Raw genomic sequence first — 144,179 nt, 5'->3', positions numbered from 1 at the left:
GCCCAGAAGGAGTATCCAAACACAAATTTACAAGAGGGGCAGGCAGGTTCAAAGCCACCAAGACTAACACCAAAACAAAAACAGGGAGGGTGAGTGGGGAGCTAACTGAAAAAAACAGAGTCAAAACTTCCAGTTCAGTTAATATTCAATGCAACACAAATAAGTCAATTAAAATACTGTATTATTTGAAAAAAGTGCAGATAAAAGGTGCTTAAATTCTCTTATACATCCAGTTGAATACAGCTAGATCTTAGCTGGCCAAAACTGAGGTTTTAAGCAGAAAATATTCCAAAATGTACAACTTAAATAGGCAGTGACAGGATATCAATGAATGAGACTACCCCCGCCTGCAATTACTAACAGGCAATAAAAATCTAGCAAGCACTAACTGAAAAAACAGAGTCAAAACTTTCAGTTCAGTTAATATTCAATGCAACACAAATAAATCAATTAAAATTACAGTAAAAAGATTACAGACATCCATTGTCACAAGAAGTGCATTAGTTGGAATTCTCTGAGCATCTATAGTGTCATAAAGGCATTCTAAAAAAATCACCTATGTCTTTCAGGACCATTTCAGTTTGTCTCATGTAATGCTTTAAGAAATCTTCCACATACATGGATAGTGGTTCTGTTACCCAATCTCATCCAGCAACAATCGGACGTAGAGGGGGATCACTCCTATCCTTGTGTATCTTAGGTAGACCACTTATGGTTGGAATGTTGGGATGCTCTACCTTAAGAAATTCAAATAATTGCAAACTCAATTGCCCATTTAGCAGGAGTTTCTCTAAAGCACCAGTTACTCTGGTTATGACAGAAGTTACTTCTCTTCTAGTAAGCTTAATATACATATGCGTATCCCTTAGCATAGATCTCATCATATTAACATTCCATGTCGAGTCCATAATGACAATGGCACCACCCTTATCTGCTGGTTTAATCACAATAGTTTCATCTTCCTTAAGTTCTTTTAACGCTATTCTCTCTCTCACTGTCATATCGGAAAAATGTTGGTTATATCCTCCTTGCCTTCTGTGTGTATAAATATCATTTTCACAGAGCCAGGCAAACAGTTCGACATTTGGTGGATTCACTGGCACAAAAGTACTAGTTTTTTTTAAATGAGAAGTAATATTCTGCTCATTAGTTCCAAAGATGCTCTTCAGAGTAACGTTCCTGCAAAAATACTTAATATCCAGACTAGATTCGCTTAGACTAGAGTGAAAAGAAGGTATAAAACTTAATCCTTTGTTAAGGATGCTCATTTGTTCCTTGCTTAGCTGTAATTTGGACATATTAAACACTAATGTGTCAGTTTCATTATTGCTCAAGGAAACAATTTTTTTCCTTTTTCTCTGCTCTGCGACCTGGAATTCCGTTTCTTGTTCTGCTTCAAAAAAACTGGTAGGCTCTGAAAGATAGGTGCATGCTGAGCACATTCTTTAGGTCTGACCACTTGTGCATCATGATTTATGACCAAAGTGTCTTCATTAATACTAGTGCCGCTGGAATTTGAAGCATCATTAGCAGAAATTTCACTACTCACAGCGTTGTTAGATGTAGTACATATCACTTCTTGTTCCAGGTTGGGGTGGGATAGACCAAGAGCTGTATTAAGATGATTGGAGGGGGAAATTTCACACTGTCCAATTACCTTCTGGGTGGACAAATCAGTTCTCGGACGCATCACATGATTGATAGTGCTCATATTTCCATTTCTTTTGAAATTCCTATTATTGTTTCTAACATTGATAGTGTAAATCATAGTATGTGTCTACAAGGTGGCAGATTCAGGAGACAATGAAGAGGTTAGACAAAATGTATGCAAATTGAGAAGATGACTTTTATGACTTAAAGCACTTAGAACTGCATAGTGTTAAGAAAACGGTCAAAGAAATTTGGAGCACTATGGAAGTGGTATGACATTCAGGTCCAGGGATGTGATCATTCCACTGTATTCTACACTCATCAGGCCAATCATTGCCCCTTCTCTATGTACATGTCCAAATATTTAACACAACTCAAATGTCCACAATACATTCTTAGTAAGAAAATCAAAGGCCTAAACATACAGAGAGATAGATATAAGCATATTTAAATGTATGCAGACCATCTCAAAACCTTGTCATTCTTCTTGGTGTCATAAAGGCTATTGAGGGACTTAAGAACAATCTCTGTCTTGCATACATAGCCTTAACAGATCATATCTTTTCAGATCTACTGCACATTAGGAAGACCAATTAGGGTATAAGCACCCACTCAAGAGATCTAAATCTCTTTTGCAACATAAACAGAACATGTTGGAGGGATACATCTGTAGCACAGAGAATAAGATTGCTTTAGAACCATCTTCTTCTCTACATAAAGCTAAGTACTTTTCTTGCATAATTCAAACATAATCTGGATGAATGGATGCATAATCACAAATTCTCACTGGGTTAGGACCCTTGTCCCTCATGGACAGGGCCAACATGTAAATATTCTGGTCATCTCTGGGTTATTCATACTTAAAATATAAGGGGTAAATACTTAGTGGGAATGAATGACTAGACTTCTAAAGATCCTCATGAATCAATAGCCTAGTAAGTACCTGTTAACCTAAGAATGAAACTTAGAAGAGAGTGGTTACAGGAGTTTATTTGCATGAATTTATGCAGGTTTATGAAATATAGCAGGAGGTAGCCACAAATGCTGTGGGTTCTACTTTTCTACCTCTCCCTCCAAACTACCTTCCAGCCAACCCCGCTCCGCAAATCAACTAAAAATTCACCTCGGCTGTTTGAAGCATACTAGTGGGAAAGATGTATCCACAATGCCTTCTTGTTTAATTATATTTTATTTATTGTATTTTATTTTATTTTATTTTATGGTAGCTGATGTGCAACTCAGTGATCTCACATTCACAGTTCTATTAACTTCAGCATGAGATTCTACAAGATCTACAAGATGACTGGGGGAAACTGTAGTTACAAGTGGATTGGTTTCCATTGAAATAATGATGATGCCTGCAGGTAATGTAAAATCTGAATAATATTTGCATTTTCATCAGTTTTAAATTAAAGTATTGTGTATTGTTGAGTAGCTGTTACTAAATGTGTTTCCTAAACACTGAGCACCACTTCTTTACAATACAGACTCAGTTTATCTTATTATATGCTAAAGTAATAATGGTTGTGTGTAAAACTGTTTAAAGATACTAGCAAGAAAAAAGCTACTATTTTGTAGGCCATTGTCTAATATGTAGAGAAGGTGCAAAAGTGGGGCAAAAACCATGTTCCATGGCACAACGGAATAAGAGAAGGTAAAGGACCAATCAATTTGTCTGTAATCCTATACATTTTTCAGTCTGCTTTAGAAGTGAAGGCAATGGTTCAAATGAACAGGTTCATCAGCTATCATTCTGAGTTAGAAAACCTGAGCAAAAATCAGTTGCTTTGATTGCACTTGCTAAACAACACTGTTTCTTTTCTTTTTTGCATCTGTTTTGTCCCTTAAAAGTCTAACAATCTAATTTTACCCTATCATTCCTTTCTCCTTTATTCTAACTGGAAGTAGCATGCTACATCACATCACCTCTTTCCAAAGGGGATGTAATATCAGTAATGTGAAGAGTGGGTAATGATAGATGAAGGCTGCCATCCTAGCCAGATAGAATTTTCCAGATAATTCTGTCATTTGTAAATATGAATGTAAACTACAGGCTTGTTGTCTTAAATTTAAAGAAATCGTGTTACATGTGGAACTGGAAAAAGTGTGACAACAGTGCACGCTACTGACCAAAGTAAAGCATGCGGTGACCCTTTGATGTAGACAGTGGTGCCGAAGGGTCTAGATGAAGAAATTCCTGCTATTGTTTTAACCAAGAGTTAAATTGCTAGATTTAAACATGCAACTGGATTTTTATTGCTCTGTTTCTTGACCAGCTGCAAGATAACGAAAGGAGATGTTAAGAATGTAAATGCAGTTTCTGTTAGCCTGGGAACCCAGTGAAGTGTGAAGAATGATGTAATGAGTAGCCTGGGAACCCCAGGAAAGTGTGAAGAATGATGTAATGTGAATCAGAACTGCAATTTCAATTTAAACAGAGATGATTAAGCATTTTTTGTATTGATCATCCAACTTGCAGCACTATCTTGCTCATATGTAAGTTATCTTAGACTTGTGTTTTCTCTTAGAAATCGCTAGGAACTAGAAATATTAGACTAAGTGTTTTTCTGTGATGTCAGAACTGTAGTACTGAATTATTTTAAGTATTTCTCTGTGATCTCTGAACTCTTGACTAGCACTGTGTAATAAGAAGTATTGTCTTGTGTTTTATTATTTATTATTAAATATTTTAAAACCTTTCAACTGTGGATGTTTTGTGTAGAGATAATTTAAGCTCTAGAGTACATTGCATATTTATAGTGATTAATGTACCAAGTCACTCTAATAAGCCTTGACTGTTTAGTTATACTACCCAATTGGATAATAATATTGCACAGTAATAATTGGACACCCTTTTAAGGGCCTTTGAGTAGCTGATAAATATTAGCTGAGTGGTGGCAGGCAGTACTACCATATAGTCTGTGTAATAGGGGCACAGCTGAAGAACCTGTGCCAGCCTTTCCCAGGAGTGTCTGTGTGGTTGTATAAACTCTTATCTCAAAGTGTGTGTCAGCTACTTGGGCAGGGATACGAAGCACTGGTTGGACAGAGAGGTTGCTGGAGGTTTTAGCTTGCCCAGCTAGGCTGAGATCTGGACCCTATAGCTGTGCCAATGGGGAGACTTATTGGGGACCTGGAGAGTAAGGGAGTGACCTTAAGATCTCTGAGTGCTCTTAAGGGAAATTGCACTTTACTGTGTATATTTGTTATCCATTCTTCATATATGAGATGCCTTCTCTGGTGTTAGTGGTGAGAATTGAGGCTCCTTGATTGCTGGGCCAGGGCATGGGTGTCACAAGTAATAAAATCTTTGTGTCAGACAGTGGAAGACAAACGTCAGATGCTGACTGATCATACAAATGTATGTCTCTATTTAATAGTTTGCCTTTCCTGTCTTGCTCTTGCTTTCCTCTAGCAAGCACATTGCAATACCACAATCACCATACTGAAGACATTTTATACTTCCACATACATTGCCATGTTAGATAATACTGCTTTCTGATCCCTTTTGTGCATCAGCCCATCACCAGCTATTATCCCTGTGGTATTCATGCTACAGGAAGCTTTGTAACACTTTTCCCCAAAATAACCCAATTGATTTTGACCACAGAAGACACAAAATTGGTATATCATCCAATGTGCCAGTCTCCTTTACTATTACTCTGGCATGAGGATTTATTTGTTTAATTAGTTAGTTAGCTAGTTAATTAGTTAGTTAGTTGAACTGGTAAGTGTGTGTTAGAGGTAGAAGAACCAATTTTTAGCCATGGTCTAGTTACACTTAAAAAAAAGATTCAAGTAAAAGTAAGGTGTATATGCATCCATTAGTACAAGAACCATCATCAGTCAACCATAGAAATCAACATATACAAGTGACTAATCTGCAAACACACAAACATCAACCAGTACCTCTAGCTACATGAAAACTACAAAGTGTATCACTTAAAGACATGCTAAGTTAGCAGTGTTAGAAGTGAAAATAGTACTTTATGGATCAGATGAATGTGGTACATTTAAGTTATACCAGAGAAACTGCAACACAGTGTGTTCTCATCAAGGAAAGTAATGAGTGTAGTCTTAAAACCTTTGCAACAGAGAAAAAAATATTTAATAGCTGTAGTGATGGCATTCCAGATCCAGGGACCATGCATAGGGAACATTTTTACTGTTCCTAAGGAGAGGGAGAAGGGATAGTCAATAATAATACAGCAAAACCAATGGTGAGCACTGTATTCTGATTAAATACATGAAAGAAACTGAAAGAATTTATAAGACTTTAGTATACTGAATTTAACTGGAAACAAGTGAAATGAGACTAGAATGAATGTCTTTATTTGTTAATTATCCAAACTTGTGCTGAACGGGTGCCAGTGTCTCCTTTATAGGCCAAGTCATTTTGTACTTTTTAGAATGAATTCTGCACAAGTGTAGTTTGATTAAAAATGTTTTATTAGATGTTAACACTATCCGAATACAATCTCAGTAACAGTGCTGATAAACAATAACAGTCTGTAAAAAATCTACAATGATGGATAACAGTAACAGTGCTGATAAATATATCTAAAGTTTCTGCATGTATATTCTGATTTTCCTGAATGATATCAACTGAAACAGCCTTTTCCTCCTGAATATTATGGATATTTGACCTGACTTCTGTGATCACACTCAGTGTCTGCACTGCAAAGACCTTTTACATATCAGTCCAAAAGCTAACTTAACTGACTCAACTGACCATGTCTGAAGTATATCCCAATAATACCAAACCCTGTAATGTTTTACACGCCTCGTTAGCCTTGGTTTCCAAGCCTCGTTTTGCATGTGCCTCACAGTCTATTATCTAGCATTCCATTGCAAGTACACATAGCTTGCCTTTAAAACATATTTTGTAGCTCTCCCTAAAAACTGCTATTTCTGCACATCTCATGCCTAACCATTAAAATTATCTTCTCCTTTCTACTGAATTGTCTTTCCCTGAAAGTGAGTGCAGACATGAAAACAAAAGTCCAACTCTATATTTTCATATTATTCTACTTTAATGTACTATAGTAAACTCACTAAAATAGAGTAAACACCATCAGTCTAACAGAAAGACATAAAAAGAAAGAAAGAAAGAAATAAGGATAAGGTAGTGACTTAAAATAAAAGGTTATATTTTAGTGAACAGAGAAGTAGAGTGGAGGGCAGTTCCATAGGTAACTTAGGTTGTTTGGTGGCTGTTGTTTAATCTGCACTTGAGAGCTACTTTTGCTGTCATTTTACATTAAAAAATTCCTGGATCATCCATCTTGTGGCAGAAATTGTGGTCATTTATTAGCTAGAAGACATAGGAGTCAGTTTTCAAGTTTTTTTTTTTCTCTGCTATAAATGTCAAGTTTGCACAGAGCTGCCCACTACATGGCAACAATTAACAGTGCTCTATATAGTAGCAAACACTTAAACAGTAAAATTTACCTATAAAGTTAGGATTAGGTTTAAAATCTGTTAAACAGTGTGGCATTTAACAGAATTAAGCTTAGAGCTGCTAGCAAATGCAACAAGCCACACTACCACTCCCTAGCACTATATAACATCTTACCCTTAATCCCAGAAACTAGTTTGCATATAAAATAACACTACCATATCCTAGCATTATATAAAATATTGCCCTAAACCCAAGAAAATACCCTAGGAGACCCCTGTTAAAACCCAACCATTAGTCCTTCACAGTGCACCCTTTTACAGGACCAGACAACATGGCTATGTATGCTAATGTTTCTGTGGCCAGCTTAGTAGATTTGAACAGACTAAGGTAATACAGCAATTCTCATGTTCTCAGACAACCAGTTAATCATTAAAGAAAATAATACAGTTTGCGAGATATGGAAATACACAACTTCCTTGGAGGCAAAAATATTGCATAGATAAGAGTGTCAAGAATAACTGCATCTCTCAGATATAATACATACCACAATCACAAGATTGTCTTATGCTGAGATGTTTAAAAGAAACCTTCCCAAATCTCAAATACCTCCAAAGCTACCCAGTGGCAAGAATGCTTTTCAGCAGTCACTAAACACCAAAAGCAACACCAAATATCTCACATAAGGCTACACCCAATGGTCCCCAACAGCAAATATTTTACCTAATACTCTTGTCACTTGGGGACTCCATTGCATGACACACAGATGCTCCACTCATCAGTTTATACAAGGAGAAGATAACAGTTAGTTGCCTATCTGGAGCAAGGCTCTGCAATATCATGCACACACTTGAGTCACTGCATCCCAGGTACCAATATGATTCTATCATAGTCCATGTGGGTGTAAATGACCTGTGATATATCTCACTGGACTATATGAAAACAGATATAATGGATCTCTCAGAATATGTGTCAAAGATAGGACGGTGCAGCGGTTGCGTTGTCGCCTCACACCAAAAGATTCTCTGGATTGATTCTTGGCAGGGGTGCCTTCTGTGTGGAGTCTGCATGTCCTCCCTGCATATGTGTGGGTTTCCACTGGATGGTCCAGTTTCCTCCCATGTTACAAAGACATGTATCTGGAGTATTTCTCCCTGGGCCTCTGCTGAAAATTGACTTTGTTCCAAGTCAGACTTTCCTGGAAAACAAATGTTAAATAAATAAATGTGTCTTACATTGAGCAGCATTCTGCCTACACCAAGGACGATGACACAGGATGAACATGCAATGAGTGATTTTAATAATTGTTTTACTTTCTGGTGTCACTCCAGGGGTATGCAATACCTGTCAGCATGGAAGGCCATGATCAACAGAACACATTGCTTTGCCAAGCATGGGCTGTATCTGTCCCTCCTAGGCTTTCAGATATTGGCTAAAATGTTATTCAACCCCTCTGAGGCTTTTTAGACAATGCCAAAAAGACAAAACTACCAACAAATTGAAAAAGTCTCCAAACAAAGTTAAGTTGTTACTGCTCATACTAAGAGCCTAAACAAAAAAAAAACTCCACATCTTTCAAGTTCTCCAGCAGTGCAAAGCTACAGTGCCTTCCACACATTTAGACCAACAACAGCACAGACTGGGGACAAAGGTGAAGATTTCTCAAGCTACTTTAGCAAGAAACATACCTTCAGGTTGATTAAACAGGATGATAACATGGAGCTTATCCATGTACAACTCACCATAGATAAGCTCCTCACCATATCATGGCTAGCTACAGGTCATCATCTATGCCCCTAGCGTCTCACAATTCTTATTTAAACTTACTAGAGGTATTTACCATCCAACCAAACACCCTACACATGGGTCACTTTAACTGCTCCTCTATAGACTGGGAAACGTACTTACATTGCCTCAAGCTCGCAGGCATGACTCTTCCTGGAGTTTATTATCACAAACACCCTGGAACAGATACTGCATGGTCCAACCATGGGATCAAACATGCTGGGTTTGGTGCTCATCAACATGAGACAGTGTTGTCCCCCCCAACCCCCCTGTGTCATGTCCTCACTAGCAACTTTGAAGTAAAAATCAACTTGGAAAACAGCTAAACCAGTAACTTTTAAGAACTATTCTAAGGCAAACTACATCCAATTAAGTGCCAGTTTGTTAAAACTTAAGGCTCCGCCTAATCTAAAGACCACAGCTACCTATGCAAATTTATTCAGAGTCCCTGTACAAACATGTGAATGGCTGAACAGAGGCTGTCATACTTACTAGAAGTAAACACAAAACAAACACTAAAAGCAACCCCTACTTGTGGAATCCTCACTTAAACAGGGCATATGATAAAAGAAAAACTTTTGGACAAAATCAGGAAGAGCCGCTCCCTTAAAAACAAGTGCTCTCTTATACAACTAAACAAGAAACTAAGAGGTATAGTTAACTCCAACAAGACCAGCTACAAGGTCAGGATAGCCTTGCAGGCTAATGACAATTGCAAGACCTTCTTCAGCTACATCTGGAACCTAAAATGTAACAAACAGCTGTGTGCTGATATGGTGGTGAATAGCACCACTTTCACCGATCAATGTGACACAGCAAATCTACTGGCTACTAAATTCAGCTCAAACTTCACCTCCTCACTTCCCCCAACTATTAGCAGGGACAGGTGGCAGCACTCATGCTGAGAACATCCCCATTGGCCTCCTTAACACAGTCTAAAACATGAGCATTCAGGACACTTGAGGCAGCCTTCAATTACAGTTTCAAAACAGGCTATGTTCCAAATGAATGGAGGGACCACAAAAGTCATTCCCCCCACAAGAATGGACTGTGAAGACAGGTGAAGGCTGACAGCCTAGCCAGATAGAATTTTGTAGATAATTCTGTCATTTGTAAATATTAATGTAAGCCACAGGCTTGTTCTCTTAAATGTGAAAAGACTGCATTGGATATTGAACTGCAAAATGTAACAGCAGTGCACTCTGCTGTAAGAAAGCTAAGTCAAGCATTTTATGACAGTCTTTGATGTCAACATTCGGAGCCGATATGTTTGGATGAAGGAATTTTGCCTATTGTTTTGACTCCAGAGTTAATGGCTAGAATTTGCATGTATAATCTCTTGTATTGCTCTGGTTCCTGACCAGCTGCAAGATCAAAGGGGCCATTAACCTATGAGAGTCTGTTAGCCTGGGAACCAGAAATAATTGATGTAATCTGAAATGAATCTGTGGTACTGTGTTATCAATTTAAGGACAGAAAGAATGAGGGCATTGAGCATTTTATTTATTTTATTTATTTTATTTTACATTTGTTGACCGGGATGGTCCAACTGGATACATATCCATTTTCAGCGGAGTCCCGGGGAGAAAAGCTCCAGACACATAACAATTTACAAATTTTAGGTAGTTAGCATTAAGTAACAGTGAATACAGAAAGAAAAAATAGATACTACAATAATTTCAGTTCAGAACATACAAGCTGATTACAGGCACAGCAGAATACATCCATCCATGAGGCATGAGACATACTTAAAGTTGTGGTAGTAGGTAATTGTTACCTTATTACCTAGGGTTTAGGATATTTTATTTAGGCAATAAAACCTAGATTAGTTAATATGATTGATCAACTTGTTTGGATGGGCTGTTAGGGTAATTTGTTTGAAGTTAAAGTGAGGTGGAGTCTTGAGAACATCCAACATCACCAGTACTGTCTGTATCTATATGTAAGTAGGATCTTAGACTTTAGTGTTTCTCTTAGAAATAGCTAAGAAATAGGAAGATTAGACTAAGTGTTTTTCTGTGATGTCAGAACTTTTCTACTGTATTATTTTAATAATTCTCTGTGATCTCTGAACTCTTTACTAGCACTGTGTAGTAAGAAATATTGTCTTGTGCTTTTATTATTTATTGTTAAATATTTTTAAACCTTTCAACTGTGGCTGTTTTGTGTAGAGATAATTTTCTAGAGTACATTGCATGTATATAGTGATACTGTACCAAGTCACTCCAAATAAGCTTTGCTGTTCAGTCACATCTACCATTTGGATAATAATATTGCATAGTAATAATTGGATGCCCTTTAATAAGGGCCTTTGAATAGCTGAGAAATATTAGCTGGGTGGTGGCAGTGATTTCTACCATATAGTCTGGGTTAAGGGGGCACAGCTGGAGAACCTGTGCCAGCCTTCCCCAGGAGTGTCTGTGTGGTTGTATATAACTCTTATCTTAAAGTGTGCATGTGTCAGCTACTTGGGCAGGGACACAAAGCACTGGTTGGATAGAGAGGGTGCTGGAGGTTTTAGCTTGCCCACTAGGCTGAGATCTGGACCCTATAGCTGTGCCAGTGGGGAGTCTTATTGGGGACCTGAGAGAAAGGGGAAAACCAACCCCAGACTGACTGTGATCTCTGTGTGCAAATTGTACTTTACTATGTGTGCATTTATTATCCTTTCCCTATATGGACGCTCCTCACTGGTGTTAGTGGTGAGGATTGAGGCTCCTTGATTGCTGGGCCAGTGCACGGGTGTCATATGGACCATCAACCAATCCACAGAACTATAGACCCATCAGTCTAATAAACCTAATATGCAAAGGCATGGAATGAATTACCAAGGAAATGATAAAAGAGGACATCGGCAACCTACAAACACCAGACCCATCCCAATCTGGCTTTGTTAAGGGAAGGTCTTGCTTCTTAACCTGGTAGACTTCTTTGAAAGGGTCATCAAGTCAATGGATGAGGGTAAAATAGTGCATATCACATATCTTGATCTGGCCAAGGCATTCAATACAATGTCCAAATCAGGCATTGTTGGCAAGCTCTCTGAGCTAAGCATAAATTCCTACATAATTCTCTGGATTGCTGTCTGGCTCATAAACAGGGCCCAAGAAATCAGAATCTGTGAGACTACCTCCACCAAGAGACCTGTCAGCAATGGAGTACCTCAGTACTCTGTGCTGGGCCCACTTCCATTTGGAATCTATTTCCTGGAAGTCAAGGCTAATGTCCAAAGTCACTGGCTCACCAAGTTCACAAATGACTGTCCTATACTGATAGCCTAAAGGATCTGTTCTGTATTCAGACTCCTACAGGTTGTTGAAAGGGGATCTTTGCCTGGCCTATAGTGCTTCCTTAGACCCAGTCCTGATGGATATGTTGCACATGTGCAAAACAAGCACCACACAATACTAGATCCGGGGATCTGAATTTCACTTGTGACATAAACAGAATGTTCTGAGGAGACAGTGTCCCAAAGGATCCCTGCACTATGGAATAGGCACCCCATCCATGTACAGCATTCATCCCTGATCCTGTTCAAACAAAATGTGAAGCAACTTGTATTGAACATCTAAACCAAATAATGAGCCCACAACAAATAACAGTCATAGGAGAGCACAGGTACTTAATTATTTGGCTTCAAAAACAATCATATCAGTCAAAAGAATAAGTACACACCACTTTAATAAAAACAACAAAGGAGCATTCATAGATGACATGCTTTCATCTTAACGGGACTTATTCTTCCAGCTGATATGATTGTTTTTGAAGCCCATGCATTCAGTACCTGTGTTCTCTTGTGTGCATTCTTTGTTGTGGCCTGTTCAAATGAAACCTTGACAGCTGGATGGGAAATTGTAAATGTATTCCAGTCTGGACCCCATGTCAATTATGGACAGATGCTGTCAATAAAAAAGTATTATTAACTAACACACCACACACACACACACACACACACACACACACACACACACACACACACACACACACACACACACACACACACACACAAATACCTTTGTTACCTCCCTACTAACATACCTCCCCGCATAGATTCCCATGATACTCCAGATCCAAATTGGTTTGGGTGTACAGTTAGGCTTACAAGGGACCTAGAGGCTGAAAGCTTAGTAATAACCTATCAACCTATGAACATATGAACTTTTCAGTTTTGAAAAAAGTCATGCAGTTAATAATTGTGCCTATATCAGCTGGTCATGAATATAGTAAGCATAGTTTCCATAATTTATGTACTTTGAGGATTGCTATCTAAATTTGTAATTTATAATTGTTCATCAGATTCTAAAGCAGTGAAGAGGCACCCTCAATGTTAACTTTTCACCTTTTGCCAAAATAAATATGAAATTCTGAAGACAGTAGACAGATAAGCGTTAATTTTTACAGATATTTTTTTTTTTCAAAGAGATAGGAGAAAAGTTGTTGACGAGTAAAGTTTCCATGTCTCACAGAGTAGGCATAGTGACAGCCCAGCTGTTACTGAACTTTTGCCTGCAAGGTGTAATAAGAAGCATGGATTCTGTTTTGGTTCCATTACGCAGTAGTTCTCTGGCACCAATCCAGTCATGGACTAATGAGAGTTGGCTTAGAGTGGAAGCAATTTCTTCAATGTTTGAGCCACAAAAGCAAGAGCCACATAAGTAGCCTAAAGAAAAGTATTTCTAGTGGGTATATAAAGGATAACTGACATGTAATACAACGTGAGGAGCAGACGTCCAAAAACTGAACATTGGAGTGCACCCTTAGTAGTGGGTGTAGGACAGGATAAAATCTGTTCTATCTGGACTCTCATCATGGGCCAGTTGTGTAGGTAGTCGGATACCCAGTAGTCTTCAACGTCAGGTTTAGCTGGGACATTAATAAGTACAATAATCTCTAGTACACAGAATCAAATGCATTAGATAGGTCATTAAACAGGAATCTGGCAAAGCTTATTTAGTTATTTACTTAATAGGAAACTGGTGTAGTAAGGACACCTTTTTCTACTGGCAAAGCTTATTTAGTTATTTACTTAATAGGTAACCGGTGTGGTAAGGGCACCTTTTTCTATCAAAGTACAGGGTAAAAGCAAACAAACATGCATTACATTTGTAATGAAAGGTGACAGAGGTGAACTGAGGCCACATCCTTGCAAAAGACAGAGGTACAAAACAGTTCTAAGAATGGAAAATATGACCTATATAGAAAGTTTTAGGAATTAACATTATTTATCTGTAGAGACTGAAAAAATTACGAAGCTAATCCTCTTTTAAGAAGCTAAAGGTTACATTCATGGACAAAAACAAATAATCTGACCCTGCTTGAGAGCCATTATGGTTACTGGCAGATGCTAAACAAGTCTTTGCCAAGAGGTTACAAAAACTGAAAGACAGAAAGGCAAAGACTGAACCAGAAACAAATTAGTCAATATTTCATAATGCAATGTCAGTACTTTATACTAGTATAAGGAAGAAATGGGACTATCAAAGCTAGAAAGTGTCAGTGTGTTTTTTCTAAAACTTGAAAAGCAGGGAGTATGTATCTGCAGAGAATTTATAGTTATCCATAATTTGATGATTAAAAATGATATTGTATCCCTTGCTAACAGATCTCTTCACATCTCTTATGAGGGGAGCAGTAATTTACAATCTACAGTAAGTCAAAAGGGTGTGAAAGGCTAACAAGAGTCCCAGGAGAACCAAATTAAAATGACATTTGTATCTCTCACTATTATGAAATCATTAAATGCCCTAGAAAGGGCAGTGTCTTTGCAATGGAGTATCAAGAAAGCAAATGGAAATTGATGGCAAAGGTCATGGGATTTTAAAAATGAATTGATCTGTACATAAACAACGTACTAAATAGTACTGACAATAAATACGGCTTGAGACTAGGCAGAAATTGCTCAGAATCTTTGAGTGTAAACATGGTTTCTTGATAACAGAAACAATCAAGTTCTCCTATAATGCAGCTTGAAAAGTTTCATTTCTCAGGAAAAAACAAAAAGCCGGACTCAAAACATTCAAGCAAAACTGAACAAGCCTGGCTAGTCCCGAATTCAACCTGAAGGTTTAGAACACAAGAAGGAAGTAAAACAGATGCCCCCTGTAAAGCTGGTAAGTATAAATTGGTTCCAGCGCTAAGGTGATGGTTCCCTCCACATGAGAAGTTTCACTACAGCTGTGAGACAGTATATTTGAAGGCATGACTTCATCATAGTGCTGCAAGGTATATCCATGCCTTAAAATTGATTGAAAGAAGAATTATTAGGTGTACATGACCACATGTGTTGCATAATCCAGTCATCTGTGTTACTAGAAGTATACACACACACACACACACACACACACACACACACACACACACACACACACACACACACACACTACTTAGAGAATTCCAGATTTAAACTCATGCCTAAATAACTCCACAAGTTAGAAAACATTATAACATTTCCTGATGCCACAGGAGAAGGTTTACTACAAGGGTGAGATAAATCACATTTCAACAAATGGTCCCATCACTGTTTAACAAAGCATTTGTCTGGGCTAAAATGATCAGAAAACAGTGAAAGAGCCCTTTTTGGCTATATATGTACACATCAGATCTGTGAGTGATGCAATTACTACCGGCACATTCCTACACACACACACACACACACACACACACACACACACACACACACACACACACACACTGATACAAAAGAGTCTATGAATTAATGTCTGGATTTGAACCGACTATATAATTAAGATCACAAAACCAGAGGACATTGTATGAATTATAAGCACCACACAAGAAATTTGATTACAACTGTAAGATAGTGCACAGTTAAAAGGATGACATCATCATTATTTGACAACGAGATGTGTATCCGAAAGGGACTGAAAGGTTGGATAACTCTCACTCACACTGAAAAGCTACACATTAGATTACAGGGTGAAGCCATTCTTACCTAGTACTAGAGAGACACACTCACACTCCTAGTAGTCACTGCGAGATTCAAACCACCTGCCCATCTACTTACACAATCTAGAGTACGCAGCATCAACTGCAAGTCCCAGAGGAGAAATCGGATTCTTGAGTGAGATAGTGCACATTGGAAAGCATGACATTACCTTGTACTGTAAAGCAGGTGTGCATGTTAAATGGAACTGAAAGTGGTAGAAGTGCAGTTTACCATTGTACAGGTAAACATCAGATCTGTGGGTGAAACATTTCTACCAAACACTAGAGACACACACACACACTCATACTAGTCGGTCACTGCTGGATTAGAACCATCTGCCTATCTAGTTAAACAATCTCTAGAGTACATAGTATCAACCACAAAGGCAACAGCAGAGCAGAAGTCTAATTAGATGTGTGAGATAGTGCACATTTGAAAAGATGACATCATCAGTGTGTTGCAGAACAATTGCATGGGTTAAAAGGAGAAGAAACTGATAGGGGAGCCCTCTCCCAGTATAAATGTTTCTCCTGAGGGAAAGTGTACACACACAATCTGTGGATAAAGCCAGTCCTACTAAGCACTAGAGACACACACACTCATACTACTCAGTCACTGCTGGATTCAAACCACCCCCTCTATCTAGTTACACAATCTAGATTACTTTGCACCAACTACAAGCACCATTTGGAAGGATGACCACATCAGTGTGTTGCAGAGCAGATAGCATGCATCACATTTTTAGGTTCATAGGTTCATACTAGGCTATCTGCCCTAGGGCATTTATAAGCCTAGCCAGAGTGTGTCTGGCTTTCGCCACCCATTTTAAATTAATTTTGCTATGCCCTTTTTCGAGGCTAGTATACTGTGCCTCTGTCTAACAGTGACACAGAAGTGATATCTGGGGTAAACCTACGATCTCCCATCCACTCATCAAGAATCCTCTTGAAGAGAGTCAATGAGGGACTCTGCCTAACCTGGACTGGGATTTTATTCCAGAGTGAAGCGAGCCTCTGGGTTATGAATCTGTCCCTCCAGCATGTCCTATTTATTTCAGTGCTGAGGTTCAAGTCTCTCGAGCGCAATGGGATTTGGATTTTCTGAGGTACAGCATGTCCATTAATTCCGGGTTGGACATGGCTTTATACATCAGGCACAGATCGCCTCTGAGCAGGCAGTATGCCACTGAGTAGAGCTGGAGTTTCTTTAACCGGCAGCATATGGCATCTGTTTGAGCCCTTTGATCCTCTTGGTGAGGTACTTTTGGGGTCTTTCCAGTTGCTGCAGGTGTCTGGTAAGGTACATCCCAAAAGGGCATTGTACTCAATTATGGGCCTGATGAGGGATGAGTAAAGAGGCACGATGACCTCCCTGATCTAGATGTGAATCCCTTCATGATTAGGTAGGCTATATAAAATGTTCTTCTAACCACTTTGGCCACGTGGTTGTCAAATGAGAGATTGCTATCAACTTGGGTCCCCAGGTCCCTAATTACTTCTTCTGTACTTAATGGATTACCACCTATGTGGTAATTTGTGGGCACTTTGTTTTTGCCAAAGGGGATGACTATACACTTTTTGGCACTTAGCTTGAGACCATGGCTCTGGCACCAGTTGTCTGTTTCTATGAGGCCCTTTTGGAGGATGCTTATGTCAGCTGGAGAGTCGATTATGGTGCCCAGTTTGCAGTCATCTGCGAACTTGGTCAGCCACAGTCCTTCCGTGTTGGCCTGTACCTCCGAGAAATATATACCGAACAAGAGAGGTCCCAAGACTGAGCCTTGTGGGACACCACTTGTAACTGGTTTGGAGTCTGACATGGCTCCAGCAATTCTAACCATGTGGGTTCTGTCCTTGAGCCAGTTTGCAACCCATCTAGTGACATAGGGGTTTATATTTAAGCTGGTGAGCTTATCTATAATGCCCAAGTGGGGTATTGTATCGAAGGCTTTTGCGAGGTCCAGGTAGGCTGTGTGGACCACCTTCCCTCGTCAATGGCCTTGGTGACTGTTTCAAAGAAATCGACCAGGTTTAAGAGGCAGGATCTGCCCTTAACAAAGCCGAACTGGGTAGGATCCAGTGTCTGTAGGTCCCCAATATCTTTATATATGAGGTCCATGATGATCCTTTCCATAGCTTTGCAGACCAAGCTAGTCAGGCTTATGGGGCGATAGTTTCCAGGATCCGTTGAGGCACCACCTTTGTCGAGAGGGACCACTGTTGCTGTACGCCACTCTTTGGGTACATATCCTGTAGTAAGGCTGAGACTGAACAGTAGTTTTATGTTTGGGTTTAGCTCTTCTTGGAGTTCATGTAAGATGCAGCCCAGGACACCGTCTGGTTCCATTGATGCTGTGTTTTTTTGCTTTGGAGAGGGCGGCTCTTACCTGAGCATCTGAGATGTCAGGGGAGCAGCACTCTGCTGGGATAGATATTTGCCCTTTTGGTGGGGGGGGGTTTGTGCTGAACCTGTCAGCTAGGATGTTGGCAATGTCTGTGGGTTCATTGTATTTCTTGTCATTTTGGACTAATTCTGAGCATATCTGGGAATTCCCACCCAGGTTCCTAACATAACTAAAGAAAGCCTTGTGATTATCCTTAGTGTCCTGTGCAATTTTTCTCTCGAAGCTGGCCTTAGACGATTTTATGAGTGCCCGTAGTTTTTTGCTAATACTGATCAGAGATGCCTTCCCTTTTTGTGATTTTGCTCTATCATGTAGTAGCTTCCTCCTTCTATTGTATAGTTTGTTTATGGCTGGGGTCCACCAGACAGGACGTCTGCCTTTGGAGGATTGGGTCTTGGTTTTATTTGGGATTGCATGATCCATGCATTCCTGAAGGTGTTCATAGAATGCATTTATAAAGGATTCTGCGGTCTGGGCCATATTTTCCACAGGCTGGGGAGCTTTGAACGATTCCACCTCGGTTTTGAGGAGTGTGAAATTTGCTTTAGAGAAGTTTTTCACTGTGGTTTTCTAGGCAGGGGTGGGGTCGGGATGTGAATATCCAGTGAGATTAGTTTATGGTCTGATCTTACCAGTGAGGGATACACTTCTGGTCTGGAGCATAGAGTCCCCATGTTGGTGATGATCAGGTCCAGTATGTTTTCCCCTCTTGTGGGAGTGGTAACAAGTTGTTCCATAGCATTTGAGTTTATAAATTTTAGGAACCTTTGGGCTAGGGTGTTGGAGCTAGAGTAATGCTCCCAGTCTATGTTTGGGTAGTTGAAGTCGCCCAATATAATGGTGTTTGGAGAGACCTTCATATTTTGCAGTGTTCTCAGGAAGGCCGAGTGGGGTTCCTGTGTTTGGGAGGGTGGTCTGTAGCAGGCTATAAACTGGAAGGCAGTTTTACCCACTGTTAGTTGCACATGGATAGTCTCTGATGCTTCGTGCTGTGCCACCAACCTGGAGGTGTGGGTATCTTTGATGAATATTGATACCCCCCCTCCTTTTGTGGTTCGGTCCAAGTTTTGGGGCTGAAAAGCATGGTATGAGGTATAACCTGGTAGTGCTGGGGTGCTCTCGGGAGCCTTGAACCAGGTTTCTGTTACTGCACAGATATCGATGTTCTCCATGCTAAGGAGAGTTTTGAGTGTGTGCATCTTGAGATTTAGACTTCTGGCATTGAGTAGCATTACTCTTAGTTTCTTATCCCTTGTGATACCTATGGAGGTGGGTTTGTCTTTGAGCCTTGCCTAAAAAAGGCACTATGGGGGTAGCAAGAGCCTTTGCCAATATCCGAAAGCCCAAGGGTGACAGGTGCAAGCCATCCCTAGTGAAGCATCGTGGCTTGTCGAGCATGTCATCCCAGGCTGACAGGCATTGTATCCCCTTTGAATGACACCAATACTTAAGACAATTGTTGAAATTGATCATCTTGTCTTCATATTGTGGCATCATTCTTGGTGAGGGTAAGATGCTACTCAAGGTCAGGGTCATACCGGCCTGGGCTACATGCTCAGAGAGCTCCTCTATGTCTCTTTTCATGTAGTCCAGGGAGGTACGTCTCAGGTCATTCACACCAGCATGGACAATGACTGCGTCATATTTGTACTTGCCTTGGAGTGACCTGAGTGCTTGTGTTATGTGGCAGATCCTAGCGCCCGACAGGCAGCTCACCGTGACCTTCTCCTTGTTCAGCCTGGTGAGCGGGACGTCAGTGTGCCTGATGATAGAGTCACCTATTGCAAGTGTATCAGGTGTGTTGTTTAGCCTTAAGGGCTGTGACTGTTCGGCACACTGGCTTTGTGAGCTATGTGTTGCACGTGTTTTGTTTTGGGGTAGCGGTTGCTTGGGTGTCTGCTTTGGAGGTCTCTGCTGCTTAGGCAGATTTTTATTTAGAGCCTCCGAGTATGTTTTTGTGTGTTTATGTGTTTGGTTTGCTGTCGTGGTAGGTCTATGTGAGATTGGAATTGTAGTGAGTGTGGTTTCCTTCTCCTCCTGACTGGTTACGCCAGTAGTGAGTTGAGAGAGCTTAGCCTCCAGTTTGGCTATATGGTTGCATCTCTCACATGTGTTGGAATTTGTTGGGAGGAGGAGAGGGTTGTCTGTGTACATGAGGCAGTTGTAACATTGCCTCAAAATTCCCAGATTCACCAGCTGGACCGGAGAGGAGATTGACAACTGACCTTTGGACATGCTAGAATTGAATTGGGAATTCCTTTATAATTGAAAAAAAGGGCCAATGGGGAACAAGGTACTCAAGGGGAGTTTGTAAGGGTGTAGTGCTTTTAATTTTTTAGTGCTGACTTTGTGAGCAAGTGCCAGGTAACTTAAATGCAATGGGTTACAGGTAACTTAAATGCAAAAACGACAAACAGTAACTTTCTTTCAAGTGAAACAAGGAAATAAGTACAGTAAGCAATGCAGATATCACTAGGGATCCACAGAAGTGCTGAAAAGCCGTGTTTTAGGTGAAATTAGCGTTTCAGGGAAATAACAAGCAAACAAACAACAAGCATACAAACAAAGCTAGATTCAGCAGGCTTGGATCTAGTCTATGCTACAGCAAACAAGGTGTGCCAATTTCAGTAAGAGACAGTTCAAATATGCAGGCACTATAAGCCTTTAACCAGAAATTCTCAGCTCAGAAGGGCAGAGTCCAGCCTCTCCTCCCACAAGAGTGCAGACCACGAACCTTCTTAATGTAAAATAACTGGCCTGAAGCCCAAGTGCTTAAACCAGAACTAATACACTTTTAGAATAACAGACACTGAGCCCTCAATCAGCAGTTCCCAACTTAGAAGGATGTAAGCTTCCTGTCCTGCTACCACAGTGCAGGCCACAAACCTTCCTAATGTAAAACGACTGGTCTGAAGCCCAAGTGCTTAATCCAAAAGGTAAAAAGGAATGTTTCTTGACAAGCTGTAAAACAGCAATGTGTGGATCACAAGTAATTACATAATGCTTAGACAAGTTAAATATCCTTTCATTTATGGACATTTTTGTAGTGTAAGTAAGATATTGCTCTGTTTCCGATTATGGTGTACTGACCATATCAATGATGAACGATAATCATATTGTGCAACAGTGAAGTGACAAGCAAACATTCCTTACTGTTCAACTCAGGATCATTGTATGCATATCTTTATTATATGATGTGTCATTGTCACACAGTTCTGGAGAGGGTGATTGATAAACGGATACGCAGAGTAGTAGAATGTAAGATGAGAGATGAGCAGTTTGGACTCAGAGCAGGATGCAGCACAATTGACTCGATGTTTGCATTGAGACAGATACTTGAGAAGAAGCTAGAGATGAGGAGAGAGTCCAACTGGGCATTCCTAGACTTGGAGAAAGCATATGACAAGGTCCCAAGAAAGCTAATCTGGGCAGTACTGTGGTGGTTTGAATTCCCAAAAACATTGGTAGAATTAGTGCAGACTATGTACAAGGACCCAATAACTCAAGTAAGAACAGTGTTCAGCCTCACAGAGGGGTTCCCAGTGGGAGTGGATGTACATCAGGGTTCAGCTCTGAGCCCACTGCTGTTCATACTGGTGATGGACTACATTAGCAAACAGGTTGGAGGGGAGGGATCAACAAATCTGCTGTATGCAGATGATGTGGCAGTGCAGGCAGACTCTAAGCTAGAACTTCAGCAAAGGATAGGAGAATGGAATGCAAATCTTAAGGCGCATGGGATGAAACTAAGCACAGATAAGACAGTGGTAATGGCAGCAAATTGGCAAAATCAGAAGAAGCTGACAATAGAGATAGAAGGGAAGATAGCGGAGCAGGAAACAGCTTCAAGTATCCGGGAGGGGTAGTTGAGAAGAAGGGTAATCTGAATGAAGAGGTCAAAGCTAGAATCAGAGGGGCTGCAGCCAACTAGCATAGAGTAACAGGTGTAGTCTATAACAGAAGAGTGCCAAAGAAGCTGAAAAGTTAGTGGTGTGACCAGTACTACTGTATGGTACAGAAACCTGGGCAGTAAAGGCAGAACAGGTGAAGAAGCTAGAGGTGATGGAAATGAAGTGCCTGAGAAAGGTGGTAGGATGCACACTGTGGGACAGGCGAAGAAATGAGGACATAAGAACAGAATCCAAAGTAGCTCCAATTACAGAATAGATCAAAGAGAACAGATTACGATGGTTTCAGCACATGTGTAGAAAAGCAGAAGACAATCTGGTAAAGAAGATTTGGGACAAACAGGAAGAATGTAAGAGGAAGTGAGGACGTCCAGCAAAAAGATGGATAGATTGTGTGAAAGAAGATCTGCGACAGTCAGGCATGAGTGTTGAAGAAGGCAGAAGTGTGATCCCATGTAGAAAAATGGGAAAAAAGAGGGCAGATGATGATGATGATGATGATGATGATGATGATGGTGATGATGATGATGATGTGTCATTGTCAATATTTCCTTATGCTTAGATAATGTGTAATGTATTAAAAGTCTGGGTCCCACCTTAGCCTTAGGAGTATCCAGAATGTGGGAAGTATAAACCTTAGCTGAATCACTAGGGGCTAAACGTACGAAGTGGAAACAACTTGCCTTGTGGTCAGTCCTGTTGTGGTGTGGGGTCTCTCAAGAGGGAGACAGCCTTCTGTGGTAGCTGGTGCCTCCTTTTTTTGGTGATCTTGGGTTTAATCTGTCTTGTTGGCTGCATGGTGCTATGGTCTAGATACCTGTTTTCATCTTAACTCAGTCCTTAAATTATATTTCAGTCCTTATATTTGTTGAAATAAAGACCAGTACTCAGTATTCGTAACAAATGGAAGATCCCTTATTTGACAGATGAGTGCTGCTAAGTTGAATGTATAATGTATCTATACAAGATTCACGACAAACATAGGAAAGTACACTAGTTAATACCACTGAGCAAGAATGTATCCAAGGTCCCACACCATTGTACTTCATTTGCAAATATAATGTGTTGAAGTAGAAACATAATTTACATAATGTAGCATTTAGACATCATCACAGTTAATCATATTGAGTACAACAAGCTATTAAGACATGCACAAGAAATATAACTTATTGACAGTATTTTTATGTGTTCAAAATCGCTTCCTGAAGCACACTACTAAAAAGCTCTTTTGCATTACTAATAGCAAAGTATCAGCACATACTGTTTTTTGAGGTTTTGAACTTAGAATGAGAATTAACAGTGGACTATGGTGCTCCATGTCAAACTTTGCGCAAATAAGGAGTACAGACATATACACAGGTCAGATTCTGATCCATTTCAAAACATATGTGTGTCATGTTAATGCTTTCTGTGTCATCACTGGGACATGTGTGACGATCACTGCAGTAAAGTATTCATTATATGGATAATACAGGTGCAACTTACACCTTCTTCATATCTGGTGAGAGTGTCCACATATTTAAGGTATGGTGTACTGATACTTTTGCAATTGTATTTATTTGCATCATATCACTGAGTAATGCAGTCACTACATGTATTTGTCATATGTGAGATACTTCATAAAATGCATGGCAATGCTAAAGAATTAATCCTACCACCTGTGGTGTATAGCAACAATTCTTTCAAATTGTACCTAGTGTCATATAATTATTACCCCATAAATCCTTGATTTGACCAACTGTCTTGTACTTACTGCTGGGAAGGTATGAACAGGTTTGAGATTATTATGAACCATATAAGGTCCAAGCATGTTAGTGATGGTGGAATAACTGATGTATCCATAAATTCATAGGTTAATATTTAATAAGAAATAACCATATTGATAACTTTAGACCTGATGCTGGATTCAGACATCTGCCAATCTGCAGCAAAACTCTATAGATGTGATCATTAGCTGATACACACCACAAAACAAGGCAAATGTGAGGTGCCAAAGCACACATATTTGAAGGGGTTAGGGAAACACTATGAAGCAAGGAATTTGTGCACAGCATATTTCATAACAGTTCTGGCAATTCAAATCCCCCTGGTGGCGTATATTCAACTCTGAAGTCTGTTCACCATGCAATAATTATTGTCTCCTTTGACTATTGTTAGCGTTTTTTGTAGCACAACAAACCTAAGTACAGTAGCATGAGGGGCAGCAGACTAATGCAGCCGAAGACAAACACTCACCAGTTTTTCCATAAGGCATGAACTGCCATTTATCATCAGTTACAATTGCTGCTTGGTGCCTGGCATCGCACAGTCTGAGGACAAACAGTACTGAGAAAGAAGGGGAAAGAGAGGGAGAGAGAAATGGGACAGAGAGAGACATAAAAACATTTTTGTTATGGGCCATTTCTAGCCAAGTTGTGGTGTGTTAATCTGAGGTTTGTCATCATAATAATTATATGATGCTCTGTACAATAAAATGTTTCAAATATGGAGCAAGCAGGGGTAGAAGATAACAATATCATTAAGACATAAGTAGGTCAATGATGAGTTAATATCATATGTAGCCAGTAATTACACACACAATATCAACATAAAAAACTTTAAATAATGCTTGACATACTTCTGGATTTGAACCCTTGACACTAGGAACTCATAGTTTGCATAGTTAAAATCATACATTTGAAATGACAGTGAGAAAATATTGAAGTACAGGAGAATGTAGGCATCAGGCTTCATCACAGTAATGACAACTGTAACATCCCATAAGGTGTACATTACATACTGCTGACTTATAAACATGTAAGAGTAACTGTCTCCTCATACTGCTATCAGTCTGTATTTCTATAGTGCAGTGGGTTTAAGCACACTTGTATGATTATAACCACAATAGTGCAGCTGAAATCTTCAGTTCTTGCCATAGGAAGTGAAACACCATTTACTGTTACTCAGCATTAGTGTGCAATGCCAAACGTAGTGCAAATGCTAAGGACAAAAACTTAAGGTTTATTTTATGGGTCATCTCTAGCTATGTGTATTATGTGTGATTCTATTTTTTGACTAGATTAAACGTGTGAAAAGGATTTGATAGAACAGTAGTGGAAATGGGGGGCTAGCAGACAGTAGGACATGGGGAAGAATAAAGGAATGTGCAGGATGGTGGTGGGGAGAGTCATAGATATCCACTGCTTCACAAGAAAAATGCATACTTGTAAAAATAATTTTAGGAATTTAATTAGTCACCTCATCAGGGCTGGTTGACAACAACTGAATAATGTTGTAGTCCAAATGGACCAAATCAAGCATGTCAAGCAAACACATAGGAGAAGTGGATTATGATTATTGCTATGATTAACATACTTCAGACAGATTATTGACTTATTTAGCAATCATTACACAGACTTGTGTTGTACATTTCATTATTCTAATTGTCAGTTGTACTTCATTTTAAATTCCTAATAGAAAGTCTGTGACAATAGTTATTTTTTAATAGTTATTTAGTTATTTTTACAGTGACCTGGATTACCTATGCTGTTTTTCTCAGCTTACCATGATAACATCTTGAAACACAAAGAAAGATACCTAATAGGTGTATTTTCTTCACCAAGTGCCATCCAGAGTACTGATGGTAGCACACTGGCACCAGTCTCATTTGCACTGCTGATGGCAGCCCAAATTAAATTTTTGAGTTTATACCAACATTCATGAACTGTCAGTCACTGTTAGTGATCACTCACAATCATCAATGTGCAATGCCAAACTTTGTGCAAAGGATGACGCAAAAACAAATAAAAAGTAAAAATGTATATGTGTGTTGATTTCTCAACTCTTTAGTTTTATACCATGTAAATTTGAATGTTAAGGATTCCTAGTTTCACAGGGACATCATCCCATTTTAAGATTTGAACCTTGAAATTATGGCATTAATCTGAAACATTGAAAAGATTAACACTATGTGCCATGTTCAGAGAAATATTTATGTGGCAGAAAAAGTGGATCACATATGCACAAGCTTTTCTATTCAGATACTTTACATTTATAGAGCAATATATAAATTTTCTCAAAGTTGCCATTCCTAATTTTCCTGTAGATAACTGGATGAATGTGACATTTGCATCACTTTACCTAACAAATCATGTCACAGTAAAAACAAATATATGCAACACAACAGTGTATTCTTCCCTTTATTTTGTGAGCAGTATTCTGTTTTGATATATTTGTAAAATGATTGCCTTATGATTTGCATTTTTATAACTTTATTGTTTATATGTTTAAATTTTATATACTTCATATAACATACACACACTTTGTGCTCAGAGGCCCATTTACCTCTTAAGTGCATATTCATAAAGGTGGTATAAAGGTCATCTCCTAAATAAGTCAATGTAATCTCAAATTTCTTTTTAAGTATCTTCACTCTGATACACCCTCTGTGAGTGTACAACAAAGTGGCAAGACTGTTAAACACTTAAATCATTCATGCACAATGCAAATGTTTCACACTTGCAAGCCATTAGCTAACCCTGATTTTCAATATTCATTCTTGTACTGTTAGGGCATGTGTACAACATTGTGTAATTCCTTATACCATGTTTAGCTGCCCAGCACTTTGAGAAGATTGAGTGATTCATGAATGATAATGAGATGATACCTGAATTACATATTTTCTATGTCCGTAAGGGTTAATCTGCAGTATAATATACACAACCTGGGGATAAGGAATGTGTATCACAGTAGGAAATATTGATTAGATTCACTAACTTTAGATACTGCTATTTGACTGCTATAGTGGCATTACTTTTTGTGAACTTCACTACAAATCATATCAAGGTATGCAACAGTTCTTTACCCAGCAGTAGTTATACTGTTATGATGTTATAATTTATTTATTTATTGTATTTATTTTACATTTGTTGACAGGGCCAGTCTAGCTGGATATATGTCCATTTTCAGTAGGGGCCCAGGGAGATAAGCTCTACTATACAGATAATAGCAACTTCAGGTACAGTACAAATTTAAGACTAGAATGCAATTGTTTACATAGCAACTTAGTAATCTTACTACTTAGCATATTTAAAAAAATAAATAAATTATTTATAAGGAAGAGACACATTCATAAAGTTTATAGCTTGGTATACAAGTTCACACTCTATAGTGGTTCCTTAAAAAGACTAATTTCATACAGACTTTAGTTTAGCTTAACAGATCATACTCTCAGTGGTTTATGAAAGAGCTAGACTTAATGCAGCAATAGTGAAATAAGTATACAGTGCACATAGCAAGGAGGGGATTGTTAGTCTGGGATAGTACAGGGGCATAGCCAGTGAGTTCTAAGGTATACTTTATGTTTTTTTTGAGAAGTAATGTTTAAGAAAGAAATGAGACTTCAGTGGGAAGTAGGTTCCAGGTTTTCCCCACAGTGTTGGAGAACAGTGAATACCCAGCCTTATTGTTGGATTTGTGCATGGATACAAGAAATTTATTTGCTGAGCGAAGGTTTGTAAGATTTTTGTAGGAGGTAATAAGGCTAGCAAGTATTGGAGTATTGCTAGGATGATAAAGGGTCTTGTGGGCGATAATAAGTTGGTGATATTGAAGCGGATTATGCAGCTCCAGCCATCCTAACTGATTTCAATTATGGCAGTGGTGGGTTCTAAATGGGGAGCCAGTGACAAATCTGGCAATGATATTATAGGAGATTGCCAGTTTGTTGAGGTTGTTTTTTGACAGATTAGTATAAATAGGCAAGACATAGAGGAGAGTAGAGATAAGATGGATGTGGGCAATAGTAGTTCTAGCTATTGGAGTAAGGAAGGGTTTAATCTTATACAGGGAGCCTAGTTTTCTATTAACTGATTTTATTGTAGTGCTGATGTGAATGTCAAAGTTAAGGTTGCAGTCTATTATTACTCCTAAAAGTTTGGTGGTTGGGTTAAGAGATATGACAGTGCCATTATTAGATATAACTGTGAAGTCTATTTGGGAGGACTTCTGTGTAGGAGTGAAGAGCAGTAATTTTGTTTTTGTTGGGTTCAGGAGGGGGCAGCACTGTAAGAACCAGCTTTCTACTATATTAAACACTTTTTGGGTGAGGAACTTCAGTTCAGATGAAGAAGTAGCGGAGCATATTAATGTGGAAACATCTGCATATTGTAAGCAGGTAGCTTGAGGAATTTTTACATTTAGATTGTTGATAAAAATTGAGAATAGGAGAGGGCCCAATATAGAGCCTTGAGGGGCACCAAGGGTAATAGGAAGGTGGGTGGATAGGTTATTATCCCAGAGTACAGCCTGTTGCCTATTTTCTAAGTAGGATTTAAACCATTGTAATGCCTGTGTATCTAGTGAGAGGGATTTAAGTATATTCATAAGTAGCTGGTGGTTTACTATATCAAAGGCTTTTGAGAGGTCGATAAAGAGTGCAGAGGATAGAGTATTTGTTACGATTTTTGTTAATGCAGTCAGAAAAGGATAAGAGGGCAGTGGTGGTGCTGTGGAATGGCCTAAAGCCATGCTGACAGTTAGCTAGTAAGTTATTTTGGAGTAGGTAGTTTAGTAGTTGCTGGTGGATCCATTTTTCCATAATTTTTGCTAAAGGAGAGAGTATGGCTATCAGACGGAAGTTTGAGAGTTCAGTTGCATTACCACCTTTATGTAGTGGGATAACATGAAAGATTTTCCAGATAGATGGGATGGTTACTTCAGTTATGGTTCTATTTATTAGGAAAGAAATAGGATAGGCTACAACTTTTGCTGCTATTTGCAGATATTCTACTGGTAATCGGTCAGCTGAGGTGGTGGATGGTTTAAGTTTTTGAAGAAGGATACATATGAGGGATGTTGGAAATGGTTGTAAATGAAATGAAGGAAGTAAGCTAGTAGTGGAGGAAGGCAGGCTAGAGCTAACAGGAGGTAGAGAATTAGCAAGAGATTGGACGGACTCAGTAAAGAAGGTATTAAAGGCATCAGCAATTTGCTTGGGATTCTTGTGGGTGGTGCCTGATGGGGTTGGTGTTTTGGAGTGACCTGGATGTAAGAGTCTATTGATACCTATCCAGAACTTTTGTGGTTTGTGTTGTTGAGTTTGCTGAAGTTGAAAGTAGAAGTTTCTTTTATCTAAAAGTATTGAATTTTTAGTAGCATTTCTCAGCTGTCTAAATTTTTGATGATCAGTTGGTTTTTTAGTAGTTCGCCATTTGGCCCAGATTTATTCAGGAAATAAAGAGTGATACCTGCCCTTTAACTGTTTGTGTTGATATAGAAAATATAGCAGTTGGCACAGACGATCCACATCTAATGTTAAGAGGTTATCCGGTTCGATTCTTGGCTGGGGTGCCTTCTGTGTGGAGTTTGTATGTTCTCCTGTGGTTTCCTCCGGGTTCTGCGGTTTTCTCCCACGTTGCAAAGACATGCATCTGGAGCATTTCTCCCGGGGCTCTGTGGAACCTAGTCGGACTTTCCCGGTCAACAAAATGATAAATAAAAATAAATAAAAATGTTATATGCCTTTACAGCAACATTTCTCTGATGATGTCAACACACTTAAGAGCTTTTATATTAGAAGCAGCAATGTCAAAGTTACATGTCAGCAAATAATAGTATGGTATGCCTTTTTTTCTGTGTCTCACATAAACAAATGTTATACCATTAGAAGGGAGATATGTCTTCACATTAATGTTTGTGTAGTGTGGGGGGGGATGCTTGTTTCATAGAGGGTCTTTGATTTTCATTACTTAGCTGAGTGCTCTCTATAATTTGCAAATTCCTTTCTATAAGGAGGTTTTAACTGTTGCTGTTACAAAAGGATCATTGACTTGTATTAAATACAAAAGTTTTGTTCTGCCCACTTTTCCTTAGCATTTTTAACATTCATCTGAATATAGAACATACATGTTTTTCACAATTGGCATTTCACACACTTCAGTCATTGTTAATGTTGTTATATATTCTGGGCTAACACTTTTTTATCCTTATTCATGTCTGTTATTGCGAGGAGGAGGGGGGTCTTGAGAATTTACAGTAATAGCTTAAATGTGCATGCTTTTATTAGATGCTTGCATAAATGCATATCTTTTTTCTAACCAGTCCATTAGCTCAATGAGTTTTCCCAGTGTTGTGCTGGAAGTTGATGCAGAGGTTTAAGAGAACCCAAGGGTGTGTACTGGTGATGTTGCAGGTGTGCCATGCATATACATATATATATATATATATATATATATATATATATATATATATATATGTATGGATTCCATACATTTGGTCGAATTACACTTGGTCAAAAATGATTCCTGGCATTTCACTTCACTGAAAGCTCACTTGACGGAAAGCTCACTTGGTCGAAGTTCATTTGGTCATTTGGAATATAGCCCCTGCCCCACTGCAGTGCAACCCTGGAGTGAGAATATTAAATAAGAGGGGGTGTAGGGGGTGTGGGGGGCATAGCCCCCCCACATAATTTTAATGTATTCCCTCTTATAAGAAGATATATCCATAAGAAATGCATTGATATATATATATATATATATATATATATATATATATATATATATATATATCGATAGATATAGATATATATATATATATATATATATATATATATATATATATATATATATATAGATAGATATATTTATATATATATATATATATATATATATATATATATATGGATTCACTTTATAACCTCAAATGCTGAAATACAATTTCAGTATCTCGAGACTATAAAACCGAATCCACAAAACACCGACAAACAAAACCGCAAAACCACATAACCGAAAACACCGCACACACTACACTAAACATACAACACAACACCCACATCACAAAATAAACAAAAACAACACACATACACAACTCACACACACATAAGCAGGGCAAGCCCCTGCACCCCCTAATTATATATACTAACTGGATCGCACAAACACAACACAAAAGCTCACTCACACATGCACATTCTCCAATCCTCACACACACTCTAACTCCCACTCAAAACCCTTACAAAACACTCACTTACCTGACATAACACCTACATCCAAACACGCACGCGCACCAACAAAACACAAACCCGGACATTACATAGCGAACTTCATAACCGCTAATGACATATTTTCAACATACGTCAAATTCGCCATTATGAACGTTCGCTATTTTTAACATTCGACTTTATAGCTTCGAGATACTGAAATTCAACATTTCAGTATTTCGATGTTATAAAGTGAACCCATATATATATATATATATATATATATATATATATATATATATTTATATATATATATATATATATATATATATATATATATATATATATATAGACATTTGTTGACCAAGAAAGTCCACTGGGTCAGAATAACACATTTTCAGTAGAGGCCCGGGGAGAAAAGCTCCAGCAACAATTTAGAATTACTACAAAAAACAACTAAAGAAAATTATTATACAACAGGATAAGATTTAAAATAGTAAGAACACGATACAAGTATAAATAACATTTCGTAGTGATTAGAAATATAAAGAGTACAATGTCATTATGCAATCAGAATAAATGGCAGTAGAACTCATACAGTACATAAATGGATAACTTGTTGTGGACATTTAATGTAAACAATCATGCGTCACAGTATATTATGCACAATATGAAGGCAATTATACTTTTTGCCTTGTGGAAGTTTCTTAATAAAGAAATATTGATTAATATACTTTGTTTAAATGTTTGTTTAAAAGAATGTCAAAGAAGTACAGTTGGTTTACTAGTATTTCAGTACATCTAGAAAAGGGGTACTCTAGTCAGTAAACTCTAGTCAATATATATATATATATATATATATATATATATATATATATATATATATATATATATATATATATATATATATATACATATAATAGATATATGTGTGTGTGTGTGTGTGTGTGTGTGTGTGTGTGTGTGTGTGTGTGTGTGTGTGTGTGTGTGTGTGTGTGTATCTTTGATACACATTTTATATATAAACATATATATATATATATATATATATATATATATATATATTATCTATCTATATATATATATATATATATATATATATATATATATATATATATATATATATATATATATATATATATATAGAGAGAGAGAGAGAGAGATATACATGCACACACAGTCACATAGATATGGGTATACTCATGTTTGTTGAGTAACGATACATCCACCTGCTAAATGTCAACTACAAAAGGTCAGAAAAACAATATCATGGATGTGCTGAGAAAGAACTTTAGTGTATGCAGTGTTTAAACTGACAATAAAAACAAAAAACATTGGGCTTCTCCGCATACACCCCTGCTAATTAAATATATTAACTTTATTTCTGGGATCACACAATATTGACGAAAGGGCATATTTCCCAGCCCTGAGAATTGTGTGATCTCGCACACCTGTCAACTATCTGCTTAGTCAACCAAATATGGTTGATTAAACAGAAGTTGGTCAAACCCAAACTCAACGTTCTGCAGGACACCCATATATACATATACATATTTCTGCAATCCTGTAGGAATATACTCCTAATTAGTAACCACACACTTAGTGTCCAGCTAGGTACTACTTTAATGCCACTCTGCTCACATTCCTTCATCAAGTCTCCCGTATACTTTAGAGTCCCTCTATTACTGCTGCTTACTATTCTCACTTCTTTATACAGATCACTACACTGTTCAAACCTATCTCCTAATCTTTCCTATTCCCCAACTCATTGTCATACAACATACTCCTTCTTCATCTCTCTAGCTCTCTTTACTACTTCTCATTTCCATCTGTACAAGATTAACTGCTTGCCAGCATTTCCCCCTACTTACAAATTTTAAGTTCTTTACTGTATGCTGTTACCACTTCATCCTCTTCTCACATCACATTCAATAACTCTCCTCCTAGCTGGTGACATTCACTCTAACCCTGGTCCCTCCTCCCTCTTTCTCTGCCCCCAGCTTAAATCCTCCTCCCCCCTTTTCTTCGTCTAACTCTTACTTGCATCCTACGAACTGTTCCACCCCCCCAAAAAATACACATTAATTTACAAAGCCTTCTCAATAAAACGACTAACCTTCACTCTTGGATAGCCCAACACTCTCCTCATATATTAGCTATTACTAAACCTTGGCTAAAACCCCACATATCTAATAATGAAATCCTACCTCCTGGTTACAACATTTTTCGACTAGATAGAGAGAGTAAAAAAGGGGATGATGTTGTGTTATATACTCTGATACTCAGTCTCTCTCCCCTTCAGACACCTTTACCAAGTTTTTACCCTGCTGAACTAATTGCACTAAACTGTCACTTGAATTCACAGTACAAGTTTGCCGTAGCCTCAATTTATATCACTACAGGCATTAATATTCCAATCTTAGAAAATACACTTTCATGGTTCTCAGGTAACAGTTGCTATGAAACTGTCATCCTAGGAGATGTAAACATAGACATAAACATAGACTGGTCAGCACTTATGACAAACTCACCTAATATCAGTATAAACCTACATGGCTTCAAACAACTCATCACATCCCCCACTCATATAAATAAAAACTCTGGCTCTACAACTATCCTGGATTGGATACTTACTTCAGACCCTAAGCTTTACCACAATCCATACACCCTACCTGACTCTCTTAGTGACCACCTATCCATTCACATTCAAAGACACTCTCACCAAAAATATCGAGCATCTGCTTTATAATGACAAATTATCTAGCCTGGAACAAACTACCTGGTTATATTAGAAACATCCCAAACACAAATCAATTCAAAAGACAACTAAAACTGTTCATTTTAAACTCAAGGACCTGTCTGTGCTTGGTGCCTACTTGAACCCTCCACTTTCTCTCACTTTTTTCTTTCTTACTTAACATTCTTTTTATTAACTTTATGGTTACTTTTCCAATATATCTGCCCTTCTCTTAAATTTAAGTAGTTATACTTATGTAGTAGAATCGTATGACTATTTACTATCCTCTATGCCATAAATAAATGTCATTTGTATGGTGTTCCTCTGATTTTATTTCACATTCTATGCTGCTTTTATAAATTATATATTCTATACTTTTGATATTGGCTTATGCTTAATATAAGGTTATCATTCTATATTCTTTTTATAACTGCATTTTACTTATTTTTTGTGTATATTCCATCCTTTATTTTTCACTTTTACTATACTGTATACTGTACATTATTTATCTGTGTTCAATTAAATTTGTATGTAACTTTTCTAGAGCTTTTCTCCTCATGTCGCCACTAACAATGGGCTTCTTGCTAGCTGGACTAATCCAGTTAACAAATATAAATATATATGTGTTTGTGTGTGTGTGTGTGTGTGTGTGTGTGTGTGTGTGTGTGTGTGTGTGTGTGTGTGTGTGTGTGTGTGTGTGTATATATATATATATATATATATATATATATATATATGTTTTACTATTACAAGGTTGAAGCTCCCAGTCCTGAAATGCATAATCCTGGTAATATAATACAGAAGAACAAAACACTGAAGACCGCAGTGACAAACTTCTGGGCTTGCAACCCTGTGCACATCCATTTTGACACTTGTGCTTGGGTTTACACTGGTAGGGATATCAGGGATGGTCAGTATTCAAAATTTTTATACCTTGTGGACATCACAATTTTGGTCTTCTAGATTATGTTGCTGGGATTTCAGGATTCTGGGCTTCAGCCTTTTGATAGTAGACTATATATATATATATATATATATATATATATATATATATATATATATATATATATATATATATATAGATCCCTATCACAACACCGACACGCCACAAACCCGACACTCAAAACAACGACACCAAAACACCGAAAACACACAAAACCGACAACTCACAAAACCGAACACCATAACACCGACACCCAAAACACTGACACACAAAATGTAAACTACACATAACACACAACTATACATGCACTAACCCTAACCCAAACCCTAACCCTAAGGTCCGACACTACCGCACACTTACCCTACCCGCACCCTAACCCTAACTCACTTAACCCGCCACTAAACCTACATTCCGTCACTATCGCACACTTACCCTACCCGCACCCTAACCCTAACTCACTTAACCCGCCACTATACCTAAAGTCCGTCACTACCACACACTCACCTTTCCCGTACCCTAACCCTAAATCCCACACTATCTCACACTTACCTGTCCGCTCCCTAACGTTAAATCCCTCACTATCGCACACTTACCTGTCTGCTCCCTAACGCTAAATCCTTCACTAGCACACACTTACCTGTCCGCTCCCTAATGCTAAATCCCTCACTAGCACACACTTACCTGTTCACTCCCTAACGCTAAATCTCTCACTATCGCACACTTACCGACTCACGCTCACATGTTGCCCATGCCGGTGTTTCAGCTGTTGGGATTTCACATTGTCGATCATCTGTCTTGTCGGTCTTCTCGTGTCGGTCTTCTTAGCATCGGTGTTTCGTTATGTCGATGAAGTCAAGGAGACCCATAGATATATATATATATATATATATATATATATATATATATATATATATAAAAACTAAAATTAACCGCACTCAAAAAAAAATTGAACGAAGAGAAGAAATTTTAACTAAGAAATGAACTTCGTGACAATAAAAGCATTCAAAAAATAGTAAATCACACAAACAACTCTTGTAGGACTTTAGCGCTTTTGTCTTATTTATTATCAAGACTTCTTCAGAAAGACATGTTTCATAAGTATGAGCAACCATTTTCAGTTCCTTTAAATACATTAGTTCTAGCAGGCCATTTAATTTAACAACAGTTCCTTTCCAATAGTAAAGTGTGAACAAGCAGGGTGCTGTGTGCATTTTCATTAACATTACAATCGCAGTTACATAAGGTAAATTGGTCAGACAGTAATAGCCTTGTGGTGCCATGTGCATACTAAAAGGGATCGTGTGCAAAAAGGGATCGTGTGCAAAAAAGGGATCGTGTGCAAAAAGGGATCGTGTGCAAAAAGGGATTGTGTGCAAATGCAAAAAAAAAAAAAAATTTTTTTTAAATATGGGGGGAACCGGGAAGGATGAGAGTCATGTTGTGATGTTTCTAATATAACATAACTTATGAGTCTTTGCCTCCAAAGGTAAGTAAAGAAGGGAACGGAGGAAGGTGGAGTAGTCAGGTAGAGAGTCCTACTATGCTTTGGTATCAGTGTGTGTGTGTAGAGAAATGTGTGGGTATGCCACCTGATGGGGGAGTGGGAGGAATGCGGTGTGGACTTGAGGGGGGGGCTGTTAGGGGGCCACCCATGACAAGGAGTGTGGAGCATATGAATAAAAGAGTGTCCCAGAAGACTGTCAGTACAGATGGTACCACCTGTGGGCTGGTTCAGATGGTATAACCCCTTGAATGGCTGCGTGAAAAGTGAGACGGGAGGGTAGTTGGTGGGGTCAGAGGGGCTAGCCTGGTGACTGGGAGCATGTGTGTAGGGGGTATGGGAGAGGCAAAAGTCAGAGAGAGAGAGAGAGAGAGAGAAAGAGGAAACACATTATATTCACTTGCATAGTTGCAAATCCATAAACACATTAAATCCACTTGCACAATTCTTCAAACCCTATCACATTTCAATCTCTATACCATTTAAGTGCACATTTAATGTTCAGTGTCTCATTGAGACCTGGATAGACATCAGCTCTCAGTTCTATCTGCTATTTTAATTCCCGGACTTGCAGGAATGTGTCCATGTCCCCTACAAATTCTGTTATTTTTTCCAGTGCTGTGAATTTGAATCCTGTGAAGTTTGGGCAAATAGCACTGTGTTTAGCCAAGGCATTCAAACTGTCCTGTTTGTGTATTGCTGCAGTGTGTTCTTTAATATGGCTACTTAGCTTCCTGGTCATTTTGCCAATATAGAAATTCCCACAGTGTTCGCAAAAAGCACAGTAGACTACATTTTTTGTGTTGCAGTTATAGTGGTCACGTAGACTGACAGTTCTGTTGCAGTGCGGGAAGGTGACATTGTTGTCTTTTCATATGTGTACACAGGCGACACACTTGCCCCAGTCAGACATTCCAGGTTCTGTTGATACGTCGCTATGTGGGGATGGGCTTTTACTCCTCTCGAACGCACCACCAAAAGAAGAGGTTCATTTGAAACAAAAGTTCGGGGATGTCCCAAGTAACTTTGTCAGACCTTTTTCTCCTCCCAAGATGTCCCAATTGTTGGTGAGGACCCCTCTGATTCTAAACATATCTGTGGAAATTGGAAGGGGAAACTTGACACCCAGTCCTTTTTGTTCGGTCTGTTCTGTGCCCTTGCTGTGAATCCCTTTTCCAGGATTGGTGGGTACCTGGAGTGTCTGTGCTGTATGATCTCTTGGAAAAGGTTGTCCAATAGATACTCTGGGTATTTTCTTTCCAAGAACAAGTTTCACACACACACACACACACACACACACACACACACACACACACACACACACACACATATACAGGGAGACAGAGATAGATAATATCTATATCTATATCTATCCATATATAAATCTCTCTCTCTCTCTCTCTATATATATATATATATATATATAGAGAGAGAGAGAGAGAGAAAGAGAGATTATATATATATATATATATATATATATATATATATATACATTGATATAGATATGTAGATACAGATACAGATATAGCTATAGATATATAGATATGTTTCTTATGCTGGCTTTTTGTGTGCAATCTGACATTTCACCTCTAGTGCACTAACTCATCTCTCTCTGTCTCTCTCTCTCCCTCCCTGTCTGTTTCTTCTTTACAATAATAATTTAGTTCTTATCACAACAATTGATTACTTATTTATTTCACATTTGTTAACCGGGTTAGTCCATCTGAGCAAAAGCCCTTTTTCAGTGGAGGCCCAGGAAGAAAAGCTCCACAATACAAGTAAGCAAGAAAATGTACAAAATTGATGATGAATACAGTGAAAACCCACCCCCCAAACTATATATACCAACTCCGGGATCACACTACAGTGTAGAAAAGGGCATGTTGGGCAAGTGTTTACTTGCCCTGGGAAAAATTCGCCATTCTGGTATTTCATTTTCACCATTTTTGTCTTACAAAAATGAAATTCGATGATATGGCAGTTTGAGTATTAGAAGGAGATCTATATATATATATATATATATATATATATATATATATATATATATATATATATATATATACACATATATACACACACACATGCATATTGCTTAATTTTCTAAAGCTTTACTCTAAAAATTATTTAAGTGCAATCTGGCAACTTCTCACTTTTTTCCCACAGGAAAGTAAATATTTAGATAGGTATATACTATACCTGTTTTAATAATACTAAATGAAGTTTCACTTAGAATGAATGCAGGGGAGGAAACTTTGAAAAATCTGCAGTCAGGTTTATAATGCAGTTAAAGCAACTTGAAAGTGAAATCAGCTGTAAAAAGAAATGATACAAATTTTAATTTGTATGCAGCATGATAGTTTTATATTCAGTTTACACTCTAATAATAAAAGCATTTACTCTGAGTGGTCAAAGTTCAAACCACCAAGAATCAGAATCCCAGAACTCAGTCCTCCAAAAAACACAAAATGTTCTTGGAAAAAACACATTTTTAAATGTTTTGCAAGGGGCAAGCCCTTCTGCAGCCCTCCAATGCGGGCAGCAAGCCCCCCATATCCCCTGAACACACACACACACACACACACACACACACACACACACACAATTGTAGAAAGGGTAATTATCCATAAAAGGACATCACTGATAGTGATGTCATCTATTGGATATCTGATTCTCTGCAGATTGAGCTTTGGGCAAACAATTCTCGTGAATTCAATCTTCATTCATCCATAGGTTACCCAGAACAGAAAACGAAATGAATCTTTTTGTTATGTGTATTCTTGGTAAATTTTTACCTTTTATAACATTTCACAGCGTATGACTTTTAAATTAGTTACTGCATAAAATACAGCATTATTTTACAAAGTAGAAGGCTGCCATCACATAAAACACTACACATGCTAGTAATACTTTAAAAAGAGCATAATAATTAACTTATAAATTGTAGTTAAATTATAAAAGCAATAACACACTGGAGTGTTTGCTATACTGGAATAATGTTGTACACTGAGCTCTTTGTCATATTTAGCCTTTGACTTTGTGCCCTATAACCCCAGGTCTGACATTGCCACAGGACAAACATGCACCCTGTTGTGCATATATACTGTACAAAACTGTACAGCAACAGATTTATCGGATGCACTACTGCCTAATTTAATATTGTTATTCTACCTTCTAATACATTGACCAATGCATCTGTAGCAAGGCAATCATTTTATAATAATGGTCCCTATTTAAGTCTAAAAGCTGTGTTTAATTATCTATCTAGTTTAACCTTATTTCTCCTTCTTTACTGAAAAAAAATGCTTTGAGGAAGTTTTGATTGTGTACTGCTGGAAAGAACTTATATAGTAAACCATAATGTATTTTGTTTAGCATTGTGTTTGTCTGATGTTATATATAAATTGTATAGTTTCACAATCCTCAGTCTGCATACCACATGCTCTTCAACGTTCAGTAAACGTGATGGTTTTATAAAACAAAACTCTGTTACTTTTCTGTTTGCATCAGTTGTGATGCTTCTGCGTAGCTAAAACTCCTATCTAACTGTTACCACAAAGAATCTATCCTGTAATGAACCCTGGCATGTGACTTCACATGCGTAATACAAGTTTAAGCAAATGAAAAGATTTCATTTGAACACTCTTTAACCTGCTTTCACTGCCTCATTTCCACCCAGTGTGATAAGAGCAGAAGTGTCCAAAAACATTTTCTGGCAAATATCACAATATCCCAGGAACAAGTGCAACTAGCTGGCAGACAAAAACATTCTGACGTCACCCAGAAAAAGAGGTTATGCAGGAAAGTACAAGATGATCCATTTCATACAAAGACCTCATTAAAATACTAAAGATCGATCACACAATGTTTCATTCTGTGAGCATAATGAAACTCAGTTGCTTGTTGACTTGTTTTCTAGCAAGAGTTGCCAAGTTGTTTTTATCTGTGCATTTTTAAAATGCTGGATGTCTGCGAGAGATTTGCAGGCAGTTACTTCTCATTTTGCAACATAATGAAAGCTCAAATCCCAGCTTTATTTCTAACTGACATAGAGAAATGAGAATAACCCAGGTATAAGCTGAGCTTTGAACTGTGGTGTTTTAGTTCTAAGAACAGGATATAACCCTGCAAGCAACAAGAGTGGTTACTCAACTTTGTCAGACATCTGCTGACTATACCCGGCATAGATATAGGCCTAAATTGCAAAGGCAAATATCAGAGAATTAATAAAACCGTAATAGTGATTCTCCTCAGAATGGACAATGATGCATCGCAAAATAATGGGTTCATTTTTATAAGCACTAGTCTACATTAAAAAAAATGTTTTATGGCTACCATCAAAAAAAAAAAAAGCTTTATAACTGCGTAGTATAGAAGCATAACATGAATCAATGAGAAAATATACATCCCAAAATTATAATGAATAACTACTAATATAGACTATATATGAATATAAACATACTGTTTTCATTCAGTGGGGCATATGCAAAATGTTGAATTAATAACAAATCACAGAAAAAGAGGTTTAAAATACTTTCTCATTAATTATTATATTATCTGTGTATTTCTCATCTGTCTTACACACTACAAATCCCATTTCTAAGTCCTAACAAACTATTATTTTTCACCCTACAGAAAACAAAATAAGGAACACAAAGGAAAAAAGTGTGCTTTATCCTCTAAAAATAAAGTAACAATTAAAGAAATAAGCTGTGAATGAGGTACATTCAATGCTCTTTGGTATGATCTTATCATATTTGATTGTGTATTATGCAACTCAAGAATCAAGTTAACCAAGTCAAAGCTTTTCATGCATAAGCCATTGCAGTGACACAGACAAAGCCCTGACAGTGGGACAGCCAACTTCGGTTTGATTAGAAGCTTGAGTGATGTATGGAGAAGTAGGGGATAGATAAGTGCACACATCTCAGAGGATGAGCAGTTATCCCTGGTGGAAACTTGACATGTCAGATTCGATGGGATGGTCCAAACATAGGAAAGGATCATGAGCATGGTTGAGCTCCTCTCAGGTGGCTGATACACCTCATGCCCCTATTGCACACACACCCTTGAATGGAACCACATGACCACCATAGGAGTGGAGAGAAACAGTGTAGTCCCAAGATGTGAAAATCCTCCAGAGAATGGTGATGGATGAGACACCCAAGGTATCTTTAGGTTCTGTGACCAGCCCCAGCTACTTTGTAGTAAGTCCGGGGTAGAAATTAGAAAGCTGTTAGACATGACATGGATGTGGGGCACCACAGGAAGGCTGTAGGATGAAGCAGGGAGCATAAAGTACTCAAAAAAAGAACAAAAAGTTTCTTCATCCACTAAACTGAAAGCAGGCCTTCTATCTACCGCTGTGCAGACCTCTCAGAGCAGTTTGCTGATGTTCATAAGATAAACACTCAGGTTTGTCTATCTGATATGACTTGCTGGCACACTTCAATAAAATCAGGCCATAAAGTAACCATCAAACTTCTTAATCATATTTTGTATTTTAATGGGATGAAACTCACTATTTTCAAGTCTTTCTTTTCTGAGGTGACCCAGGGGCTTTGACTTGTTTAGAATGGCTCGTTATGTACATGAAGACTGAAGGAATCAAACCCAAGACTGCAGGATGAATTTTGTTAGAAACACATAGCCGTAGCGTTTACTGCAGTGCTACTGGATTCCATTACTGTAAGTAAGTTCATGTGGAGAAATTAGACCTGAATACCCTGACTAAATGAACTAAAATATCAGGCTACAAAATGCAGACTGAACCAAAATAATACATTTAAGCATATAACCCACAAAAGAGGGTGGGCATGAGCATATTTTACCACACAAATAATAGTTGGCATATGTTTGTCCTGGTTCAAACCAGCCTCATCCACAGAACCCCACATTTAGTTCATGGTGAAACCAAACCCAAAGCTAAATGTGGTTCGACTGACAGGTGATCAACTCATGAGATAAGGGAATCATGAGTGTATAGATCTTAAATATTAGTTTGTGATATTCAGTTTTAATTTGCATGAACAGAGACATATGCAGTCTTCAATTATGATTAGGCAAAGTTAAAAAATATAACAGAAAACTATCAGAAGACAGCAAACATGGCACAAAAATAAAATAAAACAAAGACTTTATTGTGAGCGTTTTCAGATTGGTCATCCAACACTTCATCAGACATTAAAATAACAAAACAAACTTCTTAGCTTTTTAAATGCTAGAGTACCAATCAGAATAAGTCAGCTTTAGTATGTCATAACAAGACAGTATAAAATGCATATTATGAAAATCTTTTTAAAAACTTATACAAAAAATAATAAACTTGTTCAAAAAATGATAAAATACGAAATATGCATAAAACCACAAGAAAAGTCATGTCCACTCTCAAAGCTTTGTATATGAGAAAATGATACTGTGTAAATTGTCCAAGTGTAAAATAGTCAATAAAGTATTTACAAAGCAAACAAAAGATATTTGACAACATCCCATTCCTATAATTAATTATGCTAATCAAAAACAAACATAAATAAATAGATAAAATCAACGCACATATCACAAGTGCATTCAGAATTATATGCGTACGTTAGTAAACAGATAGGGCCACTTATCCTAAATCAACATCATATTAGCATAAACTATGGTAGAAAAAACACCTTTCCATGTTAGAAAACAAACCTTAAAAATAAAATCGGCCAAAGAGTCCCATAAAGCCAGTTCATGAGTAAACCTCTATGTTGCATAACTAACAAGTAACTGCAATTTCCTAACTCCTATATTGGCCAATCAAAAAGCCAGACAAAAACCATGTGATTTTCAAAAAACATATATTCATCAAAATGAAAAGTATGACATAATACTTAAATAATACTATCCTAGAGTAAAAAAACGATATGACAAAATCCCAAGAGAATCGCCAAAGAAGATGTACGTATAAAATGTTCAGAGTGAAATACCCATAACAATGCAATAAAGCCGTGTAAACTGATAAAGCCTGCAAACAACAAATACTCAGAGGCAAATTGCAAGCAGTTGAATAGCCAAAAAGTAATCACAAAGCAAGCATAAGCAAACATTACATCAAAGTTGATTACTATATCTTATATCAATGATCACATTTGTTAATAAGTAAACAGTGCTTAGATAAAAATCAACATTTATGTTGCTTGAAGATCAACAGCATTTAAACCAACACACGTGCAATGGTAAAACATTGAGAGAGAAAAGTCCTAACATACCATATTGTAAATATAATAAGCTACTCATTTAAACCACATTTAAGACATACACAGAATGTAAACCAAAATGTACACAGACCATATCTATCCCTTCTATTAATAAATGACAATAACATTCTTATTCACAGTCTAACTAGAAGTTTAAGAAAGAAAAAATACTTAAGAAGTGTATGAAATAAACTTGAGCTAAAGAGAGTGAGAAAATTATTTCCTAAAACTGTGAAAACACTAATAATGAAACTAAAATTATAAAATGGCAAAATGAGGAATAAACCATACTACTGTTACAGTTTATAACCTAAAAACAGTTCATATATGGTAGCATAAATCTAAGGCTAGTGTATAAGTGGTTTTAAAGAAATGCTATCATTCAGACCATGAGCTCTATCAACTTGTAGCTTTATTATCCATCTCTGTTCTACTTTCTCCATTCTATTTTCACCCTTCCTACAGTTTGCATTAAAAGTTTCCAAAACCAAGAATTTAAAAGAATGTCTGGAATCAGTTTCAGCAATTTGTTTAGCTGTTGCAATAGTGACGTCTTTTTTATTGATTTTATAAATATGTTCCCTAACTCTTTCCCTTAACGTTCTGTTGGTTTTTCCTACATAAATTTTGGACATATTGTGCAGAAAGCTAAGTAAACAAGGTCATGGGTAGAACAGTCTGCATAATGTGACACTGTATATCTTCTATTTATACTAGAATGTGTGAGCCTTTGACACTATTCCTCACTCTGGCATGATACACAAATTCTCCTAACTAGGCATCAGCCCATATGTTACCAGATGGGTAGCTAACTGGCTCACTGATAGTACCCACTCTGTCAAAATAGGGGAAGCCACCTCTAGTAGTAGACCCGTAATGAGTGGTGTACCCCAAGGATCTTTCTTGGGGCCTCTACTGTTTGGGATATACTTTTCTGAGGTGCAAGCCAAAACCAGTGGTCTCTGGCTGACCAAGTTTGCAGATGACTGCAAGCTGGGCGCTGTCTTAAATTTCCCTAGTGATGTGAACATCCTCCAAGAGGACCTTACCCAAACTAATGACTGGTGCCAGAAGCATGGCCTCAAACTGAATGCCAAGAAATGCATCATTATCCCTTTGGGGAAAATGTCATCCCCACTAATTATCATATTAATAACAATGTGCTAAGCATGCAATCAGTCGTAAGGGACCTGAGCACCCAGGTTGATAGCAACCTGACTTTTGAACACCACGTTAGCTCCATTGTATGGAAGGCTTTCTACATGGCAACCTCATAAATAAGGGTATTTCATCCAGGAACAAGGAGGTCATAACATCCCTGTACTCCTCCCTTATCAGACCCATTATCGAGTATAGTGCCTCTTTCAGCATGTACCTTGCCAAGCACATGCAGCAGTTGGAGAGATCACAGAGGTTCCAGACCAGGAAAATCCAGGGTCTCAAACACCTATCCTATACAGATAGGCTAAAAGTCCTGTCCCTCTACTCAGTCTCATACAGACTGCTCAGAGGTGACCTGTGTCTAGCATACAAGGCCATCTCAGACCCAGCCTTGATGGAGTCGCTGCATATCCGTAAGACAAACTTCACCCGTTCAACCCACACGCACGGCCTTAACCTGGTCTGTGACATTAATAGAACTTGTTGGAAGGATAGATTTGTGTCCCAAAGACTCCCCCATCTGTGGAATAGACTCCTTTTCCATGTCAAGCAGACTACGCCTCTAGCCCTCTTTAAGATGAACCTGGACATAAGGGAGCATATTTATAAAATCAGTAAAAAGGACATCGCTATTGCAACAGCTAAACAAATTGTTGAAACTAATTCCAGATACTCTTTTAAATTCCTGGTTTTGGAAATTATTAATACAAACTGTAGGAAGGGTGATATAAAAAATAGAATGGAAAAAAACAGAACAGAGATGGCTAATAAGGCTACCAGTCGATAGATCTCATGGTCTGAATGATGGCATTTCTTTAAAACAGTTCTTAAAAGACAGACCACTTATACATTAGCCTTAGATTTATGCTACCATAGATGAACTGTCTTTAGGTTATAAACTGTAACAGTAGTATGGTTTATTCCTTATTTTGCCATTTTATAATTTTAGTTTCATTATTAGTGTTTTCACAGTTTTAGGAAATAATTTTCTCACTCTCTTTAGCTCAAGTTTATTTCATACACTTCTTAAGTATTTTTCTTATGGGTTAAACTTCTAGTCAGAATGTGAATAAGAATGTTATTGTCATTTATTAATAGAAGGGATAGACATGGTCTGTGTACATTTTGGTTTACATTCTGTGTATGTCTTAAATGTGGTTTAAATGAGTAGCTTATTATATTTACAATAATGTATGTTAGGACTTTTCTCTCTTAATGTTTTACCATTGCACGTGTCTTGGTTTAAATGCTGTTGATCTTCAAGCAACATAAATGCTGATTTTTATCTAAGCACTGTTTACTTATTAACAAATGTGATCATTGATATAAGATATATTAATCAACTTTGATGTAATGCTTGCTTATGCTTGCTTTGTGATTATTTTTGGCTATACAAGTGCCTGCAATTTGCCTCTGATTATTCATTGTTTGCTGCCTTTATCAATTTACATGGCTTTACTGCTTTGCTATGGGTATTTCATCTGAACATTTTATACGTACATCTTCTTTGGTGATTTTTTTAACTCTTGGGATATTGTCATGTCGTTTTTTCACTCTAGGATAGTATTATTTAAGTATTATGTCATACTTTTCATTTTGGTGAATATACGTTTTATTAAAATCGTGTGTTTTTTGTTTGTTTTTTTAATTAGCGAATATAAGAGTTAGGAAATCGCAGTTCCTTGTTAGTGATGCAACAGATAGGTTTACTCATTAATTGGCTTAATGGGACACTCTGGTCGATTTTATTTTTAAACTATGTTTTCAACATGGAAAGGTGTTTTTTCTACCATAGTTTATGCTAATAAGATGTTGATTGAAGCTAAGTGGATCTGTTCACTAACGCATGCATATAATTCTGAATGCACTTGTGATATGTGAGCTGACTTTATTTATTTATGTTTGTTTTTGATTAGTATATTTAATTATTTGCTTTGCAAATACTTTATTTCACTATTTTACACTTGTAGAATTTACGTGATATCATTTTCTCATATACAAAGCTTTGAGAGTGGACATGACTTGTATTTTCTTTCAAAAGTTTATTATTTTTTTGTATGTTTTTAAATAGGCTTTTGTAATAAAGCAATAACCGATGACGTGGTGTGGTATATTGAAGATTTACCCATGGTTGTTGTGGTTTAATCACGAGGGCGAAGGCCGAGTGATTAAATAAAGCCAACCGTGGATAAATTTCAGTATACTACAACTTCGGAGTCTGTTATTGCTATTAATTAATGACATTATTTAAGAATAAAAAATACTTACTTTTCTCAAATAATGTCTTTGTATAACAGTGCATTACTGTTCTTCTGCTGGTTGTGGTATACTGCTTCCTTGTTTTGATGTACTGAGCATGAGTATGAGACTTGCACCCCACGCATACCCAGTACATCAATGCTTTGAAACTGAAGCAATGGAGAAATGAAAGTCTCTTTTACTCTGTTTTTTCTTTTTTTTTTTTTTTTATTTGTTTAAAAAAAATGTTTTGAGGACATTATACCAACGGAAAAAAGTCTGGGCAACCGGACCTTTTTCCTTTGGTATATTGTGGGATTTACAATGGGCACACTGGCCAATCAGTGTGCTCGTTTTGGAATATTAATGCGGGGGTCATTGTATAATAAACCAATAACCGATGATGTGTTGTGGTATATTAAAGCGATAACCAACGATGTGGTGTGGTATATTGAATATTTACCCATGGTTGGTGTGGTTTAATCATGAGGGTGAAGTCCAAGTGATTAAATAAAGTCAACCGTGGGTAAATTTCAATATACCGCAACCACGGAGTTGGTTATTGCTATTATACAATGACATTATTTAAGAAAAAAAACATACTTTTCTTAAATAATGTCTTTGTATAACGGCGCATTACTGTCCTTCTGCTGGTTGTGGTACACTGCTTCCTTGTTTTGATGTACTGAGCATGTGTATGGGACTTAGGTCCCATGCATACCCAGTACAAAAATGCTTTGAAACGGAAGCAATGGAGAAAATAAAGTCTCCGTTGCTCTGTTTTTTTCTTTTTTTTTTTTTATTTGTTTAAAAAAATGTTTTGAGGACTTTATGCCAACAGAAAAAAGTTTGGGTGACTGGACCTTTTTCCATTGGTATATTGTAGGATTTACAATGGGCACGCTGGCCAATCAGGGTGCATGTTTTGGAATATTAATGGGGGGGGTCATGGTATAATGAAGATTTACCCATGGCTGGTGTGGTTAATCATGGGGGCTAAGCCCAAGTTTTTAAATAAAGCCAACCGTGGGTAAATTTCAATATACCACAACCACGGAGTCAGTTATTGCTATTATACAATGACTAGATAAAAAGTGTATCCAGAAGCACAAAAGCTTCTGGATACACTTTTTATCTAGTTTGTGTTGGTTTCTTGGTTCAGTTTATTATACAATGACATTATTTAAGAAAAAAAATACTTTTCTTAAATAATGTCTTTGTATAATGGCACATTACTGTTCTTCCACTAGTTGTGGTACAGTACTTCCTTGTTTTGATGTACTGAGCATGCGTATGGGACTTGCATCCCACACATACCCAGTACATCAATGCTTTAAAACGGAAGCAACGGAGAAAAGAAAGTCTCTGTTGCTCCATTTTTTTTTTGTTTTTTTATTTGTTTAAAAAAATGTTTTGAGGACTTTATACCTGGTGACTGGACCTTTTTCTGTTGGTATATTGTGGGATATACAATGGGCATGCTGGCCAATCAGCATGCACGTTTTGGAATATTAATGGAAGGGTCATTGTATAATAAAGCAATAACCATGACGTGGTGTGGTATATTGAAGATTTACCCACGGTTGGTGTGATTTAATCAAGAGGGCGAAGCCAGAGTAATTAAATAAAGCCAACCGTGGGTAAATTTCAATATACCACAACCACGGAGTTGGTTATTGTTATTATACAATGACATTATTTAAGGAAAAAAATGCTTACTTTTCTTAAATAATGTCTTTGTATAACGATGCATTACTGTTCTTCTGCTGGTTGTGGTACACTGCTTCCTTGTTTTGATGTAATGAGCATGTGTATGGGACTTAGGTCCCATGCATACCCAGTACAAAAATGCTTTAAAATGGAAGCAATGGAGAAAAGAAAGTTTCCGTTACTCTGTTTTTTCTTTTCTTTTTTTTTTTTATTTGTTTAAAAAAATGTTTTGAGGACTTTATAACAACAGAAAAAAGTCCGGGCAACTGGACCTTTTTCTGTTGGTATATTGTGGGATTTACAACGGGCACGCTGGCCAATCAGCATGCACGTTTTGAAATACTAATGGGGGGCTCATTGTATAATAAAGCAATAACAGATGATGTGGTGTGGTATATTGAAGATTTACCCATGGTTGGTGTGGTGTAATCACGAGGGTGATGCCCGAGTGATTAAATAAAGCCAACCATAGGTAAATTTCCATATACCACAACCACAGAGTTGGTTATTACTATTATACAATGACATTATTTAAGAAAAAAATAATGTCTTTGTATAACAGCGCATTACTGTTCTTCCACTGGTTGTGGTATACTGCTTCCTTGTTTTGATATACTGAGCATGCATAAGGGACTTGCATCCTACACATACCCAGTACATCAATGCTTTGAAACGGAAGCAACGGAGAAAAGAAAGTTTCCATTGCTCTGTTTTTTTCCTTTTTTTTTTTTTATTTGTTTAAAAAAAGTGTTTTGAGGACATTATACCAATGAAAAAAAGTCCGAGTGACCAAACCTTTTTCCGTTGGTATATTGTGGGATTTACAATGGGCACGCTGGCCAATCAGAGTGCATGTTTTGGAATATTAATGGGGGTCATTGTATAATATGCATTTTATACTGTCTTGTTATGACATACTAAAGCTGTCTTTTTTTGATTGGTGCTCTATCATTTAAAAAGCTAGGAAGTTTGTTTTGTTATTTTAATGTCTGTTGCAGCATTGGATGTCCAGCACGAAAGCGCTCACAGTAAAGTCTTTGTTTTATTTTCAGTGGTGACTTCAAATCAAAGGGGGGCTGCAGGAGACAGCTGAATGGGTGGGGTCAATGGGAAGGGGTGAGGCAAACTAGAAAGGGGAGGAGCTATGCTCAAAACCATAAAAACTAACTAAATACACTGCCCTGGGTGCCAAACCATCATTATGAGAGTCCAATCAAGACAAAATGAAGTGTAGTAGAATAAAAATATTTCAATGCATTGGCTGCATGACAGCTTACTTAATATCTAGATGGAAACAAAAAGGTTGTGAGGCATGAAAAAATAAATTACTTTTTAAATACATTAATGGAATGCCAGTCAAAATCAAGTATAAGAAAAACAAGCAGCACTCAACTCAAACCACTTTTTGTACTGCAGTTCTAATTATAATTTATATTCAGCTTTATTAAAGTAGCAAGTAACATGCTGAAAGTAGAAATCTCTGATGCCCCCACTTGTAAAATGTTTCTTATCCAAAAAAAGACCTGCTGCCTGACAACTATCTACTTGTTTCATGGGGAAAACATGATCAAAGTAAAAAATGAAAAGCAAACAAGAAATAAGCTCAAGATACATTGCTTAAAAGGATTACTGTACAGGTTATGGACCACACGACTGGCATTCTGTTTAGTTTATGGGTAAAGCCTGCAGAGATGACTGGAAGTCTCCAAGTGTAATGAGCTTCTTAAAATAATGTAATCTTGTCCTTTATTACAAATACTGTCATATGCATTTCAATACCCAAGGCTTATACATTATCCAGTTAAGTATTCTCTACATGGCAACAACAGAAAGGCTTTCAATGTTGGCAATTCTTTAACAGTATGCTTATTAAAGCTTACTTGCATCTTACAATCTCAGCCAAGCTTACCTGATGGTCATTAAAGTATTGCTACTTAAACACAGAGCAACAGGCACTTTGAGTAATAAGCATAAATCAACAGTACAAAAAATATGACAGAAACCAGACCATTCTGCAAAAATCAAGGACAGATGAAAAGCCACTCTAGTACTTGTGTCTACCTTGGATGGGGGGGATACTCTGCACATTTACACTGCATAACTACTCCTTGCCTTGCTTCGACACATCCAGAGTCACTACATGGGGGAGTGGGGTGCAACAAGTATGTCACAATTTGAAATATCTCTGGCTGTCTGTGATGGCCCTGACATATTTGTCATACCTCTCAACCTCAGAGAAAGAAATCTGGACAAAGCCATACAAAGAAGTGGGACAAAGGCCCAAAAATAAGGACAATTTTTAAATATTGCTCTTATAAACTTAGAAAGATAATAGAATAGGTCTTGCATTAGTATGAATTTTCTGAAAGGTATGAAATCTGAAACTCAAATGTCTGTCATTATTTTCTAACTTCAGTCTTTAATGATTTGTCACTAATTTGCCAAAAAAACACAATTTTATGAAAAATGGACCAAAATGTGATGTAAAAATATAAAATAGCCACACAATACAGCTGGGAATGTGTCAAAGAAGGGACACTTTAATATTAGTACTGCTAACTTGAGCAGCTGACAAAATAAAAGAATCTGCATGCATTTCTGAAATAAAAGTAATATATAACTCTGATTATTACAGTTATTTCTTAATTGTAAACCCTCCATGTTTTCTTCCAAAATTGTTATTTTGCGGAGGGATTATTAGGGGGAAGAGCAACATTTTGAGCCAAAATCAGGGACAGATGAGAGGTTTGGCTATGCCTAATTCTATAAAGCAATTTATTTGCATGTACCTCTCAACCTGTTAATGCAATAAATCTGGACAAGGCCAAAAATATTGGGGGAACATATAAACAGTACTAAAAATTGCTCTTGTATAAACTGAGACAGTTGATAGAACAACAGGTTGTACTTTAGCATGCATTTTTCTGAACGTTATGAAGTCTGAAACTCAGCGTGTCATTATTCAGTGACTTAATTCCTAAATGACTTGCCAGAAAACCACAAATTTTATGAGGAACAAACCAAAAATAAGAAGGAAAAATCTATTCATTCTTTGAAAATATGGACAGTTGGGAGGTATAGTTCAGCTGGGGCTGTCTTTAAGTTTGCCGCCCTTCCCCCTCACAAAATCATGGTCGAATGGAGACTCCCCCCTGAAGCCATTCCAATGATCCATTACTTGGCTATTTCACTCCATTTACCATAACCACTAATGTGCATACTGATTTACTTCTATGATGATTTGGACTTCATTTGAAAGTTTTATTTTGCATTTTACAGCATAAACACTTAAGACATCTGCTAAACAAACTTAGCATTAAAACTTCTCTGCCATTGAAACTCACATTCATTGAAACAGCATTGAAACCCACATTCAAAGAAAATACATTTTACCAGTGGCAGATAAAGATTAATTCTAGGCTGTTTTCAAATCATAGGCCCCTTGCATATGAAACATACATGTGCTCTTTGATACACCTTCCTGTTGTTTTGAACATTTTTCCAGTAAACTATGAAACAAAACGCATGCACCAATAATGACAAAACTGCCCAATTCAGAACATATTTCCAGTAAACAATGAAACAAAATGCATGCACCCATAATGACAAAACTGCCCAGTTCAAAACATTTCCATCATAAAAGTCTACTCAAACTTCTACAGTCCACCATTATCAGCAAATATGCACAATTCTACAGTCCAACATTATCAGTAAATATGCACAATTCTGCAGTCCACCATTATCAGTAAAAATGCACAATCTCTGAAGAAGTAAAAAAGTCATCTAAATAATTCCACATTAAATAAATCTGTAACTAATGAAGAGGTTGCTGCTAGCAAACACCTTTATATTTCATGGTTTCATCGAAAAATAAAGTGTCTGATGCCCCTGAGGAATAAATTGCCTATATTACATTAAAAATGATAAGCTAGTAATATTGCAATAGGAAATGGATGGCAAACTGATAACAGGCTCATAGTTAGTATCTTAACTTTTTCAGTACGGCAGCATTCACCCATTGTGGGAGTAGAACCAACAACGTTCTGCTATTAACAATGCAAGTTGACTTAGCATAAGCAGCACTAAACTTCTCTTCCACTGCAGTTCTCAGCTCCTTGTAAAATCTACTCAATACTCAACTGCATCTCAACTTCGCAGCACAAGAAATGTGGAAAAATCCAAATTTATTGGGGGGTGGTCAAAAGCCCAAAAACCAGGGACACGTTAAACATTGCTTGTATAATCTTGGAAAGTTGCTAGAATAAAATGCTGTGTTACCACCATACATTTTATTGCCAAGGTCCCTGTGCAAAACAGTCAGAGCAACATACCACTATGCCAAATCAGCTGCTTTGTGAAAGAGCGGAAGACTGAAACTTAAATGGCTATCATTTAATGAATTCAGTTCTCACCATAACTGTCAACCTCTTAGCACAAAACACCTGGACAAATCCAGTAATGAGGGAATACAGCCCTCAAACATATTCAGTGAATTCAGTTCTTGCCATAGCTGTCAACCTTAGCACAAAAAACCTGGACAAAGCCAATAATGGGGTAATACAGTCCCAACAATAAGGATAAATTTCAAATATTCATCTTATAAACTTAGGTTGTGTTATTTTGCATTTTCTGAAGAATATGAGGTCTGAAATTCAAATTCCTGTCAATTTTACTTCTGACGGAACAAAAACAATTTTCAGCAGAGGCCCAGGGAGAAATACTGCAGACACATGTCTTTGTAAAATGGCATTACACCAAAGCAAATCCACACAAACACAGGGATAAGATGCAGACTCCACACAGAAGGCACCCCAGCCAAGAATCAAACCAGAAAACCTATAGCTGTGAGGCAACAGTGCTACCACTGCACCATCAAATATGCAAGGAATTAAACATTTAGAAACCTGAAGTCTGAAATTCAAATGCCTGTCAGTTTTATTTAACATTTGTTAATCAGGACAGTCTGACTTGGAACAAAAAAAACATAATTTTCAGCAGAGGCCCAGCCAGGAAGAAATAATGCAGACATGTCTTTGTAACATGGGAGGACACAAAATCAAACCCTCACAAACACAGGGAGAAGATGCAGACCCCATAAAGAAGGCACCCCAGCCAAGAATCAAACCTGAGAACCTGCAGCTGTGAGGCAACAATGCTACCACTGCACCATCAAATATCAAGCATTGCAACATTTAGAAACCACAGATATTATGAGGAACAGATCAGATCAAATATGAGGCAAAAATCTGCAATTTTTTTTACAAATGGTGGTGGATAGGGAATTCAGGTCTTTAACACCTGCATACAAGGTACAGGGTTCAAGCCTGAGGTATTCCCTACCACACCAGCCACCAGTATATAGCAGGTATACATACACACACACACACACACACACACACACACACACACACACACACACACACACACACACACACACACACACACACACACACACACCTGTAGTAGATCTCGTAGCTGCAAACCTGCCCCAAATAAATCCATAGCTGTAAACCAATCCCTTCGTGCCATAAATCCATAGCTCCAAATCACAAGATCTTCCCCTGACCAGACTGCTGGTCGAGTTTCCAGTGACAGTTTATTGCAGTTACAACTGCATAGACTTCTGGGATCTTGCTCTTACATGTTTCCCAGTCTGGACTGCTGCTGAAACAGTCTGCGCATGCTCCAGACTGTCGCAGCAGTCGGGACTAGTGTGCATGCGCAAAAGTCCATGGATTTTTTTTTTTATCTTTTAATTTCTTTATTTTTTTACAGCTGGGGGGGGCTGCAGTCTGGCAGTCTAATAGCACGGGCCACCCCTGTTTATTTTATTTTTGTGCCATGTTTGCTGTCTTCCGATAGTTTTCTGTTATATTTTTGCTGTTTATCATTGAGACAGCTTAATTCCTGCAGCATTTGGTATTACTCTGTACAAAGTTCAAAAATGGCTTTCATCTGTGTCCTGAAATGTATGAACATTGTATACCAAACATTTAACTAAATAGAATTACTTCCAAAAATGAGCTATATATGTTAGGAAATATGGGCCATCCAGACAAATAAGAGCAAGTAATGCATGAGAAACAAATGGAACAGTATATGTTATTCATGAATTTAGATTCACAGTCTGATTTTTCATGCTGGAGTGATTCTCTTAGCCTTCCAGTGATAACCATGATTCAAATTTTGTCTTGCATTCCACATCTAATTTAATTTTAAACATGTTTTTTTTTTATTTTAGACCCTTCAGGCATGTAATGTTAACTTATCCTATATGGTGACAATTATATCTGAGATTCACACAGTGGTTGTCTTTTTTATCTCTGCAATCTGAATTTTTGTTCTTAAGGCAAGATCTGTATGCTTAATATGCAGTACATAAGGCCATTACTCTGGAAAATTCAAAGAAAAAAAGCAAACACATAATTCACAACATAACAAGGTGGGATACTGTCTATGTTAGGGTGGCTGAGAACTACTTACAGTGTACTGAAGGTATGCAAAGGATGTATAGTTCATAAATATCACTACTAATGCAATTCAAAGGTACCATCATGGAGCATCTAGACCATCAACTAATACAGTGCTGCAACACAGCTATAGTCATGTGTCAATAGGCATTGTATGGCCTACCTTGACACAAAAAGGTCAGCATGGACGAGGGGAAGACAGTGCACCTTGCCTACCTTGACCTGGCCAAAGCCTTCGATACTGTTCCCCACTCTGGCATAATAGATACACTCTGTCAACTAGGCATCAGTTCATAAGTTATCAGATGGGTAGCAAACTGGTTCACTGATAGAACCCACCTAATCAAAATAGGGAAAGCCCCCTCAAGTAGTAAAACTGTAACGTGCAGCATACCCCAGGGATCAGTCTTAGGGCCTCTGTTATTTGGGATATACTTCTATGAGGTGCAGGCCAAAACCAATGGGCTATGGCTGACCAAGTTTTCAGATGACTGCAAGCTGAGCGTGGTCATCAATTCCCCAAGTGATGTGGACATCCTACAAGAGGGTTTCACCCAAACAAATGTCTGGCGCCAGAAACATGGCCTCAAGTTGAATGCCATAAAATGCATTATCATCCCTTTGGGGAAAGTGACATCCCCACATATTATCACATTAATAACAATGTTCTAAGCAAGCAATCAGTCATGAGGGATTTTGGCACCCAGGTAGATAGCAACCTGACTTTTGACCACCATGTTTCTTCCATTGTATGGAAAGGTTTCTACATGGCCCACCTGATAAGTAAGGGTATCTTATCCAGGGACAAGGAGGTCATAACATCCCTCTATTCTTCCCTTATAAGGCCAATTGTTGATTACAATGCACCTTCGGCATGTACCTAGCGAAGCACATGCAGCAGCTGGACAGACCACAGAGGTTCCTTACCAGAAGAATCCATGGCCTCAAACATCTACCCTATATAGTTAGGCTAAAAGCCCTGTCCCTCTACTTGGTCTCATACAGACTCCTCAGAGGTGACCTCTGTCTGGCATACAAAGCAATCTCAGACCCTGCCTTGATGGGACTGGTGCATATCTGCAAGTCAAGCTTCATACAAGTAACCTGCATGCGAGACCTCAACCTGGTCTGTGAGATCAATAGGACTTGTTGTTGGAACAGATTTGTGTCCCAGAAACTCCCCCATCTGTAGAATAGACTCCCTCTTCACGTCAACCAGAGTACTTCATTATCTCTTTTCAAGCGCAATCTGTATAACTGGATAGGAAACAGAAAATACACCCCTGGGATTCCACCTGTGTCCCTGCAGGACAGAGGCTTTGGGTGCTGCTTTGTCTAAATATGGGTTAAATTCTTGGCTAGGTTTATAAAGGCCGTATCTTGAGATGAAAATTACAAAAATCCACTACAATGAAACACTAGAAAAATGAACATCACTATACTGAAAGTTCATAATACCAAATTTTCAGTATGAGATGTTCTGTTTTCAGATGTACCCTCTACCATAGAAATAAACTACAGACACGACCATCTTCCCTACACCATCACAAACCAATACAATACACACACCAACAAAATCCTAAAAATCTATGTGTAAGCAGGGAGGCAAGCCCTGCTGTACCCCCATGTGGGGGTCTGTGCCCCCAACACCCCCACTAATTATATATATTAACTCCGAGGTCACACTATCATGGAAAGAAACAAAAAAAAAATGTAACACACCCTACACTTCCACTGCAAGCATTCAAACCCATACCTGAAACAAACACACACTACACATCTACAAAAATAACCACTTTCAAAACTAACATCCACAAACTTTCACCTACCTACCCTAACCTACTCCTAACACTACCGAACAAATTAAAATATAAAACGCTTCTATCCAAAACCCTTACACACTACGCACCTACCTGAAGCTTCCACACATAACTGTACATCAGCCACCATATCTACATCCCAGAGACCACTACACCTTAAAGAGACAGCATAAAATTTACAAAAGACTGCACCACAATTACTACACCGTTGACATTCTAAGATTCAATATTTTACACTTGTGAACAACTGAATTTTCATTTCCAACTCAAGATACTGAAATTCGATGTTTCAGTATTTTGAGATTTGAAAGTTGAACCACATATTTATTTATTATTTTTATTTATTTATTTTACATTTGTTGACCGAGATTGTCCAACTGAGCTGAAGTGCCCTTTTTTAGCGGAGGCCCGGGGAGAAAAGCTCCAACACATTATACAATTTTCATTATAAATTAGCATTAAACAGCAATGTTACAGGATTATTACAAGGCATTAAGTAGCAAAACAGTGTTATACAGTGTCAATAATCAGGAGTATAGCATAACTATTTTAATATGTATAAAAAGAAATATGTCATTAAGATGAATATAGTTTTTGGGGTAAGTGGTTACAAAAACCCAGTTTTATCATAATGTAGTTGCATGAAGGCAAGACAATTACAATAGAATGTTTCTCTGAGGTGATTTGCTTAACAGATTTTAGAAGACAGTAGAAAGAGTAGTCAATGAAGATTAGAGAGAGCTAGTGAGAAGAGTGAGTTAAGGGCAGAAAGTAGATTAAAGTATGAGAAGTAGGGAAGTAGGGGATGTTTAATGAGGGAGAGTGCAGTGGCAGGACCAGTGACTTTTAAAGTGCTCTTTGGTGGCTGTCTTAAATTGTTTAGGATGTGTAAGGGTGCTGATTTCTAGTGGGAACTTATTCCAGGCAATAGTGGGGTGATAGCTATACATGTTGCATCCAAATTTAGACTTGGGTTTGCAGATTTGTAGCAGGTCTTGGTTAGAGCTTCAGAGAGGTCTGGAGGGAGAATAATGGGAGATGAGAAAGGATAGTGCTGGGCAGTAGGAAGGCTGCTATAGGACAGAATGGATGATATGGAGCTGAGAGAGAAGAAGCTGGTGTACATACATATATGTATGTATACATATACATATCAGTTATATGTGCATACAGAGTAGGGAGAAACATAAGAGAAATGTGAAACATATTCCTGTAACCTGCTACCATTGTTGCAGGAGGACAGTTTCTCTCATGATGCTCCAACATGCATCTGTCAAGTATTCTTGCTAGGGAAAATACCAAAAGGTCTTACAGTGTGCAGCCAGATGACATCACAAATAGAAAACAACACCATAATGAGATGCAAATGCTGTGTAGTATGCAGGAATGGTATTGAGCATCATGCAGTGTCAGAAGTTTATGAACTGTTTGGCCCATTCCTGTGCATTAGCTATTTTACAGTTGTGTAATACCTCCTGAGTAACTTTACAAATTTCTACACTGTGAGACCTAAACAGAAACACACACACACACACACACACACACACACACACACACACACACACACACACACACACACACACACACACACACACACACACACATACACACACACACACACACACACACGCATATATATGCATGCAGACACATACTCACACACACATATGGATGCATGAAGACACACACACACACACAAACACACACACACACACACACACAAACACACACACACACACACACACAAATACACAGGGAATGGTGTGTGTGTATGTGTGTATGTGTGAGATCAATGTCCAAATATCCTGTACACTGCATTGTTTTTGTGCACAACCTGCTTTGTATTTATTTATTTACTGACATTTATTACTGGGAAAGTTTGACTGGGTAGCAGTCCATTTTCAGAGGCGGCATGAAGAAAAAAGCTCCAAAGTATTAAAAACAATTTAAGAACAATAATTTCGCAGTTTTTAAAAATAATACAAAAAACAACTACAATTTCAATAATTATACCACACTGGACATAATATGAAAGCATTGGTTAAGAATAGTTACAAGCTAATTGACAATTAATAGTTAGGGAAATGTTAGCTAGTTTATAGAGAAATAGATGGCACATTAGCATAATGCAAACAGGAATTGCAATATGAAGTGAGAGAAAGGCAGGCTTATGGTATATTTAAGGAGAAAGCCAGAGGAAAGAAATTGACAGAAGTAAGGAAGTGAGTGAAGAAAGGAGAGTAAGGCGATGTAAGGTATGAATAGGTCTTTGTTCATACAAAGGGATATAGTTTTTTTGGTGTTGAGCAAGAACAGAGTCAGTATTTCGCTAGAAAGTGTTTCAGAATTGTTTTGCAGGGTGGGAGGGAGGGTCGTGACCTGGTGAATAGTGATAAGAAGTTCCAGGTCTTAGCAACATGGTACGAGTACAGATAATGGCCAGCAGGTGTGAGAGGCTAGTGGACAGACAGCACAGTTTGCATCAATGGATCATAACGACTAACCAGGAACATAGTTGTATAGAATGTTATTTAGTGCTGCCAAGTAAATGGATTCTGGATAATTTTATAGGTGGTAAGAAGTTGTGTCTGTGTTAGTTGATACGGTAGTTATAACTTTAGGCTTTTTAGTGCTATACAGTGGTGGGCTCTGGAAGGGGTATTTGCTGCAAATTTAGAAACTTCATTATAGCATTGTTCAAGTTTTGATTTCTGTGGTGCCTGAAGGTTAGTAATGATGCGAGCACCACAAAGAAGTGTGGAGAAGAGATAAACAGTGGCAGTGGTAGCTTTAGTTACATTGGTAAGGACGTTTGTGGCTCTATGAAGCATTCCTAGTTTTGACAAGTTTTTCTTATTTAGTTTTGTATATACAGGATGAATTTAAGATAATTTGCTATGAGAAGTGACTTTAATGGTTGTATTATCAAGAGAGAGGACTTTTAAATTAATTTTTTTCATGGGAGAGGGAGTTGGAGGAAAACGTAGCAGTTTTTTTATTGCTGAGCATGACAGTGCAGTGGTGCAGCAGTAGCATTGTTGCCTCACAGCAAGAGGTTCTCCAGTTCGATTCTCAGCTGAAATGCCTTCTGTGTGGAGTCTGCATGTCCTCCCTGTTTTCATGTGGGTTTCCTCTGGGTGCTCTATTTTCCTTCCACGTTAGAAAGACATGCATCTGGAGCATTTCTCCCTGGGCCTCTGCTAAAAATTGGCTTTGTTCCAAGTTGGACTTTCCTGGTTAACAAATGTTAAATAAATAACAAAGTTGTAAGTTACAGTCATGTTTTTGTTGCTGTTAAAGCTTTATGACTAATTTTTTGGATGTTGTCAGATGTGCAAATGAGTGTGGAGTCATCTGATTACTGTATTAGGGAGGCCTGTTGTGTGGATGTGTGGAGGGTGTTGGTGAGAATGTTAAAGAGAAGGGAACTAAGCATAAATCCTCATGGTACACTGGTGGTGACTGGGATGTATCGAGAGAGGGTGGAGTGCCATATTACTGACTGATAACTATTGGACAGAGCTTTTTATCCATAGAAGGGTGGACTGAGAGAGACCTAATGAGGCATTCAAAGTAGAAGCGTGCTGTTTCAAACTGTCAAAGGGTTTAGACAAGTCTCGAAATAAGGAGGAGACGAGTTTGCTTTATTGACAGTATCTTTATAGGTTAGAAGTGCAGTGTTAATACTATGGTGAGGACAGAAGCCATGTTGTGTGGGAGATAGGAGTTCTTTCTGCAGGAGATAGTTTAACAATTGTTTCTGAATAATTTTTTCAAATATTTTGGAGAGGATGGTTAAGATTGCTATAGGTCTAAAGTTATTAATGTCTGTTGAATTTCCTCCTTTGTACAGAGGGATAGTGCATGATTTTTCCAGAGAGAGGGAACATGGAATACACTTGTCAGTACACATCATGTGAAGCAATCAGTGTTATGCACATGGTATACTTCCCTATGCATACATATGTTAGAGTACAATGAATTGTCCAGTCAACAACTCTTTCAAAATGTGAAACTCCTCATGCCTATTGTTAGCAGTGTGCAAAGCTGCTCCTGATGTCCTTTGCAAGTACAAAGTAAGCTGCTGATTGAATAACTGAAATGTAGAGAGCACAGCAGATGTCACCTTTGTACAAATAACCATTCTGTTAATGTAGCAGGTGGTCTCTTAGCACGTCTGAAATGCAGAGCTCATACCCCGCTGTACAGTCTGCATCTGCAGCCTCTTTTCATCCTTCAAAAACTGTGGTTATTTGCTGCCACTCCATATGCAGTTATCAATGTTGTTGTTTGTGTGTGTGTGTGTGTGTGTGTGTGTGTGTGTGTGTGTGTGTGTGTGTGTGTGTGTGTGTGTGTGTGTGTGTGTACAGACATGCAGTGTACACATGGGTGTTGTGGTATTACAAAGTAAAACAGCCTCACCCTGATGTCATTGTGCTTTTATTTAAAACTCTCCAGTCATTAGTTTGCAACAGACCCCATTCCTAGATTTTCTCAGCCTGTTTACAAGTTTGTATTTCAGATCCCATGCTAAAAATGATCTTCAGTCCAACAATTCTTTTTGTATATTAGCAGGGGATAATGGCTGTTATACTTGCAGTCTTACTTGGAGGTCCTCATGTTAAATAACAGAACCCTGTGTACTGTTGGACTGTTTAAGATACTAATTATGGTCAGTATGCTAAACACTCCTCTAAGTACTCGAGAACTCGTAAACTGGCATGAACGCAATTCTATTCATGAATCATACGCATGAGAATAGAGTGTGCCAGGCATAACTGGTAGTGAATCGTGTGGATGTTTCAGACATAACTGGCAGTGAATCATGTGGATATTTCAAACCACGTGTATTAATCTTGTTCATTCAGTACTAGCTATTGCTTTTTGTTAGATTTTAAATTTTAGGTAGAAAATAATCCTTAAATATTTCGTAAATAAAAGGTATACTACTTCATGCTCAACAATCTACCAGCTTGCAAAGACCTAGAGGGGTATTAATGAACAATTAATGAAGCTCAAAACACAATCAAACCATATAGTACTATGGAGCACTGAAACAAAAGGCATAGAAAAAGGAGGACACAGGTCACCATATGACAGTCATATGAAGAAGCACAGTCTAATTAGTGCTTAATCTTATACAGATAAAAATAGGGAAGAGCAGGTCACTATTTATAGTTGTCAGGCAGAAAATGACATAGGTAGGTGGGCCTGTGTATGAAGACAAAGAGCATTACAAAGGTTTTGACATTGCAAGCAGACACATTGGCAACTGCATCGACTTCTGTTACCCTGCATTTCATTACCTCGAACACCAGTGTCTCAGGTGCAAGGCATGGCTACACAGGTATCAGTAAAGAGTATCAGCTGCTGATTGCATCCCACCAGATCACAAACCAACAGGTCTAAGAAGACAACACATGGAGAGAGACATTGTTCAGGTGATGATTGATATGTGTGGTCCACAGACTGGAACTGGAGGAATGTGTGGACTTCCCATACTTGTGAATAACAATGTATGTGTAATTCTTACAGTACTAGCTACACTGACCTTTCAGAGATAAACTCGGGACACATTGGATATACTGCAGGTATTAACTTATAGAATATTCAAAACATTCCACGATGCATTGATTCTCCATGTGGAAGAACACATCTGATTTCTCAAAATACCATGCAAGAGAGATTCCACCCCATGCAAATTATATAGTACAATATTGCTAAATTCCCAGAAATGCTGAGAGCTAGAATATAAAGGCCAGACTTGGTATCCAAGAAAGATATTTCATCGCCTACCAGGTATTATTGCTGCTCCGGTGGTATAGGGGGATAAAGCTCTAATTACAGCCCAGCCCACCCAGGTTCAAATAGTGGCTCAGGTGACTGACAAAGCAACAGGAAAGGGTTGGGAGTTACCATCCTGAGGCGAAGGAAGTCTGGAGGCTATTCTCACAATCAAATGGAAACTCACTCAGCAGATATGCGGCCTAAAAGATATTGCACAAATGTTGACCAATACTGAACTAGACTTCTTTAGAATGCAATCCAATACATTATTAAAAACACTTTTAAATGAACAATAAGATATCACATGACTTTACAAACCAGTCATTACCTACTTATATAGTTTAATGTTGAATGTAACCAATAAACATAACCTTTCTAATTTTATTGAAAATTCCTGCATAGATTGGTGCATCAGCTTTCTGCTGCAGCCAAATCCACATCCCCTCAGCTCTTCGACTGAAGAGTAAAAAAGAAAGAAAGACAGCACTTTGACTGACTGCAACCAATCCACGCCACCCCCCCCCCCGAAATCTTCAATTGAAGTGTAAAAAAAGGGAAAGAAAAGGTAATTCTGAACTGCCTTTTTGTACCAGAATTTCAGTGCATAAAAAGCAGCAGGAGCTCTCGGATCATACCCTCTAATACTTTACACCCAGGGTGATTGTCCCCTTTGCCCCACCCTTGCTATGCTAGTGATCTCATTCACCACTGTTTTCTGCAGGCAGTCTCAAAGAGGATGATGACCACCACCACCCCCACTACTGAAAACACAATGCCCATGTGCCAGAGTGTCTGTAGCAAGACATCATTCTCTGCAGGGCTGAACTCATCAAATCTCTACAATCTGTAATCTTTAAGTGACACTCATTCACTGAGAAGGACTGGGCAATATAGACTGGAAAGGTGTGTGTTGGTGCACAGAGGTAGCTATGTCATAGTGACAGAAGTCTGACACAATGCAACATATGTAGTTACCCCAATGAACTTACACTGTGGGGGTCCATACATGTTCTACCTGCAGAGGTCTTCTGAAGTGTAGCACAATATGGAGTCTTCCATGTAGGCCTGTACAGGGATATGACTAGGGTATGTACTGCACATGTGTCCAGTGCATGCTGTATTGCATGTGGGTGTTCTTGATGGCATGTGTGTGTGTTTGTGTGTGTGTGAGTGTGTGCATGTGTGCATGTGTGTATGTTGCTACATGTGTATTTGACTGGTATGAGGGCTGGATATTAAAGCAGGGGTAACAAGTGTCACTACATACTCCCTTTTACACAAGCACAAGATATGATGGTATTATAACACAACCTAGGGCTGCCTTGATGAGGATGTGGTGGCTGTCATATGTCAGTGTGCTGCTGTACCCTACTAGGGGTCAATGTGAATAAGTGCAAGAATGAAATAGGCTACAGCTGATGGTGTTACACAGCCTAGAGTTGGCAGTATACAGGGTGCATGGCTGTGCTACATTAGTGGACAACCCCTACTAGGGTTATATGTGAGCATGTACATGACTACAATAGGATACAGCCATAGGTGGCTGTTGTACCATAAGTATGAATGCACACTTGTCATAGTCTACCTACCATATTTTACAGGGAACATAGAACTGAGAGATATTTGTATGTTTGTGACAATGCTCACATATATCCCTTACCACAGTAATGTAGACCAATGAGTACCACATGTTGCTCTTGCCTGTGAAGCTGCTGCTTCTGTACTGACAGACAGTGTCTGTACTGTTGAATTGAGTCAGCTGATTCTTTTTCCTTGACATACACTTTGCAGTTTGAAATGGTGGATCACCATCAAAGTAGCTAATAAGTACTAGTTTGCACCTTTTTATCTATGAATTGGTATGTTTTGCAGAAGTGCACTGGTGACATGAGACATGGATAGATTCTGGTGCACATCAGTGATGTGCCATGTACACCCACTTGTGTTTACAAGTTACATGCTTGAATGCATTGCATATCTATGGGATGCTACAGTGGGATGCACACAATTCAGAGTCCTGTGTAGAGTGTGACTCTCATGCTGCTATTTGGTTTTACTATACATTTGTGCAGGTGTCTGTCAGTGCTACTGCCCCATAGCTTAGGGAGCAGTGGTCCTTAAAGGAAGGTGGATACCTGCTATGAGCTGGCATCCTGCAGAGCAGTGAATGATGACCTGTGTCACTATTACCCTGGAGAGCTCTAGATGTTGGAAACAGAGTTTAGGCAACAATGACCAGAATGATGTAGTATGTACTTTGTGTCCACTGTGTACAGTACTGTATTTAGTAAATATACTTTCACTGTGTCTAACAGATGTCTTCCATATTCTCTGTTTTTTTTTTAATCTGATTACCAAAATTTTCCAGATTGGCTGCTGTGCTTTATTGCCTGTATGTTGTGTGTGCTGTATTGTAGCACTGTGCTATTTTGTGAGACTAGACAGAGGACTGTGAGAAAATGGCATAGTGGGTACCATGTTATGCTTTTGCAACATTAAACATGTGTGTTTAGTGTAACTGTGTCTGCTTCAGTGCTCCTTACATCTCTGTGTAGCATCCTCTGTCCTATTGTAAATAACTGTTCGCTGTATTCTGATTTCTTGCAATGCTTGTTGCTTCTTTCTACGTGCACATCCTTCTATGCATGTGTGTTGTCCTGTAAAACTAATGACAGGATTCTGCTTGCTAGTGCATGTGTATGAAACTGTATTGTTGCACTGTCATTAGCATTTACCTATATAGCATGTGTTATACAATGTATATCCTACCCATTTTTGTCTTTTATTGCAGGCTAAACATGCACAGAGTGCTGCTAGCTGCTACAGGAGGCAGCAGGGACTACAGGCACAGCAGGGTTAGTGGCATCTATGTTCTTTCCTGGCTTATATCTGCCATTTCACCTATGGGCCCACAACACTAACATCGGGTTTCCTAAATATGACTCCCATCTGCGTTCACCATGGTCCACCAGAGCTGCAGACATACTAATAGGTGTCTGCTGCCACTCTATCTAAGGCTGTATTAGGGTTGGTGAGCAGGGTGGTACTGCCTTATCTGGGGAGGGCACTGGCCCATACCAAGTAAGTTGCTCACCCCAAATCACAGGCCCTAGCAGGAGATAAAATGAGTAATCGAGGCTGAAGCTGAATGGGCAATGACCCACTGGATCAGCATCCAACAACCCATCCTGCACCAAGTAGCAGAATCACTGAACCAGCTGGATGATGCCGTCTGCCTATCAGGGCTTAACTTGGCACTTGCCATAAGCCATTCAAACCCAGGAACACTACCCACTAGGTCCCAGTAATGTCACTCCGGATCATTGAGCAGCTTTTACCTAATCCTATCCTGAGACATTTGTCTACTTTTTGCTATCTGTGTATATGCCCCCCCTTGGGTGTACACATTTATCCCTGTTTGTTTGTAGTCTTCAGTTTATATCCGTGTGCCTCTGTTGCCTTCTATCACCCTCCATTCTTTCCCAATTGCGTCAGTGTCAGGTCTTTCCTTCTCTATCCATCTATCTACAACCCCTTTCCCCCATTTTGGCACAAAGGGTTGGGCTGTCACATTAACAGAGACAATCAGCTAGAGCCAATGTGCACTATATTTAAATGTAAAGTTGGGTTCTTCACCCAGAATAGATATTCTCCCCATTCTACCCTATCTTACAGGCTTCTTGTGTATTCTTCTGCTTGCTACACTCTATTTCTTGCTTTTCTATACTCCTCTTTCCACACCTTTCACTGAAACAATAAGATGTCCAGCATGCCTGACAGCCACTCACTGCTCCTTACCAGTTATTATACTGTTTTCCTTCCTGTGTGCCAGCAACCTGCTAATATGGGTGAAAGTTCATGCTACCTACCACTTTTATCATTTGTGTTCTCATGAGCTTATCACAATGTGGTATGAGATTGAGCTTTGCCTTACTTTGTAGGCTCACTCTTACATCTCTGCTTCATTTATAAAGTTCCCTTATAACTATGGCTACCTCCCTGAAGCAGTTTGCCTTCTCATGCTATTTATTTTTATTTCTTTATTTGTGTCTATATAGCACTACTGTGTTACTGGTCTATGCGACATTAGCTCTGCTCTTTATTAATCTGTTATATGAATCCAACCATGTGAATTTTTAATCTTTCCCTTAAGGAAATTGTGTGTACAAGCACGCGCGTGTGTGTGTGTGTGTGTGTGTGTGTGTGTGTGTGTGTGTGTGTGTGTGTGTGTGTGTGTATGTATATACGTGTGTGTGTGCACGTGTGTGTGTGCATGCATGTGTGCATGTGTGTGTGTGCACGTGTGTGTGCACGCGTAAGTGCATGTGTGTGTGTGTGTGTGTGTGTGTGTGTGTGTGTGTGTGTGTGTGTGTGTGTGTGTGTGTGTGTGTGTGTGTGCATGTGTGTGTGTGTGTGCGCATGTGTGTGTGCACGTGTGTGTGTGTGTGTGTGTGTGTGTGTGCACATGTAAGTCCTGCCATTTTATATTATATTGTCTTAGTTCTTTTTTCTTAATTTCATTTTGTGAGGATACAAAACAGATACTAACTGCTTTTTATTTTATTTATTCTCAATCTGTTTACCAAGGTACAGCACTAATCATTTCATGACTCAGCCCTGGTTACATATAAAACTGCAGCAAATTGGTTCATATTGGAATAGTAAAAAAAAAAAAATAAACAATGGGCCAGATTCACGAAGCCTCCGTGTAAGAGTTATAACTCTTACGGAGGCTGAATAACGTGTGATGTCAGCATGTCATGCATATGCATGAGGTGCATGAGGCATGCTGAATCACACTAGTAACTCTTACGGTCCGTGTAAGAGAGTAGCGTGTCTGTAGGCTAAGCCCTGCAAGCGGACACGCCCGGAAGACTATATTGGCTGAAAGTAAACAGCCACGAGAGGCCATGGAAATGTGAATAAACACACTACACAACACATGCTCCGACTGACCATCAGTGTATAAAGTGAAGAGATGTTATAAAATTAAATTAAAACCTTTTTTTTAAAACCCGTAAATGTTTGCTACTGTGTGTGCTTGTGGTGTGCTACTAGCGCAATTGCAGTTAGCAGTCAGTGGAAAAGGATATAAGAACTAAATATGCAAAGTAAGCCAAGAAGTAATAGCTTAGTGGTAGAGTTGCTGGCCTAAGAGTAGGCAGGCAGAGTTTGAGCCCCCACAACAACCTTTTTTTTTTTGTAAATAAGCACTAAAAAGCCCCCTGGCAGTATTGTACAAATGTAAAAGTATTCCCTTTTGTAAAATGGAATGAAATGGAGCATATATTTTGAAGTAACACAATAATAAAAATAGTCAGAAATGTACTGATAGCTAAGCTGCTGTGAGACAGACTGCCCGTAGCTGAGTAGTGTTTAACAAGCTGCAAACTGCATGCCCGTTGCTAAGCACCGGTTTAATAGGCTGAAACTGTTTGCAACTAGCTGTGCTTAGCTGAACATGTGTGTCACTAGCCAATTAAGATTTATCCCAGTGCACACTGTTTGCGCGCCGCTCCCACAAGCTAACTGCCAGTGCGCATGCGTTAGCTCCGCGCAAACGAGCGTAGACCTGGTTTTAAGTGCTTAAAAGTGCTTTTGGCATGTTTGATTGACAGGTCCTCAACTCAGTTCTGTAAGGAAAATCAATAATCAGTTGCCAGATTTGAACCCAGGATACCATGCACTAGAGTCAAGGTACTAAACCACTAAGCCATGACAGCAGTACCTAAAAATGCAGAAATAGCATATATATGTGATAAAATCCAGAATGGAGCATGATAAAGCATTTTCAGTGAAGTAGATACAATTCCAAAACGGCCAATCAGAGAAATGTGCGGGAAAAGAGGCATATATAAGCCCCATAGGCAGGAATACACAGCAGAAACGATTGTAGAACAGACCTGCAGTCAGAATGAGTGGAGTAGGTGAGGGACGTTGCTTTCGAGCACAGCGTTGGGGCGTTGAGGAGTCCAGATACATGGTCTGGCTCCTTGTCCATCATCATGAGGCCCAACTCATGCAGGGCCAGGTCTCATGGGGAGCGTACAGGGCAGAGGCATGGGACCAGTTGGCTCGTGATCTGACCAGTGCTACTGGCATTCCACGCACTGGTGAGCAGGTCCGTCACCACCATGCGGACCTGAAGCGATGCAAGCAAGACCAGTTCACCAGACATACCACTCTCACCTGAAAAAAAAAAAAAAAGGGCACTCTGTACCCACAAAAAAATTACGCCCCATACATAGCTGTCCATGTCGCACACATGTCTGCTTGACATTGAAACAGTTAATTACAATTGGCTCTACAACAAATATTAATGTTGTCCTGACACCTCTTTCAGGGGTGAAAGGTTTCCAATGTCTCACCAAAATACATGGAAATGCACAGCTGTTGCTGCCAAAGACATGGGCATCTATGGGCCTTACCTACATCCCTCCTGCAAATCCCATGCTTGTTTCCCTACTGTCTTACCCTCCTTGTGACCCCTTTTCACCACTTTCCTGTCACCCCTTTTTCTTTTCTTTCAAAGAAATTAGCTGGTGTCTGCGCTTGTGTTAGAGCTCACCGCCAGCGCATGCGTGAGCTCAGCAAGCAGCGCAGACCTGGTTTAAAGTGCTTAAAAGTGCCTTTATGGCACTTTGATTGACAGGTCCTGTACTCAGTTTGAAAGTTTGCAAAGAAAAATAAATTCCCACTGTCAGTCTCGAACCCAGGACCTTGGAAACATTAGTCTGTATGACCTACCACTAAGCCATGCTTGCCTTACAAGAACACAGTGCTAAAATAAATATAACATGTAATATTAGGAATCAGTATAAAGGCAATATAGGAGGTGTACTATCCAAAGCATGTCAGGTAGAGTTTCAATGGCCAAATTACTGGATTCCCATACTAGTTCAGTGTTAACAGAAACAGCCCTGCTACTTGTTAGCTTGTACATAATAAAGTAAGGTAATGTACATATATGAAGGTATGTATATCTACACATACAGATATATAAATATATATTAATACATATGAAATATAGTTGTAGGTGTCAGTATCCATACTCACTCACTACAGGAAACAGTGAAGATAAATGCAGCAACCAGAATCTGCAACACAGCCTGGCTCCTGTGAGACCTACTAAGCCCTTTAACTGCTTAAAGGTGCCTCCAGCACTTTGATTGATAGGCCCTATACTCAAGTCACAAGCAGAATATAAGCATACTAGTAGGCCCTACCCCAAGACCATTGTAACACCAGTCTGTATGACCTACCACTAAGCCATGACTCTCATACAGGAATATAGTGCTAAATAAGTGGAACATGTAATAGTAGGAATGAAGATAAAGGCAATATAGTATGACTACTAACTAAAGCATGTCAGGCAGACTTTTATAGTCCCAATTACTGGATTTTCCCATACTAGTGTAGTGTTAACAGAAACAGCCCTGCTAATTGTTAGCTTGTACCCAATAATGTCAGCTAATGTACATATATGAAAGTATGTATATGTACACAGATATATATATATTTATATAGCAATACATATGACATATAGTTGTAGGTGTCAGTATGCATACACACTCACTACAGGAACAGGCAAGATAAATGCAGCAACCTGAATCTACAACACAGCATGAAGCATGGGAGATGTACTAACCTTCACACTCACAGAACACTGTCAACAGCATACCAGCATGGTCCACGCCCTACAATCTGAAAGGGCAACGCCTATCTCACATACCCTTTATAGCAGTGTCCTGAAATCACAGTGAGACATGCAATCAGTACACACCTGGCTGCATGCAATTAGCAAATGCTGTCTTACAATTGGTGCAGAGGCCATCACATGGACCTATGCAGATACCTACAAAAGCAATGAGTACCCACACTACACTCATGCAATACATTCATTGCACAAAACCGACAGAGAGAGAGAGAGAGACAGAGAGAACAAAACAGAAATAAAGACAGCCAGCAGCAAAACCAGCAGCAGCAGCAAACTTCAAGCAGCACCAGTGACACCAACAGCTGCCACAAACACAGGTAATGCAAAGTAGCAGGTTAATACTGTGTTTACTGTGACACCTCAAATGTATCATAGTTCACTATCTATAGGTACGTGCATGAGATAGGTTGTGTGTACATAGTCCTGAAATATAAACATATGTAATATTGCTGTACATGTTACCTATACTTAACACTTCCATAGCTTAGAACACAAGGCCAGTTGTGCATATGATGCAGTAGTTCCCAGGGTCAGTAGAGGTTCCTCCTCATTGGTGTGGGACCACTGTGTATGTATGGCACTGTTCAGGTACATATCCTGTAGTATGGCCAGGGATTAATATCAGTCTGTCATGTGGTGCTATGTCCTCCAGGGGTGAATGTAGCACACATCCAGGGATACCATTTCGTAACAGTGATGCTATGTGTTCTGCAATGATGAAGGTGGCTCTCACCTGGACATGTGAGAGGATAGGGAGGTGACAGTCATTTGGGATAACTAATACCACATGTGTAGGAGAATGGGGTACCTGCACCTAAACTGTCTGCAACAATGTTGCCAATATCTGTGCATGTGGTGAATGTGAAGCATCTTAACACTGCTGACCACAGATGCCTTGCTGTCATGTGAATCTGCCCTGTGCTGCAGTAGCCTCCTACTATTTTTATACAATATGCCTGTATCTGTACTCCACTGGACATGATTAATAAGTGGTGTGCAGTTGTTCTAGGTTAGATATGTGTGTGCACAGTACATGCAGTATGTGGGATGTCTGTGGTAAGCATATGCAAAGGTGCTGGCGGTGTGTGTTGTGGCTACCACTGGCACAATGGGCTGCATGGATAGCATCACTGTCATAACTACTGAATAACTGTGTAATTAAATGCATACATAGCAAGGTAGTGTACTGTGCTTGTGGTGTTGTTCGGATATGTAAATCCAGGCTGAGTAATGTGTGCACATCACAGGGTTGGGTTGGATGGCAACACACATCCAGTATGTAGGGATGAACACCCAGAATGTGTCAGACGTGTTGCCTGTGCAGAAGTATCCGGCCATTACCTGTGCATCCCCACAACACACACACATGCAACATATGGCAGAAGTACTATAGCAGTACACACATGTTCATAGGTTCATACTAGGCTATTTGCCCTAGGGCATTGGTAAGCCTAGTAGAATGTGTTTGTCTTTCACCCAATTACAAGTTATGCTGCTATGCCCTTGTCCGATGTTAGTATACTGTGCCTCTGTCTAACAGTGACATAGAAGTGATACCTGGGGTACAACTATGATCTACATCCAGTCATCCAGATTCCTATGGAAGAGAGTCAATGAGGGACTCTGCCTAACCTGTAGTGGCAGCTCATTACAGAGTGAAGGAGCCTCTCAGTCAGGAATATGCCCCTCCAGCATGTCCATGGATGTCAGTGCTGAGGTCCAGCTCTCCTGAGCATGTGGCTGTATGGGACTCTGATTGCCTGAGGTGCAGCATGTTCATTACTGCTGGGTAGGACATGGCTGTATATGGCACGCACAGATTGCCTCTGAACCGGCAATAAGCCACTGAGTCCAGCGGGATTTACTTTACCTGGGCAGCATATGACATCTGTGTGAGCCATTGCATCCCCTTGATGAGGTAGTGTTGTCCTGTACCAGTTGCTGTGGGTGTCTGGTTAGGTACATCCCAAAAGGTGCATTGTACGCAATTATAGGCTTGATGATGGATGAGTAGAGGCACAATGACCTCCCCTGCCATACATGTGAATCCCTCATGATTAGCTGGGCTATATAACATGTCTTTCAATCCACATTGGCCATGTGGTTGACAAATGACAGACCGCTACCATGTTTCTACCCCAGGTCCCCAACTACGTCTTCTGTACTCAATGGCCTAACACCTATGTTGTACTGTGCCACCAATGTGGAGGCGTGGGAATCTGCATTGAATACTGATACTCCCCTCCTTTGTTCAAGTGTTGTGGCCGACAAGAATGGTAACAGCTATAACCTGGTAGTACTGGTGTGCTCCTGTGAAACCTGAAACAGGTTCATGTTACTGCACAGATATCGATGTCCAGCATGTCAAGTAGGGTTTTGAGTGTGTGCATCCTTAGGTCTAGACTTCTGGTGTTGAGTAGCATCACTCTCACTTCCTCATCCTTTGTGATACAAATGGATGTGGGTTTGCCTTATGAGCCTTGCCTAATACAGGTACTATGGGTGTAGCAAGAGTCTCCCAAATTCCAATGGGACAGGGGTGACAGGTGCAAGCTGTCCCTAGCAAAGCATACCACCCCAAGATGGCAGGCATTGGCACACCTGTGAATGACACCAGTATGTCAGTCAATTGTTGGAAGGGATCATCGTGCCTTGATATTGTGGCATGGTTCTAGGTGAGGGTAGGATGCTACTCAAGGTCAGGGTCAAACTGTCTTGGGCTATGTGCTCAGAGAGCTCTGTACTGTCTCATGTCATGTAGTCCAGGGAGGAATGTGTCAGGCCATTCACACCAGCATGGACAGTGACTGAGTCATACCTGTACTTGCCTTGGGGTTACCTGAGTGTTTGTGTTATGTGGCAGGTCATAGTGGCTGACAGGCTGCACACCGTGACCCTCACCTCATTAAGCCTGGTGAACGTGATGTTAGTGTGCCTGATGATAGAGGCACCTAGTACAGGTGTATGAGGTGTGTTGTTTACTGTTAATGGCTGTGAGTGTTCAGCACATTGGCTTTGTGTGATGTGTGTTGTACATGTTTGTTTCCGTGGTAGTGGTTGCATGGATGTCTGCTTAGGAGGTCTCTGCTGCATAGGCATAGCTGTGGTCCGAGCCTACAAGTATGTTTATGTGTGATCATGTGTTAGGTCCGCTGTTGTGGTAGGTCTATGTGAGACTGGAAGTGTAGTGTGTGGTCTCCTTGGCCACCTGACTTGTTATGGCGGTATTGAGTAGACAGAGCCTAGCCTCCAGTTTGGTATATGGTTGCATCACTCACATGAGTTTGAATTTGTTGTTAGGAGGAGGGGTTGTCTGTGTACATGCATCTGTTCCAACATTGTCTCTGGAGTACCACACTCACCAGCTGGACTGGGGAGGGAACTGACAACTGACCTCTGGACATGCTAGAATACTATTCTGAATTCTGTAATAATTAATGATTGAAAACAAGGTACAGTGGGGAGTGAGGGTGTACTGACATTACCTACAACTGCTGACTGATATAAAAGCGTCAGTGAGCAAGTGCCAGGTAACCTAAGTGCAATGTGTCACAATTAAGTAAATGCAACAATGAGAAGCAGTCACTTGCTGTCATGTGTAACATGGAAATACGTACAGTAAGCAATGCAGATATCAGTAGTGAGTCACAGACGTGTTGACAAGCTGTGTACTATGTGGAAGTAGCATACCAGTGAAATAACAAGCTAACAAATAACAAGCATATAAACAAAGGTAGATCCAGGAGGCCTGGATGTAGTGGTTGCTACAGCAAACAAGGTGTAGCAATGTCAGTAAGATACAGCTCAGATATGCAGGCATTATAAACCTGAAACCAGATGTCCCCAGCTATGAATGGCAGAGTACAGCCTATTGTCACACACGAGTGCAGACCACAAACCTTGTTAATGTTAAATAACTGGCCTGAAGGCCAACTGCCCATACCAGAACTAATACACTTGTACACTGGGCCCTCAATCAGCAGTGCCCAACTTCAATGGATGAAAGATATGTGTCCTGCCACCATAGTGCTTGCCACCAACCTCCCTAATGTAAAACAACTGGTCTGAAGGCCAAGTGCTTAGTAAAAATGACATAGAATGATAGCTACACTGTTATCAAGTTTTAACCAAGCAGTAATACGTAGAAGTTAATACTCCCTGTATAGAATGTGTACCATGTATTGTTGAGATACTATGCTGATAACCTGTTTGTGTACCTTTCCAGCTTGACATGGCTCCAAAAAGGAACCCATCATATTCTGCTGCAGAGGATGACGTGATTCACCAGAGCCTGGTGCATGACTATGCCATCCTGTTCTCACGCACCACCCAGAATCAGCAGGAGAGGTCTGCACTGTGGCAAAACCTCGTTAGCAGGATAAATAATGTTGGCATGCATGATAGGACATATGAGCAGGTGAGACATCACTGCAGTGATTTGATAAGAAATGTCCGCCAGCGTGCTGCAGATATTCGCAGGCAACAGGTTGCCACAGGTGGGGGGGTGGCCACACACCCCCCCTCACCAGACAGGAGGGGCTACTGCTAAGTGTTGTGGATCCAGCCCCAGAACAACAACAGCAACACTCATGCATCATGATGGAGGTTGGATCCACACAGCAGCAAGACACCGAGCGTGCAGGTAAGATGCCATATTCATTTATTGTTATTACTCTTACATTTGTTGACCCAGATAGTCTAGCTGGATATATGTCCATTTTCAGTAGAGGCCTGTGGAGAAAAGCTCCACACATAACGTAATAAAGGCAGACAGACAAGTTGTTAATACAGACAGCCAACATGATAGAATTGTACACCAGCCTGTTAACTAAATCAACATACATGTAAGGAACTCAAACAGTTTAGAGTCATACACAATGTACCATTGGTTTAAAAGCAATCCTACCTAAAGCATAACGGTTATGCAATAAGGCAAAAGCCAGATACATAATAGTTAGGGCTCAGAAGGGTAGAGAAGTAGAAGGAGTATGAAAGATACAATGATATGGAAGAGGCAGGAGTCAAGAAGGGAAGTGAGGAAAAGAAGGAAGACAGTCAAGAGGATGTGGGAGGGATGGGAGAAGTAGGTCAGAGCATAGAAGGACATCAAGGTGAAAGAAACAGGGTAGAAGCTAGTTTCTATGCACAATGAGGGGTTAAAGGTAAAGAGAGGGTAGGGAGAGGGACGTTAGCCTGCACTCCAAGAAGAACAAAGCCAGTGGTTTGGGAAGTACAGTTTGAGGTGTCGTTTGAAGAGAGGTAAGGGTGAGATTAGAGTTAACCCCTGGTATGTACATATGACTGTTCTGTACACTGTTACTTCATGCACGCATAAGGTGTGCATGTGGTATGTATCTGTCATCATGATATATATACAGACATTATGTGCAGCTGATGTGTATAAGGGAACTAGTGTACTACTGTACTGTATCATGTGCAAAACAAATGGCACACGTGCCCACTGACATTACTCTCTTCACACTTCCAGGTCCCTCCCATCTAGCAACGAGGCAGGCCATACATGCTGGTGAGTCTTTTTAACATTATCTGTAAAGCAATTTAGAAAACTAGGAAGAGTAGTGTAACTCTGTAGTAGACTTGCTGGTGACTGTGTTCACAATACCCGTAATACAGTTGTAGTAGATTGAGTAGTGTAACACGGTACTGATGTTTGTTTTTACTGTGGGGTGTGCATGTGTGCAAGCATGCCTGTGCCCAAGTGTGCATGTGTGTTAGTGTCCATGAGTGCATGTGTCCATTTCTGAATGTGTGCATTAGTATTGAAATGCATCTCTGTCAAATATGTATGGAGACTGTAATCTGTGTTCCATGTTTTCCTCCTGTAGGTTCTGGTGCTGCTCTGGTGACCTGCAGCAGGGAACCTGAATCTTGTGCCCCAGGTACTGATGATGATGAAATGTCTGTAATGGTGCAGGAAGGTGTGTCTGGGTCCACCATTGGTCAGCCAATTGACAGTACACAGCTTTCAACCCCGTCAATGCGCACAGTCATCCTGCCGTTACATCCTTTGTCACCATTGTCCCTAGGTAATGGACAGTCTGCAGTGGGCATAGATCAGGGTAATGTGGTACCTGTGTTACATGCATCCCCACAAGGCAACCATGAGCAGGGGCCTCCAATGGTACCACGCAGACAGTCGCCCATGGGTTCCCGTGGGGGCATCTGTGGCCGTACTGCCTCTGGCCGACGTGGCCAAGGAGGTATGTCAACCTCCACTATGTTTCGAACTGTCATGCAGGCACAGGCACGTATGGAAAGGTACACCAGACAGGGTCTGAGGGAGCTGAGAGAATGTCGCACAGCCATGACAGATGGCATGCGTGACGTTGCAAATGCTATCCGTAACTTCACAGATGTTGTTGACAGACGTTGTGGGGGCATAGAACAGCTGCTCCACAACCAGATGTCCATGGGCCAGGGCCATGGTGTGCGTTTGCGACATCGACGTGGCCGTATGCCAGCAACAGCACCAGCTGGCAGTGGCCGCGGATGACAACAGGCCCACTCGTGCACCTCAAGTGCCAGCACCAGCCCCAGCAATGCTGGGTCTGTGCTGTCATCAAGATGCCCCAGGAGACCACGTGCACGTGGCTCTGGACAGTCCCAACAGGGAACTGTGTCCAGTCAACACACCCCTGCTTCCGATGACAGCACCCAGTCTGGGTTAGTACCGGATACGGCCCGTAGCACCCCTGCCAGGCACAGGTACCGTGTCCGTGCCCACAGACACTGATCTGGATGACCTGACAGGTGCAGTCTGTGGCTGTCCACAAAACCCTGTACATGGCAGCCATTATGTGGGATGGTGTGCGTGCTTACACACATGCAGAAACCTAACACCTAGGGCAAACACATACACACACACACTGCACCAACACCGGTCCACCCTGTACTGCTGCCCCTCACAAACACACATACACACACATGTCAATTGGTGTTACCAGTGGCTGGCTTGGGCATACCTAACCCACACCCTGTGCATATGATGACACTGTGCCACCTCCTGCATACTACATCGGTGCAGGTAAAGGTAAACACGTTGCTGATGCACAGGGTGACTACATAGATGTGTATAAGTAGTAACATGTTGGTAACTGTTCACTGTTCCAGTATAATTGTGTGTATATCCCAGCAGTCCTGCTGCAGTAACTGTATGACTGTCCTCAATTGTTATATGCACCCATACTACTTACCAAAGTGTACCAGCTGCACACCATCACATGCTAACATTGACTATGGCAATGCGGATCTTGTGCTGTTACGTAGATTCAGCTATATGTAACTGTTCTGTCACACATGCATTTATACACACCCTGCTACCCACACACATGCACACGCTCACCTGCCATTCCCATTATTTATCACCCTACATGAGTAGCTGTTGATACATGACAGGTACACATTTGAGAAGTGCACTATGTTGTTTACTACTGGCGTCCCCTTCTCTACCTGTACTCACAGGGTGCAGGCAACCTCATCGGTTGAAAGATGTAATGTGCATCAGGTACTGTAGTACCCTGATTGCCACATGAAACATGTTTCCCATATGGAAATGCACACACAGACACATCCCACATACACACACTTGCCACATTCAGGCTTCAGAGCACTATCTAGGTATATTTGGGTACATGTGCATGTTACAGTAGCATGTAACACTATACTGAGTACTGGCAGTTGTCTGTTGTCATGTTGTCTGTATAGAATAAAAGAATTGTTTGATTATCCTACTCCGTTTTGTGGACATTACTTGAAGAAGTGTTACCTTACATGTGTTATTGGTACCACCACCTTCTCTTTTGTAGTTTTGTTTGTATAGGGTGCTATCAACATCACTGCTTGTGAAGGGTAATGACCACCCTGCAGTGCATAGCCCCATGTGGCAAAAGCCACATCCCACCCCATCATTGTGCACACACACTAACCCCACCAACAGTAAAACACACTTTCCATTTGCAACATTCAAACCCATACCTAACTGTGTTATGACAGTAGAAACAGACACATTAGCAGAGTGTGCTATTTGCAGTAGTTGGAGAAATCCCTACTAATGCTGTACTTAGAAGGTGCTGACATCATCTGTGTGTAGGAGGAGGGATGTGCACCCTGTAGTGTGTTCTCCCAGTTGTCAAAAGGCAGTTAACCCTCCCAGCATAGTGCACACACATAAACCCCACTCATACTAATACACATATATTCTTTTGCAGGATTCAAACCCCTACCTAACTACGTTATGACACTGGAGAAAGACGCATTAGCAGAGCGCGCTATGCGAATTACTGGAGGACTTTACTACAGGTAATATAGTTATACAGTCCTGGCATCATCAGTGTTTCAAAAGGGGAATCTGCATCCTGTACTGTACTGTCACAGTTGCTAATAGGGACATTTCCAACACACACATCGATGTGTTTGAGGTTTGCATATGTGGGGGATCCAGTACTCCAGTGTGATGAGTATATGGTTTGATTGCAACAATGAGGGATATACTCCGAGTGGTGAGCTGTTTGTACTCATGGTTGTGATGATCAGGTCTAGTATATCTCCCCTCTTGTGGGAAGGTTGGTTACCTGTTCCATAGCCAAAGAATGTATGATCTATGTGAACCCTAGAGCTTGGGTATTGTGGCTTGTGTAATGTTCACAGTCTATGTTTGGGTAGCTAACGTCACCCAGTATGATGGTGTTTGCAGAGTAATATAAACTGTCCTGTGTCAGCATGAAGGCTGTGTGGGAGTCCTGAGTTCGAGAGGGTGCTGTAAGAGCTCCTCTGTGTCTCTTGCCATGTGGTCCAGGAGGTGCGTCTCAGGTTGTTTGCACCAGCATGGACAATGTCTGCCTCATAGCTGTACTTGCTGTGGAGTGACCTGTGTGCCTGTGTTATGTGGCACATGCTATCACCCGACAAGTAGCTAACTGTAACCCTCACCGTGCTCTGTCTGGAGGGCGGCACATCTGTCAACAGCTCATGTCAAGCAAGTTCACACCCCTCATAAATGATGTGGAAACCTTCAAAGGCCCAAGGCCTGTTGACAATATGGACCAGACTGCAGATACCTCTATAAAGGCATTCTATGGACACATTCAGGAATGCATGGATCATGAAGCCATATATGAAAGCATGACCCAATTCTCCAAAGGCAGATGTCCTGGGTGCCGGACACCAGCCATAAACACACTATACAATAGAAGGATGACGCCACTACATGATACAACAACCTCCCAAAATGTGAAGGCACCACTGATGAGTATTGGAAGACAACTACAGGCACCCATATGATTGTCTAAGGCCATCTTTGAGAGAGGGTTCCACAAGCCACTGAGGATAATCACAAGGCTGCCTGTAGTTATGTTAGTAACCTGGGTGGTACTACCCAGATATGCTTAGAGGTAATCCAAGATGTCACACAAAATACAAAACATGCAGACATTGCCATCATCCTAGTGGGCAGGTTCAATGCTGCCTTCTCCCCCCACCACACCAAAGGGCAAATATGTCTGGCGGCACAGTGCTGCCCCCCCTGACATCACAGATGCTCAGGTAAGAGATGCCCTTCCCAAAGCAATAAACACTGCATCAATGGGACCAGACAGTGTCCCAGGCTGTGTCCTACATGAACCACGAGAAGAGCTACACCCAGACATAACACCACTGTTCAATCCCAGCCTTAATACACGATATGTGGCCAGAGAGTGGCATACAGCAACAGTGGTCCCTCAACATTCAGGTGGTGCCTTCATGGATCCTGGACACTACTCGACCCATATGTCTGACTAGCTTTGTCTGCAAAGCTATGGCAAGGATCATCATGAACCTCACATATCTAGATATTGTGGACCTACAGACATGTCACCATACACAGTTTGGCTTTGTCAATGGCAAATCCTGCCTCTCCAACCAGTTTGATTTCTTTGAAACAGTCACCAAGGCCACTGTCAAGGGGAAGGAGGTCTACACAGCCTACCTGAACCTTGCATAAGCCTTGGATACAATACCCCAGTTGTGCATTCTAGGAAGCTCACCAGTGTACATATTAACCCCTATGTCACTATGGGTATTGCACAGTGGCTCAAGGGCAGAACACACATGGTAGAATTGCTGGAGCCATGTCAGCCTCCAACCTGGTACAAGTGGTGTCCCACAAGGCACAGCCCTGGGAGCTGTCATCTTCATTATATATTTATCATAGGTACAGGCCAACATGGAAGTACTGTGGCTCAGCAAGTCGCAGGTGACTGCAAACCGGACACCATAATCAACTCACCAGCTAACACACGCACCCTCCAAAAGGGACTCTTGGAAACACATGACTTGTGCCACAGCCATGGCCTCAACGTGAATGACAGAAAGCGTATAGTCATCCCCTTTGTCAAACACAGAGTGACCACAACGTACCACATATGTGTTAATCCATTAAGTGCAGATGAAGGAATTATGGACCTTGGGGTACACAGGTTGATAGCATTCTACCATTTGACAACAACATGGACAAAGTGGTTAGGTAAGCATGTTATATGGGCCACATCATCATGGGATCCACATGTAGATCAGGGGTGGACATTGTGCCTTTACTCATCCCTCATCATGCCCATAATTGACTATGATGAACCTGTCGGCATGCACCTTACCAGACACCTGCAGCAACTGGAGATACCACATATGTACCTCGACAAGGGGATCAAAGGGCTCAAACAGATGCCACATACTGACTGGTTAAAGTAACAGCAGCTCTACTCAGTGACATACTGCCTCTTCATAGGCAATCTGTGCCTGACATAGAAGGCCAGGTCATACCCTCAGTTAATGGCCATGCTGCATCTCAGAATATCCAGATCCCACCAGGATACACGCTGGAAATACTTGAACCTCAGGAGGGATATACACAGGACATGCTGGAGGGGCACATTCACAACTCAGAGGCTCCCTTCATTCCTGAATATTTTCCCAATAGAGGTTAGGCAGACTGACTCAGTGACTATCTTCAAGAGTGATATTAATGACAGGATGTGACATTGTAGGGTTACCCTGGGTATCACTTATGTGTCACTGTGAGACAGAGGCACAGTATACTAACCTTGGAAAAGGGCATAGCAAGACAGATTCACAATGCATGTTGAAAGGCACACACATTCTGGCTAGGTGGATACATGCCCTGGGCAGACATCCCTGTACAAACCTATGGACCTATGTATCTTTATCACCATTGTCCCTATGTGCTGTTAATCACCAATGTAATCTCAATACTATGGTAGCATGTGCAAAGGTCAGTTGTCAGTCACCTCTATGGTACAGTTGTGGAATATGTGTGTCATGTAGTAATGTCACAGCTGCCACATGTACACAGTCAACCCTACCCCCTACCCATGGATGTACATCACATGTATGAGATGGAAACACATGGCCAAACTGTGGACTAAGCACTCTGAACCCAGTACTGGCATAACCTGTCTGGTGGCATGAAATACTACCGTGACAGCAATACCAGTCTGATGTGGACCTACGGACAGCAATACAAGCATGGAAACACAACAGGTCAGTTGTGAAGCCTAAGGATAGCATCCTGCATGACTGGCAGACATCTCTGCAGCTGGCACACAGGCATACATTAGGCCTGCACACAGCACGCATAACACATAGCACACAAATCCTGTGTGTCAAACAAGCACAGTCTGTACAGCTATACAACACTATTGCCGCAGTTGTGTTAGGTACTTTATTGTCCAGTACAGTGAGACAATGCTCACCAGGCTGGAAAAGGTGTAGGTCACAGTGATATGCTCATGGGGCACTATGGTTCACCACATAACACAAACATACAAGTCAGTCAGATGCATGGACATATATGACTCAGTCATTGTCCATGCCACCACAGCTGATGTGGGATGTCCCTCACTGGGATACATGATAGGGAACATGGAAGGGATCACTGAGCAAGTGACACAGGCTGGTAGACCCCTGACCTTGGTTGGCATCAGACCCTCACCACGGATACTGACAAATTACTGAATGCTAATGACTTAGTGTAGCTACAAAACCCTAGCTGAATGGTTCTTAGCATGCAGTCACTGCATTGCTATGGAATACTGTCTTACCACTCCCACAACAGGTGAAAACATGCAGCTCCTGTACATCAACAACATGTAGACTATATGACCCAGACCAGGTGTGCATCCCTCACTACTAGGCTGATAGCATCTACATCTCACACTGTATATACACATCCCACATGCTGCACCTGCACAGAAGACCACGGTCATAATGTTACTCTGTGCAAATACCATGTATTCACATGTGGCAGGCATCACACATGGTAACTATTGAAGGTCGCAGGTACATATGTGTATTTGGTACACACATACATCATGTGTGCATTGCCATAACTGGTTTAATCAATGTCATGCATTATTGTGAGTGACAACCCACACACATGGGCATTCTGTGTGTGCAAAACACATGTGGCATGTTTGTAATCAAAAGCCATACATAATTGTGATATCATTTAGAAAGGGGTATGTGCATCCTGTGGTGTGTTTTCCCAGTTGCCAAAAGGGATGTTTTTTTCATACACACACACTTACCCCCCTTCACACACACTTGCCACCTGCTGGATTCAAACCCCTACCTAACTATGTTATGACACTAGAGACGGACGCATTAGCAGAGCGCGCTATTCGCATTACTGGGAGGTTTCTTTTCCCCTGACATACTTATAGGGTGCTGACATCATCAGAGTTTAGAAAGTGGAATGATCATCCTGTGGTGTATTTTCCCAGTTGCCAAAAGGGATGTTTCTTTCATACACACTTACACACACACTTGCTGGATTTAAACCCCTACCTAACTATGCTATGACACTAGAGACAAACGCATTAGCACAGCGCGCTATTCGCATTACTGGGAAGTTTCCTTTCCCCTGATATACTTATAGGGTGCTGACATCATCAGAGTTTAGAAAGTGGAATGATCATCCTGTGGTGTGTTTTCCCAGTTGCCAAAAGGGATGTTTCTTTCATGCACACTTACTTGCCACCTGCTGGATTCAAACCCCTACCTAACTATGTTATGACACTAGAAACAGACGCATTAGCACAGCGTGCTATTCGCATTACTGGGAGGTTTCCTTTCCCCTGATATACTTATAGGGTGCTGACACCATCAGAGTTTAGAAAGTGGAATGATCATCCTGTGGTGTATTTTCCCAGTTGCCAAAAGGGATGTTTCTTTCATACACACTTACACCCTGCTGGATTCAAACCCCTACCTAACTATGTTATGACACTAGAGACGGACGCATTAGCGGAGCGCGCTATTCAGATTACTGGGAGGTTTCCTTTCCCCTGATATACTTATAGGGTGCTGACATCATCAGAGTTTAGAAAGTGGAATGATCATCCTGTGGTGTATTTTCCCAGTTGCCAAAAGGGATGTGTCTTTCATACACACTTACACACACACTTACCCCCCTTCACACCTGCTGGATTCAAACCCCTATCTAACTATGTTATGACACTAGAGACGGACGCATTAGCGAAGCGCGCTATTCAGATTACTGGGAGGTTTCCTTTCCCCTGATATACTTATAGGGTGCTGACATCATCAGAGTTTAGAAAGCGGGATGATCATCCTGTGGTGTATTTTCCCAGTTGCCAAAAGGGATGTTTCGTTCATACACACTTACACCCCTTCACACACACTTGCCACCTGCTGGATTCAAACCCCTACCTAACTATGTTATAACACTACAGACGGACGCATTAGCAGAGCACGCTATTCGGATTACTGGGAGGTTGCCTTTCCCCTGATATACTTATAGGGTGCTGACATCATCAGAGTTTAGAAAGTGGAATGATCATCCTGTGGTGTATTTTCCCAGTTGCCAAAAGGGACGTTTCTTTCATACACACTTGCCATCTGCTGGATTCAAAGCCTTACCTAACTATGTTATGACACTAGAGACGGACGCATTAGCAGAGCGCGCTATTCAGATTACTGGGAGGTTTCCTTTCCCCTGATATACTTATAGGTTGCTGACATCATCAGAGTTTAGAAAGTGGAATGATCATCCTGTGGTGTATTTTCCCAGTTGCCAAAAGGGATGTTTCTTTCATACACACTTACACACACACTTACCCCCCTTCACACACACTTGCCACCTGCTGGATTCAAACCCCTACCTAACTATGTTATGACACTACAGACAGATGCATTAGCAGAGCGCGCTATTCGGATTACTGAGAGATTCCTTTTCTCCGATATACTTATAGGGTGCTTACATGATCAGTGTCTAGAAAGGGGAATGAGCATCCTCTGGTGTGTTTTCACAGTTGCTAGGAGTAACATTTGGACCATTGCTAGGAGTAACATTTGGACCAAGTGTGTGAGCATGCCCAGTTCAGCCTTCCCATGGCATGTGTGAAAGATGTCTCATTTATCTAAGTGTGTGAGCATGCCCAGTGTGGGCTTTACATATGTTGAACTCTGCAGCCCATCACATTTGTGGATGAGTGTGACCTTCAACAAATACCTCCAGTTTATGGTTGTGTGTTCTGTGCCATGTTGTGTAGTTACTGTCCGAATGCTTTTTGTGTGAACAAAACAGGGAGTATACTGTGCCTGCAGGTTTTGCATGGGATACTTTGCACACAATTGTCAACATCCGTTCATACTGACCTAACACTGTAGCACTGTATAGTGTAGTGTTTCAGTACTTTCACTGTGATGGTCAGTATCCTGGGCTTTAGTCCTATCACCGCTTTACATTTCCATAGTGTGCACAACAGCCTGGTTAGGGTCCAGTTGTGCACATCTGCACAAAGGCAGTGCCTCTACAGACCCTGGTAATTACTGCCCCATAAGCTTAACAAGTGTAGTCTGCAAATCTATGGAGAGGATCATAATTGAGCTCATAAACAAAGATATAGGGGACATGCAGACATTGTACCCATCCCATTTTGGCTTGGTCAGGGGCAGATCATGCCTTTTGTACTGGGTTGACATCTTCAAATTGGTCACTTAGGCCATTGTTGGGGAAAGGCGGTCCATACAGCCTACCTTGGCCTTGCAAACACTTTCAACACAATACCCCACTCAGGTATTGTGGAAAACCCTAACAACTGAAATGTAAACCCATATGTCACAAGATGGGTTGCAAACTGGCTTAAGGGCGGGACCCACAGGGTTAGAGTTGCTGGCACTATGTTAGACTCCAGGCTGGTCACAGGTGGTGTCACACAGGGCTCAGTCCTTGGCCCCCATTGTTTGTCATGTACTTCCCAAAAGTACAGGCCAACATGGGAGGACTTTGGCTGACAATGTTTGCAGATGACTGTACACTGGGCACCATGGTGGACAGTGTATCACACACGGATATCCTTCAGAAGGGACTCACAGTAACTGATAGCTGGTGCCAGGGCCATGGCCTGAAGTCAAAGTGCACAACATGTGTAGACATACCCTTCAGGAAAAGCAAGGTGACCCCAAGCTACCATATAGGTGGCAATCCTCTAAGCACAGAGGAGGTTATCATGGACCTGGGGACCCAGGTTGACAGTCGCCGTTCTTCTGAGACTCACATTGCTAAAGTGGCTAGAAAGACCTTCTACATTGCCCACCTGCTCAGGATGGGATTCACATCCAGATCTAGTGGGTCATTGTTCCCCTGTACTCTTCACTTATCAGACCGGTGATCGAGTCAAATGCCCTATTCTGGCTGTATGTCACCCAACATCTGCAGCAATTGCAGACACCCTGAATGTCACCCACCTAAAGGATCAAGGAACCCCAACAGCTGTCATATGCTGCCAGATTGAAGACACTCCCACTCTATTCACTCACATACCGTCTGCTTAGAGGTGACATGTGCCTGACATGGGAGGCCATGTCCAAACAGGGATTAATGGACATGCTCCACCTCAGAATCGGCAGATCCACCTGAACCACTAGTGCAGGTGACTTACACCTTAGCAGGGTTGTATGTTGGACATGTTGGAGGGATGAAGTTATCACCCAGAGACTCCCATGCTGTGTAATACAATCCCGGTCCATGTGAGGCAGAGCACCTTGCTGGCTGTGTTCAAGAGGTATCTTGACCTGTGGATGGAAGGTCATACGTTTAAGCCGGAGATCATCTCGGTGACACTGCTGGAGAGAGGCATGACACAATAATGGGCACAGTACTGTTTCCATATAAGGGTGGTGTATGCCAATGAACTCTGTGCTAGGCTTATACCTGCCTTAGGGAAGATAGCCTAGTATAAACCTATGTACCTATGAACCTATCTGACCATGTTGCATTATGTTCAGATGTGAACTACTTACAACAGCCTCATCCAACATCAGTAGTGTATTCCACAACATGGGTGTACATTGGCGAACACTACCGATGTGCCCTAGGCCATTTCTAATGCTAGTCGGAGAGTGTGTTTGTCCATCAACACATTGTAAGTGAAGTTTGCCATGACATATGTCTTGTTTAGTATACTGTGCCTCTGTCTACCTGTGACATAACATTGATACCCAGGGTAAACCTCCCATCTCCCATGCACTCATTAGGATTCCTGTTGAGGGGACTCAACGAGTGTCTCTGGACAACCTGTACTGGTAGTTTACTCATGTGTGGGGTGGCTTCTGTGTTTTGGATAATGCAGTACAGCCTGTCCTATATATGTCAGTGCTGGGGTTCAGGTCCCTCATGTGCATAGCTACCTGCCATTCAGATTGTACAAGGTGCAGTATGTGCATTGATTCCAGCTTGGACATGGCTTTCTACATCAGGCACAGCTTGCATCTGGGTGGACAGCATGGCAGTGTGTGGAGCTGCACTCTGTGTAATCAGACTACACATTACATGTGTTCCAGCTCTGTCATACTCCTGGTGAGGTACTGTTGTGGACTTTACAGGTGCTGGATGGGTCTGCATGAGGTACACCCCACAGGGGCTGTTGTGGTCATTTCTAATGCTGATGAAAGATAACTGCAGAACCACAATGACCTCCCCTTAGCTAGATGTCAGACAGCATGGACCATGCAATCACATATAAAAACAGGACCGTCTCCAAGGGAAAGTGTCCTGTCTGGTGGACCCCAGCCATAAACAGACTGCATGACAGATGACGGTTACTAATGCAAGACAGAGCTACATCTCCAAAAGGGAAGACAGCTGTGATCAGCACTAGTAGAAAGCTACATTATCTCATAAAGACATGCAAGGTCAACTTGGGGACATAAATCACCAAAGACAATGAAGGTAACCACACTGATTTCTCCAGTTATGTCAGACACCTGGTTGTGAACCCTCGGATATGCTCAGAGTTGGTACACAACAACATATATTCCAGTGACCTGACAGATATTGGCAACATTCCGGGACAGCTTCAGTCGCGATTTACCCTCCCTCACCCCAAAGAAGATAGTTATCACTGCTGTATGTAACCTCACTGTCATCTTGGATGTCCATGTGAGAGCCACACTCAGCAAAGACAAGTACACAGCATCCATGGGACCTGCTGGTATCTCCAGTTGCATGCTATGTGAACTCCAGAAGGGGCTGGACCCGTTGATACAACTGCTATTTAACCTTAGTCTTGCTACAGGATATGTACCTGAACAGTGGCGTACAGCAACAGTGGTCCCACTCCACAGAGGAGATGCCTCCACAGACCATGGCAACTACCACCGCACAAGCTTAACCAGCCTTGTCTGCAAAGATATGGGAAGAGTCATTATGGAGCTCTTACACAGACACATTACTGACCTACGGACCCTTGTTCCCACCTAGTTCAGCTTTGTACAGGGCAGATCCTGCCTTTTGCACCTAGTTGACTACTATGAAACTGTCAGTAGGGCCATCGATGAGGGCTACGCAGTCCACACAGCCTACCTGCACTTGGCTAAGGCCTGTGACACAACACCACACTCAGGCATCATAGCCAAGCTCAACAGCTGACATATAACGGCATATGTCGCAGGATAGGTTGCAAAATGGCTAAGAAACAGAACCCATAAAGTCAACATTGCAGGTGCCTTGTCAGATTCGAAGCCAGTCACAGGTGGTGTCCCACAAGGATGTGTCCTGGGACCCCTCTTAATTGGTATTTACTTTTCAGATGTGAAAGCAAACATAGGGGGGTTGTGGCTGACAAAGTTTGCAGATGACTGCAACCTAGGCACCATAGTGAATACATCAGCCGGCACACAAATACTACAGAATGCCGTCACAAAGGCGGATAGCTGGTGCCAGACACATGGCCTGAAACTGAATGCAACTGATGTGTATTCATCCCCTTTGGGAGGAACAAAGTACCCACAGATCAATACATAGACAGCAACCCACTGAGCACAGACAACAAATCAGACACCTGGGGACACATGTAGATAGTGACATCTCTTTTGACACCCCTGTTGCCAAAGTGGTTAGGAAGACTTTCTATCTTGCCCACCTTATCATGGAGGGTTTTCCATCAAGATCATAGGAGGTCATTGTTCCACTATCCTTCTCCCTTATCAGGCCCATGATTGAATACAACGCCCCATATGGTATGTACCTCACCCAGCAATTGCAACAGCTGGAGACACCCCAAAGGTACCTACCATGAAGATCAGGGTTCTTCAACACATGTCAGATGCTTCCAGAATAGAGGAAATCCAGCTTTGTTCAGTGTCATACCGCATACGTACAGGTGTCCTATGCCTGACATACAAGACCATGTCCAATCAGGATTTGGTGGACATGCTCCACTGCAAGCAATCCAAATCCACCAGAGCCATGAGAGCTGAGGATTTGAACCTCAGCACATACATGCATAGGACATGTTGGAGGGACAGAGTCATAACTCAGAGGCATCTCACACTCTAGCAGAGTATCCCAGTCCATGTTTGACAGAGTCCCTCACTGACTCTCTTCAGGAGACATCTGGACAACTGCATTTGAGGCGGAGGCACAGACTAGACAGAGGCACAGTCATGTTATTCAATTACGTAAGGGGGTCATACTGTGTCACTACTAAGTCAGAGGCACAATCATCAGAATCTATTCTGTACACTTATTACCAGTATAAGGGGTGGCAATAGCCACATCACTATGGCTAGGCTTATACATGCACTAGGGCAGATAGGCTAGTAGTAGACTATGACACTATGAAACACCAGTGTATGTGTAGCTATTGTCAATCAAACAGTATGATGTGGTTTGGGGGGCTTGATATCTCCCTGTATTCCAACATTGTTTTGTCTATTCCTTCTAGCATGTCTAGAGATCAGTTGCTAGTGTCCTCTCCTGCTCAGCTGGTGAACCTGGAAATATTGAGGCAATGTTACACTTGCCTCATGTACACTGACAACCCTCTCCTTCTGCCATAAAACACACATACATGTGAGAGATGCAACTATATAGCCAAAGTGGAGGCTGAGCTCTCTCAACATAGGACTAGCAAGACCAGAGAGAAGGTGAAGGTAACCACACACACATCACAAATCCAGTCTCACATGGCACTATCACAACTTAAGATCATACACATAGACACACAGAGACACTCTCGGAGGCTCTGATCAGGATTCTACGGAATGGCAGTGGCCACCACAGCAGACACTCACACAACTGCCTCCACAGGGCACAGCACATGCAACACATTGACCACAGAGTCGGTGTGCCAAACAGTCACAGCCCTTAAGGCCAAAAACAATGCCAGACACACTTGTCTATGGTTACTCCATAGTCAGACACACTGACGTCCGCTCACCAGATCGGTGGAGGAGGTCACAGTAAGCTGCCTATCGGGCACTGGAATCCACCACATAATGCAAGCACTCAGGTCACTCAACTGCAAGTACAGGTCTGACCCAGTCATTATCCATGCTGGTGTGAACGACCTGAGATGTACCTCCCTGGACTACATGGAAAGAGACATAGAGGATCCCTCTGATTATGTAGGCCAGGCAGGTATGACCCTGACCTTCAGCAGTATCCTACCTTCACCAAGTATGATGCCACATAAACAGAGACAAGATGATCAGCTGTATTATTTTGCTTAGACTATGGTGTCATTCAAAGGGGGTTCAATGTCTGTCTGCCTGGGACGACATGCTGGACAGGCCACAGTGATTTGCAAGGGACGGCTTGCACCTGTCACCCCTGGGCTTCCGGATTTCGGATGATGCTCTTGCCACCCCCATTGTGCCTTTTTTATGCAAGATTCAGATACTACACCTACCACCCTAGAACACAGTAAAGGAAGGACACTAAGGGTACTGCTGCTCAATGCCAGAGGTCTCAATCTCAAGCTGCACACACTCTATGCCCTTCTCAGTATGTAGCACATTGATGTCTGTGCTGTGCCTGAAACCTGGTTCACAGCCGGCACTATCGGGTGTTACCTCATATCATGCATTCCGGCACCAGCATCCAGACAACACCAAGAAGGATGGTGGGTGTCCATATTCATCAAGGACACCCTCACCTCATTGTTGGTGGCAACACACGATGCATCGGAGACCATCCAGGTGCCAGTGACCGTAGGCAAGACTGCTCTGCAGTTTGTAGCATGTTACATGCCACCCTCTCAAACTCAGGTACCTCACACAGCTATCCTGCAAACATTGAAGGGGATAAATGTATCTCCAAACACCATCCTACTGGGTGATTCCAACTATCCACATATAGACTGGGATCACTAATCATGCCACAACACTCTAACACAAAGGTTCCATGAGTTCATACACTGAAATGCCATGGAACAACTGGTCCCAATCCCTCAAGTGGAGGCAACATACTAGAAATCATCATCACGAACATGGGGTCACACTGTTCAACACCAGCAGTATACCCATCATTGGTGAGATCAGATCATGGACTACTCTCAGTGGGAGTCCACATCCCACCCACACCCCAGATGGAAAAACAAACAGTGAAGACCTTCTCAAATGCCGACTTCACATTTCTAAGGACTGGTGTGGTCTCTTTCAAGGCCCCCAAGCCAGCGGACACCATTACCCAAGCCACTATATCACTTACAAATGCCTTCTACCAGCACCTCCAGGACTGCATGGATCAGGCAATCCCAAACAAAACAAAGACTCTTTGTACCACAGGCAAGCATCCAGTCTGGTGGACCCTAGCCATAAACAAGCTCTACAACACAAGGAAGGGGCTACTACAAGATAGAGCATAATCCGTAGGAGGAAAGACACCCCTGCTCATTGTGAGTAAAACACTGGGTTCCCCCATACAATCATCCGAGGCAAGTTTTGAGAGTAAACCCACTCAGGACTCAAGGGACAATCATGAGGCCTTTTTTGCCTATGTTTGAAACCTGGGAGGAAACTCCCAGATATGCTCAGAATTAGTTCGGAATGATGTAGATATCACTGCACCTACAGACATTGCCAACATACTGGCTGACAGGTTCATTGCAGATTCCTCCCCCCTCCCCCCAACTGGAGGGGTATCTACACCAGAGGATTGTAGCCCCCCCATACATCTCCAATGCTGGGGTGGGAACTGCTCTATCCAAGGCAGAAAACACTTTATCCATGGGACCAGATGGTGTCCCCAGTTGTGTGCTCCATGAACTCAATGAGTAATTACACCCGCAGTTAGGGCAGCTGTTTAATCTTAGCCTCACCTCAGGATATGTGCCCAAGGAGTGGCATACGGCTATGGTGGACCCACTTCACAAAGGAGGTGCCTCCACCAACCCCGGAAACTACCATCCCATCAGCTTGACAAGCCTGTTCTGCTAAGCTATGGAGAGGATCATAATGGGAATTATAAATGAAGACATAGGGGACTTGCAGACATTAGATACAATCCAGTTTGGCTTTGTCAAGGGCAGATCATGCCTTTTAAACTTGGTTGACTTTTTCAAAACAGTCACCCAGGCCATTGGCGTGGGCAGGGCAGTCCACACAGCCTACCTTGACCTGGTAAAGGCTTTCGACACAATACCCCACTCAGGTATCATTGAAAACATCACCAGCTTAATTGTGAACCCATACATCACAGCATGGGTTGCAAACTAGCTAAGTGACGGAACACACAGGGTCGAAGTTGCTGGTGCCATGTCACACTCCAGAGCTGTCACAGGTGGTGTCCCACAGGGCTCAGTCCTGGGCCCACATTTGTTCAGCATCTACTTTTCAGAAGTACGAGCAAACACAGGAGGATTATGGCTGACAAAGTTTGACGATGACTGCAAACTGGGAAGCATAGTTGGAAACCCATCTGACACAGACATCCTTCAGAAGGGTCTCATAGACACGGATAACTAGTGCCACAGCCATGACCGTACATTAAACACTAAACAATGCATAGCCATACCCTTCAGGAAGAACAAGGTTACCACTACTTCCCATCTAGGTGGCAATCCTCTAAGCACAGAGGAGGTTATCAGGGACCTGGGCACCCAGGTTGACAGTAACCTTTGTTTGACACTCACATTGCCAGGGTAGTTTGGAAGGCCTTCTACATTGGCCACCTCATCATGCAGGGATTCACATCTAGATCAAGGGAGGTCATTGTTCCCTGTACTCATCACTCATCAGACCAATGATTGCATACAATGCCCCATTCAGAATGTATCTGACCCAACACCTGCGGCAATTGGATGGGCCCACAAATTCCTCAACAGGAGGTGAAAGGGTCTCAAACATATTTCTTATGCTGTCCGACTGAAGGGATTCCAGCTGTATTCAGTCACTTACCGTCTGCTCAGAGGTGACCTGTGCCTGACATACAAGGCTATGTCCAACCCAGAATTATTGAACATGCTTCACCTCAAGACCTCTACATCCATCAGAACTACAAGGGCAGGAGACCTAAACCTCAACACAGATATTAATAGGATGTGCTGGGGGGACAGATTCATCACCCAGAGAGTCCCTATGCTGTGGAACAACATCCTGGTACATGTGAGGCTGAGCACCTCACTGGCTTCGTTCAAGTGAGATCTTGACCAATGGATGGGAGATTGCAGGTATACCCCAGGGATAACCTCAGTATCACTGCTTGACAGAGGCACAGCAAAATAATGGGCATATTATCCATCAATTTGAAGGGGTGGCAGAAGCCACAAAACTCTGGGCTAGGCTTATTAATGCCCTAGGGCAGATAGCCTAGTATGAACCTATGAACCTATGCACATAGGCCTGGGGCAGTTCCTGCTATTAGGACAGTGGTCTGCAGCAAGCTATATAGTAGTAGTGGGTTTTAGCCATTGGTTTTGACCATGGCTATTCCATGTTGCTTCTTGTTGTGGTACAAACATGGGTGTGTGGTTATCCATGCTATTTATTGCTAGTCACCCTCATTTTGTATCTTGTTCCATGTTTTTGCACATGTACATCACTGTATGACGTGTGACCTGGTAGTGTCAGGGTGCTGATGTGGGCTTTGACCCTGTTTTCTATTACAGCACTGATATCTACATTCTCTATACTGTGTGTGTTTACACTGCACACATCTTGATGTTTATACTTCTGGCATTGGGTAGCATTACATCTAGGTTCCTATCCCTTGTGGTACCCATGAGGTGGGTTTGTGTTTTGTGGTTTATGATTCTTGAGGGTGGATGTTAGTTGGGGTCCTCAGGTGTGCATGTGGTACATGATATTACATTACTTAACACATGGCATTCATGCCTCAGGTGGTGCTGCAGGGCCACCTCTGTCGGATACACATACTACACTCCCTGTACATGTTTGGCAGCAGGTTGTGTCATGTTAGGCATCCCTGTTACTGTATGAGTGAGTCAGAGCGGGTATCAGTCCCAGTGTTCCTACTGACCAAGCGTATGTGCTATGCATTGCCTCTTTGCCAAGGCCAGGGCATACTGGGCGCGCCTCCTTCTGCCTACTGGGACAAGGTCAGGTTGTTCCTCCCCCGAGTCACCCCCTGCCTGTGGTGGCCTTGGCAATGGTGGGGGGATGTTTGGCCCAGCCCTGTGCTGGTCCTGCTGCAGCTGTTTCCGCAGGATCATATTATGTAGCATAGCACATATCATGATCATTTGGGTACATGTAGTTGGTGTGTACTGCAAGGCTCCACCAGATGTGTCCAGACACCGGAACCGTGACTTGAGCAGCCCAAACACACGCTCTATGATATTACGTGTTTGTGCGTGTGCCTCATTATGGCTTTCCTGTTCAGGTGTGTGTGCATTTCTGATGGGTGTCATCAGCCACGGCTCAAGTGCATAACCTGCATCCCCCACTAGGTGTCCGTGTGGGAAGTCCCCATTGGCAAATGATTGGTACAGCTGCGTCAGATGCCAGATATGGGAATCGTGGTAGCTCCCAGGGCAGCCAGCACACACATTCATTATTATGCCCTGGGCATCACACACGACCTGGCAGTTGATGGAGGGGTATCCCTTGCGGTTAATGTAGGCTCTACCCCGCTCTCCTGCTGGTGCTTTGATGTGTATGTGCGTGCAGTCTATAGCACCCAGTACCTCAGGGTATTCCGCTATTTGCTGGAAGAGACGCATATTGCTGGCCAATACCTCACGGGCATTGGGGAAATATACATGATCACTGACATGTGCTGACATGGCATCCAGGAACTGGTGTAGTACCCTGGAGGCTGATGCCTGTGATATCCCCATCATATCGCCAGTTGGTCTCTGGAAGGTACCTGTTGCTAGTATTCTTAGGCCAACACATACCTTGGTTTCCACTGGGATGGGTTCCCCTCTGTTGGTTCTGTGTGTGAGGCGTGGCCTGCACAGCTCAACAATCTGCTGCAGGAGCTCTCTGTCCACTCTATAGCGCTCTACTATCTCCAGCTCATGTAACCCATGGTAGGTGACCCTGGGCCTGTATACTCTTCTCCTTCTCCTCACTCTGGGTTGTCTGTCAGCATCTGCATTGTCACCACCCTCAGCAATTCGCCTATGCCTGATTATAACAGCTATGGCAGCCCCTAGCATTTCTGCTCTGAGTTCAGCTTTTTTCAGTTTTCAATTCTGATAGCTTAGTTTCTGGCAGTATCTGTTGTGAGAAACAGCCTGCACTGCTCTTTGCAGTGTTTTAAGTGCTGGGTTGGGCTTCTAGTCTGCCTGTGTAATTGCCTGCTTCTAATTGTTTCCACCAATTAACTCCAGCAGTATCTTCTGGCAGTTTCCCTGGATTTTAGTTGTTTCCTGTTTCCTTTCTGTTTCCTGAGGGGGAGCAATGTGCACACCAGCTTAAACACGCTCACACATCCTTACACGGTGTTACACACGCGCACACATCCTTACACAGTGTGAGCTAGGCTGATTCATGCTAAAACACGCGCACACTGCCTTACACACGTGCACGCCCGCAAACCGTTGTAAACGGTTTGCAACACGCTCCCACATGTTGAATCTGCCTTACACGCGCGCACACGTGCGCATGCATGTATTTCAGGAAACTTTGAGTGTAGGGATAGCGTAGACCCTCAATTTCTTGACTTCCCTAGTGTTCTGTTGGGACACACCTCCCTCCCTGATGTCTGTCTGTCATCTCTTACCTTACATTGCCCTCCAATCTGGTACATTTATTGCTATCCTTCCCTCCCATGATGTCACCTACCTCTTACTCTGTTCCTCCCCCGTCTCTAACTCTTACACTACTCAGACAGTGCTCATTACCTATGTGACAGTGTGATTCAGTATTGTAACCCTCATTTACATAGGATTGCCTAGTAATGACTAGTTACATGTCTTACACGGAGCTTCCCCCCCTTGACAACCACTAAACGGAGGCCATATTGTTTTTGGTCTGCAAGTCCCTCCATTGACATTCAATGTAATACATAAATCCCACAATTGTGGGCTTATAAGCTTCGGTTTTCAGTTTTAGGTAGTGCACCCCATTTGCTGGTGTGCTGCAGTTAAACACAAAAATCCCGTGAAAAAAAAAAGTTATATAACTTATTTTTGCAACACTTTTTCATGCCAATGGCCACATATTTGGCCATTGGCATGCTTAATCAAACATATGCACCCTTTATTTGGCGTTGACACAGCTCCGTTTTTAATTTGCAGAAATGTACTCAGTTGTCAGCTGAGTACATTTCTGCAGCTAACACGTCTGTTACACGGACTGGTTTCTGCTTCGTGGATCGCTCAAATACCTCATTTGCATATCTTTGAGCTGCAAATGAGGTATTGAGCATTTCCACGCCCAGTCCATGTAAGAGACGTGTTAGCTGTCTCTTACACAGAGATTTGGGCTGTACCTGAATCGGGAGGCTTACACGGAGGCTTACACTACTCTTGAACTAAGTAAGCCTTCCTGAATCTGGCCCAATGTCACTTCATCTTCTTGGAAACTGATATCTATAAAAATTCATTGAATGCATTATTTTTATTGTTGCAGACAGTTTAATTTGGTCCAATACACTAGTTTATTAGCAGTATACATTGTAACATCCTTATTCTTATTATAATTTTCTTTAGTGACATTGCCCATTACTTAGAATTTTGCAGTCTTTTTTTTCTAAAGATAAGTAGTTTACTTAAGTTCTGCTTTAAGTAAGATGGTTTCCCACAGTTCATCAACAGATTTTCTTGAGTGTATTTTGAAAAAAAAGTCCTGATTTTATTGTATATCCCACTTTTGCATTGTCAGCATAATTCATGTGCTGCATAGAATTACCTGCCTATAGGACAGGAAGGTGTGTGTGTGTGTGTGTGTGTGTGTGTGTGTGTGTGTGTGTGTGTGTGTGTGTGTGTGTGTGTGTGTGTGTGTGTGTGTGTGTGTGTGTGTGTGTGTGTGTGTGCGTGCGTGCGTGTGTGCGTGTGTGTGTGTGTGTGTGTGTGTGTGTGTGTGTCTGGGTGTGTCTGGGTGTGGGTGGGTGTGGGTGTGTGTGGGTGATTGAGTGAATCTGTCCATGAGTGTGGTCAGGTGAAGGGGGTTCTGTGTGTGGGGGGGCTATCTAATCTCCATATTACCGTAGACAAATGAGCAAATCCTACCATACTATAGGTGGGGGACATTAGATATCAGAAATACTATTTAGGTCATGCCATAAAGGCACTCAAAAGTTAATAGAACAATGATTTACAGCATAAAACACATGGGGCAGGGGGAACAGTAGACACCAGTGATATTGCTTATATCATGTCCAAAAGGCACTTAAAATAAAGACATGGGGCAGGGAGAGCACTACACACTAGGGATACTCTACATAGTGTGCCCTAAAGACACTTAAAAAGATTCAAATGCTGTACCCTTGGCACTCACACACACAGCTCTATACCTGTATTTTAGTCCCCTTCACTACCACTGACACCAGAACCACTAGATACCAGGAATGCTTCTAACATATCACCTTAAGTCTTTGGAAATAAAAAAAAGCAAAAGTTTAAGTAAAAGGGAGAGGAGTTTCAAACCATGCACCATTGGCATAAAAAGCAGCTAGTCAAACAAGAGTCTTAACCTACTACATGATCTGAGGAGTTATTGTAACAGGATGTTTTTTCACATAATAAGTATGAAACTCTAATGTCTGACATTATTCAATTATTTTAACAGTCAGTGAGTTACACAAGGGACAGAACATATATAATAGGCAAAGGCGGAAGTATTCTGTAAAATCAGAGACAGCTGAGAGGAATGGGAGGTGTATGTGTGGAGAGAGGCTTCAGGACAAAGTGGGGAAGAACGCTTGGTGAAACCAGGGAGAATTTTTAAACTACTACTTGGACTCACTAAAAAGTTAATAGAACAACAGCTCTACCATCACAATGCACTTTACAATTAATACTGTCCTACATTACTCACTGACTGTAATTATTGGTGATTTATGAGGCCAGGAAGAAAAATAGAAAATGCATTGTGACATACTGTCAACTCAGAAACAGGCAAGAGACACATCTGTAAAAATGTGTGTATGTGTGTGTGTGTGTGTGTGTGTGTGTGTGTGTGTGTGTGTGTGTGTGTGTGTGTGTGTGTGTGTGTGTGTGTGTGTGTGTGTGTGTGTGTGTGTGTGTGTGTGTGTGTGTGTGTGCACGCACGCGCGCGTGTGTGTGGTTCCTGTTCATATGATCGAATTTCTCTAAACTCGAAATTCATAAGCCCGAAGCCAGAATCACGAGTTTAAAGAAACTCGAAAATATGAAGGGGACATAAAAAAAAATGTACACCTTTCTAATGTTTTTTCACGCCCCCCTGCACCCCACACCCCCCCTACTTAAATATTCCTATTCCGAGATCGCATTACAGCGAAGGAAAGGGAAATCTCCCATCCCGCGCTATGTGCGTAAGCGCAAAACAGAAGACTTTCCAGAACTCCGCTATACTGCGGTCACGTAGCATGTGTATTTAACCTGCAACGGTGCAGGGGGACCTGGCCCCCTGCAGAAAGGTAAGTGAACCCTTTTTTCCCCAACCCTAAACTTCCCATTCACAATTTCGAATGAATGGAAAATCGAGATTTTCGTCTCGAGCTTATGCATTTCGAGCTTCCATTCATTCGATATTGTGAAGGGGAACCGCGTGTGTAAGTGTGTGCATGTTTGATTGTCTGCATTTGTGAGGGAAAGTGAATGAGGGAGATGCTTGTGTCAAAGTGATGCATGAGCTGGCAGTGATGACTACCACAGAAAAGCATTGATTTGCACTGTCAGTAGTTACAGATGATTCAGAGACAAACAAATTTCCCAGTAATAATGTTGTACCTCATTGCAGCTAACATGTGCCTGGATTACACTTTCCTGCATTGTGGAAATAGTCCCTTTTGGCTGCAGCTATAAAAGATAAGTGTTTATTTTCAATTGCCTTCTGCATTTCTGTTTAATAGGTGTCTCTGTAATCTGTACAACTATCTTTGCAGTTGGGGCGATTGTTTTTATTCTCCTTTTTGTTGTGTGATAGAGCTGAATATCTGTTAATGTTGTACTCCTTTAAGCTTGCAGTGAAATCTTTGTCTAGAGAAGGCTAGCTGTTTTCTTTGTGAGAGAAAGTAAATCAGACTAGTTTAATCTAGCTAAGGGCATTCCTACAAAACAGTTTTTTTGATTGGATAATTAGGCTGGTTTCTATTTCTCTGCCTTTAATAGCCAGTGTTTTAAATCATATATAGTTGTTTACTCAAGCTGCTCTAAATTGCAGAGAGACTGGCCTACTGCCCTGCTGTGATATTTGAAAAAGATAAGTGTTTATTTACAATTGTCTTCAGCACTTCTGTTTAATACATATCTCTGTAATCTGTACAAATGTTAGTCTTGGTGGCTTTGAGTTGCCCGCCGCTGGTATAAAGTTGATACTGGACACTCCCCCAGTCACATTACATCAGCTCATTCTACAGTTAATAGTGAGAACGTAGCAAAGGCCCACTCCTTTAGCTTCTGAACCTTGAATTATCTCATTATTTTCTGTCTCTTCACTTTCTACTATAAAAAAGTTGTACCTCTTTCTACTTCATTTTGCTGTTTGCCATATTTATTACTGCTTGTTGGTCGCCTCACTAAATTGCTGACAGTATTCTACTGAATCGTTGCTTTATTCGTGCTGTCTGTTACTTCTGTGATTTGTGATCTATTGTCTCAAAGCAATCTACTGATTAACTATATTTCATTGCTGTCTACTGTAATTCATTACTGTTTAACTGCATTTTACTGCATTTCGTTGCTGTTTATTTTTTTCATACTGCAAGTGTTATACTTTTGACTATAAGTGATTAATCTGTGCTCCACTGTGAGTTTTTTCTTATTGAGTTCTTAACCTTAAAATTGAGTAGCATAGTTTCAATACAGGTCTGCAGTATCTAGAGCCTCAGCTGCATTGTTTTAAACTCTTTTTGAGGTATTCCAGGTATAAGTTAACTGTTTTTTTTCTGAAAAAAAAAAAGTTCTAAGCTTGTTTTCTGCCTTTCCTGTTACTAGAGTAGTCCAGATACAGATTTGCTGTATCCAGGACTGTTTTGTAAGTTTCTGAGTTCCCCAGACCCTTCTGTGTTAAGAGGGAAGCCTTCCAGCTTATTAGTGGAAGTTGTAAGGACTAGGTATCCTATCTAAAACAGGAGGAGTGGTTTCTGGCTCTGAAATTGCAGTTTATTGGCCGTTTGGGCAGTTTTTTCCATCCCTTTCAACTTTCTCGTCTCTCTTGCACTTTGATTAGCTTATTCACCAGCACTTCATCAGGCTTTTTGTAGCAATTATTGTAGCACACATAAGTGCTATCAGCACTAGACATCCTATAAGGAAGAAGCCCCAGTACTTAGTAATGATGACCATCCCTCCTGACAGGTCTAAAGGTCAGTTTCCTGTGCTTTCTCCTATTAACCTGGCAAACTTTGGCATTCTGAGGCAGTGTAGCAACTGCCTCATGTACACAGACAACCCTCTCCTCTTACCTCCCAACACTCAGACCTGTGAGAGATGCGCCTATCTCTCCAAATTGGAAGCCATGCACTCTCCAGCCAATACTGGAATAGCTGGTCAAGAGAAGAAGGTCAACACCTGCACCACACCACATGGAACATATAGCCCTCCAGAACACCCACCACCACAGCCCTCATGTAAAAACACAAACCACACACCCAACTTTGTGAAGGTTCTCAGTAGAAATCTACCCAAACAGCAGAGACCCCCAAGGCAGAAACGCACTTGACCACCACAACACAGCACAAACCATAAGACACATAGCTCACCTACACAGTGTGCTCCACAACCTAAGCCCCTTAAGCAAAACAGCTTGCTCAATACAATAATCATAGGTAATGCAATAGTGAGGCACACTGATGTCCCACTCACTAGGTTGAATAAGGAGAAGGTAACAGTCAGCTGTCTATCGGGTGCCAGAATCTGACACATAACACACAGACTCAGGTCACTCCACAACAAGTACAAGTATGACTCTGTCGTTGTCCATGTGGGTGTGAATGACCTGAGATGTACCTCCCTGGACTACATGAAAAGAGATATGGTGGAGCTCTCGGATTATGTGTCCTAGGCAGGTATTACCCTAGCCCTGAGCAGCATCCTACCATCACCAAGAATGATACCACAGTGCAAACAGAAAATGACTGACTTCAACAATTGGCTAAGTTTCTTGTGTCATTCTAAGGGGATCCAGTATCTGTCTGCTTGGGATGACATTTTTGACAGACCTCGATGCTTTGCCAGAGATGGCCTGTATCTGTCAGCCCTGGGATTCTGGGTACTGGCTAAGGTTTTTGCCACTGTATAGTGCCTTTTTTAGGTGGTGTTCCAAAGACCAAATTACTACTGTGACAGCTATAAATAAATGCAATCTAAGGGTCATGCTGCTCAATGCTAGAAGTCTAAATCTCAAGATGCACTCATTCAAAACACTCCTCAAAATGGAGAACATTGACATTTGTGCTGTAACGGAGACCTGGTTTAAAGCAGCAGATAGCACCCCTGTGCTACCAGGCTATAGCTCATTCCACACCTTTCGGTCTCAGAACATGGACTGAAGCTCCAAAGGCAGTGATGTCTCCATATTCATAAAGGATATGCACACCTCCAGACTAGTAGCCCAGCATAACGCATCTGAGATACTCCAGGTACAACTAACACTGGGTAAGATGGCAGTTCAGGTCGTAGCCTGCTATAGGTCCCTAACCATGTCCCAAGACTCTCACTCCACATTCCTAAGCACCCTGGAAACTATTAAGATCCAACCCAACACTCTCATACTATGTGACTTCAACTACCCCTCCATCATCAGCTGGGAAAGCTACTCATACACCAATGCACTGGCCCAACGCTTCCTGGAATTCATCAATTCCAACACATTGGACCAGCTCATTCTTACCCTAACTAGAGGAAGCAACATCCTTGACCTGGTTATTACTAACATGAGCAACCATTGCTCTACACCAATAGTCAGTTCCTCCCTGGTTAGATCCAACCACAAACTAATCACCATGGAAATATACATCTCACCCACACCTGTCACAAAGGTATCCACCATGAAAAACTTCTCCAAAGCTGACTTATTACTCCTAAAAACAGAGGTGGTTAACTTCACGGTACCCATGGCAATGGAAAATAGATGCATGACTGCCGAATCATACACCAATGCACTGTATGAATATGTACATAAATGCATGGAACTAGCCATACCCAACAGAACCAAGATGCTCTCCTCCAAAAAAGAAAGCCAGTCTGGTGGTCCCGTGACATTAATAAACTCTACAACAGAAGGAAGAAACTGTTGCTGAAAAAGGTGAAGTCCCAAGACTGGAAAAATTCCCTTATTAGCCTCAACAAAAAGTTGAGATCCTTCATCAAAACCTCCAAAGCCAGCTATAAAGGCAGAACTGTGGCAGACACTAAAAATAACCACAAAGCCTTCCATAGTTATATCAAGAACCTGCATGGCAATACCCAGATTTGATCTGTGTTACTGCAAAATGGTACCTCCTATACTGAGCCAACAGATATTGCTAATATACTAGCTGACAGATTCAGTGCCAACTTTACCCCTCTCTCCCCCTCAAAGGACCAATCTCAATACTGGAAGAATGCCAGGCACCAAACATTACAGTAGCACAGGTTAAAGCTGCATTGTCTAAGGCTAAGAATAAAGCTTCCATGGGACCCGACAGTATCCCTGGCTGTGTTCTACATGAATTACAAAGTGAATTGGCACCACATCTGTGTGCTCTGCTCAGTCACAGCCTCACCTCAGGCTTTGTCCCTACCAAATGGTGCACTGCTACATTCATCCCCTCTCCATACAGGAGGAGCAACTACAGACCCTGGAAGTTATCGCCCCATTAGCCTGATGAGTCTGATATGTAAAGCTATGGAGCACATCATCATGGACCTAATTAACAAGGATATAGGGAATTTCCAAACTCTAGATCCCACGCAATTTAGTTTTATGAAAGGTAGATCATGCCTGCTCAACCTGGTTGACTTCTTTGAGTCAGTCACCAGAGCGGTGGATGAAGGTAAGGCAGTTCATACAGACTACTTCAATCTGACCTAGGCCTTTGATACCATTCCTCACTCAGGAATTATTGATAAACTCAGCAAACTAGCCATCAACCCGTATATCGTTAGGTGGGTTGCAAATTGGCTCACAGATAGAACCCACAGTGTGAAAGTAGTGGACTCCAAGTCAGACTGCCAACCAGTCACAAGTGTAGTCCCACAGGGATCAGTCCTGGGCGCTCTCCTGTTTGGCATCTACTTCTCAGAAGTCCAGGCCAACATGGAGGGACTCTGGCTGACCAAACTCACAGATGACTACAAGCTGGGAGCCATTATTAACTCCCCAAGTGATGCAGACATCCTACAGAAAGGCCTCACTGAGACCAATGACTGGTGTTGAAACCATGCTTAATGCCAAAAAATGTGTCATCATCCCCTTTGGGAAAAACTCAGTTCCCACTAATTACCACATCGATGGGAGCCCACTAAACACTGAAGGCATTATAAAAGATCTGGAGACACAGGTTGACAGCAACCTCTCCTTCGACCAACACATTGCCACTGCAGTCAGAAAGTCCTTCTATGTAGCACATCTCATTACCAAGGGTTTTGCATCCAGGAAGAAAGAGGTCATGATTTCTCCCCACTCTTCCCTCATTAGACCAATCAGAGTATAATGCCCCATTTGGCATGTACCTCACTAGACACTTGCAACAGCTGGAGAGGCCACAAAAGTACCTCATGAAGATCCTAGGCCTGAAACACATGTCCTACATGGACAGACTCAAAAATTTCCAGCTATTCTCTGTCTCATATCATCTACTAAGAGGCGATCTCTGCTTGACAAAGCCATGTCTGACCCAGCTCTGTTAGAAATGCTACAGCTAAAGAAATCCCAGTCCCTCCGCACCGCATGCTCCAGAGACCTCAACCTCATTACCACAATCAACAGAACATGCTGTAGGGACAGGTTCATAACCCAGAGACTACCCATGCTATGGAATAGACTTCTCATACATGTGAAGCAGAGCACCTCACTAGCCTTCTTCAAGCGAAATCTTGATGAGTGGATGAGAAATAGAAAGTTCATCTCGGGGATCACTCCAGTGGCTCTACTTGATAGAGGCACTGGGAACTAACAACGGGCGGCACAATGCCAGGGCACTTCTATGGGTTAGGCTCGTAAAGGCCTCAGGGTCATTAGCCTAGTACACACCTATGAAACTATGAATCTAAGAACAGCAGCAAGGTTTTTTCTAAATCCTCAGGAAAGTCTTAAATTTTGTTTGCTGACATCTCCAGGTAGGGAACAATTGTCTTCATTTCTAGAACATATTTCAGTAGATATTCCTTAGTTTCCTTGCCAGGTTTTATGCAAAAGTGAAGTTAAATCACTTTGATGATAAAATCAGCCTTTGTAGCAGCAGCCATTCCTTGTGTAACAGTTTCTGAAATACGTTATATTGTGAAGTGGTTTGTGATATGACTACACAGTTATCGGCATGCTAAAAGTCCATTTGTAGAACTTCTCACTTAAACACACACACACACACACACACACACACACACACACACACACACACACACACACACACACACACACAGATCTATATACATACATCGATCGAGCCATTATTTTACACTCGCTAAAGCAGTGCTTTTGCTGTTTAGTGAGTGTAAAGTAAAAAAGAAGAAAGAAACTTAGTGTGTGTGTGTGTGTGTGTGTGTGTGTGTGTGTGTGTGTGTGTGTGTGTGTGTGTGTGTGTGTGTGTGTGTGTGTGAGTGAGAGTGTATGTGTGTATGAAAGCAAAAGAGACTGTGTGTGTGAGAGACAGTGAAGAGTGAGAGCGATCCCTGGCAGCAGCAGCAGTTAACAGGTCTGCATACCTCTCGATCTCTTACCTCAACATATCTGAATAAGCATAAAATAAACAGGGGCAAAGGCTCAAAATAACAATATATTTTTACGTGATCCTGTTATAAAATCACTATATTACTTCAACATTAGGATTTGTGTCAGCTTGCATTTTCTGAAGCAGAGGTGTGTGTATGTGCGCTTCCATGAGAGAAATCGACCACTAGCAATAGTAGTTAAGAGGTCTTCATTTCAGCTAAAGAAATATTGATAAATAAAAATAAAGGGAGAATAAATTCTCAAAAATGGGAACAGATTTTAATTATTTTTCTTATAAAAGTTGCTTAAACAACAGGATTTATGTTAGAATTAATTTTCTAAATGAAAAGGAAGTCTGAAACTCAAATTTATGTCTTCATTTAGGGACATCAATCTCTAATAAATGGCAACAAACCAACCATTTTAGGAGAAAGGAACAAAAAAAATTAAGTAAATACCCAGACATTTTTTAAAGTATTATATTTGGGATAAAAAATGCTTCCTCCAACACCATTAACATGTACAGCAAGTTTTAAACATTAGCAGGAGGACCTTTTTTACATCAAAAATATATTAAAAAAAATATATAGTACTTAAAAAAAATAAGTAAAACACAACAATTTTAAAAGCCCATTTTCTAAGAGCAATAATGCCCTCCAGGCTTTGGCCGTTATAACACCCTTGGGTGTGCATGAATTACACATTAACTCACACCCTCTTGGACATTATTGCTTGCCTAAAACATGTTTTTCTAGGTGCCCCACACCCATAGCTAACTATATATGTATTTCTTATATCTATATCTTTATCTACACACACACACACACACACACACACACACACATATACAGAGAGAGAAAAAGATTACATATACATATAGACAGATATGTATTTTATATATATATATATATATATATATATATATATATATATATATATATATATATATATATATATATATACACACACACACACACACACACACACACACACACACACACACACACACACACACACACACACAGATAAATTATAGATATAGGCAGATATGTATTCCCCCCAACTACATATAACATCTGCGGGATTGCATTACAGTCGAGAAAAGGGCATATTGGGCAAGTATTTACTTACCATGGGAAAAAGTCGATGTTCAGGTTTTTGAAGTTTCGTTATTTTTGTGTTCAAAGTTCTGAGAGGGAGTTTAGAATGAGAGACAATATCAAAAGCTTTGGACAGATCAGGAAAGATGGAAACAACCAAACTGGCATCATTGCAGCAGTGGTTAATAATGTTAGTAAAGTTAACAAGGGTGGTGGTAGTGCTATGATTATGATGGAAACCATGAAACCATGCTGAGTGTTAGACAGAAAATTGTTGGTGATTAGATAGTTTAACATTTTTGAATGGATGCACCTCTCAGGTATTTTAGATAATGGTGATAGCATAGCTATTGGCTGGTAATTTGATAATTCTGTCGAGTTTACACCTTCATGTGGAGGGATGATACATGATACTTTCCAAATTTTAGGGACTTGTTCTGAAATGGATAGATTTACTAATATGGATACTGGATAGGATATTGTTTCTGCAGTGACTTTTAGATATTTGGCAGGTAGATAGTCATCAGCAAGTGTAGTAGGTTTACGCCTTTTAAGATATTTAATTATGGTGTTTAATGGGACAGGTTGGAAAGAGAAGTTATTGGGCTCAAGCATGGGTACTATGTGAGTCTGGGTAGGGGAAAAGCAATTATTGTTTAAGATTTATGGATTCAGTGAAGTATCTGTTAAATTGTAAGGCTATGCTGTCTTTGGTATCAGTGAGTGTTGTGGAGGGAGTACTAGCCTGTCCTGGCTGTAGGATTTATTTATTTATTTATTTATTTATTTATTTATTTATTTATTTATTTATTTTTTATGGCAGGCCAGAATATGTATGAATTTCTTTGATTTTTTGATTAGACACTGCTCCAGTAATTTATTTTGTCCCGTCTTAATATTTTTTTTAGATTTATTTCATAGTTCTAGATATGTTTGTTTGTTAGTTGTAGTTTTGTCATTGAGCCATTTCTCCCAGGCATTACCTCTAGTTTTTAACAGATATCTTGTTTGTTTGGTTAGCCAGGTGGCATAGCTGGATTTTATCATTATTGTTCTTGGGGTGGGGGCAAGGTGTTTATGATAGTACCCAAAAGGGAGATTTTTGAGTGATGACCAGTTGCATTTTTTAAAACTAGTTATGAAGTCTTGAGGGATATTTTTTTTCTTATCTCAGATTTGTTGGTAGGTGCTCTAAGTTTTTGTGGATTTATTCTGTGTCAGAGAATGTTAGCTGGAATATTGTCACTGAGGCTATCTGGGATGTTTTCTCTCCTCTAGTACAAGTTCACATTGTTTGTGAGAAACCATGTACGTTAATGTGGTCAAATGGAGTTTGATAGCTACAGGAGAGCCAGTCCAAATTAAAGTCACTCATTATAATTGTTTCCTGAGGGAGGGATATTGCTGTCCAATTTGGGATATGTTCTAGAGTAGTCAGATTGTTCCAGGTGGGACGTAGGCTCCCACTATGTTCAGATGTTTCTTTGGATTCATTGTTAGTTTATAAACAGTATTTCAGTGTTGTTAAATTTTGGGATGGTTAGGTCTAAAGTTTCTAAACTGAGATTGTTTTTGTGCAGAAATGTGATACCACCACACCACCTCTTTTCTGTTGTCGATCTAGCCTATGTATGTTGTATCCTGGGGGAAGTATTTCTTTGCTAGAGATGTCTGGTATTAGACAGGTTTCTATTATAAGGGCTATATCTTGAGTATATAGAGAGAATTGTATATTCATGTAACAGTCTTCTTACATTTGTAAAACTCTTGCAAGAGCCTTTAGAAATACCGTAGTGGAATATGGACCTTTATTCTTTAGTACAGTCTTGAACTGGCCATGTCTTTTAACAGCTTTTCTTTTCTTAGGTGATGGCGGAGACCCACTAGCCATACGAGCCCTCAGCTCCTCTACTCATCCTCTTCTCTCACAACTGTAGTCATAAGACTGAATAGATCTGTTGCTGTAGCACCTAAAAGGTATTAAAACCTGCAATGCCAAGCTTCAAATGAGTTCTGGGTATGAGGGAGAAATAAAAGATTAGATAGGACACATTCCAAAAGGAGATAGGAAACATGGGAGAGAATCTACAGAAGGACATAGTTCTTGTACTGAATTTTCTAACTTTGGCCAGCACGTCAGTCAGAAAAATATTTTATCAACTCCCTGCCCTCCATTAGAAACGTTTCCTGTAGCGAATGAAATACAGTTGTAATGTTCTCTTCTAGCAAAAAAAGCACAACTAAAGACTTTACTGACAATTAGAATGACATGTTTGCATTATACAGTGATGCTAATCCTAATTGCTGGACGTTTCTCCAGATATTCTGGTCAAAATGAAACAAGCATCCCTTCGACACCTCTCCATTAATGTTTGCCCTTACACTCTTTAATAACACAATCTCATAATCACATAGAACATATTTCAATGAAGTTTTCAAAGCCGTGTTCAGATAGCAGATGGAATACACAGTACCGCATAAAATTATATGCCTTATGGAACTTCTTCATCATTTAAACAATATAGTAAAGGCACTGACTTGCTGTAACCTCCTTACTTAAGACTGTGAGCGCTGTATAAGTGATGGCAAATGCTACCCTTATAGAAAAAGGTCCCAATCCATGAGCCAGATCATAGCTCTGCTGAGATCATATAAGTTGTTGGTTGTTTAACAATGTAAACAGTATTAAGTGTTGTCAGTTGCATCAACTATCACCCATTTATCTAAAAGAAGCTGGTTTTAATAGGGAAAAGGCTAACGTCAATACCTTGCAATGTTAAATTTGGTGGATGTTAGCCTGGTGTTTTCACCGCACTCTGCCCACCTGCTGCAATATGGCTTTCTGTGATGGTAAACTAGCTATGAAATCTATGGAGGTGGATGCTAGTGCATCATCTACTAAAAGGCAGGGTGTATCACAAAATATTTCAGACCTGTGCTTTAATTCACTGCACAACATGTATCTCTCAGTTTCTGCTGGATCCCCGGCATGACAATATGATACTGACTTTACAAGTTGCTCACCAGAAGTCAAAGTTTACATAGCAGCCCTACCGTTACATTTACTTGCTGCTTTCCATTTGCAGCACCAATATTTTTTCTGCTTTACAGTGCATTCTAAATGAAACAAATATTCTTTCATAATAAGGACTTCCTTACATTTTTGTGAGACAATTGTTTTCTATATAGCTTCTTTAGTTCCCGGTGAAGGAAACGTCACATCAGCCATGTTTGATTAGGTACTACGTACATCCTGCTAAAGAGAGACACCAACTTATTTATTGTAGAACTGTATCTGACTTAGCATTATTCGGCATGTTGTGGTGCTGTATACTGGATTTTTGACATTGTGGACTTACAGGATTCTGGTCTCGAGATACTGAAATTCGACATTTCAGTATTTCAAGATTTGAAAGTACAACCATGTATGTATGTGTGTGTGTGTGTGTGTGTGTTATATATATATATATATATATATATATATATATATATATATATATATATATATATATATATATGGGTCTACTTTCATTCACTGAAAACTCATTTCAGTGAATTTCAATTCACCCTGAAAAAGTCGCTGAAAGTTCAAATCACTGAAAACTCATTTCACCGAATCACATGTCACTGAATGTAAGTACTGTTGGGCAAATAAAATGTATATGCCCTTTTCCCCACTGTAGTGCAATCCTGGAGTTAGTATATATAGTTAGGGGCTGTGGGGGGTATGGGGGATTAGCCCCCCACCTAGATTGCTTTTATATTTATGAATCTCATTTCATTGAACGCTAACAACATAAAACCAAAAGTAGGTGAGAGCTACCCCCACCCCACCCCCAGTTTCTCTAGAATGCTGGTTTAATCAGATTTGCATCCCTCAGTATTTCAGGCTTATCATTATTTTCTTTTTTGTTTCATAAGACAAGGTTTGTCTAACGTTAGGCATATACAACTATTAATAATAAGGGTGTCCCCTTTTTTTGCCTTTAACCCAATTGGTTCTTTTGGTACAGATTTAATAATAAACAGGTTATTTCATATGGGCCTGTCAATGGTGTAGTTTACATATATTTATTTTTTTATTTTTGTGCAGGGTTGGCAAACACACAACATACTATATGCATTTTCTAGCATATTTGATTAACAATTAGATTTTCCATCATAAGTTTGCCATTGATTATTTCATGTTTGTTCTGAGTTCAGTAGCATATTATATTTGTATTAACTACCACCTAGTTTTTAACTGCATTTAATATCTCAAGGGCATCATTGTTGTTTTTTTTCTCTGTTGGTTACTGACATCCTCGGTTGATAGCATTTATATTCAATACCCGATTCACAGTTGGCTTCAACATTTGAATAATTGTTCATGTAAACACTTACAAAGGGACGCAGCAATAATATTTGCCTACTGGCTATTTACTTATTCTTTGGGCTGTTATCGTCCTTTTACATTTGTTTCATCTGAAATTTTTTGCTGACGTAGCAATTTAGTTTTTTTGGCTACTATTGTCAGTCACATTATACAGACCCATTTACATTTATATCCTAGACCTTATTTGTATGATGGATCTATCTAGTCTTATTTCTGGTCTATCAGCGGATAGAGAAGACCTGGGAGCATTCGGCTTAGGTCCATCTATACACACCAACACCGGCACCAATGTCCAACTGGGTCCTGAAGCCATTTGTGCATTGGCTTTTGAAGAATTACACAAACATCTCAGGTCTCTTAGATCTAATGTTTGGCATTCCAAACTGTTCAAGGCTTATATTGCCAGGGGCATAACTCCTAGAGGTCTGAGAATACGCACACAACCCCTTGTGGGGGAAGCTGACGAGGAACTCAATAACCAATGGAGAGCCATACAACAACAGGCTACTATGTCCTTTGTTGAAGCTTTAGCCAAGTTTTATGACCGAGTAGTTGATAGAGAGATAAGTGCAGTTACTAAACTAGTTGGTGAAGTCAAACCTTTTGAAGGGGAAATCTTTTTCAACAAACAATTGAATAAGGTAGCCATAGACCTCAGTAATCTAGAGAAACAACTTAAAATTAGGAAAATTAAAAAATTCCAAAGAGACCAAATTGATTACCAAAATGCAAACCCTTTCTCCAATTATAGCAAACATGTGAGATTTACACCCAGTACAACAAAAACTCCCAAAAGGAAGAGACCCTGTTCCATTCTCAGGAAACAAAGTCCAGATACTGGTTCATCAACTGATGATATTTCATCTTGTACTGACAATGAGTTGCAGACAGTGTCAGGTTCACCATCCCCTAAAAGGACACCAGGACCTATCCCTTTAGGCCCAGATATCAGCGAGGGGGACGCAAACATAGGAGGAATAAGCAACATACACAGCCTTTTGAAAATGGCAATGCAGAAATAAATGACAATTCAAATGCAAATGTTTTAAATCTGTCTAGTTTTGTTTTGTCACCTATTCATCTGTCGGTTCTTAATAAAGGCCTTAATTTCATACCGGGTTTCATGGTTTCTGAGGATATACTGGCTCAAGATGTGATGTCCTTTTGCAGAAATTTGAATTTGAGACTGTATTTTGGTGACACAGACCGGAATTATAGTCATGATCAATTTGTATATCACAAATCATGTTTTGTCCCTCCAATGCATCCGATGGTACATCAGTTCCAGAATAGCATTCTCAAAGATCTTCATTTTTCCAGACCGGACATAAGTCTCAAATCTAATAATGTCACTTCAGCTGAAAAACAAGCTATTCTGGAACTTCAGAATAACAAAGACATTGTTATCATTTCTGCTGATAAAGGTGGAGCTGTAGTAGTCCTTAATTGGTGTGATTATGATTATGAGGCCAAAAAACAACTTTCGGATAACAGATATTATTCAGAAATGCATATCAATCCGACCTTCAGGTTCAAAAAACAGATTGAGGATTATTTGGCTAGGGCCAGAGACCAAGGTATCATTACCAAGGATACTATGCACCAACTCATGATTCAGGAATCTGCAAATCAATACATTTATTTTCTACCCAAAATACACAAGGATCCTGTACATCCACCGGGTAGACCGATTGTATCAGGCAAAGGGTTCTTAACAGAACCTTTATCGTTATATCTTACTAAATATCTTAAACCTTTGCTTGATTTAGTACGTTCACGTTTGCAAGATACAACTAATTTTTTACAAATCATTTCTGATACCCAGCTTGAAGCAGGTTGGTTTATGTGCACACTTGATGTGAGTGCCTTATATACCAATATTCCACATCAAGCAGGTTTGGAGGCCCTCAGTTACTGGCTAGGTGTGGCGGATTTATATCCATCTTGCTTTAATTCCTTTTTGGTTGGTTTAACAGAACATGTCTTGACCAGTAACGTCTTCTTTTATCAAGATATTTGTTATTGGCAAACCAAAGGCACAGCAATGGGAGCTTCTTTTGCCCCAATTTACGCAGACTTATTTATGGCCTATGTGGAAAAATACATCATTTATGACAGCCGAAACAATAATTTTCTTGAATATATTGACATTTGGAGACGTTACTTGGACGATTGTTGGATGGTGTGGAAGGGTGAGGTTGAACAACTTATGGACTTTATATCCTATCTCAATGACAATATATGGGGTTTGCAATTTACAGTACATTACAACATGAACACAATCACATTTTTGGATGTATCCATTAATAGATTGCCTGACCATACATTGAGTACAGAAATCTTTAGGAAATATCCCCAGTACAACACCATCCTCCATGCGTCCAGCTTTCATCCGCCACACATTGCACGCAACATTCCAAAATCACAATTTATTAGAACAAAACGTATTTGTTCCCATGATTCATTATTTCAGCAACAAAGGAAGGACCTGACTAATAGATTCAGATCCAGGGGCTATAGCATGGGACATGTGTTGCAGGCCAGTAATTGGGCAAATACCCTTGATAGGCATGAATTGTTGTCTTACCAGGATCATACCAATACAACATTACAACCTATTAGGTTTGTCACCACTTATGCCAGAAATTCGGATATTCTCATACAAAGTGTGCATAGACATTGGAACATCTTACAATGTGACCTTGAAGTGGCAAACATTATTCCGGACAGATGTCTTTTTTCTTTCCGCAAGGGTAAAAATTTAAGTTCTTGTTTCAATCACTTTAAACACAGTCATGGAAATATATCTCCTCAATATTCACAGACTACGTTGAGGGGTGAACCATTGATTGGTTGTTTTCCTTGAGGCCATTGCACCAATTGTGATAGGGTCTATAAGTCTAAGCAATTCTCTAGTAAAAACTGTGCTTCTGTTTATGACATAAACTTTTTTGCCAATTGTAGTAGCGATTGGCTTGTTTATTTGGCAACATGTACGTGTGGCTCATTTTATGTAGGGCAAACTTCTCGTCCATTCAGACTTAGAATATCAGAACACATCAGTAACATCAAAAATAAAAAGGCAAACAATGCACTTTATAAACACCATTTGTTACATAAATCTGCCAGATTTTCTTTTATGGTAATTGACATTATTAAAGGTAATAGATCCAATAAGACAGGCTGATATTCTATTCTCAATTCTAAAGAAAAAAAGTGGATTGTGAAACTAGGGGGATTATTCCCACCTGGCCTAAATGAACAATTTTAGTAACCACCAATGTCCTTTGAGATGGGTATATTTAAACAGTAATAACTGGAGCATTTCTTTAACACTGAAGAAGGCTGTGGTATTGTCCGGCCGAAACCGGTTTGTTTTTTTTGCTTTTTATGTACTAATTAAAGTACTTTTCAGTCACAGTTTGCTGGCTCCATGTTTTGTTTGGTTTGATTCTTTAGCTATGTCAAGAATCTAAGTGGCAATTCTCAGATCTGCTCGGAATTAGTGCAGAACGGCACAAAATACACTGAACCGACTGATATAGCCAACATCCTGGCAGACAGGTTCAGTGCAAACTTCACCCCCCTCTCACACCCAAAAGGGCCCATAACTATACCAGAAGAATGTAGTGCCCCTGAAATCACAGACACTCAGGTTAAAACAGACCTCTCCAAAGCCAAAAACACAGCATCAGTGGGACTGGATGGTGTCCCAGGCTGCGTCCTACACAAGCTCAAAGATGAACTAACCCCTCACCTAAACACACTGTTCAAACTCAGCCTCTCCACAGGCTATATGCCCACAGAGTGGTGCACAACAATGGTTATTCCACTCCATAAAGGTGGAGCCACAATGGACCCCGGGAACTATCACCCTATAAGCCTGACTAGCATGGTCTGCAAAGCTATGGAGCGCATCATCATGGATCTCATTAACAGATACATTGGAAACCTCCAAACACTGGACCCTACCCAGTTCGGCTTTGTTAAGGGCAGATCATGCCTCCTAAACCTGGTGGACTTCTTTGAGACAGTTACCAAGGCTATAGATGAAAGGTGGTCCACACAGCTTACCTATACTTCGCAAAGGCCTTCAACACCATTCCACACTCAGGTATTACAGACAAGCTCACCAACCTGAACATAAACCCCTATCTCACGAGATGGGTTGCCAATTGGCTCACGGACAGAACCCACATGGCAAGAGTTGCGGGAGCTAGGTCTGACTCTAAACCGGTTAGAAGTGGCATTCCTCAGGGCTCAGTCCTAGGACCCTTCCTCTTCAGCATATACTTCTCAGAGGTACAGGCAAGCACAGGAGGACTATGGCTGAACAAGTTTGCAGACGACTGCAAACTAGGGGCTATAATTGACTCTCCAGCTGACACAGACATCCTCCAAAAGGGTCTCACTGAGACAGATACCTGGTGTCAAAACCATGGCCTCAAGCTAAATGCCAAAAAGTGCATAGTCATCCCCTTTGGAAAAAACAAAGTAACCACAAACTACCACTTATGTGGTAGCCCCCTAAATACGGAAGACGTAATAAGGGATCTGGGGACCCAAGTAGATAGTAACCTCTCCTTTGATAATCATGTTGCCAAAGTGGTTAGAAAATCCTTCTATGTGGCCCAGCTAATCACAAAAGGGTTTGCATCCAGATCGAAAGAGGTCATTGGGCCCCTCTATGCACCACTCATCAGACCCATCATAGAGTACAATGCCCCATTTGGGATGTACCTTACAAGACACCTGCAACAACTGGAAAGACCACAGAAGTACCTCACCAAGAGGATTACTGGCCTCAAGCAGATGTCCTATGCAGCTCGACTGAAGAAACTCCATACACACACACACACACACACACACACACACACACACACACACATATGTTCATTTAATTCGGTTGCATACCGCCTACTCAGAGGTGATCTCTGCCTGACATACAAGGCCATGTCCAACCCAGAACTGATGGACATGCTCCACCTAAAGAAAACCAAATCTCCTCGAGCCACACATTCCAGGGATCTAAACCTCACTACAACAATAAATAGGATGTGCTGGAGGGATAGATTCCTGTCCCAGACACTTCCCATGCTCTGAAACAAGATTACAACCTACATTAGGCAGAGCAACTCACTAAACCTCTTCAAGTGAAATCTTGACGAGTGGATGGGAAACAGAAAGTTTACCCCAGGGATCACTTCAATGGCTCTGCTGGACAGAGGCACAGGGAACTAATCTAAGGGGGTGGCAAAAGCCAATACATTCCAGCTAGGCTTATAAATGCCTTCGGGCATTTAGCCTAGTACTTACCTATTAACCTATGAACCTATGAACTCTGAGATCGGACTACATTGTAGTAAAGGAAAATCTTCCCATTCCATGCTCTATGGAGATCCCCATTCAGACCATTCAAACTTTTAAAAGTTTGATCATATGATCTCAGCCATATGAAAGTCGAGCTTTTAAAAGTTCGACCATCTGAAGGGGACACATATATACATATATATATATGTATGTATATATATATATATATATATATATATATATATATATATATATATATATATATATATATATATATATATGTATATATATATATATATATATATATATATATATATATATATATATATATATATATATATATATATATATATATATATATATATATATATATATATATATATATATATATATATATATATATATATATATATATATTTATATACATATATATATATATATATATATATATATATATATATATATATATGTATATATATATATATATATATATATATATATATATATCTACACACACACACACACACACACACACACACACACACACACACACACACGTTCATTTAATTCTGTTGTGCATTCAGTTGCATGACAGAATGAATGGCAGGGTCATTTGTTTGAACTTTCTCTGTATCAAGTGTTTGTTTTGTTGAATGTATACTGTGTCATAAAGTCTGCACGTTTGGGCTGTTAGGATTAGAGTCAAAGATAGAGGAAGGGATAGATGTAATGTATGTGCAAGTCGCCGTTTTTGTTAGAGTTAGGGTAAGGGTTAGATAAGGGTATAGATGTAATGGTGTATGTATATACTGGTGCATGTATGTATGTGTCTGAGCCTATCTTGTACAGTGGTAATGTTACAGAAAATGTAGGGTTGTGGTTGAGGGCAGGAACAAGGTTAGGGTTATGATTAGCATATTTTACTAAGATGTTACAGGTGTCGTTGCACTTTGTTTATGAGGCATTGCAGACTGTACTGCATGAAACTATGGAGCTTCTGTCACATGACCCTGCGATCTACTTCCTCTGTGACTGTGTGAATTATTTGCCCCTTCAACATGCACTTGATTATTGCTGTTAGTCTGCAAGTCATCGACTTCATGCTGATGTTGAATCAGTGTCACTGTGAGTCTTTGCATTGTCATGATGGATTACATTGTGACAGCCAGCATTTTGCACTTCAGAGATATGTGAATCATGGTCACAGTGAGTGTTGAAATCAATCTGACTGACTGCAATGTGACATCCAGTATTCTACATTTGCATCCGCAGACTATGAATTCACATTATCTAGCCAAACTGCTCACAAGTAGATCTTCCTAAAGTAGCTGGTTCATATATTGTACCTTGCTTGGCTCAATTTTATACACAAATACAAATCTCTTTTTGACCCAGTGGTTTCAGATGCAAATTAAATAAGTCAATCAATGAAAATTTAGACTGTAATAATAACTTAACTGAGACCAGTTCTCTGAATGCAGTTTTAATTACAATGTTGCATCCTGCTCCTTTGTTGAGTTTAAATGAAAGATGTCTTCCATCTGTGGACAACCTTACAGGTCAGTATTTTTCATACTGATGACACTGTTGATTTCCTGAACCCAGTGAAGTGACAGCACGCGCAGTCTCAATGCATATAGCCATACATCTGATTGGTCCAGAATTTGCAATAATGTACCAGAGTTTCATTCGAAATTACACTTATTCCTATCAAAATTAATGACTTTTGAGATGAAACAATGAAGGTTAAAGGTAATAAGCAGTGTGGGATATTATAGTTACAGACCTCATATTATTCAAAAATGCAAATCCTCTTATGTCATCAATTTTCTAAATGACTTGTATCACTAATTAAAGGGTAAACATAATTTCAGATCATTGTTCCTGATTATTTATTAACTTATTTCTGATTGGTAAGTGGTTGAGACCTATCCACGTCAGCCTATTTATTTATTATTATTTATTATTTATTTATTGATATTTATTTATCAGGAAAGTCCGATTGGGCACAGGTACCCTTTTTCAGTGGAAGCCTGGTGAGAAAAGCTCCAAGGTATCATATTTAATGCAATCAATATTTACAATAGCAAATTTTATAATGCATTTTCAGTGAATACATACCATAATAGTCAGTAAATAACATTTGTATCGATATTCAAAAACATTACAAGTCTTGTATTCAGACTTTACAGACAGATGAGTGATATATAAAATAGGTATGAGCAGTTTAAGAAATACAACAGAGTGAGGTATTAGAGGTGATAAGCAAGTATGAGTGTTAATAAAAAAGTAGTGATGAAATAGTAATTTGGTTGTACTAATTAGAAGTAGGTATAGTAGTTTAAAAAGTACAATAAAGGGAGGTATAGAAGAGGATAAGAGGTTAAGTGATTTAGTGCTTTAAAGTGAGGTATAAGAAAGGTGTTGAAGGGAGTTAGAGAGCCATCTCCCAGATGAGGAGAAAGGAGACAGTCAGGAAGCAAAGAGGAAGTCTTTCAGTAATGGTTTGCAAAGATGAAGGTGTGTGACAGACCTGACTGATGCAAGAATATTATTCCAAGTTTTAGCTATACTATTAGAATAGAGACTGACCTCAGCAGTCCTTTGTGGCCTGTACATGGTAAGCAGTTGTAAATTATTTGACCAAAGGCAGTGATTTAGAAGATAGTATTGGAATAGGGGTCTAACTGCTCATCAGGCAGATGGGGTGTGGATGATTTTATGGGTTAAGGTGAGGAAGCAAACTCCAGTTAACAGTTTTAGTGCTAAACAGTGGTGAGTACAGTGGGAACTGCTGAAAGCAAATCTGGCAGCTTTATTAGAGCACTATTTAAATTAATAATGACAATGATAAGAACTGAGTGAGGCTTACAGTTTGGTCATGACTGGGGTTCCATATAGGAGAGACGGTAGGAGGTAAGTAGTAGATAGAGTTATCTTGTCAGAGTCTATAAGGAATTTTATTACTCTGTATGGGGTGCCTAGTTTTTGATGTTTTTTTTTATACTGTTCAGGATACCTAAATCAAATTTAAGATTGTCATTGACTGTCATGTCAAGTAGTATTGTATGTGGGGTAACTTCAATCATAGTATTATTTAAGGTAGAATTTTTAAAGTTTTTTTTCATGGAAATGAGATTTTGAAAAAAAAAAAAAAGAGAGAGAAGCAATTTTTTTTTTTTGGGGGGGGTATAGTAGCATGTGATTATCCTGTAGCCAATTTTAAACAGAGTTAAAGGCTTCTTGAGTAATTGTCTGAAGATGTCTTAGGTTGTCGGAAATACATATTAGGATAGACTCATCAGGGTATTGTATGAGGAAAGCTTGCTGAGAGGATTTATGTAAATTGTTAGGGAATATATTAAAGAAAAGAGGGACAAGAATGGAGCTTTGTAGCACACTAGTACTGACAGGAAGGAAGGACGGGAGAGAGAGAGAGAAAGTGGAGAGACATTTAACAGACTAGTATCTATCAGTCAGGTAGTTATTAAACCATAGCAGTGTGGGTTCTGATAGCCCAAGGGAAGATGGTTAGTAGAGGAGTGTTTGGTGAAAGACTAGATCAAAAGCTTTAGTGAGATCAGGGAATAGAGATGAAACAAGTATGCCTTAATCTCTGGCTTTGTTAATGGTAATAAGGATGTGGTAGTGCTATGGGTAGTGTGAAGAAAATGAAAACACTAGATGGTAAACAGGTAACTTATAAGAGGGACACAGCTTCTGATATAACAATTGTGAGGCCTGTAGTGGTTAGAGAAGAGCAGCACTTGCTTGGGCAGTCCACTACAGTCAGAGCATTGGGAGGGATCCCCGTTCTAAACAGCTTTGGCTAGGGTTCATCTCGACTGGGAGGGTGTAAGACGAAGCAAGCAGGTAGGTGTGTTTGAGGATATTGCTGCAGATGTCCTGATCGGGAATGACTTTGATGATGCAGTACCTTGTGTACATACAGTGACACGCAGTCAAGCTTGGAGAAAGGCATGTAGGTCCGGTAGGCTGGGGGAGGCCTTGACAGATTTCATTCCTGAAGATGGGACTGGCATGGTGGCTGTTTCAGAGACGGTGCTATCTGGTAGCACTAAGTCTGAATGCGAGCCACAGCTGCTGGTGAGTACTGATTTTCCCTTGGACATGGTGACTGCGAGGACAGAGGTGAGTGGTGGTACCCAGAGTGACAGAGAGGCACAGCTGTCTGAAGTGACTAGGCTTCCTGTGGAAGTGGAGCTTGTGTTTGAGAACATTCCTACAGATGTGCTGATAGGGAATGACTGTGATGATGCAGTGCTTTGTGTACATGCAGTGACACATAGTCAGGCTGGGAGAAAGGCATGTGGGTCTGGCAGCCTGGGGAAGACCCAGACAGATCTTATACCTGAAGCTGGGACTGGGTGTGGTGGCTATTTCAGAGAAGGGGCTATCCTGTAGCAGTAAGTCTGAAAGTGAGCCACAGTTGCTGGGATGTACTAATGTTCCCTTGGACACTGTGACTGCAAGGATGTAGTGGAGTTTTAGTACTCAGAGTGACAGAGAGGTACAGCTGTTGGAAAATACTAGGCTTCCTGCAGAAGGATCACAAATATAGAGTTGAGACAGGCTCAACTTATGGATCCTACATCACAAAGCTTGAGGGAGATGCTTAAGGAAGCACCTTAGACTGAAGGAAGAGGGGAGTCTGTATACAAGAACAAAGGTTTGTTGTATAAAGAGTGGACACCTAAGGAAAGGTTGAAAGGTGAGGTAGTATGGCAATTGGTAAAGCCTAGAGTCTACCATCTGCCACTTCTAGCTATAGTCCTAATATTCCTTTGGAAGGGGATATTAAGGCAGAGAAGGAAGGTTTGCTGCACAGAAAGTGAACTCCTAAGGGAGGGCTAGAAGGTGAGGTCACTAGCAATTGGTTGGGCCTAGAGCCTACCATTTGCCACTTCTTGCTAAAGTTCCTAATATCCCTTTTGCAGGTAATATTGATATAGAAAAAATGGCAAGTTCTTTGCTAGAAGTTTTCAGCAGAGTAGGTTTTCCACGGAAAGTACTGACTAACCAAGGTGCCAACTTCATGTCAGACCTGCTGACTTCTCTGTGGAAGTGTTGTGGGTTGAAACATCTAAAGACCATCCCCCTACCATCCAGACTAATGGTCTTGTGGAGAAGTTAAACTTTACATTAAAGCTATGCTATGGGCATTTGCAGACCAACATGCAAGGGAGGTCTTGGATAGATTAATTAGGGCAAGACTAACCATCAAATCCAGTAAGTGTCAAGTAGGCATGTCAAGTAGGCATAGCAGAGATCACTTACTTAGGACACAGAGTGGGAAGTGATAAAATATAGCCAGAACCTGTCAAAGTGGAAGCTATTCAAGCGTGATCAGTTCCTGTTACTAAGAAACAAGTGAGAGCATTTCTAGGGACAGCCGGGTACTATATGAAATTTGTGCCCATTTACAGTACCATAGCTGCACCCCTTAATGATTAACTAGGAAGAATAAACCAGACAAGGTAGTGTGACCAGAGGTTGTGAACAGGCATTCCATAAACTTAAGGTGATTTTGAGAGGATCGGCTGTGTTAGCCAGCCCAGATTTAAGTTTTTCGGCTTTTCCAGGTTAGGGGTCGCCACAGCGGAACTCCAGTCCGCTCATGATTGGCGTGGATTTTTACAGTACCAAGTTGCCAGCCCAACGCCCAACCTTCAAAGAAGGCACACCCATTCACACTCGCACCTACCTGCATGTCTTTAGCATCACTCGACCACAGGGAGCTACATGCAGACTCCACACAGAAGGTGCTCCAGCTGGGAATCAAACAGGAGAACCTCTTGCTGTGAGACGACAATGCTAACCGCTGCACCACCGCAGCATGCTTACAATAAAGAATTTATTGTACAGGTAGATGCTTCAAATTATGGGGCAGGGGCTGTACTTATCCAAGTTTCCTCAGAAGGAGAAAAATGATGCAGTGGGGTTAATAATGCCAATGCAAATGGATTGCCCAGGGAAGGTGTGGGTTGATATTCCCAGACAGACCCATTTTATCTCAAGTTTCAGTTTTCAATGGTCACTTGAAAATCAAGCTTGAATCATAAGGGGGTGGAGAAATGTAAAGGAAATGAAACCACTATCATCTGTGATGCTGTCTGGCAGGATATTTGTGCATGTTCTCAGGTTGACTTGTATTGTATACCAGCATGTCTAACTGTGGGAAAGTATTTCACTGTTTATACAGAATGTTTGAAGAATCTGTCAGTGTTTTAATACATTTCTAATTGCACATGTTTGACAGGGAGATTCTAATGTACAAACTGTGAAGAATCAACTGTTCAGTAGGTGATGTCATTAGAATGATGCTGGTTGTTAGGTGAACAGATGACTGACAATATTTTGATTATCTGCATCTTATCTGTGAGCCAGATTACAATCCAGACAGTGACACAGGGGGTTATTCCCAGTTTATTTAGCTTTTCTAGTATGCCTGAGTGGGGAACTGTGTCTAAAACTTTGGTCAGGTTGAGTTATACAGTAAGTAATGTTTTGCCTTTGTCCATTGCTGTGGTCATCATCATCCCCTTTTTCCCATTTACATGGGGTCAGGGTATCGTATTAACTGTTGCCAACTCTCTCGAATCAGTGCCACATTCCTGCCTTCTTCAACACTCATGCCTGACTGTCGCAGATCTTCTTTCACACAATCCATCCACCTCTTTGCTGGATGCCCTCGCTTCCTCTTACCTTCTTCCTGTCTGTCCCAAATCTCCCTCACCAGATTGTCTTCTGGTTTTCTACACATGTGGCCATACCATCGTAATTTGTTTTCTTTGATCTTTTCTGCAATTGGAGCTACTTTGGCTTCTGCTCTTATGTCCTCATTTCTTCGCCTGTCCCACAGTGTGCATCCTACCACCTTGCTCAGGCACTTCATTTCCATCACCTCTAGCTTCTTCAACTGTTCTGCCTTTAAAGCCCAGGTTTCTGTACCATACAGTAGTACTGGTCGCACTACTGTCTTGTACACCTTACTTTTCAGCTTCTTTGGCATTCTTCTGTCATATACTACACCTGATACTCTATGCCAGTTGGCTGCAGCCCCTCTGATTCTAGCTTTGACCTCTTCATTCAGACTACCCTTCTCCTCAACCACCCCTCCCAGATACTTGAAGCTGTTTACCTGTTCCACTATCTTCCCATCTATCTCTATTCTCAGCTTCTTCTGATTTCCCCAATCTGCTGCCATTACCACTGTCTTATCTGTGCTTAGTTTCATCCCATGTGCCTTCAAATTTGCATTCCATTCTCCTATCCTTTGCTGAAGTTCTAGATCAGAGTCTGCCTGCACTGCCACATCGTCTGCATACAGTAGCTTTGTTGCTCTGACCCCTCCAACCTGTTTGCTGATGTAGTCCATTACCAGTATGAACAGCAGTGGGCTCAGAGCTGAACCCTGGTGTACACCCACTCCCACTGGGAACCCCTCAGTGAGGCCAAACACTGTTCGTACTTGAGTCACTGGGTCCTTGTACATAGCCTGTACTAATTCTACCAATGTTTCTGGGACTTCAAACCACCGCAGTACTGCCCAAATCAGCTTTCTTGGGACCTTGTCATATGCTTTCTCCAAGTCTAGGAAAGCCCAGTTTGACTCTCTCCTCTTCTCTAGTTTCTTCTCAAGTATCTGTCTCAATGCAAACATCGGGTCAATTGTGCTGCATCCTGATCTGAATCCGAACTGTTCATCTCCCATCTTACATTCTACTATTCTGCGTATCCATTTATCAATCACCCTCTCCAGAACTTTCATGCAATGTGGTAGGAGTTTGATGCCTCTGTACTGTCCACAGTTGTGGATGTCCCCTTTGTTCTTGTACACTGGCACGAGTATGCTTATTCTCCAGTCATCTGGAATACGCCTTTCTCTCCAGACTGCAATTAGTACCCTCAGGAGCCATTTCTGCCCTAGCTCACCCAGCATCTTTATCATATCTGCTGTGACCTCATCTGAGCCTGCTGCTTTCCCTGACTTCATTTTCCTTAGTGCTGCTCTTACTTCTTTTAAGCTGGGCTCCTCTTCTACTCTCATTGTAGGCTGTTTCTGGGGCAGTACTGCTTCTGTGGGGTTTTCTTCATTCAGAAGCTGCTGGAAATACTCCTTCCATCTGCCATTGATGTCCTGTGGGCTGGTAAGCAGGTTGTTGCTGGAATCCCTTATGAAGGGTGTCTGACTATCTTCTTTATCTTTCTGTCTTTGCCTTGCAATCTGGTATAGTTTCTTTGTGCCCCTCCATTGTCCATTGCTTTGGTGACCTTTTAAAAAAAACCACCAGGTTAAGTAAGCATGACCTCCCCTTGATGAATCCAAACTGAGATGGGTCTAGTGTTTGGAGGTCCCCTATGTCTTGATTGACTAATTCCATGATAAGGGTTCCCTTTGTCCTGATTGATTAATTCCACAATAAGTCTTTCCATGGCTTTGCATTTTGGGGCTGGTCAGACTTGTAGAGATCCTCCCTTATGAAGGAGAATGACTGTCACTTGGCACAAGTCCTGTGTGGAGACTGAGACTGAACAGTGCTGCTAGGTGTGTGGCTAAATCATGCTTCATGCTATTTAAGATGCATCCAGGGATATTGTCAGCACCCATCAATGCAATATTTTTAGCTTTTGATAGCACTTTTAGGACTCAATCCTGTGTGGTAGCTGGAAGTGAAACAGTTCCAAGTATATCTTGAGGGAAAGATGGATAGAAGGGAGAAGGAAGAGAGGGGTAAAGTTAGAGCTAAAATTATCAGCCTGTAGGTTCACTATATCTTCAGCTTCAGTGTAGGTAACCTCTTTCACAATCAGCTCAGCACATTCCTGTGTTGTGCGTTTGAGATTACTAACATACCTAAAACATGTCTTGTGACTGTCTTTGCCTTGGGTAACAATTTTAGCCTCAAATATGGCTTTGGTAAATTTTATTAAGCTCCTGAGTTGTTTATTTATTTCAGTGACAAGGGCTCTAACATTCTGTGAATTAATCATCTTACTTTTAGTCAAAATTATTTTCCTTTTATTATAAACCATGTTGATTTGTTAGTGCGGTTTGCCCTGCACTTGTTCCTACAGGGTACAACTGCATCTATGCAGCTGTTTACATGCAGGTATAGAGTGGTGGCATACATTTCTGCATATTCAGTGGAATTAACTGGGTTTGGTTGGGATGTGAAGCTTGTCAATGTATCACCTAGTAGGAGTAGGTAGTTTGTCTTAAAGACATTTCTAACGGTACCTTGGGTAGAAGGGATCTCTGGTTTCAGTTTTATTTTAAAGGAGAATGCTTCATGGTCAGACCCAAACAAGTGATGAAGATACACAATTGATGGTGCAGGATACTTCTATGTTAGTAAAGAGGAGATCCAAAGTATTCCCCTTAGAGGGTACTTTGGCTGACTGTTCCAATGCATGTGCATTGGCAAAGTCCAGGAAACTCAAAGCTTGTGCACTAGTGGTGGTGTAGGTTTCCCAGTCTGTAGTTGGATAGTTTATATCACTTAGTAAAATGGCATTGGGTTTAATACTGAGTCATTCTAGTTCCTGTAGATAGGAGTTGTGGCTTTCTTTTGTCTTAGAGGGCATTCTATAGCTAGCTGATATATAGTATGGAACCTTTCTGATGGTTATTAAGACATGAAGAAGCTCTAGTTCATGATGCTGCTTAAACAGGTTGATATCAGTCTCTTCCTGATGTGGATTGAGACACCTCCACCTTTTTCCTGTCCTGCACAGTAGCTGTTCAAGTTGTAGAATGCATTATAGCCATACACAGCCAGAGTGTTCTCCACTATTTTAAACCGTGTCTCACTCATTATACAGACACTAATGTCCTCCAGGGAGAGAAGGGATTGAATTGTTTTTGTTTAGGCTCCTAGCATTGATCAGTAACACCTTCATAATTTATTTTCCTTGTTTCATTTTGTTGGCAGGTTTATTAGGTTGGCATTGCCTAAAAAAGGCAGTATAGAGGCGGACAAAAAGGCAGTATAGGGGTGGACAATGTCTTTGCCAGTAATCAAACTCTAGACAGGACAGGTGCAGGTCATCCCCATTGAAGCAGAGTGTGCTGTCAATCATATCCTGCCAGGCTGACAAATATCAGACCCCTTTGAAGTCAATTATTTTTTCTCATATTGCGGCAACATCCTTGGAGAAGGTAGAATGGTGCTCAATGCTAGGCTCATATGATCCTTGGACACATAGGCTGAGAGCCTCATCATGTTTCTCTTTATATAGTCCAGGGAGATAAACCTTAAGTCATTTACAGGGGATGAACTATTACAGGGTCATACCGGTACTTGGTATTCAAGGGCTTGAGTGCATGTGTGATCTGATGGATCCTAGTACCAGTACCAGACAAGAAACTAACTGCTACTCCTTCCTTACTCAGCCTGGTCAGAGGCACATCTGTATGTCTTACTATGGATACACCTATAAAAAGAATGTTTGGTTGGGTTGATGCCTGTCTGTGACTTTGGGACTCATTGTGCTCTGCAAAGAAGTAGGCTTAATTTGCTGAGTGTGCTTTGGGCCTATGTTGTGTTTTGGAGGTCTTTAAGGTTTAGGTTCATAGGTTCATAAGTTTATAGGTAGGTACTAGGCTATCAGCCCTAGGGCCTATACAAGTGTAGCCATAACGATTCCCTGGATATTGCTTCCCACAAATATTTACTTTCCTGGACCCCTGTCTAGCAGGGCTACTAATGTGATTCCCCGGGGTGAATTTCCTATCTCCCATCCAATTGTCAAGGTTCCTCTTGAAGAGGGCCATTGAGGCGCTCTGCTTGACATATATGGGCAGCCTATTCCAGAGTATGGGGAGTCTCAGGGTCAGGAACCTATCCCTCCAGTATATTCTATTCATCGTGATGACAAGGTTAAGATCCCTGGAGCATGTGGCTCGGAGGGATTGGGATTTCTTTAAGTGTAGCATGTCCAACAACTCTGGTTTGACATGGCCTTGTATGTTAGGCAGAGATCGTCTCTGAGTAGGCAATATGTGACAGAGTATAGCTGGAGTTTCTTTAGACGGTCAACATAAGGCATCTGCTTTAGGCCTGTGATTCTTTTAGTGAGGTATTTCTGCTGCCTTTCTAGTTGTTGCAGATGTCTTGTGAGGTACATACCAAATGAGGCATTGTATTCTATAATGGGAATAGGCAAATTAATCTTTAGTACCTCAGCATATGATGGATTACATGTATTGTGATGGCCTTGGAGACACGTGATATGTGGTGTACTGCAGATGATTTTTTTGTGCCAGAGTTTACTGTGTTTGAGATTTGTGCTTCCAAGGATATTATATATCTACATCTGTCACACATTGTGTTACGCAGTTTGAGTAACAGAAGATTGTCAGACTGCATAAGACAATTTTTTCACTGTCTCAAGACACCCATATCAGTCAAGCTGACTGGAGAAGTTGTGGGATGTGCTGGTCCATGTTACCAGTAAGAATGACTCTGGGTGCAGGAGTAATTATAATTACTTAGAGTTCAGTTTTAGAATAATGTTTGGGTGGACTTGTAACTGAGTATTTACATTTCAGCACAAAACAACTAGCCTGGAAACCTTCTTCTGCCACCAGCAAGAACCAGTAAACTAATTATAATAAAAAACTCACTAATTTTTTAAATGGTAAAATGGTGCAGTTTGGTAAGGGACCAAACCTGCTGGGAAGTGGTGTTAAAGGAGGTAAACATGGACTGCCTACAGCTCCATAAGGTAGAACAGACAGCCTGCCTGACCCTGCAGGAGGTGCTAGCGAATAAGAGTATTTAAAGAGGAACTGGGGGGGTGGGGGGCGGTCCACAGCAAAAGATACCAGTGAAAAAAGCGTAAGCGCCAGATTTTTACAACCCGTCCTGTACCCCATCACGATGAAGAAAGTTTCTTGGGCCGCACCAATTATTCCAGTGTTAAAAAGCCAGATGGTACTATGCATCTGTGGTGACTAGTTGTCGGTTTGATAAAAGGGTAGGTTTAGTCAACTGGACTCAAGTCAGGCAGCATATCAACAGGGGTGGAAGAAGAAGGGTCGTAACACACAAGGTTTGTTCACACACAAAGGTTTTAATTTTTCAATTTTTTACCTGGAGTTCCAGCTATTTTCCAGAGAATAATGGAGGGACTAGTGGCAGGAATTCAAGGTGGCTGTAATATTAGGTGCGATATCCTGTTGATGGGTAGTAGGGTTGAGAGCATCTGAGAGCGGACGGAGGAGGCTGGAGTGGAGTCGACTCAGAGCAGGCAGGTGGTGAGGAGAATGAAAAAATGTGTGCTTTCATGGCAGAGCAGAATTCTGGGGGCAAAGGTGGATGCATCAGGCCTACCCCCCCTGCCAAATAAAGGTTAAGTCGTTTGCCAATACCAGGGCCTATCCAAGAAGAGGAGGCGGAGGACGCTGGGACCAGATTGAATAGAGATTGATTGAGAAAAGTAATTTCGTAGACCAGTAGACCAAATTCTTAATTCTGCTAACACAATGCCATGGAACCATGGAACTGCTGGCCTCCCTTAGGATTCGGAGTCTGACCAGGGCTCGTGAGTGCAGGGAGGTCGCAAATTGAGGTTTTATACTAAAAATCACCGTAAGCAGTATCAGTGCACTCAATGTTAAGCAATTTTATCAAAAGTCTTTTAGTCTGGTGAGTAGATTAAGGGAAGAGACTTTGAAAAATGCTGCTGACGTGACTATTATCAACAGCCAATAAGTGAGGAGAGGGAGGGAATTATGTTGTCAAATTATCATAAGGAACAGGCACCAACAGATATACTGGGTTTTAGAATACAGCTAAAACAGGATGGGTGGGAGGAAAAAACAATTAATCCCTTAGCTCTGAGCTGACTGGCCTGAAACTGCCCCAACTAGTCTGACATGCACTCAGTACATAAGAATGAAACTAGGGTTTAAAAACAACAGTTAAAACAATTAAACAGCAAAAATGCAGGCCAGGTACGTACTGGAATTACTAATATGGGTTTAAAGACCTTAGCTGAAGCAGATACAGGCTATTAAAATTAATTTAAAATCATATCAAGAAATTAAAGCACTTTGCTTTCTTTCTCTGTGTAATAAAACTATTACAATGCAACAGTAATGTAAACAAATCACAACAAACAGCAACTTTGGAATTCCTAGACCCTTTGCTCTGAGAAGACTGCCCTGGAACTGCCTTAATATCAAGGCAAGTCCTGAATTAGCCTGACATACACCCAGTACCTAAGAATGAAACTAGGGTTTAATAACATCAGTTAGATCACTTAAACAGCAAACGTGGTGTAATTATGCATGGAATTACTCATATAGACTTAAAGTCCTTAGTTAAAGGTGATATAGACTGGTAAAAAGAATTTAAATAAGATCAATAAATAAAAACATATCTTTTTTCTTTATGTAATGGAACTATTTTTTTCTTTATTTTTAACAAAGGTGAGTAATTTTAAAACAAAACAGAGTAACACTGTACTATAGTTTGTCTCACTTCCCATCTCATTGTTATAGTAAATAATCATAAACACTGAAACCTTCAGTGAAACAGAGTTGTATTTCCAAGTTCAGTTCTGCTACTTCTGCAAAGAATTAAGGAATATTTCCATGTGCTACTCGACCTTTTGTGTTTATCACTTGCAGACTATGTAGTCCTTTACTGGATTTGACTTCAGAAGTCCCAGCACAGGATACTGATCTTACCTGATCAACTGTTAAAGTGCTCTCCTCTTGGACGCAAGAAGCTTTGACAGACTTTTATGTGATTAAAGCAGTTATATGAAAACACCAAACTTAACTCAAATAATTGAATTAAGTCATAGCTCATATACTTCAAATGATCACTCACCACGCTAATGTTCTCACCATATTTTCCAGAAAGTTACCATACCTGCAAAGACTGCTTAATCAGGCAGAGAACAAAAATAATAATAATAATAATAATAATAATAATAATAATAATAATAATATCAAGAAAAAAACAAGGAGAAATAAGATATGCCTAGCAGGATTACTTGTAAAGATGAAAGGCTGCAATCAGTGGCTTATATTACAAAGGAGCTAAAGCATTTGTGGATGGTAATGAAGCTCCCATTAGTGAATAAGCTACTATATTGTCTTTAAGGCCAGAAGCTAAAATTTGCCAGTCTGTCACAATATTTTATTTTAAAATGCCTAATGTCGCAGTTGGGAGTGGGTACTTCAGAGGGCCAGAGATTTTGAAGCTACTGCTAAACTGCCTCTTTTCTACTCACATCAGTAAAATATTCTTCCAGAAATGGAAGGCACTGGCACCATTCCTTAAGAGATTCCAGGAACTAGGATTTGGTATCCAGCTGCAGTTACCCAGTACATTCTCTACTACCCAGGCATCCAAAATTTACTAAAGTCAATACAGTTTAAAATTGTAGATCATGTGTTTCAGTAGTGAGATATACAGTGAGATGTCAGGACCCACTAGTTTCAGACAAGAAATAACATGGTAGTCTGCATCCTTTAACTCCCACCAAATGTCCCGAGACAAAGAAATGGCAAAAAATATTCCAGTTATAAAATGGAGCAGCACTTTAAAATGTAGTACTAAACAAAACCTTTTTGTAGTCTCTAAAATAAATACAAACTCTTATCTGTATAACCTGCCTGATTTTCAAAGAAAAGAAAGTAAAGAACATAAAAATCCTTATACTTGAATTAGACCTGACTTAAAGTGTCCATATAAATACTTCTGACAGCAATACTGCACCTGGCACACTTCCTACACAAGGATTAACACAAGGATTAACACTTAATTAGTAACTTGTGCTACTTTTGTCCTTCTTTATTGGCTTCAGTACTTAATTTTGTTATCATCCATATTGTGTTACAGTTGACTTTAAAGCAGCAACAGTCTTGCAGCCATTTGGCAGCCTGTAAGTCTTTTGTAGCACCATCAAATATATTTTGGTGTGCATTAAAAAGTGATTGAATTTATTTGGTTAAATTCATGTTTACTTATGGAAATACAGAATTCCAGCTAATGATCATGAATTATTGCTTCTTTTAGGATTTTTCAATATTATTATCTGTATTCTGAAGAGGATGGCGATGGAGAGTTACTTTGCATTTCAACTATACTACCTACTGTTACACAGTACCTGCTCTTCATGTATGTCTTAAACTAAAGGGTCTATATTACGACATTGAAACAGCTGAACACCAAATGCCGTTTCACTGACACATAGCAAACTACAAGTCACACGAACGGCCAAATCACTGATTTTTTTTCCTAGGGAAAAAATCACTTGGCCATCAGCATGAATTTGCCCTTTTCTCCACTGTAGTCCTATCTCAGAGTTGGTATATTTTACTAGGGACGTGTGGGAGCAAAGCCCTCCACTTTGTAATGTTTGAATTGGTGTGTCATGTCTGGTTGGCCTACCTTTTCCCTAGGAAAAAAATTGGTGATCTGGCCATTCGTAACTTCTAGTTCATTATTTATGTGTCGATGAAACAGCATTCAGTGTCAAGCTGTTTTGATGTCGTAATATAGACCCTATCTTAAATGCTAGATTTTCATAATACTCAAAGCCACAGAAAAGCATGATTTATTTTGGCTTGTTAAATGGCCGAGGGAAGAGCTTTCTCAAAAGAATTGTAATGGCTTTATGCTCCTGCTCTTCATGCTCATATCTGTTTTTTTGTTTAATTTGGCCTGTCAGTCTGTCTATAGACTTTACCCTTCAGATTACAGAAGTACTATGACATTCACTTCATATCTGAAGAAATATTACATTCAAATTCTTAATAAGCTCTGCTCTTCTGCAGGTATGATAACATTCCTTATTGTTTTATTATATTGCTAATGCAATGCCATGGTTATGTTGTTCAAAGAGATTATTGCATGACACTACAAGGTATCTACTGCTTGAAAATCTTCATTATAACTCTAAGTTAATCTAATAAGGAAATACATAGACAAGACAATTTTCAACAAAATGCTCATCTGTGGTTTGTTCTCAGAAGTAGAAAGAAGGCACTTATTTTTTCTCACTGTGTTTTTAGGACACGTTTATACATTTTTATTGTGCAAAGAGACATTTAAAGATTTTTCCTCTGCCTTGTTTCTCATTCGGTTGTTAAATGTTATTATTTTACTCTGCACACATACTTACACTTTATTATACTGATTATTTATCACTGTTGAGTGTTTGCAGTTCCATGTTATCTGTTGCTTTAAGATCGTTACATACTTAGTTTGTTTCTTCCTTTCTTCTGTTGGTATGTGAACTAATTTTAAATACTCTGCTGTTTAGACTGCACTAGAAATGGCAGTTTATAAATCTTACTCTGAAACTGGACCATTATAGAGTTAAAGGATAATTTATATGTTCATTTCATTGAATAATTGAAAACCTATCTTATTATATCCAACAGTTCATGGCCTAAAATTGGTAACCCAGAACTTGAAAGGTTTAACATATTCACCAAAGCCTAAAAGAATTGTGTATGAAAGTCAGAGAACAGGAGTACAAGATCAAAAACACTACTGTTAATAACAGCCTGGATATTAAATGAAGTGACAGCTTATGGACCATGCAAATGGCCAAATAGAGTAATTACAAGTTACTAGGATGATCTAAAACTAATTCAAGGGTGAGGAGTGTCATCTGATTTGTGGTTTTATTAACTTATACAGGCATGCAGAACGTATCTAAACAATCCTATCTTGGTTTGTGATTTTAGTGTGGAGTTGACTGGTAAGAGAAGTTTTATTTGAATTTATATTTTATTTTTACCACTGTTTTTCACTGTTTGTAGGAAGGAAGGTATAGCTTGTAGAAAAGAAGATTTACTTGATTAATATTTTGTTGTTTTAACTTTAATTTTCACTGCTGGTTGTTAGAAAGGAATAGGCATTCAACAGATAAGTTCTACCATCCCAAGAGGCCTAGTCAGCTATAAATTCACACAGACTGCAGAGAGGATAATCCAGAGTTTGTCTAAACAATCCTGTCTCGGTTTGTAATTTATTGATCTTTACTGTTATAAAGAAGTGCGACTGCATGTCATAGTCAGCAGAAGCTACTGTGTGCATTCACACATGATGTAAAGGATTTAGAGCTTTTGTCTGACTTTCAGAACTTGTATGATCAGAGCAACAACTTTACTGTACTTACTTTAGTATTTAGTTGTATATTGCTTGTGTGATTTTCTCATAGAATTTGATTTAAGTTCTCTTTGAATTCTGTGGTTAATGATTTTGATTATAATTTTCTTTTATATTTTTTATTTGTTTGAAGATGAATATGGATTCCTTAAATGAGTATGCTCATAGGTTCATAGGTAGGTACTAGGCTATCGGCCCAAGGGCCTATATAAGCCTAGCCAGCAAGGTTCCATAACTTACGCCACCCAAGAAAGTTATTTTCCTGTGCCACTGTCCAGCAGAGACACAGAAGTGATCATCGGGGTGTATTGCCTATTTCCCATCCACTCATCAAGATTTTTCTTGAAGAGTGCTAATGAGGAACTTTGCTTGACATAGTTGGGTAGCTTGTTCCAGAGTATGGGAAGTCTCTGGGACAGGAATCTATCCCTCCAGCATGTCCTGTTTATTATGGTGACAAATATCTTGTACAGTGTAATAAATGATCTGCATATTTAAAGATAACACCTGATAACACTGGTGATCTGTGTTCCTCATGTAAAAAGCTAGATGATTTGCTTACTATTATTAGAAGTTACTCTAGATTTACTGATGATGATTGCACTTGTGCAATTGGCACAGCTTGGAGAACTGTTCATAGGTTCATAGGTTGATACTAGGCTGTCTGCCCTAGATCATTTATAAGCCTAGCCAGAGTGTGTTTGGCTTTCTCCACCCTTTTAGATTAGTTGACTGTGCCTCTGTATAGTAGGTCACAGAATATAGCCCTTTTAAGTTTAGTTTACTGTGCCTCTATCTAGTAGGGACACAGAAGAGATCTCAGGGATAAACCTACGATCTCCTATCCACTCTTCAAGATTTCTCTTGAAGAGGGTCATTGAGGGGCTCTGCCTAACATGGATTGGGATTTTGTTCCAGAGTGAGGGGAGCCTCTGGGATATGAATCTGTCCCTCCAGCATGTCCTATTTATTTCTGTGCTGAGGTTTAAGTTCCTGGAGCATATAGCTCTAAGGGATTTGGATTTCCTGAGGTGGAGCATGTCCATTAATTCTGGGTTGGACATGGCTTTATGTGTCAGGCACAGATCGCCTCTGAGTAGGTGGTAAGCAACTGAGTAGCACTGGAGTTTCTTTAGCCTAACTGAGTAGGGCATCTGTTTGAGTCCCTTGATCCTCTTGGTAAGGTACTTTTGGGGTCTTTCCAGTTGCTGCAGGTGTCGGGTAAGGTACATCCCAAATGGGGCATTGTATTCCATTATGGGCCTGATGAGTGATGAGTAGAGGGGCACAATGACCTCTCTTGATCTAGATGTGAACCCTTTTGTGATAAGATGGGCTATATAGATGGTCTTTCTAACCACTTTGGCAACGTGAGATTGCTATCTACTTGAGTCCCCAAATCCCTAATTACTTCTTCCGTACTTAATGGATTACCACCTATGTGGTAATTTGTGAGCACTTTGTTTTTCCCAAAGGGGATAACTATGCACTTTTTGGCATTTAGCTTTAGGCCATGGCTCTGGCACCAGTTATCCATCTCTGGGAGACCCTTTAGGAGGATGCTTGTGTCAGTCGGCAAGTCAATTATGGCACCCAGTTTGCAGTCATCTGCAAACTTGGTCAGTCATAGTCCTCCTGTGTTAGCCTGTACCTCAGAGAAATATATACCGAACAAGAGAGGTCCCAGGACTGAGCCTTGTGGGATGCCACTTGTAACTGGTTTAGAGTCTGACATGGCAACTGCAATTCTGACCCTGTGGGTTCTATCCCTGAGCCAGTTTGCAACCCATCTTGTGATATAGGGGTTGATATTTAAGCTGGTGACCTTATTTATGATGCCCGAGTGGGGTATTGTGTCGAAGGCTTTTGCGAGGTCCAGGTAGGCTGTGTGGACTACCTTCCCTTCATCTGTGGCCTTGGTGACTGTTTCAAAGAAGTCGACCAGGTTCAAGAGGCAAGATCTGCCCTTAACAAAGCCGAATTGGGTAGAATCCAGTGTTTGGAGGTTCCCAATGTCTTTGTTTATGAGTTCCATGATGATACGCTCCATAGCTTTGCAGACCAGGCTAGTCAGGCTTATAGGGCGATAGTTTCTGGGGTCCATTGTGGCACCACCTTTGTGGAGTGGGACCACTGTTGCTGTATGCCATTCCTTGGGTAAATATCCTGTAGTAAGGCTGAGATTGAACAGTGACTTTATGTGAGGGTTCAGTTCTTCTTGGAGCTCGTGTAAGATGCAGCCCGGGACACCGTCCGGTCCCATTGATGCTGTGTTTTTTGCTTTGGAGAGGGAAGCTCTCACCTGTGCATCTGTGATGTCAGGAGGCTACACTCTGTTGGGATAGACATTTGCTCTTTTTGGGGAAGGGGGAGAAGTTTGCACTGAACCTGTCTGCCAGGATGTTGGCAATGTCTGTGGGTTCAATGTATTTTTTGTCATTTTGCACTAACTCAGAGCATATCTGGGAGTTGCCACCCAGGTTCCTGACATAACTAAAGAAGGCTTTGTGATTATCTTTAGCGTCTTGTGCAATTTTTCTTTCGAAGCTGGCCTTAGATAATTTTATGAGGGATCGTAGTTTCTTGCTAGTACTGATCAGAGATGCCTTCCCTTTTTGGGATTTTGCTCTATCATGTAGTAGTTTCCTCCTTCTGTTGTATAGCTTATTTATGGCTGGGGTCCACCAAACAGGTCTCCTGCCTTTGGAGGAGTGAGTCTTGGTTTTATTTGGGATAGCGTGATCCATGCATTCCTGTAGGCATCCATAGAATGTGTTTGTAAAGGATTCTGCGGTTTGGGTCATATTTTCCACTGGCCCTGGGGCTTTGAAGGATTAAACCTCAGTTTTGAGAAGTGTGAAGTTTGCTTTTGAGAAGTTCTTCACCGTGGTTTCCTTGGCTGGGGGTGGGGATGGGATATGGATGTCCAGTAAGATTAATTTATGGTCAGATCTTACCAATGAGAGGTATACCTCTGGTATGGAACATAGAGTCCCGATGCTGGTGATGATCAGGTCCAATATGTTTTCCCCTCTTGTGGGAGTGGTGACCAGTTGTTTCATAGCATTTGAGTTTATAAATTCTAGGAACCGTTGGGTGAGGGTGTTGGGGCTTGAGTAGTGCACCCAGTCTATGTTTGGATAGTTGAAGTCACCCAATATAATGGTGTTTAGAGAGACCTTCATATTCTCCAGTGTTCTCAGGAAAGCCGAGTGGGGTTCCTGAGTTTGGGAGGGTGGTCTGTAGCTGGCTACAAACTGAAAGGCAGTTTTGCCCACTGTTAGTTGCACATGGATGGTCTCCGATGCTTCGTGCAGTGCCACTAACCTGGAGGTGTGGGTATCTTTGATGAATATGGATACTCCCCCCTCATTTTGTGGTTCGGCCCGAGTTTTGGGGCCGAAAAGCATGGTATGAGGTATAACCTGGTAGTGCTCGGGTGCTCTTGGGAGCCTTGAACCTGGTTTCTGTTACTGCACAGATATCGATATTCTCCATACTGAGGAGAGCCTTGAGTGCGTGCATCTTTAGGTTTAGACTTCTGGCATTGAGCAGCATTACCCTTAGTTTCTTTTTCCTTGTGTTGTCTATGGAGGTGGGTTTGTCTTTTGAGCCTTGCCTAAAAAAGGCATTATGGGGGTGGCAAGAGCCTTAGCCAGTATTCGAAAGCCCAGGGGTGACAGGTGCAAGCCGTCCCTAGCGAAGCAATGTGTCTTGTCGAGCATGTCATCCCAGGGCTGACAGCACTGGATCCCCTTTGAATGACAACAATACTTTAGCCAATTGTTAAAATTGATCATTTTGTCTTTATACTGTGGCATCATTCTTGGTGAGGGTAAGATGCTACTCAAGGTCAGGGTCATACCGGCCTGAGCTATATGATCAGAGAGCTCCTCTATGTCTCTTTTCATGTAGTCCAGGGAGGTACTTCTCAGGTCATTCACACCAGCATGGACAATGACGGAGTCATATTTGTACTTGCTTTGGAGTGACCTGAGTGCTTGTGTTATGTGGCAGATCCTGGCACCCGACAGGCAGCTTACAGTGATCTTCTCCTTGCTCAGCCTGGTGAGTGGGATGTCAGTGTGTCTGACAATAGAGTCACCTATTACAAGTGTATTAGGTGTGTTGTTTAGCCTTAAGGGCTGTTGTTAAATATATTAATGACTAGACTAATGAAATAAATAATGTTAGGCACAGAGTAAATAGAACACATTTAGGGAATGATGTGTATTTTGTCTGCATAGATCATTCAAACCCTATGAAACAAGATGCTGCCCCTCACAACTTTGGAATTCTGGATGCAAGTATTCAGCAATCTGAGGATTCATAGTGTTTAGAAGGAAACAAAAAAGAAAGAAAGGAAGAAGTTCACAACAAATAACAAGGAAGAAAAAGAAACTGATAAATGTCTGTAAAATAAAGAGAATACATACAAAAAAGGACACTGCTTTGTTATGTAACACACATATTAAAGGGAATCATAACATTTTTCTATCAGAAAACCATCAGTCTACAGAAAATGCATCATTTTTGCAAAAGAGAAGGTAGAAAAAAGGGGCAAGGGTCAGGTGAAAAGGAATAAATCAAAAGTGAACATGGAAGAATTGAAGAACATTACTGTAAGGAAAAAATAAGAGAAAGACAGATGTTTGCTACATGGCTCAAGCTGTGTATGTACAAAACTAGCTGGATGAGAACTGTATGCTTCCAAATTTAATACTCAGTGAAAACAGTGGGATTAATAAGACTAATAGTGATGAAGATCTATCCTTCGTAACAATTGATAGAGTAGATATTATTGTATTAGAAGTTGAAGATTCTTCAAATCTGGTCAGAAAATATATTTTTGTAATTGAAGATTCTGTTATTTGAGGAATTGATACTTATATTTCCAGGGAAGATAATGAACATAGAATAGTGTTATGCTTGCCAAAAACTTGAAGATGTGAGACAAGCCTTGGAATGCCTTAATGTAAATAACTATGGATCCGTTTTTGTTCATGTTGGTACAAGTGATGTTATCCACAAGGACTCTCTGACTGTTAATTAGGAACTTACAGTCTTCTTAGATAGTATAGCTTGTACTGGTGTTAGGACATATTTTTCACAAATCACATATAGAAAGGATAGTCAAGTCACCGTATATGAAAAGATTATTTAGGTAAATACCTACATGTAAAAAATGCCACGTTTTAAAAATTGGAAATGTGTAGAGCATCCAAGCCTAGTTTTGGGCACACGTGTTTAGAAAAGATGGTGTGCACTTGTAAAAATCAGGAAAGAGAATTTTTGTAGCAGATATCTTGCAATATTTAACAAAGACTAGGCAGGATTTTTGCCAAGTTGAAAATTTAATAATTCACAGATAACACTTAATGCTTCTCAGATGGTTGTTAATGATAGGAGCATTAATAATAATTTTTTTTATTGGAAAATTTTCTACATTCCCATAAAATTGATGCTATTGTTTGTGAAAACTGGTTCAAGAATAATAACTGGAAACCAGTTCTGTCAGGGTATAAATGATTTTACTGTAACAGACATTCTAACAATATATTAGTTGGATGTGTTATGATAGGGATTAAAGACAGTTATGAGACCTGTGATTATTACATGTTCACTGATAACACCAATACTATACACTGTGTAACTGTGACCATAAAGACAACCCTGGAACATATAACAATTGCTGGAGTGTATAGACCACCAAAGTCAAGTGCTGATGACCTAGAGGAATTCATATATTTCTTGCACAAAATACAGGAGAAAGAATAATATTATCTGGGGACTTAAGTTTACCAGAAATAGATTGGAATAATTTTGATTCAACAACACTAGTAAGGAAATTATTCACAATGTATCTTCAGGAACAACAATTGCTTCAGATTGTAAAAAAAAAAAAAAAACTACCAGGGAATGGAGCATACTAGACACTGTTTGTGTTCCTAAATAAATTATTGTTACTTCTAGTCAAGTTTTACTACCATTCATATGCACTCATCATGGTGGGGTTATGAAGATTATTTTGCTACTAGATAATTCTGCCAAACTAAAATATAAACCAATGCACAGAAGATTAAAGAGTAAAACTAACTGGAGTGATGTGTTCAGTGGGAAAACTGCAGATAGAATATGGAAAGTTGAGAAAGAGAAATTGTTTGAGTGCAAAAAATCAAAAAAATGTTTAACTTCAGGATATAGGCATACAACATCAGGGGGATATATTTCCATAAGAACAAGATGCCTGATTAATGTGAGAGTCAAAGAATATAAGAAATTAAATAGAGACTGAAGTACAACTTTGAAAACTCAAGTAAACAAGCTGGACAAGCAAATTAAGCATTGTGTAAGACAACATCAAGAGAAATTTGAAGAAAAGGTATATAAAGATATTGAGCATAATAGGAAACCTATTTATAAATGCATAAGATGTGGAAGGAGTAAAGACATACAAATTAATAAACTGTCTGTAGATTCTAAAATTTATTCTCAGATATAACAGTTTATAGATATATTTGCAAAATTTTATTCAAACAGTTTGGATACCCAAATGGGGCAATAAGTTATCCTAGTGACATCCAGGTAACCTCCATTATAGGAATCAAATTAAAATACATTGAAAAAGAATTGTGAAAATTGGATCCAAATAAAGCACAGGGAGGAGACATAATTAGTAATAATGACCTGAGAACACTTCAGCAAAAACTTACAGTACCATTATATCTATTATTTACTAGGTCATATAAATATTGGGATATTCCTCAACATTGGAGATATGCGCTTATTAAACCTGACTTTAAGGGAAATGGGAGTAGGACAATCCCAGAGTCATATAGATCCTTAAGTCTACTTTTAAGTTGTGGAAAAATAATTCAGAAGTTAATATTGGATAAGTTATTGCCAGAATTGCATAGGTTGGGACTTAAAACCACATATCAGCATGCATATGTTGAAAATAGATCTATTACCACCTGCAACATGACTTTCTATAAAAATATAATAAAAGCTATGAATGAAAAATTGTGCTGTGATGTAATTTATATAGACTGAACTTCAGCATTTCACAAAGTTGTACACAAAACACTGATCAATAGCTATTGATGTGCTCTTGATAAGATGGACAGGTGAAATTCTTGGTTACAGTCAGGGTGTCCCTCAATGATTATATTAATTTAAAATGTTTTTTGAAATATTGAAATATAGATAGGTGTTTGAGACCATATGCATGTGATCCATGTGTGTTTTGTGTGAGTTGTACATGTGTGCACACATACATGTTCATATCACTCTGATTCCCTTCAGAGACATGGCATGATTTACATTATTCATATATATATACATATTTTGTTGTTTTATACATATATTACATTTTATATATATTATATTATACACATTTCGGTGTGTGTACTTGTGTGTATATATCATCATTATTTTATATTGTCATATATTTTTTATGATATTTACATATACATATTTTTTTACATGTGTATTTTATATTTTTATATTTATATATTTATATTTTTATATTTTCATAGTGACTGTTGAGTTCTATGCTTGTGTGTGTGTGTGTGTGTGTGTGTGTGTGCATGTGTGCGTGTGTGTGTGTGTGTGTGGGGGGGTACATGTCTATATGTCCATATGTGTGTGTGTGTGTGTGTGTGTGTGTGTGCGGGTGTGTGCATGCATGTGATTGTTGTGTCTATGTGGGAGAGGTATTTGGATATGCATTTCATATGTTCAAGTTGATTATTATGCTATTCACACAGCATGAATTTACATTGCATTTTTATGACTCCATTTTTATGACTGTTTTTATGACTGTATTTTTGCATTTATACATATGTATGTGTATATATGTGTATATACATTCATTTGTATATATATATATATATATATATATATATATATATTTTTTTTTTTTATCATTATGATAATACTTCATTTTTGTAGAAAATCACATTTGTTATTTTTTCACTTTGATGGTCATGATGTCATTTCCTGTTTAGTAAGTTATTTAAGGAACTGGAAATCACTTGAAAATGTTTCTGAGGAAGTTCACGTATTAAACAGTGGATGAAAGCGCTAAATTTTTGGCTTCTGGTTTACTTGTTTTTTTTTTTTTTTGCCAGCAGTTCTGCAGTTCATTTTTTCGTTTTGTTTGGTTGTCAGTAATTTTTGAGATCCTTAAGTCTACTTTTAAGTTGTGGAAAAATAATGCAGAAGTTAATATTGGATAAATTATTGCCAGAATTGCATAGGTTGGGACTTAAAACCACATATCAGCATGCATATGTTGAAAATAGATCTATTACCACCTGCAACATGACTTTCTATAAAAATATAATAAAAGCTATGAATGAAAAATTGTGCTGTGATGTAATTTATATAGACTGAACTTCAGCATTTCACAAAGTTGTACACAAAACACTGATCAATAGCTATTGATGTGCTCTTGATAAGATGGACAGGTGAAATTCTTGGTTATAGTCAGGGTGTCCCACAGGGCTCTGTCCTAGGCCCTAACTTATTTTGATTGTATCTTTCATACCTAACTTTTTCATCTGAGGTGTTCTACACTCTATATGCAGATGACCTGAAATATTACGTGTTACAGATATGGCATGTATGCAAAAGAACTTGACTAAATTGACCATTTGGGCACAGGAGAATAATATGCTGATAAATACATCAAAACTAAGCATATGAGATTTGGTAGGCATCAATTGAAAGGTGAATATTTAATACAGCACATAGTGATTGAAATTATAGATTCATTTAAGGACTTGTGTATATGGATAGATCCAGTTTTGATTTTTTTCTAATAATATCAACCAATTTACTAATGACAGTTACAGAACTATAGGTTGTGTAAAAAGATTTATAAAGTCTATGAAATCAGAAATGATGAAGTCATTGTTTATTAGTTACATTAGACCCAAACTTGAGTATGGAATAACAATATGGAAACCAAGCATGAGTAAACTGGAAAAAGTACAGTGGAAATATACCAAGGGCATCCATTGATTTGAAAATTCAAGTTATTATGAAAGACTAAAATATTTGAACATGTGCAGTGTCTCTTCTGGATATCTAAGAGGAGATGTTATTCAGGTATATAGAGCATTTAGAGACAACTACCTCTGGGAATGTTTGGGGTTATCAAAAAGTACTAGAGGATCATCAGACAACATATGCAGAAGGTTTTATAGGCATGAGAAGTGTACTAATTGGCTCACTGAGAGAGTAGCTGCTGCATGGAACAGACTACCAATTAAAGCAAGTACTAGTTTAGATATTTTAAGAACAGTCTGGACACTTGTTATGGGAGCAAATGTTTTGGTATATTGACAGGCTAGAAGGGCATTAATGCCCTCACTTGAAATATTTGTGTGTGTGTGTGTGTGTGTGTGTGTGTGTGTGTGTGTGTGTGTGTGTGTGTGTGTGTGTGTGTGTGTGTGTATTCTCAACACTAAGTTTTATGCCCCTAATTAATTAATCACAAGAAAAGATATGGGATATAATTAGATATAATAAATTAAGTAAGCACATACTCATACTGTGGAAGGATTTAAATGTTGCAGCTGATCTTGAACTAGATGGATTCCCACTTGTTAGACTGAGATTGCCTGTGGTTGTAGATAATGTAAATAGCAGAAATGAGGACTATGATGTATAGATTCGCAGGCTCATGCAGTCTTACTAAGCTTATGGACAAAAATACCATCAATAATTTCAGCCAAATCACCCAATATTGATTGGAGATTCAGTGTCACTCATATAGGAGATTTTCTCCACATATCCCAGATACGAATTATGATTATCAACCAGTCAACCATGAACATTTTAAACATGGGCCTCTTATAGCAAAAAGAAAATAATTGTCTTTCTCTAAATAGATGTTAGCTTCTGGCATTACTAGTAAGTGCTTCACCAATATGAATTATGCAGCAATGTAAGGATGTAATAGACTATATCAAAGTGTTATTGTGAAGCAGTTAGCTGTGCATCAGTGCTTTTTAGACAAGGTTTAGGATCATTACATTGAATAAGTAGTGCTGTTATTAGGAACGTACACATCACACTGCTGTGTCAAAGTGATTGTCTGGTAATGAACTTCTAGCTATGCTTTGATAGAGTAGTCCAAACCCTTAGTGTAATCTGCTGTCATCCCACTTGTTGCCAAAAGCTTGTCCATAATGTACACTTTCTTATACCTTAATTATCTGTTCATATCCCTCACCTTTCACAGGAATCTCATTGTTTTAAATACTAAACAAGATTTTAAAAAAGGATGCTTTTCTGGCTAGCATTCTAAACAACCAGCTGAAAGATTTAAAGAGATTGCTGGGATTTAATGATCTGACTTCTCATTTGTACATAAGCTCCTGCTGCTCATGCTACCAGTATCTCTGTGCCAAAAAACACAAACGAATAGTAAGGCCACACAGGAAAGAAATGCACAGCAAGGAAAGAAAACATGAACATTTATTATTCTGAGATATATCATTATGCTTTCTGAAAGTAGACCTGTACAGTAGGTTGATTATTTTCTATTGCAGGTGGAAGTCAGTCTTATCCTGTTGAAGTCGGCAATAAGGAAGCTGCATAGTCTATTATCTTAATTTATAATATTTGTGAAATAATATTGTGTAGATCAGAGGGCATAAGGTGCTACACATTTTAGTGGTAGTAGAAAAATTAATGGCAGGGCAACGTAAACTTGAAATTATAGCCATCCTCCTCCCAATACACACACACACACACACACACACACACACACACACACACACACACAGACACACACACGCACACACACAACATTTCTCACTCTGTTCTCATCACCTTTAAGGAGTTCCATTCTTACCCAGCTAAGTTTCATTCCCTTGCTTGTCTCAGGCTCAGCAGCTTACTTGTTCCGTTCTCAGCAGCTAATTTCCATTCCCTTGCTTGTGGAAGCTTATCCAGCTGGCTGGAAATGCATGCACGTTATTGTCTGAGTTGAGCTCAATTCTGAGTGCCACTTGGGAATCGTGGCACCACATGTTTTAGACCCCAAAACTTGGTAAAAAATGAGTCATTTGGTACAGTTGAGA

The sequence above is a fragment of the Protopterus annectens genome, chromosome 3.part1, assembly GCF_019279795.1.
Source record: "Protopterus annectens isolate FY-2018-M chromosome 3.part1, PAN1.0, whole genome shotgun sequence".
Classification (NCBI taxonomy): domain Eukaryota; kingdom Metazoa; phylum Chordata; order Ceratodontiformes; family Protopteridae; genus Protopterus; species Protopterus annectens.
The sequence above is the reverse complement of the archived record's forward strand: the minus strand, read 5'-3'. Positions refer to the sequence as shown.